The sequence below is a fragment of the Agelaius phoeniceus genome, chromosome 1 (genome assembly GCF_051311805.1).
Source record: "Agelaius phoeniceus isolate bAgePho1 chromosome 1, bAgePho1.hap1, whole genome shotgun sequence".
NCBI classification, from domain to species: Eukaryota; Metazoa; Chordata; class Aves; order Passeriformes; family Icteridae; genus Agelaius; species Agelaius phoeniceus.
The window spans coordinates 61508891-61618321 of NC_135265.1; the positions used below are offsets into that span (position 1 = coordinate 61508891).

The 109431-nt window shown below is 42.0% G+C and overlaps 2 protein-coding genes across 3 annotated transcripts; one reads left to right on the plus strand and one right to left on the minus strand.

Annotated features, from left to right (window-relative positions):
• Window positions 1-201: 201 nt before the first annotated feature.
• Window positions 202-13374, minus strand: MRS2 (magnesium transporter MRS2). Its single transcript, XM_054648821.2, has 12 exons — window positions 13308-13374; window positions 11488-11930; window positions 11203-11276; window positions 9665-9701; window positions 8957-9069; window positions 8368-8541; window positions 7585-7715; window positions 6775-6891; window positions 3962-4114; window positions 2748-2865; window positions 1867-1980; window positions 202-902 (listed from the first exon to the last, which is right to left on the minus strand). Exons 2-12 carry the CDS (start codon window positions 11684-11686, stop codon window positions 792-794), a joined length of 1341 nt encoding a protein of 446 aa, XP_054504796.2. The 5' UTR covers window positions 11687-11930; window positions 13308-13374; the 3' UTR covers window positions 202-791.
• Window positions 13375-18683: 5309 nt separating this feature from the next.
• On the plus strand, window positions 18684-75140 carry DCDC2 (doublecortin domain containing 2). 2 transcript variants are annotated; one of them, XM_077180024.1, is made up of 11 exons: window positions 18684-19256; window positions 23517-23568; window positions 31642-31656; window positions 36178-36254; window positions 36374-36505; window positions 41432-41575; window positions 42365-42419; window positions 43909-44104; window positions 59666-59766; window positions 70881-71219; window positions 72504-75140. In XM_077180024.1, exons 1-11 carry the CDS (start codon window positions 18964-18966, stop codon window positions 72609-72611), a joined length of 1512 nt encoding a protein of 503 aa, XP_077036139.1. In that variant the 5' UTR covers window positions 18684-18963; the 3' UTR covers window positions 72612-75140. The 2 variants fall into 2 exon arrangements, with proteins under 2 accessions (XP_077036139.1, XP_077036145.1); XM_077180030.1 differs by lacking the exon at window positions 31642-31656 and having other exon boundaries at window positions 18686-19256.
• Window positions 75141-109431: the final 34291 nt, after the last annotated feature.

Consider the following 109431-nt stretch of genomic DNA (forward strand, 5'->3'; position numbering starts at 1 on the left):
AACAACCTGTCTGATGATTTTTACCAGAATTTGAATTATGGCAACACAAGGAGGTGTTAAACTGCAGCTGTATCAATGTGTGTTGAAACAGTGTCAGATGGAAAACTCAAGTGGGTATTATCCATAGGCCCACTTGCCCTGTTCCTAGAACTGCTGTTTGGAGCCTAAATTAATTGTTAAGGAATATACAAGATTAGCAGCTACATTTCAAAGCCTTTTATTGCTCCTTTTTTCTCATTGCTTCCAATCTAGAAGTCATGCTTCATGAGAGATGCAGGTATGCTTTTTGCTTTGGAAAACCTGTTCTCTGCAATTAAATAGGGTCTTAAAAATCCACTCAGGAAGTCACTCTTGGCATGGATTTTTCTTTCAAGTCAGATTCCTAAATCTGCAGTTCAGAACCAGAATTACTGATAAATCCTGACTGTTTCCTTCTTAAAGCAAAAAATTCTGTTCTCTGTAATAAAGGCCATTAACCAAAGCAGTATTTGACAGAAACACTACAAAGGAGAATGCCCAAAAAGTAAGTACCTGCATGTAATACAGAAAACTAAAGGCACATACATGGGGTGGAAGTGAAACTACTATAGAAAGCATTTTGCTATTTGCCCTCATGTTTCTCTTCTTATGTGTGTGAGCATTAAAAATTTCATTGTAGGTTTTTGGCACAAAATATATATTAAATTAGCAAGTTTAGAAATTCTTGTAGTTTTCAGTAAGGAAGAACAAATACAAGGAAAGAGTCCAAAGTCCACCCTGTAACAAAGAAAGTCTCTTCATTCCTGCTGTTCCTACTGGTTTGTTAATGTGCTTCTGCTCAGCCCAAATGTTTCTCCTTTAAGACTGGTCTTTATGTCCACTCTTCCAGCTGCTGGTTGGGATTTTTTCAAAGCTGCAGGAACCTAGGCAAGAAACAAAATAGCCTGGTTACATGAGAAGCTGCTCTACATGTGGCAGAAGTAAGGTTCCACAGATGCTTGAACCCTGATTTTGCTCCCCTTATTTTCAGAACAGTGTCTTTGGCTTCTCCCTCCCTAATACCCCCCAATATCTTTCTCCAAGTCAGTCAGTATGTGCTGGACTTAGTTTTGAACTACACTTCAGGATATTCTAGTAAATTGTAGCCATAGCAACAATTCACAACTACTGCCAGCTGATTCTTAGTAGCAAAAGAGGAGAGGGAAGAAGGAATTTATCTGAGCCTCCCTTTGTCACTTGTAGCAACTTAACTTTTGACTTTTGATACATCAGCTATAAATTTTACAGTGCAGAGATGAGGTAGACAACACAGTTCCACAAGTCCTGGAGAGTGCAGTCAATAGGGAAAATGACCCATACATGCTAATCTGAGCATGGTCTCTTTGGAAATCTTCCTACAGCTTGGTACCCTCAATAACAAAGATAACTGGTGCATATGTAAGAAACTATTACAAACTTCAGACTGAGAGTCAGGCATCACAACCACAGCATCATTCTCCAGAGTGATGTTACAGCTAGTGCTCATCCTCATCATCCTTTTAGCTCTACTTAGCCTTTTACAAGTCAGTGACTATGGATCCAGAGTTAGTATGTGGGTAGGAAGATGAGGACTGCTTCTACCATTAGCCTCAGCTCTCCTTGGGCTACTTGGGTGAAAGTAAATACAGCACTTCTCATGGAACAGCCTGCAGCTTCACTTCTGCCCAGTGCTGGGGCTCCCCATCTCCTTCAGTCCAGCTAGGGAGCACCTTCTCTGTCATGGAGCAGACCCTGAGCTGAATTTTGCCATGCTTTGTGGCCTATCCATCGAAGCCATCTTATTTTCTGCCTTAGGAATGGAGTGTACAAGCAGAGTGTGAGGCAGGAGCCCCAGCCAGCCATACGTACGTGAGGAGGTAGCGGAGGATCCAGGTGCCGCCCAAGGAAGGAAAGTAAGCGCCGCCAGATCAGACCACTTCCCAGAAACATAATCCCTGTCACCAACCAAAATATCCTGGGGTCCTACCAACAGAACACTCCCATTAGTCATCCAATTATCTCTCCAGAAAAGGGATTACCCAAAGATAATCTCTCACTCCCCACCAGTGTTTTCTTCCTATATAAGACGAAGCAGTAAACTCTTCACCATCAACAGCCAAATCCTTCCTTGGAAAAGGGCTGTTTCACAGCAAAGTATTTTATTTAGGATCACTGTACTGTATTCTGTTACTGTTCCATGCAGTTTTCCTTCCTTCATTGGGAAGTTTGAAAATTCAATCCTTATATTTAACTGATTTGAAAAGGAAGAAGTCTTTGCTTTGTTTGTGTGTTTTAAAGGCAGTATGTGCAGTTTCAAAGTTGTACCCCCCCAGCTGGTACCCCTTCCTCCCCAGTTTAGGTATAAACAATTACTGACAATAAAGTACTTCCTCTGATGTGCTGGAAATGCCTTGGCTACTTGACAGATACCCTTTTATCTGGAAGACAAAGCTGCTCTTGTCAGAATAGATGATCATTAATGAAACTTTAATACTGCTTTATAATCAACTACTTATACAACCAAAAATTTGTCTTCCCATTTCTTTTCCATAGACATGACACAGAAAAAAGGCTGTAATACAATTACTGTGCAGTTTGCCATGCAGTAATTTGCTTACAAAATAATTGACTGTATGAGCACATGAATCACTGGAGCTTTGTCTGTGGAAAGAATGAAGTTGTACCAAATATAAAATAACCTGTAAGAGCAGGACACACATTTTATGATGAACACAGGACTTGTTCCTTACCTCTTCAAGGGATGACTCCAAGTTCATACCAAATGCAACTCCTATGAGTCCAAAGAGAGAAACAGAGAAAGTCCCCATGGTCAGCTGCAAGTTCAGCCTCATCATCACATTACGGTGGCTAAAGAAGGGAGAAACATCTGTAAGGGGAACCCAAAAATTTATTTGCTGCCTAAATTCTTAAATTCCATATAAAATGCACTAAAAACAAGTAGTGAAAGAGAGGAAATCATGCTGAAATTATATACCTCAGTTGCAAAGATCATGAAATAACAGTTCAAAGAAACTATTCTTTTGACATTGCTACATCTGGACACCTCTAAAGGCAGCAGGTTCTGCTTAGCCATCATCATGCTTTCCAGTATTGCTCACTTCTCAGAGGTGTATATATAGAGTAACAGTAAATTTCTGCTGAAATCTGTAACCTCTCACCACCATCTGGCTGCAATTTCTATGTCTGTATTCACAATGGACAAAAATTTTTTGTTACCTTGCAAATTAATACATTTTACAAAAAATGGAGTTGCTAAATGCTGCAGACTACAAACTTCAGTCCTTTTGGGTGAATTCCATATTCAAGTCTTCCACAAAAAGATTTTTGTGGTTTCCTGATACAGCATCCACAAAGTGATTCTACAGATAACTCCTCAGTGTAGAGGAGAAAGAATATTAAACACTGACCTCAGAGTGGCATGTTCATGCAAATGCAAGCTACAACTCTTTTTCAGTAAGAAACCTGACTAAAAGTGAAAGATGTAGCATACAGAGAGAAAAAGAAACTTGCTCCCAAGCTATTAATTTTTGCATCACTCTACAGAGTAATAATTTAACTTGTACTGGAAACTCGAGTAGCCTAACCAGACTCTGGTTAGTAGTCTTTTCTGAACAGAATTTTAATATGCTTCTCAATTTGCAGATATTTCCTGTATTGGATAGCTCCCCTGAACGGTCTAGGAGAAGCTGGGTTTCGCTACTAGGGAAGATTGCTGCCTAGCTACAGAGTTACATACTAATTACACACACTAATTAGGCTATCTTCTTGCTTTGCTTTACCCAGTTCACAACTAGAAAAGTGCAATACAGCTGCTGTGACTACAAGTCCATTCAACCCTCACTAAGACAGAACTCTCCAACTTTCCTTGTAGTAAAATTTGAGAAAGTCTAGGCCAAGAAAGTCTAAATTCCAGATTTTGGCAATCTAACAGATGGTAGCTAACCTGTCCAGGTTGATAAAGATGATGCTTTCTGAGTCGTCAATCAGTACTCTGAGTTCACGAGCTTCATTTAAAAGATCTTCTGCTTGCCTGTAATAATTCTCCAACAGCAGCTCCATTTCCTCTGCATGGTCAATCCCAGATGTACTCTCCTCACTGTGAGCAACAATTTATATTTTCCTGGTTATATACACATGTATGCATATACATTCATATTGTATAGAAGTGTATTACTAGTGTGTTAAGGAACGTAAGAATTGTGGGGAACAAGAATGCTGTTAGACACTACACCACAAAATCCAACATTTTGATAAGGAACTTCCATCAGTTCCAACAGCATAAAATAAAAATACTTTTCTATTTATCAGCTCCTGAGAAGAGGCAGTCAGTTATTTTAAGTAGTAAAGTTAACCTTTGATGTGCTCAAAGTATGCACACCACCACAAATTCTAATTTTTTTGGATATTAAAAAGTTAAAAAGTTATAAAAATTTTATAGATTATTAAATTATTATAAAATGTTAACTATTTTGACAATTAACTTTTTGGTGCCCTCAAGTGGTGAGAGCTGGTAACAGTGCAGTCAAAAACTCCCAATAATAAAACAACACAAAGTGAATCCACAGTGATCGAGATGGTTTAAGTTATATTAAAACGATTTAGTAATAAAGCATTTGAGCTGTCCACAGCTGCAAAGCATTTTTAAGTCCTGAAGCAGCCAAGGAGTGACTATCTTAATGAAAGATGCTCCTCTCTTAAATGAATTTTGAAAGACTTTCATCTCACTTCAGAACGCTACTGCTGGAGCAGCAGTCTTCCTCTGAAATACAAGTTTCTGGCATTGTGTAGATGAAACTGAGGCATCTGAGGTCCATAAGAGCTTGGAAACTAAGCAGCAAAGCCAGGAAGATTGTTCATATTTTTTTGTTTTGTGGTATGATCTCATTTCTCTAGAGAGACTGAAGTTTTTAATCAATCTCCTCCTGGCATTACTGACTGCTAAAGGAACATCTCTGAAATGTTTTTCCATGAAAATAGGTGGTATGTCTTACAAATCAACTCATGTAAGCTCCCTGAGGACCTTTAACAGAGCACCTAGTTTCTCTCTTTCTGGGGCAGAAACTGGGTTGGCCAACCTGATTTGAAAGCCCTCCATACCTTGAGGTTTTCACTGCATGGAAATGAGAGGAGCTGCAGACTTGAGAGTCTTAGAGCACTATCTGCAGTATTACAGATTCAGCTCAAGGTCATACTTGATGAGTATCTTTACGTTTACATCAGCTTCTCTGGATATACAAAATAAAGACAGACACAAAGACATGAAAATAACTGCTACTGGATGTGCTTTCATTAACATCTGTCTCATGACTCTTCCACATTCTGGCATTCCTTCACACAAAGTTAAGAGGTCTGCCTCATCTCTCTGAGCCAAGTTCACCACTCTGCTGCACAAGAAGATCTCTGATGGCACCTATCTGCCTAACTGGGCTCCTCCACATCCTTTCAAGATGAACTCAAATTTGACTTCACCAAATACCACCTATCAGTTGTATCAATCCTGGATGCAAAAAGAGCTGCTTGCACATGGCCAATATGTCTCCAAATGTGTTGTCATGGCTTGTGTTTCCTGGTGTGCCTTGTGCACAGACTGCCTCATTGCATCCTGCAGCAGAGCTCTTCACACAACCCCCTACTACCTCTCCTACCCTTGTGCACTGGAATCTGAAAGAAGGGATGCCTGTATGTTTCTCTTGACACAAGCATAAGGTGCCATTGGGATCTTTCCTAGATCCCCTACACGCTGTCTACCACAGGGCAACAAAGGCTTTGCCAGCAGACTGTATTAAATGTAAAGGAAGGCTGTGAGCAAAACCGGGAAAAAGACCAACTGCTGACTCAGGAGCAGTTGGAATTTAGAGCTACCTCTGATACTGCTCCAGAAGATCCCTTAGAAATGCAAACCATGTCCCACTTCTGGAACACTGAGTTTCTGCTGCACATTTAGATTAAACTCTGCAGGGCAACACTTCAAACCCACACACCGTGTGAACAGGATTAAAACGTACAGGCAATGCAGTCAGGCAAAAGTATCATTCAGTAACTTCACAAAGTGCCCTGTAAGGTAACTTCTGTTGTCTGCTTATATATTAAACACATCTCTATGCCCGAGATTTAAATACAATTCAGCCGAAAATATACGTGGAAATTGTATACAATATCTTTCCATTTTTTAGTTTTTATTAAAGTGACCAGTGCACTACTGTTGCTGTGTGCTGTCCTTCACCAGAACCCCAGGGTGCAATAGGATTGTTTCTGCACATACATCTCCTGGAATGCTGTCCTTCAGGTGCCCAAGGTTACTCCAAGGCCTCTTTCTTTCAGGTTCTACTGGTGAAAAAAAAGCTAGGAGCAAGGTATTCAGAACATTTCTAGTAAAGGGAGTGTGGAGTCTGACCTATTCAAGACAAGCTTTAAAACCTGCCATATTTTGGTGAAACTGAAGAAAATGCTCCCAGAACGTGTTGATTTATATTGAAAAGTAACATTTGCTTTTTCTGCCATCCTGCTTCTGTCCCATCACATACTAGATGATCCAGCCTGTTATGTCAAGAACTATTTGTAACTGTGTAACAATGCAGTTCCTCAACAAAATGGCAACTACAATGGTTTCTGAAGTAGCAAGCATTAGGGTTAAAAGAAAAATATAAAGACTTTTTCTTTCTGGCTTTTAGCAGTAAACATTCAGTTTAGTGTTCCAGTTTTCCTCAAACAAAATCCACTGTCAAAAAAAAGTATGTGGTTTCAAACTATACATACAACACTTGTTGATCAGTCCATTTAGAGAGACAGAGTTCTTCTATTACTTCTTCTTCATCTAAGATCTCCAGAATCGTTTCTTTGAAAACTTTAACATCTGTTTCCAGTTCTGACAAGCTGAAAGAAGAAAAGGCAAAAGGTCAAATAATACCCAGTGGCACCAGTACCCAAAGGTAATCTCTACATGCGTTTGCCAGCTTGTCCCCTCACCAGATGGAGTGGCCAGGGAAGACTTCCTTGCAGGGTTGTAAGAGCTCCTTCAAAACATGCTCTACAAACCACACACTTAGCTGTGGCAGTGATCTGTCTGGGGACCAGTGAGGTACAGACACACACTAAAAGGCATCCCGATGTGTTTCTGGATGTATTTGTAAGCCAAAAAAACAAGCACTCTTTGAGCACATAGCAAGCACATGTTTGCCCTGTCGTATGAGAGAGGCCAATACATGAAGGTAGCACTGTACAAGTAACCTCAAAGCACAGATGTACACAGATTTACAAAGGTTTAGATTAAAGGGAAGGTTTTTTAAGGTTTACATTTTCACACTGTTTGATTCTCTGAGGTATTATTTTGTTTTGTCAGATGCTATTTAAGAAGCATGACACAATTTCTGACTCTTCAGAATTTCTTTCCCTTTCCACCATATCACAGGTAATTCATATACTGACTTTTACGTTTCCAAGTAAGATGCACAATCCAGCATTACAGTAATCTAGGAAATTAATATCAGATACCATTTTCCTAATACTTTAATGCATGCCATTTTCTATGGTCATCTTCTAGTGTCTTCACAGCTTATTCTTAGTTACCTCTTGCCATTTTGCAGAAGAATGTGTAGTTTACTCCTATCCACAGATAAAAGCTTGGGATCCACTAGGGCTTCCAGTGTCTCAAGGATCTGAGGCTGCAAAGTGTTAAGTCTTCCCTGCAGTTTGCTGATCTAGATAACAACATGATCCTTCATAAGAATTAAAATAATTCATTTAGAATGATTTGGGCAACTGACTCCTGTCTCTCAACACAGAATTCTCAGTTATAGGTATTTAACACAACCTGCTTTCCAGTGCCTGGGAAATATTTCCTATATGGATACCCCATAAACACAAAGCCAGTGCACAATACAGTATTTCATAGAAAGTGAACTGAAACCCAGTGACAACCACACCAATAAGGCTAAAAAAGCTAAAACATTATTGTCTATAAATGTTATATTAGAATTAGCAAGCACAGATTTCTAATAATAGCTAGAAATCTCATCTGATTCCTTCTTAAGAGGCCAAAACCTCAGCACATTTGTGTGATTTTCATTCCAGCTACAACATGTCTCTAGAAGGGAATTCTGACTTGGTGTTTCATTATCCAAATGGTAGTGAAGCCATCATATCCAAATAGCACTTTATTGGAAAGGGAATGAAAACACACATACACACAAAACTCTAAGAACTAACAAATCAAAACAAAAAAGAGAAAGTGAAAATGCAGAATACATTTAAAAATATGTACGTGTAAATATTAACACAAGACTAAAGTCATACTGCCCTTTCTGTGTAGCAAGAACTTCCCAAACATTTTTAAAAAATGAGATAGCTCACCCAGTACTGCAGAATTGCTTCTATGGCTCGGAATTCAAAGGGCAGGGAATATGTGACTAGTTGACCTTCCCCAGCTAGCTGAGATGCTAGTTCATTGAGGAGCCAGTGTTCCAGACTTAAATTACGATAATCTAGTATCAGAAGAAACTCTGGTGTTATGACAGCCTTCAAGAACTGAAAAAGACAGTACATGTAAGGAGTCTGAAAAAAACCTCACTGAAGATTTCTCATAACACTGTAGCACATTTGATGATTTGGGCTTTGATAAAATCAATCTTCAAATGTCATTTCAGGTAGGAAAATAACAAAATCTCATGCTAACTGCAAAGAGGCTCAGACACAGCACTGTGCCAGGGATTGAGAAGAGGCTCTGCACCAGCCTTTACTTCTGTGACAATGTTAGTAATGTTTCTCCAGTGTTCAACAAGGAAAATGGTCACTAATGTACAGTAGATTGCTAGGCAGAGGTCCAAAGAAACATTTACTGCTGGACTGCATGTCACAGAAAGCTGCTGTTTTCTTGTTGTGCAAGAAAATCAAAGTGCAAGGATGAGACAGGGTTTACATTCAGCTATAGGGAAACCATTACCTCCATTCTCATGATGATCCTGTTGTTCCTGGTTGCAATGCTCATCACATGTTGAAATCTTAGATCTCGTGCTTGAAGACCCAACTCCTGGTACAATTCTGTTTTCTTCTTTTCTAACATGAAAATATTTTTAGATGGAGACATTTAGAGGATAAGCACATATGTTCCAAAATTACATCCTAGCGTGTTACCAAGTCCCACAACAAAACAACCCAGCTATTCTTAAAGGTTTTCTTCCTACTGACGTCTCAAGCCAAGTTATCTTCTACAACATTTAAAAGACTGTATTTTGAATGGAAAAATTCTAGATATAAGTGAAAAAGTTGGCCACGACAATTAATTTCACATCAGAAACAAGTGACTCCTTTGAGAAAGCACATGTAATCCTACATGGACAGACAAGGCAGGAAAAGTAGCATGGTGGTCAGAAAAAAAAAAAAGGCAAAGCAAAAATTACCTTCCTGTGAGAGATGGTAATATATTATTTTCAAAATACTACTTAATGTACAAAAACTGTAACAATAGAGATGCTATGAAGGCCCAATGGAAGGCAGCAAAACAGAAGAAATGCTGCAACATCTGAAACATAAACACAGTGAAATATCTAAAACATAATATTTTTAACCAAGTAGATTTCAATTGGGCTTTTCTGCACTGGACAAGGAAAAAGCTCAAACAAACCAAAACAAAATTACAATGAAAACTTACCAAAATAGGTAGTATTTCCCTCTTTGTCAAACTTCATCTGGAGGAATGGAAAAATAAAATATTTTTCACAGAACCATTATAAAATAAGAAATCAATTTCAAAAATTATTTGCACTTCTCTAGAATCCAAATGGAAAACACATTATGAAGAGAAAGCAACTTTTATGGTCTCTATTCACAATTAAGCAAAATAATTGCATGAATTGACCACGTTTCACTGTGTTTGTGACCAGTGTCATCTGCATGACCGTGTTCCTACACAAATCTTGCTAAGGTGATTTACAGAGGATCAGACTTAGAACAGACTATTTCTGTTGGAAGAGACCTACAATGATCAGTGTCCAGCTGCTTGACCAGTTCAGGGCTGACCAGAAGTTAAAGTCTGATATTAAGGATGCTGTCCAAATGCCTCAAATGCTGACAGGCTTGGGATATCGACCACCTCTCCAGGAAGCCTGTTCCAGAGTCTGACCGCCCTCTTGGTAAAGAATTGCTTCCTAATGTTCCGTCTAAACCTCCCCTGGTACAGCTTTGAGCTATTCCCATGCATCCTATCACTGGATCTCACGGAGAGGAGACCAGGAAGGCATCTTACATCTGGGATTGAAAATTCAGCTATTTGCTCTGTAACACTCTGAAAAATTTACAAATAAAACTTAAAAAGTAAAGATTACCACAGACTGTATGGTTAGGCTTTGTGCCCACATCAAGTATTGCAAAGACATACTATTTAGCTTGTAGCCTGCACCTAAATACTTCTTGTCTCAGCATCTGTCATTCATATTATTCACTTAATGCTTGTATTTCCTAGTAAAATTATTTTCTTGGAAAGACTGCTGTTCTGGATTAATAATGAAGTTTATTGTTTTTCCTCATAAACAGTGTAATCCAACATTACTGACTTCTAAACTGACTTTCAGTGAATTAAGCCTACCTAAGCATTCATTCCAGTAGAGCTGCAGTGGAGGTTGCATGGCACCTTACTGAAAAGAGAATGACTGCTTTTCATTATCAACAAGGAGACCACATCTTCCTTCATTGGCACTAATAATGGGATTTTTCACAATATATATTTTAAAAAGAAAACCATAATGTGCAAACCAAGCAGCTTGCAAACAGCCTTCAATTGCCTTTAAAAAGACAGCATAGAGAGAGCTTGTCTTTCACCAAATTCTGTTTGCTTAGAATTGCAGCTATCAAGACACAGGACTAATAAGGTATTAGCAAGCCTTGATAAATTTAAGAAGAAAGTTCTGACTGCAGCACTTCCAGTAGTTGACTTGCTTTCACAATTAGAGCCACAGAACTTCCAGCAGATGCTGGGCCTTACAAAAGCATTTTCATCAATACTATGCACTCCAACTGGTCCTCATATCAGAGTAGCTCAAAGCAACAATTTAGAACTTAGGGATGTTCTCTGAAACACAAATCCACCTGTTTTTATGACGCCTTAGGATTAAAAAACAACCAAACGAGGGAAAAAGCACCATCATCTTGCACCGGCTGCCCTCGCTGGCGGAAATGCCTGCAGGTACTTACCACGGCAAAAACAGGAGACACGCTGGCCAGGGTGGCTTGGGAGCTCTCAGTCGGGGCATGTTGGTAAAATTTACCTGCGGGGAGAGAACACAGCTCTACTTCCAGCACACCGCCCTTGGCACTGAGCTGCGCGGTGCCCCGCTCCCAGGCTCCGGTACACACGTCAGGAAGCGCCGCTCACGACAAGGCCCCGACGAACCCGACCCCGTCCCGATCCGCCCGGCCCGGCCGCCCGCAGCGCAGCTGCCCCCACCCCCGTGTCCCGGGGCCCGACATGGCGCTCACCGGCCCAGCGCAGCCCGCGGGCGCCCTGCGGCACCGCCGCCACGGCCGCGGGCCGGTCCCAGGCGCGGCCCGGCGGCAGCCCCGGGGCGGCCCGCGGCCGGGAGCCGCCGCCCGCCGCGCCCGCCCAGCCGCGGGCCGCGCAGCAGCAGCAGCAGCCGCCGCCCAGGGCGCGGGGGAGCAGCGCGACCCCGCGCAGCATCGACCCCGCTCGGCCCCTCAGCCCGGCACCGCTCCCGGCGCGCAGCCGCGGCGAGGGAGGAGCCCGGGCCGGGACGGGGGAGGAGGAGCCCGGCGGGGTGACGGCAGCCCCGGCGCGGCCTGCGAGCAGCAGAATCGCGCCGGGGCCTCGGCGGCTCTGGAGTGGTGGGTTCTGCCGACCCGCTTCTGTATTTCTGAACGCTCTTGAGATAACCCAGTGGCGCCCTGAAAGTTCGTAGCCATTGCTGTGTATGTGAAAAATGCGTATTTTATGATTGGCTTTTCGCAAATATTAAAATGAATATTATATGTGTTGTGTAGAAAGTAATGCTGTATTAATTTTCTTAAGTAGTGTGGTAAATATAGTTTTAGGTTATAACAAAATGTTAAAATAGAAATTATGCTATGTAAGATATTTTTTTTTAAAAAAGGACTCGGACTGAGATAGCAGTCACAGGACATCTAAATCTTTCAGAGAAAGAGAATTTATTGCTCCATTATCAGGAGAAACGAACTTCTTCCCGCCTTGCTCGGGCAGGACGATGCCGTTAGGATTAAGAGGAAGAAGTTGACAATGACCAGATAGAATCCTGTGTTTGAATGGAATTTATGCATCATGTCTGAGATGCATGAATATGCAACAGGCTATTGTTTTTAAGGGTTAATCCTCTGGGCTTTTCCGGGCTTATGCTGCCCAGAAAAAGGTACTTGGATGTCCGTAACTCTGTTTCTATTGTCTCATATTGTCCTAATTCAAATTGTCTAAATTATTATTACTCTAATTATATTACCATTTTTATAAACACTTTATTACTATTAAACTTTTAAAATTTTAAAAATACATGATTGGCATTTTTCACATGTATATGCCCAGAGACATGATCCTTCTCACCACTTCACCCAGGCTGTATTCAATCCCACTGTACATGAAGATTTGTGAGAATGGGAAAAAAACCCCAAGCACCCCATAAAGCTCACGTGACCTCCTCTAATGAGGTAGGTCCTAATCAAAAATCCAATTAAATGGGTAACTGTTCCCAAAGACATAAGTGTTCTTAAAATCCCAGCTCCGGCAGTGCTTATAACACCTTACTGTGTGAGCACATCTTACTGTGGCTGGGATTTTCCTTGCTGCATTCAGCCACTTCCAGATGATCTTCTAAAATACGGGGTTTTTTCCAAGTGAATTACAGATTTATCCCCAGCAAATGTCTTGGAATTAAATTTCCTTGCCCTACTTCTGTATCTAAGATAGAGACAACCTAGGTGGTTGAAATGTAAAAGTTTCATTAGCAGCATACCAGCTTCCACTGTTGTATACTCATTTGAAACTGCATCTTTCCTGTGCAGAAGTGCAATGCAGGTAGGAGGGGTCCTTTGGGTAGTCCTGCTGAAGTGTGTAAATCAGCCTGGAGACAAAGCCTGCATCCAAACCCCGCAGCAGAACACGTTATCAGAATGTACTTACAGTACTCATTAATCCTCAGCAGGGAAGTAAAAAAAGGAAGTGATTAATTAAATGATCCGTGCAGCATGGCTGCTCCAAGAGGAAGGCACAAATCTAAACACCGATCAGAGTTTTGAAAACAAGGGTGTCACCAAACAGGACAAAAGAAACTTACCCAACACCAATTTGATGTGAATAAGCAGACGCTTCTTTTTTTTTCGTTTTGGCCCTGGGAACACACAGGATTACTCCTCCAAATGTGTTCCACTTAGTAAACAAAATTCATCCATTTTATATACTTTTTTTGCCAAGTCATCATTACATAAGTTGTTTTATGTACTATGCATAATACGTCCGCTCTTAAATTTAATCTTTACAATAATTGGTTTTCTAGTTATATAACTTCATTAATATTCCTACTCTAAGACAATCATTGATCAACCCTACTGAGCGCTACTGAAAGGAATCCTTGACATTCAAATCAAGATGGGAAGGGTATGGGGTTTCCGAGCAGCGTCACTGGTGTGCATGATGGTCTCCATAGCTTCTTGAACAAAACATAAGAAATCCAGTGACTTCTTGGTGAAGTTTCTATGGTCACATATTTTAAACACAGCACTCCTAACATTGCTGTACCTTATACTTTGCTTTTTTCTACTTGCAATCCTAACTAACTCTTTTATATGGTTAAATCAATTATATTATCAGAATATTTATAACAACACTGTATTTATAACAACTTTTCTTTCCTGCAGCAGATGACCTGTGCATCTGTATGTTTGTGTGTACATACATACATTAACATACATAGATGAGCCTTTGTTCCAAAGGGATTGACAGGCATAGAATCTGAAGGATGGTTTTATACACTCCTTGCATAAAGGTGACTGACTTCACAAGGAAGTAATTCAATGAAAAAGTTCTTCAGCAGTTATAGACAGCATGTATATGTAGACTGAAGCCATCAGATATTTTCAGTTAAAGGGTAACCACACCTGTCTGCAAATGTTGTCCCTATTCATACTTGAAAAAGCTGAAATCTCCTCTAAATTGAATATTTCAACTCTAGTGTTGGTTCATCTCAGCAGGTGGCAGTATGTGCAACACTAATTTAATCTCTTGGATGTCAGAGATACTTAATATTTGTAAATAGCAGACAGCACAGAAAATACCTCAGGACGGCAGGAAAACAATGCACACTATTGCTGAAAATTTATGGCAGCTTATGTTGGCTCTGCATGTTGGAATGCAAAAACTGGGGAAGCATCTAAAGGATATCTGCCAGAAATTCACATTTAATGAATGTGCAGTAAGTCTTACACAGCTGACATTTCACACTCTTCAATAAAAAGGGAAAAGCTGCTGGGTTGATCTATTTGTTTTCCTTTGCTCATCTGTTTTTCTGTCTGCTAAGACAACAGAAATGTTGGAAATAAGATGATGTAACTTCTCACTGAATCTGTACCGATACAAACTCTGCTCTGTAAGATCCAACAGGCCAAAGTACTGGAAAGCACTGGCATTGTATCTCATCACAGCTGCATTATCAGCCACCACTGTGACTGTCTGGAAGGGCAGACAATAACCAAGTGTCACCTCTGTCTTCAGAGGTGAAGGCAACACATGGGTTTTCACTGGCAGCCAGGAACAAGTCATAAAGCACACACACTATGTCTGACTTCACAGTGCTTCTGGCAAAAGATAACTGGAGATCTATTTATTGTAGCTCTAAATACCAATGAGCTGCTTGTTGATTCTGCTGTCAGGTATCTGTCCTGCAGTGCCAAACTTCGGGAACTGTTTGCTGAATCTCATCAAAGAAATAGTGGGCCAAGCTCATCTGCTGTTTATTGAAGAGGCTCACTTGTCAGAACCGAATAAATACTTCTGGCTGCCCGGGGGGCTCAGAGACCTTGGCACAGAGCCCAAGACCCCATGCCTTTGATTTAACCTTGGAAAAAACAATTACTAACCTTATATGAAGAATTACAAGCCACAAAAGTTTAAGTAGAATGATAGTGAATTTATTCACAGGCTGAAAAATGGATTTCTTGGGGTTTTTAGAATGGGGGTTCAGGGAGCAAGATGGAGGAATCTGGGTGTGTCCAGCCTTTCTCCTTCTTCTTGGCTTCCATCTTCTGCTGTGATGTTGGCACTTTTAGATTGGTTTAGAGTAGAAGCTCACTGTCTAACATAGGTGATAGGTATTGGAAAGTAATTGTAAACATTGTATACGCAGTTTTTAGTATAAGAAGATAACATTGCCTCTGAGGCGGGCAGAGTGCCTCTGACTGTCTTGCTGAGCAGTCCTCTGCAGGTCAGGAGAAATAATTTTATAGATAAGATACAATAAACAACCTTGCAACCGAGAACTGAAGAGTTCTGACTCCTTCGACCATCGGGCTGGGAAAAGAGACTTGTATGTATCTCGGGGTCACTCTGACCGGCTAGAGATCCCGAGACTCACTGACAAGGACAGGCATGACGGCTGTTCTTCATTCAGCTAAAAAGAAAGGCTAGCTCCAGCACAGGCTTGCTTAGTCATGAAACTGCCATCCAAACCAGAAGCTATTTGTGAGGTTGAATGACACGAGCAACTAGTTGCACTGCCAGCTGAATGTCAGCGCAGACAGGGGACTGCTCTGATTGCAGCCAGGCTTTGTGCAAAGAAACACCAAGGAAACACCAAGGGAAAACACACAGAAAGAGAAGGAAAACATAGGTATCATCAGAAGGGTCCTTATAAATCTCTGCTGAAGAAAAGCTCAGAGAAATTTTGGGTAAAATTATGGTAAAAAGACATCTTGGTCTACAGACGATTCTCAGTGTATAACTTGTCCATTTGATCAATTTTTGTAATATACAAATATGTGCCTGTACCTATGACCTGTTTCTTCTCCTAAAAGAAATGTGCAATTTTATTCACATTAAAAAAAAATAGAAACCAGAACAACAAACAAAAAGCCAGATTAACAAAAAACCCTACAAGTGCTACCAGACAGTACATAAGTGTTTAGTGGATGATGAGTGCTACACAAGAAGAGAGAGATGGAAAAGACCCCATAGAAAAATTGCCAAAAAAACCCACTCATGTTTGCAGTTATTTCTCTCACATGAATGAATCAGGAATACCCAATTGGTAATCTCAGGTCCCTTGACAGCAGCAACACTGAGAAATCTTTGCTTAAGAAGGATGACTTCACTTTCATTACTCTATACCAAGACCACATGGAAGGTACCTTTCAACCGTTTCCTTTCTTAAGGTAACCCCACTGGAATTTGTTTTTCCATGGAGAACCATTTCCTTTTGTGCCTCTAAGGGTTTGCTAAAGCCTTTTCCCTATGTAATCCTTCAGCATCTTGGCTGCCTCAAGAATACTGTTGGACAGGACCTGTTTAGTCAAAAGCTGTGGCTTAAACTAAGATTGTCTAAGGTATTTTTTAAAGCAAAAATACTTGATCATGGTATTCTAAGGAGTTTTCGATCTGGCAATAGAACAAGTAAATATATTTGCTACAACATGGGCTTTAAAATTTACAACTGCATCGGTATTTTACCTCTAGTGAGTGCATATGAGCTGAACTGCTTGGTATTTATGTGCTTTAAACTGCCAGTGCAGACAGTCTGGCTACTCCAGACATACAGCTGGGAATAAAGTAGCTGCTATGGCTTAGTCTGATTTTCTGATAAGCTGCACAGAGTTATTAAGTGTGATTCTCAGCACTGTGTGCAATAGAATAAGCTGAATTTTTTTCTGTGTTTAGAAACTTCATCCTTTTCCATTCTGTCCATTTTGTTGGTCTTTTCTTCAGCACTAGGACATTTCTGTCTTCATGACTTCATGTTTTGCTGTCACTGAGCATAGCTGGCAAGGCCCTGCAACAAGCTGCAAAATCTTTCCTGGTTCTGAAATAGCAGGGGCCTCACAGCATTCTGGTGCAGAAAAAGTGCCCCTGTTTGATGTTACACTGTGCCATGGCTCTGCTCTCATCACATCCCCCAGCATTATGGTACGTTATGCTCCTCATGTGACCTCAGGGGATCCTGACACAGGACCTGACAGACTTCATGTCATGCACAAGCCTCATGTAAGATGAGAGGTCTGATGTTGCTCCATCATAAAGAGATTATGTGTGTCTGCATTTATCTTCATCATGTCAGTGGGTTCAGCAGTTTGACTCCTTGCTGTTGAGAATGTGAGAGGAGATTGTTTACAAGGTGAAACAATAGCAGGAATAAAAGATAAGACCTTGGAAAAGTTAGGAGGAACAAATTATCATGGCTCAAGGCACTGCTGTTTTGGACTGAAGTGTTTAACCTGTTCTTAGCTTTTGGTCAGCAGTTGTACTTTTAAACTTAGGTGAGATGGAAAACAAAGATTTTGTCCACCAATTTTAGGCTGCTTTAAGGCTAGCAGTGCCCTGGTACCATTTAAGGGAAATTTTGTTGCAATCCATAAAGTGATTGCAAGTAATGTGGCCATAGGTAAAGACCAACAGTATTTTGAAGTATCAAAAGTGTCAAAATGGGTGCACCAATAAAGTATTGAGTATCTTATGCCTATGTCAAAGATGTTGTGTGACTACAAATTAGACCTAAGATCACTAAATGTGATAGAATCTGATATAAAATAGCAGATAGTTGACATATCACTACTTGAATGCAGAGCATCATGAGGGTCCTCAACATTTTTGGTTTTTACTCAAAAGCATATCTTTAATAACAAAAATTTCCTTTCAGGTTACAGTAGTTCAGTGTTAAACAGTATTAATTTGAGGACGCTTAATGCTTGGTTCTCCCCGTTATTAGTCAGAAGGAGACCAGCAGCGAGTGGGGAACTTTGGTTGTTAACCAATAACAGTAGCATGTTTGACTGCCCTCACCCTGAAATTGCACTTTTTGTAATGGTTAACTGCTCTATTGTAACTCACAGCAGGGGGGTAATTTTCCCATCAAAGGAGCTAAGATAAAAGGAAAGAAAATTCTTTCCATCCCGAGTGTTAAAAACCCATTTGAAAAGACAATCATTACTGTTCACTACAAAAATTCAGGTAGGAAGGTCTAGTGCATTTTTAGACTTGAGGCTATCGGCGGGAGAAAGAGGTTGTTAAAGAAATTGCATTTGAATTGAAGGCACTTCTGTTTTACTTTCTCTCGGGTTTTACGGCTTCTTGTCCCCAGGGTGTGCCAGAGCGCGGTGTGGGCGCTGCGCCGCCAGGGCAGCTCCGCCGCCGGCCCGGCCCTTGTGGGAACGGGCGGCGGTCGGGCAGGAGGAGGCAGAGCGGGGATTTCCCTGTCTCCTTCGTTCGGATCCCGTTCCCTCTTCCCCCGCGGCCCCCTCTGCCCTCCTCTAGGCATGCCGCCCCTCTCCCTCCTTCCCGCAGTGGCTCCGGGCCGGGCAGGCTCCCGGCAGGCTGCCCGGCGGGGAGGCCGAGCACACGCCGGGTCAAGCTTCCCGAGGAAAGCAGGGCGGCAGGGCTTCCCGTCATGGCAGAGGGAGGAGAGAGCCGGAGGATGAAGGCCCCCGAGGCTGCGGTCCCCGGCAGTCCGTGTCCCGGCTGTGCCGGCCCGAGTGTTCCGCCTGGGTTGGCGTTTACCACACCCCGCTCCCGCGGCGCCCGGAGCACCGCGCTGGTTGCCGGGGAGGAGCCGCTGTGTACAGGCTGCGCAGAGCCGTGCCAGGCCCCGGCGGGCCGCGATCGCTCCCGGGAGGTGTGCCCGTGTGCCCGGCGTGGGCGGCGTCAGGGCCAGAGGGGTTCCCCGGCAGCAGCTCTCCCGAGCAGACAGGTGCGGGCGGCTGGGGCGGCGCAGGACGCACGGAGCCAGCAGCATGGCCAGCCCTGGCACCAAGGCGTCGTGGCTCTCGCAGCCGAGCGTGAAGAGCGTGCTGGTGTATCGCAACGGGGACCCTTTCTTCCCGGGGCGCCGCATTGTCATCCACGAGAAGAAAGTGTCCAACTTTGATGTGTTCCTGAAAGAGGTGACGGGCGGGGTGCAGGCGCCCTTTGGAGCGGTGCGAAACATCTATACCCCCCGGGGTGGGCATCGTGTCCGGCAGCTGGACGAGCTCCAGAGCGGGGAGCAGTACGTGGCTGGTGGCAGGGAGGCCTTCAAGAAGCTCAAGTGAGTGGCTGAATGTAAGATTTATAGAGAAATGAATATCAGCATTTGGGGTTTGGCACGGTGGCAGTGCTTCAGACGACCCCTCACCCTGTCCCTTTTATTTATTAGTCATTGCTTAGAAGCTGTGACCCAGGGCAAAAGGAAAAAATCTTTAGAGGTGAGCTCCAGAAAGGGTATTCGTACCATGAGTCACACAGTGACAACTCCTTGACATGACGGTAGAAAAGGAGAAACAGCTCCTTAACCCGAAGGACATGCGGGAATGACATGTTGTTGTGATATCTGTGCTTAGCTGAAGGGCCAGTATCAGTATTTGTGCTCAGGGGTAACGTGGTGAAAGCAGTAAAAAGTGGAGTGTTGACATTCCTGCCACGAAGTTGATGAGCTTGGGAATTCAATACCCAATACTTCCTTTCTTGTTTATTTTTTAAAATTCTAAGGTATTCTACCCACTTATCTGTGTCTCCATCACTTCTGTTCATTTTGGATACATATATAGCCTTTTAATGCTTCTCCTGTTATTTAAAATACGAGCGTTTACATTCTTTTTCCTGTCTGGACCCCAAGAATTAAGCTGCCAGTTTGTCTGTTTTCTAGTGAGTCACTGGGGGAATAATGTGAAGGAGGTCTGGGCTTTTAGGTGTGTTTCCAGAGTGGCTCTGCATGCGATCAGTAACTGTTGTTAATTCTGTCAGTGAATGTCATGGTCTCAATTGACCATGCTATCATTTGCTTTGTCTTTGTGGGCATTTTTCCTACAGATGAATTTATGGAAATGAATCTCAAAATTAACATCCCCTTTCCAGAGATGTTTGAGAATTCATATCATCAACTACCACCTTTACAGTGTCTTCCTCATCTTGGCTCTGTAGAGTTGAGGACATTATATTTTTCAGAAGAGCTCATTAGTGGCTCATTATGTTTCAGGACAAAACTCTTTGTGCAATGAACAGGATCTCTATCATCATCCTTACCATTTCTGTCACTAGCTGCTTCTAAAGATTTATTAAAGCTTCTTGCACTTCAGTAGAAAAGCCAGAGAGAAAGATGTATGACAGGCTAAATATAAGCCCTTTTCCAATAGTACTTACTCTTTTCTGTGTCAAATGCAGTGCTCAACTCTAAGAGAGGTCTACCATTACTTTTTCATATTAAATCCTGTGATTCTGTGGATGGCTTAAAATTGTTAAGTTATCAGCACATCATGAAACACTTCCCTAAATGTGTTTTGTGTTGATAGGCTACAAATAAGTAAGTGTTTGGCATTAGCATGCACTGTTTAGAGAATTGAGCACTCTGGATTTATGTGGGGAAAAGTATTTCTTTTGGTCAGGCCACACTATATGGGTCAGAGTTTTATGGTGAGACTTTTTCAGACTTTTATGGTTGCAACATGCAACAAGGTATCTAGTTATTTAAGGCCAATAAAGATAATACCTTAAAAATAACCTAAGGGACTGGGTAAAAACAGGCTGTTTGATATATCCCTTGATATTATGTCCTAGTCCTGTGCTGTAGAGAGGATAAATGGGATGGCTTGAGATCCCTTCCATTTCTGTATTCAGAATTGGAGTTGTTCTCTTATTAGTATTTGCTTACATAGTGCTGGAAATGTTGGCAGTGCTTTTCTGAGCATTGAAAAGAAACTGAAGGGCTTAATGTTGAAGTTGTTCTTAATTGGGTTGTAGACAGAATGGTAATTAGGGAGACATCTTAGACAGAAAAGTCAGAGGAGAGGAAGGGTTAATTGGAAGGAACAGTTTTCTGGAAGGAAGTGAGAAAATTAAAGAAAAATGTGTATGTTTGTGTAATGTGTCACAGGTAAATAGTTACAGTGTGACAGACCAAAGCATCTGCCTCAAGGGATCTGAATCTGATCTGATGGCAGCAAGAAGTTTGATTAAAAAAAAAAAAGAATCTATTTCTTTTTATTTTCCCCCAGTGATTCTTATTGGCTGTATTAATTGCTATTACAGACTATGCAGGGCTGAACTTTGAAATGGAGGCTTGTGGCACTGATGTGTAGGAGCTGTGGTAGTGTAATGGAGAAAGTATCCAAGGAGTAGCAGAAGTTGAAAGTATCATTGTTCAGCTTCAAGCAGTGCATTTGTTTCTTCTCAGGTGCCTTACACTGAGAAGTGAATTTCTTTCTTTCCTGTTCACAGTAAATTCAAGAATAAACTGCGCTCACCTTTAACACATGAGCAAAACCGTAACTCTTAACATTTTGAGGTTGATAGTTCTGAGGGCATATATTCTAGATAAACTGCTGAATATTTTTTCAAATTAAAAAAAAAATTCAGTATTTAGAAATTCTGATTTTAGAAAAAAAATGTAGGAGTTTTCTTCAATGGAGGAATTTTTAGTCAATATTGGCAATTTTTGTAACATATAGCAAGTTTTCCAGCTTGTTTTGTCATTTAATGGTGTCCTAAGTTAACACACTCATTTTTGTTGTATATGTGGTAAGGTGTGTTGTTGGTATATTGGAGTTGTTGCAGTGGTGAGTGAGAATGCACATATAGGCTGCACCCCTGTGGAGTTCTTCCCCAGCTCTCAGCTCTCTGAAAGAAGAATGTCTATGCTGAGCTGGTTTCGATTTTTAGCTTTTTTTCAGCATGCTACTCCTCCATTCTCCTCCCTTTGCCCATTGTATCTGTGCTCATTCATCAATGGTAGATTGTCCTCTTTCCAGCTGTGTCTTTCTAAATAATGCTGTAGTTTCAGTGCTGGCTTGGCTAGCCATGGGTTGGAAGCATTTCTGCTTTCTTAGTAAGTGGGAATAAATTTGTAAAATGTTTGATTTGAGGTTTTATTTGAGTGTCATTATCCAAAAAAAAAAAAAAAAAAAAAAGCCTTTGCTCTTATTTAGAACTTTGCAGATTTTCAGGCCCTTGAAATTTGATGAATGAATGTCCAGACTTCTGCACAGTGAATTTAAGCCTTTGACTATGTATTTGCTTTGCTTTGTCACTTAGTTTTTGGTGAAGTAATTCACAGGTGCTTTGAAAACAAGAATCACAGTCAGCAGATATTGGAACCATTTTGCCTGAGGCACTTATTTCTTTTCAGTCTTGCAGGCTGTAATATTTCTTGGTTTTGGTCTAAAGAGAACTTGTTCCTTTTTGTACCGAGAGCTGGGATCAGTTGTTATTATTATTTGTTTCTCAACATGAGGCTTGTAAAAATGTTATCCTATGTTGCTACACTTACCTTTTTCAAAGCATTGGCATGCACTTTCAAGCACGGTGTGGCAGCTTTGCTGTGTCTTACTGTCCCCTCTCAAGGAAGCCTTGAAATCCCTGTGACCATTCTGTGTACCCTGATAAATGATTGCTATTCCTTCAAAGAAAGGATGATGGGTTTTTTTCCTTTTTTTTTTCCTTTTTTCTGCTTTTGCACCTTCATTCAATTCCCATGAATTCTTAACTTTGGCCAAGTACGAAAGTTTCTTCTGGCAAATTAATCTAACCCCAGTCATTAACTACAGAGAATGATATAACTGAAGGACTGCAGATGTTGTGAGATCTGAGGCGTTATGGTGAGCTTGCACTGGTGCTTGGCTTTAGGTGTACCTGACTTCTCAAATAAGGTCTTCTAGTCTGAAACTCCTGGTAAAGCACCTTCCCACTGGAAGTGAGATCAGGGAACATCACAAGAAGAACATAATATTGTCCAGATAGATGTATATTTTTTTGCTTGTCCAGTTGAGGCATGTATTTTACCCATAAAACTATTATGAAGCTATTATTTGTTCATCTAGCCACGAGAAATGAGTGTTCAGATGTGTCCACATTCTATTGAAACCCAAATGATATAGATCCTTTTAAACTTTAGCTGATGCCCTGAGTTAAACTTGGGTGTGCAGGCAAGCCTTCAATCTATCAGAGACTTATTGTGAGAGACTAAGAGGCACGATGATGACTTTGAAAACTCTGGTAAGGTGATACTGTGCTGAGAATTATTGATCCACCTGACAGCTGTATATGAGCTTCTTTCTGACAAGGGGGTTATTGATGGTCTGTTCTAATCACTAGAGACTTGAAGGTAGGTGGTTGGTTCTCCCCTGTCTTTTATATTAGCCCAGAGGGCTAGCCTGAAGATTTAATATTAAGTATTAGTTAATAATTACTTACTTTTTCTGTTATTTTGAAGCATAACAAGTTTTAAAACCTTCATGTGTGGAAAAAAAGTGTGGGATATTGGTATTATGTAAGTTAGATGATCTTGTAAGTAATCAAACCCGTTTTCTTTCCACAGCTATTTGGACATTGGAGAAACAAAGAAAAAACCTGCTGAAGTCAATAATGAGGTAGGATTGCTGAAATATTGAAGAAATAAACCTGCAGTATATGTTAGTGACATGCCTGCATTTAAGCCGGATTTTTTAATATATATTTATTTTATTTAATTTTATAATAATACAGTTATTATACTAATATTATGGTTATTATTACTAATATTAATTATATAGTTATTACTAATAATAACTTTATTATATATGCAGTACCATTCTGCACATATTTCTTCAGTGATTATTATTCTGGTTACTCTGATCAAGTGTCCTAGGTTGATAAGGAAGTGAGTTTTTTGATATATTTTTGATGATATATTGACTGTCTTTTGCTCAGCTTTCTAAATTGCCTCATCCAGTTAAAAACTCAGTAAGAAAAAAGATCTCCCATTGTCTTCCTTGAATCTGGTCATAAACCTAAGGGAGATTTGTACTTGCAGAAAAAAATGGTAAGAATGAAAATTTTGGGAGTTTTGGACCAGCAAATTTTCTTCAAAACTTGGTATTTCCTCTGAAGAAGAGACATTTTTGTTTGAAAAATGCCAGTGTAAACTTTTAACTAGTTCTAGTCCATAATTTGCCAAGCTCGGTTGTTTCTCTTCATCAGTGCTTATGCTGTAGTTGGAGGAGATAACTGCAAGCTTCAAAAAGCATCATGAGGATTTGTGTGAGATGTGTGGCTCTGCATTATTTTTACTGTTTTATTGTGTATAGGAGGTAGCAGTGACTCCCAACAAACATTTGCCTCACAAGAATCATCAGCTCACTTGTTTGTCAATTTTTTTTGCCTTGTGTTCTTGGGCCACATTTTCAACAATTCAGTGGTTTGTATAGCAGGTATCTTCAGACAATAGGACACTAGAAGATCCTCAAAATTGCCCTAATGACCTTTAGTGTGATACTCAGATACTTCTCATTCAGAAGCTATGTAATACAACAATTTTTTAATTTAGCATAACTTGTCACCTGTATTTTTTTTGAATGGGCTTACTGAACAGGAAGATCAAATTCAAGTTGAAGATTTGATATGCTGCTGCTACAGCTACCCTGTAAATTTATTCTTAGTTGGATACTTACCAGTACAACTACAGCCTTGCTTTTTAAAGGCTGTTTTAAGGCTGATTATTTTGCTGCAAATCCGTAGAAGATTTTTGATATAACAGAAAGTCCGTGCAGTTGTAGAAGTAGTTGTAGAAGTTGTGAGTTTTTTTACTTACAGTTGCATGTTTGATAAAAGAGGCTTTTATTATTTTGTCTGGAATCGGTACTCATTGTATATTATCTCAACACTTTCAGCCATGTCTTGGGGCTTTGAAGTAATCCAGTATAAAACCCTCCATTATCTCAGCTTTCTTCTTCATATTTGACTTATGTTTGCAATCTCCACTGTCTCCCTGTGGAGAACTTAAATCCCTGTGCTGAATTTAACTTAAACATGATTGATTTATTTGGGGAGAGGAGTCATAAAAATGAGATGAAATATATTGGTAGTCTACAGATTTTTATCTGGGCTTATGAATAACACAGTTGTCTTTATGTCCTAATAATTTAATCTTGGGAGTGAACTTTCAGGGGGCTAGTAACAGAAGTTTAAATGCCTAAATTAGTTTTTAAAATGATATGAGGCATTAAGTCCCAAGTTACTTTTTTTTTTCAGATGTTCACTTAGAAATCAAAACCCTAGATTTGTTGTAGGACCAAGAGAGGCAGAATTATTCCTATCATGCTTAAGTATAAGGGTATAAAATCTGATTCCTTCAAGCACATGTAATTTGGCATTTTGTCCATTAAAACAACTGCAAATATCTGATTCTGGTTAGTGTTCAGGGAGTCAAAATGAAGAAAACTTTATGCAGCAGCTGTACACTGTGTATTTGTATGCAGCTGTGTGTTTTCTTTTGTGTTAGTTAAACTGCCAAATTCTTGACATCTGCTTTTGGGAGCACTTTAGTGTTGTTCTTGCAAGGCAACATCTCCATTACTTTAAATTTGCAAACTAGAAAATGTGTGTCAAACTAGAATTAAGCAAGAAAAAATTTATGTTCAAGATATGGTGTAAATCCTCTGGCAGTGCCATCATGCTGTAATACAGCATCTCAAAATTTTAATGATTGTATTACTGGTAGGCAAAATAGTAAAAATATTTCATCCTGACCCAAGCTAAAGCTTTGTTGCAAACTCTTTCTCAGGTGTGTTTCCATCCATTACTTCTTTGGGCAGCTGAGCTTCTTGTTTTTCAAGAGAGATCCCTTTTGTACCAAAGCTGATGTGCAAGTCCAAATGCACGTTAAATGATGTGCTTGAGGAATCTAACAATTGATCTCTTGAGAAAATACAGACCAACAGAGTTACCAGTTGTTTATTATAAGCTTAATTGTTTTTAAAAGGTACCGAATGTTATTTTCCAATTATATGGGGAAAGTCTGAACATTTGTAATTCTCTAGGCACTCTTTGTTCTAAATGGTCTCTCCCTCTGCACTCAAAAAGATGAATTTTACTTGCCATTGGTGCTGAAGAAGAATCAACTGAGCTTTCATATTTGCAAATCCTGTAGGCAGCTATTTATCTCTTTGCTTCACAAAAATATGTTCAGCTGGAGCCTCCTTTCTTCTTAGACTTCTTAGGATCAACTACTCTTTGAACACACTGCAGTAGATGAACTTTGCCCCGTAGTACTGTAACAGCAAAGAATTACAGGTACCCAAGAAAAGCAGAAGTATTTTGATATTGAAGAACCAGTCTCTCGCAGCTGAGAGAAAAAAGGAAGGTTATACTGTCTGTATGAAGCAGCATCTGTTATCAGAAGGCCATAGAAGGCCTGCAGTAAGCTACTCTACTGTTGATACACTCGCCCTTGGTTGATCTTAGGTAGTAAGAACATTGCATTTTTTTGTCTGCACTTCACTTTTTCTCCTGGACTTCTAGGACAAGGTCACAACTTGTCACATTTTCAACTGACACAACTATGTCACATTTTCCCAGTTTTCCAAATTACTTTTTCACTGTTTTACCTTATTTTATTGTTTTGTAACTCCTTTTTGATTGCACTTGTTTTATAATTTGGTTTAGGTGTGGTCACATTTATAGGAGTACTTGTTGAATGGAATAATCAATGTTTTTATGAATGATTCTTCAGATTAGTAAAGATTCCTCAAAGCTATCCTACATGTATGACCTGCATATTTGTATCTGTATACACCTCCAGAACATCTCTCCCAGTGAAAACACTTATTAATCACAAGGATTTGAGTGAATGTCTAAACATTTTTATAATTTTAAATTTCTTCTTCTGATCCAGTGCCTACCAGTTCTCACATTGGTAACATTCTGGAAGACACAGACATGGGCTAGGACATGGAGTAGAGTTCTTTTGCTTTCTAGGGAGCTTCACAGAACAGGTTTGTGCCTGTAATGAAGTGTGACTGCAGAGTGAAAATGTGACTGGCAGAATGTCTTCTACCAGTGGTCTCCAGGTACAGCCCATCACTCAGCAGCTGCTGGGGGGTCTTGTGGACCAGGCATAGCTGATTGGCAAATCTCAGTGTAGGCCAGTTGGCCACTGTGTTCTTGGTGAGGTCCTGGGACAGGTCCTGGTCCCTGTTGTCCAATGCTGACAGAAGAGGCAAGCACCATGACAGGGGAGCGTGAGGTAGAAAATACAATGGTTGAGACTTGGTAGGTATGAACTTAGCACTAAAATTTTACCCTAAAGCATTTAAGATGATGGTATAAAATTATTTTGAAGACTTGCAAATCCTGTGTTTCTCTCTGTTCCTCCATATTTCAAAATTAAATTATTCTAGTATCATTTATGGCAATCATTTTTCCTTATCCTTTTTCACTTGACAAAGTCACCACTCGTCTCTCAGCAGTAGTATGATTGCACTTATCTGTAAAAATTACATTTTGGAAGTCTATGTTGTCTTGGTTTCACAAATTATTTTGATATATTCATGCTGGATATATCTTGTATCTAACTTGATGTGAGTCATTTATTTTCAAGTACCTTCTCATGAAAAATCACAGTAGTTATAATTATTTTTTATTCCAAAACTACTGTTTATCATGTTTGACAACATACATGTTTAATCATAAGGAAAATCTTGTCATTTTTCAATTATTGGGCTCTTGATTCACTTTAACATCTAACTGTCAGCTAGAAATGGCTCATGGATATTTTCTCTGTACAAAAGATAGTTTTGTAAAAGGGACTAAATCGATACTAGAAATTATCCCAGGCTGTGCAAATTACAGCTTTTTGATGTCAAAACAATGTAACTACATAAGATATTCTTTCCTAAGGATTAAGAAAACTCAAACATTTGTGCTACCCAAAATTGCTAAACACAAAATACTGTTTGGCTGGTAACAAGTCGTGTATAAAGGTCCACTTCATATTCCTTTGCCCGAATGCAAAACTATAGGTTATGGGTTGGATATTAGGCAAAAGATTTTTATGGAAAGAGTGATTAAGTTCTGCAATGGTCTGCCCAGGCAAATGGTGGAGTCACCATCCCTGGATGTGTTTATAAAAAGACTGGATGTGGCATTTGGTGCCATGGATTAGTTGAGGTGTTGGGGCATGGGTTGGACTTGATGATCTTGAAGGTCTCTTCCAACCTAGTGATTCTGTGAATTCTGTAAACCCTCTTGCTACTCCATATTTGACCCATTTGATTTCTTCTACTGCTGGTATCACAGACTGGGCAAGAATTTTTTTATTTTCTCATGCTAAATTAATTAGTAATTCTGCTGTAAGCATATTTTAAAGAATAAGACTATTAAAATGTGAGGTTTAAAAAAATGTGATATATATCTTTAATTTCCTGGGCAACATCTTTAATAGTTAAATATGATATGCCATTGTTTGGTATTTAGTATCCTGGTAACATAATTAGCACAACAAGACATACAAAACAAATACCCTTCCTGAGTGTTCACAGCCTAATACCAGGAGGAATTATTAGAAGAAGATATCCAGTTAGAAGATGTGCCTTTTTTTTCCTTATTTGAACTATGGATGTATAAAACTTCTCTGTATATACTTCTGTATTACCTGAACTGTGCAGTTTCAAGTATTTTGACTAGCAGCTTGCTTACAAATGGATTTATTGAATTTTTGAGTAGCAGAAAGACTTTGGTTCATGCTACTGGAGAATTCCATGGTCTGTATTGAGTTTGATCTGAAACTTGAGAGTTATTCTCTTCCTTGATTAGAACCTGCCTTGTTCAGTAGAGTAGCCAGTCTTCCTGGCCTGTAAGGAGGCCAGGAGCAAGTGAAGAGGTGGCAATACTGAAGCTTTTAATGAGGCATGTGTTAGTCTCATTAATAATTTGTTGCTGTATATTAAATTGACTTACTTGAAACATTAATAGCTTTCACCTTTGATTAAAAATGGTGAAGAAAAAACAAAGATTTCTGCAGCGGGGGGGGTTTGTTCTGTTCTTCAGCTGTTTGACTGTTCCTAGCTTCAGGTCCTTCTGATGAGCCATAAAGGCCAGAGACTTCCTTTTGATTTAATTAGTGTAAGGAATTTGGGGAAAAGACACAAAATGTGAGAGGCCAGACTAGCCAGAATCATCACTATCATGTCAGTGTCACAAATTAATATCAGGATCTATTTTGCTTGAATAAACTCTGTTATTGATGCCATCATTGTGTGTGTTGTAAGCAGTGTGAGTACAGCATCATGCAACTCAGAGAAGAAATGGGAGCTATTCTTGGGATTCAGAGGGACCACAGATGTGATCTATTTTGGAGCATTGCACAGGCTGTGTTCTGGGCAGATAAGGCCATGCTATTGTTTGACTTATCCCCGCTGAATATTTGGCTGCTGGTCCAATGTCCCAAAGTCATGGCAGATCCAGACTGAATTTTTTTTTTCCCCCAGGGCTTAAATAGCTGAGGTGAGATGTACAGAGAATATAAACTCCATTTCATTTACTGTGCCTGAAAAGGAGGGCAGTTTTCCTCAGAGGTGAATGGGTTGGCTTTAAACACTCTGGGAATTTTGTAGGAGCTTTGCAGTCTAGAAGGCTCCCTTAGTCACTACACAACTGTCTGCTGTGGAATAGTTCATTTCCAGCTCATCCATGTTTTATGTGTGCCGAGAAGTTTGTGTGCAGCTGTGGTCTTGTGGCCTATTGCTCAATTAATAGCAGTTTGAGCGTTGCTTTATATCCACACCAGTAGAAAGGTTTGTAGTTTCTGGCTCAAGGCTGGTTTGTACTATCCAGAGCACCATATAGCAGTGCCAGGGAAGTGTGGATTATCCAGGTTAGCTACTGCATAGGATGACTGAAATGGTTTTGTACTAGCCAAACTCCTCAGTGAGTTTGACTCCGAAACTTGAGTCAATGTGTAAAAAATGTCCATTAAAAAAAGTCATGTTTCTATGAAAAGATAACATGTTTCCTGTGTTGTAATAGCTTTAGAAAACTTATTGTTCTAGCTTGGTTTTGATCACTGAACCTTGAACATTCCTTTCTTTTACATCACAGGGTGGTGATGGTGTGTATCCGTGGGGTTTTGGTTCTTTTGACCCCAGTTCTACCTCAGGGAGATGTAAATATTTGTTCTCAATTTTCCTGGTCACATTGATTAACAAACAGGCCATTGTAACAAACTGGCAAGGCCATGGCTCATTGCATGAGCTGATAAATTTGGAATGTGACACTGTTTTGAAATATTTAAGCTTTGAAAGGTTAGTTATAAAGTGACGTGAGTAATGACTGAGATGTTCATAGCACCCAGGACTACATTGGTAGCAATAAGAAAGGCCAGCTTTTAAGCCTGCACAAATCAAAGGAGCACAGAGCATCTGGTTTAGACACATTACATTTTTTGACTCTTGCTTTGTTGCTGTCCAGTGTGGCTTTGTAAATACATGTTATCCTGCAAATCATGCAGCTGTTTAATTGCCCCCTTTGATGGGGGGACATTTCTGGTAAGGAAAGGAAATAAATCAGTTAGTGGTACCATTTCTTAGCTATGAGTAACTGGTGTATGTATTCATGGCAGCACTGTGAAAGTGCTGCCAGATGCCTGTATTTAGCATATATCTAATTAATTACCACTGAAAGGAAAAGTAAAGATAAGAACAGCACATTTCTATTTCTATGAACCTATCCTCAAGTGCATAAAAATCACCTTTTTAGAAACTGAGTATGTAGACTGATGTGTTCAGAGGCCAGTTAAAATACTAATTCATTAACTGCATGCTTTTCTTATATACAAGGGTTGACTCTGTGAAGTGTCATGTGCCTCTTGCAAGTCCCAAGTAGCCAAGAGGAGATTGGGTAGTTTTCAGAGTTTTCAGAGTCTGTCTCACTTTCCAGTCTACATTTTTATAATAAAGTGTTGAGAGGTATAGTGCAGCATTCATAGAAGCAAAAACTCTACGCATGGGGATCAGCAAATAGGTTCACACCAACCAAAACAAATAAACTTAATTTTGATACATCTTCATATTAGAGATTATTGTTTATTATCTTTTACTGGTTAGCATGTGTCTGAAGAAAGAAGTGAAAACCATTAATTTTTATCTATATACTTCAAACCAATATGTGCCAATATGCTCAGAGTCCTTACATGAATAGCCATTCTCAATGATGATTTCCATTTAATGCCATATGTGTGACATTCTTTCCCAATGTCACACTTCTTGGAGCTAGAAAGATAGCATAAGCAAACCTATTCATAGTGTTCTAAAAAGGAGTGACATAGTTTTAGTTATTTAATGAGTTTGACTCTGCATCTTTTGTCATTGTGTATAAAAACGCCTGTAAAAAAAATGTAATGTTATCTATGAAACAGATCTTTCCTGTGCTGTAATGGCTTTAGAAAACTTACTGTTGTAATTTGTTTTCATGTAGTGAGCTGAACATAAACATAAAAGAATTTTTAAAATGAAAATTGTATTAAAGTGTGTATATATATTTATGCATACACACATATTATATTCAAATGTACTTGTGGATATGCACAGGCTAATTCAAAATGGTTTTCCTATAAAAATATGACAGTATGCCTGAGGTAATGGTTTGGCTGCTGATCATTTAGCTTTGTTTTTTGTTTTTTTTTCCAACAGTCAGCACTGGAAGATGTAAGTACCAAAAGTAGATTGAGCAATGTGTTGTATGTGTTTCTTAAGTATTGTGTTTGTATTTGTTAAATTTTGTAAATATTTAGAAAATAGCTATGTTTAGCATATAAGTGAAAAATATATAGGATGTTGTTTAAAACAAACAGCTGTGAGGGCATGGATTTTATTATCTTGCTTCAGTTGGATGCTGATGTGCTGTGTGTTTGTATTTACAAAAGGCTGTTAGGAGACACTCAGAGCTAATCACAAGTTCAACCCCAGGGTGTTATGACCAAAGAGGAAAGCTGAACTCCCAAGAGACTTTGTAAAAAGTGTTCTGAGATTCAAGTGTTTACAGAGTTCTCAAACTCTGCACAGTGATTCCCATTACCAGAGCCTAACCTGTGCTGAGTTTAGCTGTTTTGTTTTTCCCAGACTTTGCAAGGTGCTTTGCAAAGTCATTTTACAGATGGTAACTCCCCTCTTAAGTAAGGAAAATCCATTCTGCTGTAAGAGGCTCTGTGTGAAATACCTTCTGTTTAAAGAAGAGAAAAATAAAAATTATAGTGGTTTTCAGTGTCTGTGATCCTATGGTGTATTTCCAACTGTGTAACTCTTGTTGCCTTGCAAATTGTCATTGGATTGATTGCTTCCAGCTTACATAGACTTTTCTCTGAGTTCCTCCTTCCTCCCCTGGACACTTTGTGCTGCTGTGTTTTGTCATGTCATACCTCAGATAAGTATCTCATCACAAATTATGAATTGTTGGCAATGTTTGTGAGTAGGAAATGGAAGCTGCCCTTAAATGAGTCTTTTCAAACAAACTGAAAATGTACAAAATTTAAAGATAAAATCATAATGGGGTCAGACCACTGATTAATGCAAATCTGCTTGCAGTTGCTGACGTAAATAGGAAAATGCTGATGTACATAATCAGAGAATGTGGCTGTTGAAATGAAAAGAAAATAAAGGGGTTAGGGGGCTAGTGATGCTGGTCTCTTAATGTAAGCACAAACTTTCACCCAGGACCACTTTGTTGTTAATATGTAACACTGCAGTGCCAGAGGGGTCAGGATATTCCAGACACTGCAACAATGTGGTGCCTCCTACAAACATAATAGGAGCAGAACTATGTATTCTTTAATTAACCCCTGGACCCAGGTCTTCCACTGGCATGGTTTCCTGGAACTCCATATACCTCAAAGGAAATAAATTGATTTACTGTGGCTGAGCACTTGGTCTTTTATTAATGTATACTTCTGTGTTTTGAAGTTGGGTGCTGTGCTTTTCATGACCATAAATAGTTTAACATTGATCAGACAGAAGTTATCCTAAACTCTACAAACAGAACAGTAAGATTAATGAAAAGAAACGTGTATAGTATAGGAACTAGTGGGTTTTTTCTTACCTTTTTTTTTCCTTTCTTAATCACAGTGCAGTGTGATCTTTATAAAATATGACTTCAGAGCATACTTCCTTGCACTGATTTTTGTAGTTTCACTTTATCACATGTATTATTGCACTTAAATATTATCTTCATTTTTTTTTAATACAGAAAAACATGTGAGAGGCAAGACCAGCCTGATTTTAACAGGCTTAGGTAAACAATGCAAGTTTATATATTGTTCCAGTTTAGGCCATGCTTAGGTAGAGCAGTCTTGGCCCAAGCTGGTCCCATGTTATAATCCCCCGCAGTTTGTTTGTTTAATAACAAGCCTAAACTTGTAAGGGGCAGAAGGCTGCCAGAAATACTAATGATCTTCAGAGAGCAACATAAAAGACAAACTTCCAAGTTGATGCTTCAGTATCTCCTAGGGGCAGAAATACAATCCTTCAAACAATAAATGGGCTCGAAACATCTGTCAGATTATTGTTTTCTCCAGGGTCTGGTGAGTGGGCTCTGTGCAATCACATGATGGCCTTCTGAGTAGCCTACACCAAAATTAATGGTTTCATCAGCCTGCAGGAGCAACCAAGTGGTAGGACACACCTAGGGCTATCCTAAAGGGCTTCTTTATGCTTAGTGAATGCTTTCTAACTATTCCAGTGAAGTGTGGAGCATTGGAACCTGAGTGTTGCAGACTGCATCAGAGAACTTAATTTGATGGGCTGTTTGGAAAGACTGTGGGAGAGCTTGAGCAGCATAAGTGAGCATCAGGAATGGATATGGAATCAACTTTTAGAAAAAGTGATTATAATTTTACTGTTTATGTATTGGATATTTTATAGGGGATTATCCTGGCAACCTACCAGCTACAAAGAAAGGTGTAAGGGCATCCAAGTTTCAGTGTTTGGAGTCTAAACATTAGGACCTGACAATATGGAACTAAATCAGTATTGTCTTAGCCTCCAGTAGCATAACCTTTAGAAAGTTACTTTTTTCCCTGTGTATTCTGAAGCTCTTTATTAGATTGCTTACACTGAGAAAATAACCCTTTAATGGCTGACAGCAACAACAGAAATGTTTTCAGATGTTGCAGTTTATTTTCGTTTTTTTCCAATAAATATTCATTTCAAATTTTGGTGACATAAATGACCAGTTATGCTCTGAAGAATATGCTTCTAATGTTTCTGCAAGAATGGCTGAGCTCCTAAGTTACTTTGCAGTTCTCAAGAAATGTCTTTGCCTCCCCTAATGAGGTATATGATAGCAACCTCTTACTCTCTTTCCAAGCCTGTAGTAGTAGGTGTGAATCTTTCACCTGATACAGATCATACTGGAATTGACAGCAAGACTGTGAACTGCAATTACCTTAGGCATTAGTGTATGTATGTCTAGTACAAAATTTCTCTTTGTATGAGGCCAAAACAAACATGCATCTACAAAATAGGTCTGAGTAAACGCAAATGGCTTGTGAATTGCTTGCTTAAAGGGAAGGTCCCCAGCCATGCCAGAAGTCTGCTTATCTTCCTTGCTGTGTCTTCTCTTGTAGATGTTTCTGGCCAAAATATCTCTTTGCACTGACCTTCAAATCACCATGCCCTTCTAGGGCTGATTGCTCCTGTTTAGTCTTTTTAGTCTATGGAGCTGTGCAAAGGTTGATTCAGCCTTTCTCCATCCATAACCACTATGGGCTTTTATGTCCTCTGAGTCTCTCAAAACACAAATGTTTGACAGGGCTACACAGCTCACAAGGGCCTTTGAAAAACACAACAAGTTGAAGTGAGTTGAATTCAGAATAAATATGCTTCTTTTTCAGCTGACATTGAAGACAGATTTTGTTCAACAGATTTACCTGTTGCTGTATTTTACTTGAAATGATTGTACACTAAGGAGTGCCATTATTGCTTTTGTTTTGTTGGTTCTCTTTCTCCTAAGTTTGCTATCTCACCTCCAGAATTTATTGTGCTTGGTGCAGAATTTGCTGTGTGACATTCTTTGACCCATATGGGAAATCAGATTTCATTATTTTAATAATAATTTTTAGCCCATTGGGAATATCTACTAGGTTGAGCAACTTTCTTTTCAGTGTATGCCCAAGAAAGAACTGGAAAGCATTCTAGTCATTACTAAATGAGTTTGTGTGAAAATCCAAGCAAACACTAAAAGCCCTGGAGTTCAGACCATTTCTCACAAATTAAATGAGAAACACTAGTTAAGTTAGCACAGAGTGTGATAAAACTGCAACATACTTGTCATTAGACTGCTTTTCACGGTGACTGGAAAATTGCCAGTTTAAATAAACTTTTTACATCTATTTGAAAGCATGTCTCTCTGCACACCAGCTATTTAATCCTTTAAGCTTCTATGGTATTTTTTTTTAGAAATGTAGTGAACTTGTAAATGCATGTACTATAACTTTTGAATGTTTGTTTGGATTTAACACCTTATTTTGATTTGCTAATGATGAAGAATTAAAAAGAAATCTTCCTAATGATTTTGGAGTTTGGCTTTATCCTTTTCCTTTTTTTAACTTTCTGTTCAGAATAACAACATTAATGCTGATCTCAATGCAGTGTCCCTTCAAAAGAGTATAAGGCATAATTCTGGGAATTAAGTAGCCTATGTATTATTCTGAAGGCTAAAACCTGCAGTTCACCTCACTTTTGAGTCATTGCTCTAAAATGAGCAAAGTATTCAGGAATCTTTATAAATTACTGATGGATTTGTATTAAAGGCCTGTACAAGACCAAAAGTAGTTATTATAATAGCAGAGGGACCTAGCAATGTCATTTATTGTTAAAAAGAGGAGATAGTTAAATTGCCTGCACCATGGTTATGATCAATAAAGACTAAGACAGCAAGAATAGCATTTGGGAGTATTTCTTTGGATCTGTAGAAAACCAGAGATGTCCATACAATTCTGTCTCCTCAGTGCAAACCATGTGTTATGCCATGGTGCACTGTGGTGTGCTGTGGCTGTTACTCGCACACCCATAAACCTGCAGCAGTAATTATGTGTGCTATGTACAAGGTGAAGCTGGAATGGAATAAAATGCATTCTTTAAAGACATGCTGTCCCACTTGCTGATGGTGGTCAGGGTAAACTTTTTCTGACTATAAAGACTGTGTAACTTCTAATTCTTCTTTTATTCCTGCAGGTCAAGCCAGTTACTCACAGTAGGATCACTGTGTCAGCACGGTTTCGAAAGCCTCTCCAGGAGCCCTACACTATTTTGTAAGTAGAATTTTCACTTAGTGGGTTGCCATTTCAGGGGTGGTGGTGGTACTATGTTCACTTCAGGTGAGCTTTGTTTAAAATGCTCCTCCAAGTTATTTTACTTTGCTTTATTTCAGCCTGATTGCTAATGGAGACCTTATTAGCCCTGCAGTGCGCCTCCTCATTCCCAGGAAAACACTGAATCACTGGGACCATATTCTTGAAATGGTGACAGGAAAAGTTACCCTCAGAAGTGGAGCTGTTCACAGGTATAAGGAAGCCAAATATTTGCAAGATACATTTTATATTCCTAGATATGTTTCTAAAACTCCATAGGTAGATATAATGGGTCATTCCTATTTTATGGGAAGTTTCACTGTAAGAAAATTAAAATACATCAGAAGGCCACAAGGTGGAAATACGTTGAATCTAAGAAACCTTCACATTTCATTTCTACTGCTATTAAAAAAAAGAATAACTGCAATGTGCTTGAACTGTTATTTTAAAATTAATATTTATTAATTTATTTAATTAGCAGGCCTGTAATAATACAATAATAATGCAACACGTTTAGTACTAATAAATAAGTTATGTGTCATAATGAAATAAATGAGCATGGTAAAGTTGGTGAAGATGTTTGGAATGTGAGGTCCGTGATGTGTGTTACTTTTTAATTTTGATAGTTCTTTAAATTCATTGGGGCAAACAATTTCAAGGAGAATATTATAGATTCTCCGGGGTTTGCATACCTGGGGCAAGACTAGGGTGTGCTTCATATTCAGCCCTCAGCCTCTTAATAAAAGCCACAGCCAAAGTTGTTGTTGGGGTTTGCCAGTTCCAATATCTCAGCTGGTCTGAGTTGTTGAGGTATCCGAGGAATAGAAGGTCACCTCTTGGATAGTTAGGTTTCAGTCCCTTAAGGCTTTTACAATGTAAAATAAGTTACCTAAAATGGCATTTGGTAGTTTTTATAAGTTTTGGAGCAAAATGATAGATGTGATGTCCGTGAGAAACATTGCAGTTTAAGTGGGCTCTCAAGGTGTGCAAGCAAATTACGGACATTCCAGTGTGGCCCCATGCAGAGCACATTACAGAAATCTCTTCATCAGGTGGGAAAGGACCTTTTGTGGAAAATCATTCTTCACAGCCTATGCAATGTCTGATGCTAAGCTTGCAAAATCTTTCTCAAAACAGTGCAGATGAGGTAGTCTTTTAGTTCTGCTTGCTTTCCCGTTTGATAAGGGTGAGAGAAGATTAAGGTAATGCTATTGAATATTATTAGCTCTCATCAAGTTTTTTCTCTCAGCCCTGAACTTCTTTGCTCCTATTAGCTGGCCGCTTAGGATTTTCACTCGCAGTAAAGTAAACCTGCATGTGTTGAAGCTTTCTGGGTCTCCTCTAGTGTAATTGAGAAGTGAACAAAGCGAGAAAAGACATTTACAACATACCAATTCTTTCTGCTCTCACGTTGTTTAGCCATTTAAAAATCTTTCACATTTTAGTCTCATTACTTGGTGTCATTCTGGTGAAACTAAATGTTGTACATGAAAGCATTCAATATATAACTAAGATTCCTTTCGAGATGTTCCCTTCAGTGCTCATCTTTAATCCTTCAAAAATAAGATAATGTACATGACATTTTAAATTATTTAATTTTTTCCTCTTGCTGGTTTTCTATTAACTCAGTTTTCATTTTCTTTTCTTTAAAATATTAGAAATACATATTAAATCCATTAGTAAAGTGATCATAGTTCTCTAGTAAGTTACACATTACTTGCTGGGGTTTACTGAACCTATGTTAGCATTAGGGGAGATCTGGTAAGACCACTGATGCTGGGAAGATGTAATTTCTCATTAAAGAAGCATAAGTGGACTTACAAGAACCTGTATTATGTACAGGGCAGCTTTTGTCTTTTCCATGTCCTATTAAAGGACTTAAAAAGCAGCCAAGTCTCACCCTGATCAGACTAGAAATGCAAGCATGAAATATGAGAGGGGAGATGATGGGAAAGCAGCTTTTCTGCTTTCCAGCTTGTTGATGGGGATGGGGTGCAGCAACCTGATGTGCATCAGCAGCTGGGAATTTGGGGATATTGTCCCAGAAATTGTGTCTTTGCTATCTCCCTTTCTCAGCTGGTATGCTTGCTTTCTTTTGGCTGCCACTTTTTAGCTTGGATTCAGGAGGGAAAGTGGAAGTCCACTGACATGTCACAAGGCAAACTTAGGTCATCCTCAGAAGTGACCACAAGGACATTTTTGTTACATAATACAAGCCAGAGAGACCCCAGCTGGTCTGTGAATGGTTATGGCAAAGTGGGTGGGTGAAAATTGTGGCTTAAAAATTCCAAAATTGTAAAAAAGTAGCTTCAGAAATCTGTGTCACAAAACTTGTTTGTACTTGTTAAGTCCATTTAGTTAGTTATTTGTTTGAAGATCCATTTTTAAAAAATACATTTTTGATTTCACTTTCATCTTTAGAGACTGATTATATTTGATTTTGCTATTGTGATTATAATTTTCAGGATGAGAAATGCAATTAAAGATTGCTAGTAATCTGTAACATTTTTTTGAGTTATACTAAACAAACAACTTGTGCACTTTAAATATAACATTAAAGCACAAGCAAAATGAAAGATCAGGTGTGACAGTGTTCATGGGGGTTCTTGGATGAGGGAAGAGACAAGAATGTTGACTCCATGTTTCAGAAGGCTTAATTTATTATTTTATTATATATATATTACATTATAACTATACTAAAAAGAATAGAAGGAAGGGTTTCATCTCAGAAGGCTAGCTAAGCTAAGAATAGAATGGAATGAATAACAAAGGTCTGCATCTCAGACAGAGAGTCCAAGCTAACTGGGCTGTGGTTGGCCATTAATTGTAAACATTCAAGATGGGCCAATCAGAGACACATCTGATGCATTCCACAGCAGCAGATAACCATTGTTTACATTTTGTTGCTGAAACCTCTCAGCTTCTCAGCAGGAAAAAATCCTAAGAAAAGGATTTTCATAAAAAGATGTCTGCAACAATCAGGAACAAAAAAACCCCAATTATTTTGTATGTACCCCTCTATATCTGCAGCCCCATACAAATATATAAACAATTCTTAAGCTGTGGTACACTGATTTGCTGGTTTTTCCCCTGTGAAAAAGTTCCCAAAGTGAAGTGCAATCTAGCAGAACACAGCGAGATTAATTCAGAAAAAGGCTTCCTGCTGATTTTCTGATAGCTTGTTTTATTTTCATTGTTTGTGTGTAACTGATGTTGACTCTGTGGTAGTGAAACATAAATTGCTCTTTGAATTGCTGGCATGCCTGTAAAATGTTTGTGCTCTGAAATAAATATAAGTAATAAGAACGAGGTGCTCCAGAGTTAGCATACCTCTTCTCAAGGAAGCAGCATTGTGATCCAGATTTAAAACATCTGTAATTCCACCTTTCAAAATTTTCAGTCTTTGCACTTAGAAACGTATTCCCATGTGGCAGGAGACACACAAAAAATTAGGGTACTTTTATGAGTGTAATATAAAACAGACATGGACATGCAGGAACAAGTGCAACAAAGGGCCACAGAGAGGAAGGGCTTGAAGATAGCTGTAGTGTGAGGAGAGATGGGAGTCTGCAGCCTGAGGAAGAGAAGGCTCAGGGGGATCTTTTAAATGTGTGTATATACCTGGTGGGAATGAGTGAAGAAGACAGAGCCAGGCTCTTCTCACTGGTGCGCAGTGATAGGACAAGAGGCAATGGGCACAAACTGAGAGAAGGAAATTTCACTTGAACAGAAGAAAAAAAACTTACAGTAATGGTCATCATATATTGGAACATGTTTTCTAGAGAGGCATTGGAGTTTCCATCCTTGCATGTGTTCAAAACATACCTAGAGACAGTCCTGAACAACCTACTCTTGTTGCTCTTGCTCTGCAAGGCATGATTGGACTAGGTGGTCCCCAGATATCTTGTTCAACCTCAGATATTCTGTGATCCCTGGTTCAGTAAAGTACATTAGTTTCTTCTGTGTTTATTCAAGGTTATGCCACCACATGTATGATTTTTAAAAGCTCTTTCTCTATTAAACTGAAAATTTTTGCACATTATAAGTCAAGGGTGTATTCAAGGTAGCCTCCTGATATTCTTCCCCAAATGTTCATAGTATCGTTGTGTGTATTTTTTACATCTCCTTGCATTGTGTTGAAATTTATGTCTATAAATTTGTACATAGTATAGCTCTAGTATAGCTAGAAGGCTTCTAGAAAGGCAGTTAAGATAGCCATTCCACATTCCTGCAGTTAAGACTTTAATGAAAGTTGTTATTGCTGACTTTTAAATTAAATATAAATATTGTTGAGTTTTGAGCCATGCTTTGTAGGAAAGAGCTAATTTATTATTGAATGTTCCTCCTTACTCACTGTTTTGACTGTGCTAAAATAAAATCACAAACTTGACAAGGAAATAAATTCCCCCCAGCAGTCCCTGATGCATTTCTTTCTTCTCAAAAAGAAGTAATGGTGAAAATCCACCTGGTGTAATAGACACAGTCATTATTGGTATGTGCCCAAGATGCATGGCTTCTTGTTTTAATGTAGTACTGTATTTCCTGTTGTTCCCATCAGGTTCCAATCTTCTGATCTACACAATGTAACAATATAAATGAAATGTTATTGGCATAGTCTGTGTTAGGTGGACAGGGCTTTCAGTCATGAATGCCCTGTTCTTCCCATGTTACTGCATAGTTTCCTGAGCACAGATAGAAATCTGTAGTGGAACTTGGTGGGAGAGGGGGTCAGGAGCTCTTGAAATAGATGCCTTCCAAAGTAACAGGAAAAAGATATTGAAGATCTTAGAAATAAAAAGAAATTTATTTCTTTCCAGAAATTATGTATTTCATCTATTATAGCACTTCATACTTTGTTAGTTTTATATAAGCTGTGATTTAGAAGCTACTTTGCTGTTTTCCTTGGTGGTTTGTTTGTTCTGAGTTTTTTTTTTTGGGTTTTGTTTTTTTTGCTTGGTTGGGTTTTTTAAAAAATTTAGTTGCTCATCATTGTATGGTGTGTGCTGTAATTTATTGGGTTTCATATCTGGAAATGCAACATATATTTAGCGAGTTTAGATTAACATAGCTTCCAGTGCTCTTAACGCACCTAACTGATTGTTAAGGTTTATTATAATAAGCATTTTTATATTTTTCAGACTCTACACTGTAGATGGAAAACTTGTTCAGAATGGGTCAGACTTGGAGAATGGGCAAATTTATGTTGCAGTGGGTAGAGAAAAGTTTAAGAAATTGCCATATGGTGATCTGCTGTCCAAAGCTACAATGAGAAGGCCACAGGGGTAAGTTCTAAAGGTGTGTGATGCACTCCTGTGTGTTTGTGTGTGTCAATAGTAAAGTACAAAATTATTATTCCAAGAATGATGCATGAGTTAGTATGGATGCAAAACTTCATTGTCAGCTTCTGAGAAAGCTGAGATAAAAATAACAAAAGCAGAAATGGAAATTCAGGAGACCATCTCATAAGCATTCCCTTGATCATGTATCAAAAATTAGCATCTGAGAAAAATTAATCTAAGCCAAAGTAATCCTAATTTTTTTTCCTTGGGATACAAATGTGTACAGCTGAATCAGCAGTTTAGGTCTACTCTTGGTTAGTAATGTTTTATGAAAGATATACTCCCTTAAGATTGTTTTATGTTTGGGTCTATTTTTTGTAGGCTAGAACAATCACATAATAGAGTCCTAAACTGGGTGTCCGTAAGGAGAAACTTGTGCTTTTTCTACCTTTGGAAAACATGAGAATTTAGAACCATTTCATTGAAATAAGAGGAAAGAAATGGAAATTGTAAGGAGAATTCACATAGTAATTCACTGGATACTGCTCTGCAAGGTTTTGGTATATTAAAGTATGCATTGTGGGGTAATGCACTTGTTGAATAAGTTAATTATTATGCATTTAAACATAGTCTAGTAAACAGAACAAGTGATGCTTAGTGAAAACACATAGTGAAAAAATCAATTATCTCTGTTGCCATAGTCATCTTGGTGTTATCTGCCTTGATTATAGATACATAGTGTCTGTGCCAGTGACAGGGTGCACAATTCTAATATATGGCTTATTCCTGCAGTTCCAAAACCTCTGTACTACCTCCAAGTGTGGGATCTCGAAAGTCTAAAGGCAGTGTAAGTATCAAATTTCTAATTCAGCTAAAATCTGGCAGATAGAAAACCCCTGTCCTTTGGGTTTTAATTAAATCTGAAGAGAAAAAATTCACAGCCACATGGTGGCATGCTTATAAAAGCCTGATGAATCTGTAGCTATTTGCAGTGTCAATTGGAAGAAATCTGAGAAAATATTGTTGTGCTAAGGGCTGCTTTGTTTTTGATAAAAGCTTCCATAGCAAAGACCAGCTGCTGGGTTGAGGTCTTTCCTATAAACCTGATCATTTGTGTATTTATTTATTTATTCATTCAAATTATATACCTTAAGGAAAAACACAGAACCTTTCACAAAACATTTTGCAGAAAACTGTGTTTCTGAACTCTGAGTCTGGAAAAGGTCCTAAACCAGTTTGCAATTTGATGTTTTATTCTAGGTAACCACTACATAGAGAGCTTGATCCTTCACTGCTTTGTATCCTGTTAAACTATTTATATGTGTACAAAATGAGTCAGGGAACCATTAAGGCTGGAAAAGACCCCCCAAGGTCATCGAGTTCAATCTCTGACCTATCACCACTGTGTCAAGTAAACCATACCACCAAGTGCCATGTCTAGTTGTTTCCTAAACCCTTTCAGGAATGGTGACTCCACTGTTTCTCTGGGCAGCTGTTCCAATGCTTAATCACTGATTCAGTGAAGGAATTCTTCCTTATGTCCAACCTGAACCACCCTGGCATATCTTGAGGCCCTTTCTTCTTGTCCTGTTTCTTGTTGACTGGGAGAAGAGCCTAACCCCACATTGCTACAAGAAGAGTCCTCTGTGAATTTAATTTTAGTTCCAAAACAGAATATAAGTATCTGTTTTCACCAGTTCTTCACAAGTGCAGTTTGCTGTACAAGTACAAGACACAGGGAATCAGACTCACAGTCTGTCATTATAATTGTGGTAGTTGATCATGTCCATTCACTCTTTACAAAACAAAAAAAACCAAGTCTCTGGAGCCACTAAAAAGAAGTAAGCAATAAAACAAAGAAGTTTGTGTTCACATTCCACTGAATGTGTTACTGCCCTGTGAAGGCTGTCATTCTCCTCCAGCTTCTCTTGACACGGAATAATGCCCAGGTCTCTTTTACACAGACAGTGATTTATTAACCAGTCATATTAATGTGTTTTATCTTGTGGCTGTCCACACATATAGGTGAGAGATAGCTGCATATAATATGCATGCATGCATAGATTCATCTAGCCATTCTTTTCATTAAATGAAACATTATTTCCTTATAATAAATATGTGATTTTTCTCCTGGAAGCTGTTGAAAATTTAATTGGTCAAATCATACAGTAAGTTCATAAGATAGTTATACTTCTCTGGATAATTTAAGGTATCACTTAAATTTACTAATTGTAAATTACTATAGCTCTTTAACACCTGATACCAGTCCTTAATGAAATCTAAGAAAATAAGCTTTTTAATTTGCACCACTGATAATTATGTCCTCTTTTTTTTAGGGAAATGATAGGCAGTCTAAGTCTACAATTGGATCTGTTGACCAGGGAGAACACAGTTCCTCGCCTCAGCTTCCCAAAAGAAAAGACAAAAAAAGCCAGAATCCAGAGAGTTCTGTGTCCAGACGACACTTTTCTAACCACTCTACAAAAGTAAAACAGACAGTAAAAGCTTCCCCAGGAATCCTTCAGGATAATGGTCAGTACTAAGATAAACACTGTTGTAGCAAAGTGGCTTTTGGTCTTCAGTTAAACCAGTGAAATAGTAGAATAACATGTTTGAATAGTTAGTGAATTGTCCATTTACTCTGTGAAACTGGAATTGCCAAAGTTCTTTCTGCTTAGGAAATGCACCTGTGCATCGCCACTACATTCCTGGCTTCATTTACAGAGCACAAGAGGCATTGTGTGATTTTTATTATACCTTGGAAGTTAAGCTCATATGGTTCTATCATTATGCTTTTGGTAAAGGTAAATAAATATGTTTTCACCATTTTCCCACTTTTCTGCCCTGCAATAAGGTGAAGAAAAGGAGCTAGTGTTCTGCAATGATGTGAAGGACCCCTCACTGTCCCTGCAAATCCCTGATTACCTGCCTGGTTCTGTGTAAAAAAACAACTAGAGCCTCGGGGAGGAACACAGACAGAAGCTCCAGTTAGCTGGTAGCTAACTAATCCTGCAGCAGAGCTGCTGGGGGCCCTTTCAGAATTTGCCCTTCTCTGTGCTGTAACAGCAGGGGCAGCAGTTTGCAAATTTAGGCAAAAACATCCTCTTTGAAAAACTGTTATCTTATAGTGTGATATTCCCTTTCGCCCCATTTCTTTAAAGAGCTAAAATATATATAAAAATTATATATGTATGTATGTATGTGCAGCCATATTTCATAGATAGAACATATATAGGGAAATATTTATGTCTCTGTGTAATGCTGTTGCTACTCCACCTGCTGACAGAATTGGTTGGAAAGCCTCTAAGTTTATTGAAGGACTGTTTGCTTCTCTCTTCAGCTTTTCTATGCTTTGTGGGTCTTGTGTAACTAGGAGAAGCTGTTCAAGGCAGTGGATTGTGTGGTATGAGCTCAACTGTACTTTTGGAGAAGCTCTGTGATCCTCTATTTTACCTCCATATATAAAGACCTGTTAGTAAAAGTGGGAATGGACAGTTGTAGCCAGGTGTGGTTCAATCTCTTCTCTGAGGTAAGAAGTAACAGGACAAAAGGAAATGGCCTCAAGTTGCACCAGGGGAGGCATAGATTGGCTATTAGGAAAAATTTCATCACAGAAAGGATTGTAAAACATTGAACCTGCTGTCCAGGGAAGTAGTGGAGTCACTATCCCTGGAAATATTCAAAAATGTAAGGATATCATACTAGAGAACAAGGTTTAACGGTGAACATGGTGGTGGTACTGGGTTGACAGTTAGACTTGATGTTCTTAAAGGTCTTTTCCAACCTTAATTATCCTATGATTCTAACTCTTGAGAAATTAAAGACTTTTCACTCACCTCTGACTCAGTCACTCAGTGCAGTGTGGGAGCTCCACTGTAGTCAGAACTTTGGTAGCTTGTAGGGAAGTGGTTAAAAGAAAAGGTCCTACTATGACTCCGAATGGTCACCTCCTGCAAAGCTGTTGTCTTTTGTGCATTCTGTTCTGGTCACACCTCAAGATAGAGTGACCTGAAGCTCAGGCCAGGCAGGCTGTAGGAGCTGTGAGCCATGCTGCTGTGGGAGTATCCCTTGCCTGGCCAACCCTCATTGTCAAAGACTGCCCTTGACAGAAAGCCAGCATTGCAGAAGTCCTCATTATACCATGGTCCTTGTCATTTATCTATCTCATATAATACAGAGGGAAGCCTTTTATCCCATCCAGATGCATGAAGTGTATAGTAGCTTATCAACAAATCATCAGCATGCTCCACCATCTTGGTTGCTTGGGTATAATAAGATTGATAATTTCATAATAATATGAAAAATTCCTTTGATACCCTGCTTTCTGTCCCAGTGCTATACCATCATGCTAGTCAGGAGTAATCCATCATCAATTTGTGTGTAATCTGGAACAGGAAGACTGGAAAAGCAGTTACAGGGCCCTGAAATAATAGCTTTGGCATTAGTATACCTGTTTTTAGTGACAGCTAACAGTCCAGTAACCAATTTCATTCCTGTCAGTACATGCTTAAAACGATTTGATGTTGAATAAATTTTCTCATTCTTTTCAGGCCACTTTTTGTGGGCCTGAATGATCAAATATTCCCATCAGGCAGTTGCCAAATGTCTCCTTTAAAGATATTGTATCCTAAAGTATTTTCTCCCTATTCTGTGATTGCAAGAGTGTGTGGGGTCCATTGTCTCTCCCCAGGTAAACATAAACAGACTTTGGCAGTACAACAGAAATTACTTTGTTCAATAAAGTCTGGTGCATGGGCCCTATTTCTTTTAAAACTTATGTCTAATTTCTCAGCATCCATTGGGGTGTTTAGTGAAATTTGAGGTCCTCTATCAATCACATATTTCAAAGGATGTTTTCTAGGCCTACTGGTAAGTAAATTGATAGGCTATAATGCACCAGGTGATAAAGCCTAAAGTTCTTCCAGCACTTAGTGAGCTTTTTATTTTTCTTTTCCTCTCCTCAAATGGTTGCAGGTATGTTTTTTTCTGTGAAAGCTTTTGTTTTTTTCACGCGTCCCCCTTGCACTCTTTTCACTAAGTGTTCTCTGGTTGTTGCCTGAGAGCTGCATGGGGAGTACCTAAAGCTATCGCTGTCCTCCACAGCGCATTTTGCTTCAGGGGTGTTTTGATCCTTCTTCTGTCTCAGGCAAGGTATGTTTAAAAGTCCTCACCTGGCACTCAGGAAGTCTTTGCACTTGAGTTTTTGGGCCCCTCTGAAAGGCCCAAGTTTGTTCTCCAGGATGGAGTTTCCCAGCCCATTTCCCTAGCATGGTTTACTGTGTCATGAAAGAGTCTTGCCCAAGAGGAAAAGTCATCTTGGGGATCTTGTAACACTTCACTATGCATTACATCTCCTCTTTGTCTTGTCTTTGTCTTCTCTATTTGGTCTTGTCACCCTACTGAAAACATTTTTAAAGTTATAGGGGCTTCTTTCAATAGAGGTCTTAACATACTAGGATTGACTTCTGCTGAGATTGGGATGTATCGTTTAAGTGTCCGTACATTGCCTTGTAATAGTGGTAAATATTTCATGAGATGACCATGTGAGTATAGAAGCTGGTCCTGCTCTTTCCATAACCTCTGTTCCTCCTGCCCAATATGCAACCCTGAGGATTATTGAATGGGGTTGATTGATAGGCTCAGTCCTAGGTTTAGTAAGACTCCTGGCTCCCAGTATCTAGCCTTATAGAATGATTTTATCTAGCATTCAAAGACTACTGAACTCTAGGTGGACATATTTTAACAGATTGTTCCTTATGATACAGTGAATAGTGGTCTAAATTAAGGGGATGGCGTGTGCAAATTTCAGCATATGGAAGAAGTAAATTACATGTTTTGGTCCTTTTCTCATGTAGAAATTTAGGTTGTAGTAGAGAAAGGAGAGAGGTTGAAAGAAGATTTTATTAAGGCTCTGGGAGACCAAGAACGCCTTTTAATGGAAATAAAATTAAAAATATGCCAACCTTGCAATATTCAGGAAAATTTAATAAAATCAATGAAATACTTATATTTCTGCCTTTCCCTACTTGAATGTTTATGCCTCTGTATGTAATATCTGTTTTATCAAGTTGAATTATATCAGTGGCAGTATCGATGAAAATAATGTCATGGAGTCAATATTTTACCATATGACCTCCTTTCTTTGCAGAATTTCTTAGTATTCTATCTTCTCCTACTCCTTCTCATCTTCAGCCCTGAATTATCTGGCAAAGTGATTTTCATCAGGAAAGGACAGCCCATGAAAATTGAGAATTTTTGCAGTAAAATATCTCTTATGATTAATTTTTTCCCCAGGAGGATTTTCCTAGATCCCCCAGTAACATCACAGGGAAAAGGAGTCTCCCTCTTCTCTTCTAGTTGGCAAAAATGGACAGACAGTGCATTTTTCATTGATCCATACCTTCACTTCCATCCAGCAATATTCTACTTGCTCCTGAGAGACTTACTCTCAACAAATCCTGTCTCCAACTCCCCTGGTTTTCATCCATATTTTTCCTGTATGTTTGCCACTTGCAAGGCATCCCAGGGAGTAGTTCTGACCATGTTTTTTTTTTTTTTCTGACCTCCTTGAGGTCCTTTGAACACTTCAGTCTTAATTATGGGTATCATTTTTAATTCTAGAACTGCTTCCTTTTTAGATGAGGACCTAGAGGTTCAGTCATTTCATCAGAGACTTATTCTCCCTCATCAGCATTTTCATCAGGGTTTTCCTAAATACCACCACTTCAATCCTCAGGTGATACTATTAATTTTTGGATTTTTCTAACAGCTGGGGGATTGGTGAGTTTTAATATCAGCACTGATTTTTTCCCCCAAGGTTTTTTGCTTTCCTTTGGATTCTTTTAACTGTTGTTTTACCTTGTCATTTTGATACCATAAAGACAATTTTTCTTTCCTTTATTTACTATCTCAGATGCTTAGTTTGTTTCATAATTTGTTCTCTTTATTGCCATGCAGCCTTTAAGCATAGCCTGCACAACTGTAGTGTGCTTAGTATTAAAATTATGGAAGTGTGACAGTGTTCACAGGGGTTCTTGGATGAGGCAAGAGACGAGAATGTTGACTCCATGTTTAGAAGGCTTGATTTATTATTTTATGATATATATATATATTACATTATAACTATACTAAAAAGAAATAGAAGAAAAGGTTTCCTTAGAAGCTAGCTAAGAATAGAATAGAATAGAAAAGAATGATAACAAAAGGCAGCTCTCTCGGACTCTGTCTGAGATAGCTCTGTCTTGATTGGTCATTAATTATAAACATTCAAGATGGCCCAATCAAAAATCCCTTTGTTGCATTCCACAGCAGCAGATAACCATTGTTTACACTTTGTTTCTGAGGCCTTAGCTTCTCAGAAGGGAAAATCCTAAAGAAAGGATTTTTAGTGAAAAAGATGTCTGTGACATGGAAGTGTGTTGAGAACTCAACAAAGCAAAGAATATTGGTTTGGGTTTGTTTTTTTTTTTCATTTTAATCATTCATTACAAGTTAATGTGAATGCTGTGCTACAGCTGTGGAACAAGAATTTTTAATTTAGTTAAAAGGAAAGAACGCTAACAGGAAAGAAAGCTAACAGGCAAACTGGACAAATCTTGTTAAAAAACAAAGAGCTGTTTCATTTTTAACAAAACAAAAACGTCCACTGAAGTTAATGTTTAAAGATACTGGGCCTCTGGGTTTCAGAATACAAATAAGTGGGCACGGCTTCCTCTGGCAGTGAGACATGCTGTGTGCATACTTGTACTTACTCTGTATGCTTTGTTTTCACGTTTGCTCAGGACCTGTCATACTTCCCTTCGGGTTTGGAAGGACTTATGCTGCTGGGACATTATGCTGGGATTCAAAGGACAGGCAAAGGGTACATTCCCTTTTCTGGGGGCACTGCTTCACCTGTTGTTTTCAGTACCTCTTCAAACACTGGAGAGCTGCGTTAACATCCAGTGCAGCTTGAAAGGGCAGAATACAGGCTGTTCAAGCTTCTCCTCATGTGTGTGCTTTTAGTGCTCTGAAAGTCTCCCTGTCAGCAGAGAATCTCCCTTACTCTGTCCTGGTTTGTCACCTTGTCTCAGGGTGAGACTGACCCCCACAGTGGCTGTGTGACTAGTGGGGCTGCTGATGAAAATACCTTACAAGCTGGTATTCAGATTGGTTTGTTCTCTACACTGACAGTGAAATTAGAAATCTAGTTTAGACCAGATGCTGAAGTACTGGATATATGAAGTAGGTGTGTAATTGCTACCTTGCTGCCTTGAATGATGACATTTTCAGGTTCATTTTAGAGTGAGGAGTCTTATTCTGAAATGGAGATTTACTCTTCATGGAGAACCAGAAGTCAGCTCTAGGAACACAGTGATAATGGTGACTCCCAAGTGCTGTTTTGATCAGTACAGCTCCACTGTCTATTCTGAAGGCTCATTGCAGTTCCTAAATCGGCTTTGCAGTTTTATTCCAAAACAGTCCTTCAAACTCAAAGGCTTTGGATTGAGTAAGGGAAGCATTTGTCACTATCTTGGGAAATTTATTTAATTTTTATTATAATTTTATTTTTTCCTGATGGACAGTGAAAAAGACTTTTGGCATTTTAGCTGGCTGCATTTGGCTATCACTGATAAGTGATTAATTAATTTTAATCTGAAACCAATAAACTGCACAGTGAGTTTACACATGCATTTTTGGGGTGTATGGAAATAGATTAGAAGAAAATGTTCATAGTAGCAAATGTATCCTGTATTCTTTGCTGTCCTTTCCCCTGCCAATTTAGCATTGCATGGATTCTTCTTTTGAGTGCTAGACTGTTTGAAAGTGATTGCTTCCTGGGTCTTAATTCTTCTTCTGAAGAATTATGCACACAGTGTTAAGTCTTAACCTAATCTTCCAACTGAGTTTAGTTGGGCTAGCTGTATATTTACTTTGAATTTTTTTTTTATACACTGAGAATTTCACCAGCATGCAATTTATATTACAACTGATCCATGTCATAATCCTCTTAAATCAAGATGATTTCTTAGAGTTGAAAGCTCTTCGTGCAAGACTTACATTCACCCCTTCTCAGGGCAAATTGAGTAGATTATGAGCTGATGCTTTGGTGTTTGTAACCTGTAAAGCACACTATTAATGTTATGATCAGGCTTCCACTGCACTCATAGAAGCCTTAATAACATTGAATATATGGTATGCAACAGTAATTGCAATTAGAAATGTGAGGTTTAGAGCTTAGACTAGTGCATCTGGTTCAGCAGAATTTGGGTTTATGAAAGTGACACCAAAGGTATATTTAATTATCAGCAGCTTGTTTTGAGGTTTAAAAAAGAATAAAAAAAGATGGCAAACCACCAAACCCCCCCTGAACCTATTAATTTATTGGTCTGTGCCACATTGTGTAAAGAATATGTGTAGGAAGTTGATCAGGAAAGAAGCAAATTCAGAAGTGTAGCAGAAAATTCTTGGAGGGGAGAGCCCTCATTTAAAGCCTATTCCATTCAAATGCAGTAGTTTAATTGTGGTCACATGGCTTGTGAAGTAACTCCCTACATAAACTATAAAAGAAGTTCTAGAGTTAATAGACTGTGGAGTTTGAGCTTTTTCTGTGATTTGGAGAAGTCATAGAGTGGACATGGGCTGACCCATTCCACAGTTTTTCAGATCTATTTTTGAGTATTATGAGGTCTTAGGAGTTAGCTGTCATCTCAGTTTCCTGGGTTTGTTAATGGCTAAAAAAAAGGAAGAAAAAGGCCAACCCTTGTAAATAAGGAAAGCTGCACAGAACCCCAGGTATTGCTGTCCTGCTCTGAATTGGTTTCAGTAAAATGATGAACTTGCCAAAGAGTACAAACCTGGGCTGCTGAATATCCACTCTGCATTGTGAGCTGAAACTGTTGTCTGTGTTTTCCTGCTGACAATTTTTAAGATTAAAAACCTATCTGCCATTAAAACACAGACCATATCATTCTGGTATTGTCAAAGCAGATGAAAAGACTGCTGAAGAAAGAGAGAGCTTCTCATTTGCAGAGATTTTACAAGACCTGCTGGCTTATTCCTTGCATAGTAGGAGACAAATCTGTATGAAGAAATGAGAACCCTTTTTTGCTGTAGCTGTGTATTGTTACAGTGCTGGATCATGGTAGCCAGAGCATTCTAATGCCAGTGTGGAACTAAGATTATGATAAATCTTGCAGCCACTTTATTAAAACACACGAGTTTCTTTGAGTTTGCTTTTAGGGAAGTGAATACTTCACAAAATGTTAAATAGGAAAATACATACTTATCAGCAGGAAAGCATGCTGCTTAATTCCTAGCAGGAGGGTGTAAAAGTTTGGAATGATGGGACCAGGACAGACATTTCAGGGCTTTTGTGTCCGGTCGGCTCTGCCCAGACACGTGTAGGATGGTTCTGGGGCCGCCCGCACTTCAAAGGGCGAGTCTGGACTCTTCAGTTTTTTGGTCTTCAGATTGTTTATTGTTTCTTATCTACAGAATTTTCTTTCTGTCCAACAGAGGTCTGACCTGCAAGGCAGCCAAGGGCACTCTGACCACCCATGGGGCAGTCGTGTCTTTTTATACTAAAAACTACGTACATCATATTTACCTTTATTTCCCAATACCTTTCACCCATATTAGCAAGTGCACCTTCACCATGGACCAATCCCCAAGTGCCAACATCACCACAGAAAATGGATGACAAGAAGAAGAAAGAAGAAGGACAAGACACGCCCTGATCCCTCCATTTTGTCTCCATAACCCCCCTGAACCAAAACCCTAAAATCTATATTTCACCCTGTAAATACATCATTCCTGCACCATTCATTCCCAAGTGACTCTCATGTCCTCAAACAGGTGGCACATCCCTAGAGGGATCAAAGTCAAGCCACCAGACGCTCCTGGCAACATTCCAGGATTTCTGAGCCCCCCAAGGGTTCTCTTGGCAACTCTGGACATCCGGAGTGATGTGCTGAGTTCCCACACTTTTGCATTTTTTTAGTGACAGTTTAGCCCCTAGCACACAACTGTACTCAAGAGAAGGCTGAGTTATGTAACAGGCACGGAATTTAAAAAAATGTGGCTGAATGAGAACTGCTTTCTTAATTTAAAAGTGCAAATGGGCTTCCTTCATGATCTATAATTTAAATCAATTAATAAATTGGATGCTTAGAAACATGGAGAGTAAGTGGGATGAAGGGCCAAAACATGGAGAGGGAAGAAAAAACCCTTGTATTATGACAGTCAGTCCTTTATTTTTGTCGCTGTTGATGTATAATGATGACTGAGCTATGGCAGCTTTTCCTTTGCTCCAGCATTACCATATTTCCTATCAGTAAGGGAGAGTGCTGCATACAAGGGCAACCTCTAGAAGCACCTTTTGCAGTTTCTGTTGAGGTAAACAGATGTCAGCATTCTCTAATAGCATCAAATTATATTATAGATTTAAAATTTTCAAAAGAGAGGAAACAATTGCTTAAAAACTTGAGGCTGCAATAGTATCAAGGGAAGAAAAATATGTACTTTTTAATATTCTCAACAGTTTCATATGTATATTGCTAGCAGGTTCTTTTCAATTCCATTGCATTTTGATGACAGGAGTCACAGGCATGAAGACACATGCAGAACTATCATGAAGGCAGTGGCTCCTTGTTGGAAATGGGTCTTGTTCAACAGACATGCTTTTAAATTAAATAAACCCCAAAACAAACACAAAACAAGAATATAAAATTATGTTGTATGCAGGCATAAACAGATGTCCTCCTTTTTCCTCACAGCAAACTATTCAATTTTATGAGCCACTTTTTAAATTTTTTACATTTTGTTTTTAATTTTACTTACTGCTTTTATGATGCAGCCTCTGTTGTAAGTCACATTAAGTTTTTTTATAGTCATATTAACTTCCTTCCTTACCTATAGGGTTTGCACATAGTAAATGCCTCAGATTTCCACAAAATATTCAGGGCAGAGTATTATTACAATTACTTTTAAAATTTCTACTACTAAATTTCAATCAGTTTAAAATTTGAAATGCATTAATATCTCTATAATTTTTTAATTTTTGCTGCAATAAATGTTTCATAGTTAAGGATGTTTACAAAAGGAGCTTAAATAAAAGCTATTTATTCCTGTGCTTAATTTTTTTAAAAGTACAGATTTCTTATCAGCTAGTTTAATATATAATTTTTATTGGTATTTAATAAAGTCATATAACCTTGTTTATTAAAGTGTAGAAAAAGAATTACAGCTGAAATACTGAATGGCATCAAACAGAAAATGATCTTTCCATTTTAGCCAGGACTTGCTTGCTTATACATGCACCAATTTGTGGTTTCTTTCTCTACATACTGAACTGAATGCACAATACACTGAACACTTCTGTGTTGAGACAACTACTAAAATGTGACCAGTGAAATGTTGCTAGTCGAAATCTTTTGGGGCATTTATAAATTTGCTCTTGCTGGTAACTTACCTGTTCTGTACCTATCAGGAGATTAGGAAGTAAAAAAGATCTAGAAAATAGCTGGAAAATTCTCCTGAATGGGCAGCAGAATCTCTTTCACACAAATGAATTCTCCAGGGCTGCAAAGCCAGCAAGAACTGGCATGGGTAAGGGCCAGGACAGAGTAGGTAACTCTCAAAATGAAGATCTTTGACTTTTAAGAGTCATTGTGCAAGTCATTAGGAAGTCTTAAAATTGTCTTAAATTGACTCTTAAATTGAATGAATTGTTTTTATTAGTTCATTTGCAACAAAGAGCTGAAAAGCTTTGCAGGAATACAGTAGCACCTTCTATCTTTGATGAAAGCAGCTGAGTACTGAGCTGCTTACTTTGAGATAGACCTTGGCCAAGTACAAACTCAGAAACCTCACTCCCTGTTTACCAGTCATTATCCTTTCCAAGGTTCTCATCCAAACCTGACCACAGTGCCTTTCTCTCACCTGTAGCCTCTGGACCTGATTACCAAAGACTAAGTGTAGTGGTAACATCCTGCTCCTGTAATTTCACTGCCTTTTTCAGCTGGAAATTTCTCTTGTTCTTACTATTTGTGTGGCTTCCTTGCTCCTAGCTGTAGAGGTTGGCCATAAAGTAGGTGCCAGTGTTTCAACACCTGTATCATTTCAATTTACTTGGGGGAGGTTGAGTTGGTCCACGACTTTTTTGAGGAAGTAGTTACCTTTCCTTGGCAAGGCTGTTACCAGGCGACAAATGTTCCCTTTTCTGGTAACCCTGACAAGACTTCAAGGAATTCAGAGCTTTAAGCCATCTGGATCCTCCTGAGATTTCATCACTCTTTCTCTCTGTGGGATGGAGCTGGAAAAGAGGCAGGAGAGAGCAGAACTCTTGAAGATACTCCATAGGAAAGCACTTAGGGCTGCAGTTTTTGTTCATCTCTTCAGCGTGAAACCAAAAAATCCTGTAAGAGCTCTTACCACTCTCCGGAGTCTTAATAAGTATTGCTTGTTAAAGAAATAAATATGAACAAAAAATCAGTAAAAATATCTGCCTGAAAACAAGGAGCATTTTTTCATTGCTGGTTTTTTTTGCTGCACTTCTGTGTGTGTGGTAACATCGGAATACAGACATTCAATACCAGGTAGTAGTCCAACAGCATTCTTCTTTGCAGGCTTTCCTGAAGGAAGATTCTTTTAGGAAGCTTAAATTGGCTTGGATACCTGCTGACTTGGTTTATTCCCCCCCTCTCATTCTTTCAAGCTTCTACTCTTCGACTCCCTAAAAGCCATTTTTCTGCCTTCCAGTCAGTGCACTGGACCCTGTTGCTTCCCTTTTTCTCACCAGTATTTCCTCATCTTTTGATTTTCTCTTATAGAGTTCCTCATTCCACATATTTTTTCTAACATCACTGTGCCTTCATCATCTCCATCAGTGTCTCTATCCTCCAGCCTCTGCATATTCTCTCTCCACCTGGATGCTCCTTTTGAATGATCTGTTCTTTGCCCTTCTGCAGGTCCTTCTTCCCCCTTTTTACCTAAATTGCTGAATATGACCCTGCTTTAAGATAATCAGAAATAACAGGAGATGTTTTGGTTACCTAGCTCTCTCTGTTTAGGGTATAAAAAATAGTGGTGATTTTTGGCTCAAGGTAGTCTATTGTCACTCAGTGACTGGCAAAACTTGAAAAACTCCAGTATCTTCTTTTTGTCTGGACACCATGGAAAAATATCCCCACAAAAGATCACGAAACTTTCAGTAATATTTTGCTTGGCCTCTTGACAGAAGCTGCACGTGCTGTGGCATGGAGAACCGAGAACCTAACTGAAATAAATCCTGTGTTTGTGCTTACCAGCAATCCTGTGGGGAGACACACCTTCCTTTCTTACCCCCTTTCTGAGCTCTTCTGCCCCAGTGTTGCCATGGCCCTGTCTGTGGTCAGTTCTCAGGTAGTTTGAGTCACAAGAAAATGAGAGCTGACTCATAAAAGAGGAGCATGTTTAATCCACAATTTTGTATGAACTGTTTGGAGTAGTCATAAATGTCCCATTTAATGGAAGTGCTGGAATTTTTCTTTTTGGCAGGGTACACCACATATTTCTGCCTCAACAGAGATTGCAATAGAAGCCCACAACAATACAGGATGGAGACTTGCAAAAATGGTTCTTCATGTAATTTATGGCATTTTCTAGAATGCTTTTCTGTTTTTTCTCCCTTAGAGACATGTGAAGAAACTGACTAATGATTCAGACACAGAGATGTGAAATATTGCATCAATAAGATTTTTTCATACTTTTTTTTCCTAAACCAAAAAGCATTATCTATAAAATATGAGGCAAAGTTACCCAACTGAAAACATTTCCTTGGAAGTAACTCAGAGCACCGATAATTGTGATTAATGTGATCTGCAAACTCCGGTTGACAAGATCTTGACACAGAATCAAACAAACAAGAAATGTGTTGGCCTTTCACTAAGCTTCCATCCTCCAGATATTTGTAACTTCACATGCAGAAAGTGTAAATACTTCTGGCTGTAGAGTAGCAATGCTAATAATGTTAACATTTTAAGCTATTTTCATAATGCTCCATTTATTCAAATTAATTTTATGTAAATTATTTTGCAATTTTTGTATTTCTTTTCACTTTTTGTAACAAAAGACAACAGTGTGTGTCCTAATGTAAGACTAATTGCATTCCTTGCCATTTCCTTTGGAATTTTTTGTGCAAGTATTACAACTTCCCCATTTTTCAGGTAGTGTCATTTTTTTCTTCATCTGTTTTGGCACATTTCAGACCTAAGTGTTTTAATTCCGTCCCTGACTGTACATGTATTTTGGACATCTGTCTTCCATTCTCTTATGTTTGTGCAGAGGTAAATAATTAATTTCCCTTTTGTTGTAAATGTTCTATTTTCCTTAAATAATATTTTCAGTCTGTGGAAGAACAGGAGTGCTGTTTCTCTTGAGAATACTTTCTGTGCAATGAACAGTGGTATCCCTGAGAGATGCTGTGCAGAGTTCTTTTCAACTAATATCTTTTCATTTATGACCAGCTTTCTGAGCAAACACCTGCTAGAAAGTGCTTGGAGGAAATTCCATGGAGATTTTGGATTTTGCTTATTGAAATCCTGCTGTTACTACCTTTTTGGGCACTCTCTTTTAAATGAGAAATATGATTCCTTACTGAAACTTACAGTCTTCTTTCCTCTCTCCTGCTCCCTTCTGGTTACATGAGTAAGTGTTTTTCAAAATACTGTAAGTCTGTCTCCTTGGGTTGTTCAGCACAACTCTGAGCCTGATCTGCTCTTCTAAGAAGAGGTGCTTTAAAATTGAGAATCCTCAGCTCTTGAGTGGATTTGGCCTCCAGGGCTAACACATGTTCATCTCCCTTGTACTCCTCCTTTTGCCCTGGAGTAAAAACCTGATGAACACTGCCTTTGCACCCAAATCCTTTTTACCTCTAGAGGCCAGACAGTCCCCATTTTGGTTGAAAGACTTGGGAACCTTGAAGGCAAAGGTGTTATTACAGAGCCTAAATGGAAGGATGGTGATATTAAATACAGTTCTTTCAGACACTGAGTTGACCTTCTGTAGTTCAGTGAGCCAAGGAATCTAGGGCAAGGTTATTTTCTTACATACTTAAGGAAAAGCCTTGAAATAGGAGAGTCTTCATTTGGCTTTTAGGGAACACATCACGTTTTCCTCTCAGAATATGGTGGAAATCTATAACTCAAGTGCCTGTGATGAGAGGCAGCAATGATAATACCAGGTAAGAGAAACAGAACATTCTGTCTCTTAGAGAACTCAGAAAAATGGGAAATGTGAAGTGCATTGATTCTTTGAAAAAGTACAAGTAGCATCTGTTCAGATGCATTTTTTTGTTATTCTCAGCCACTCCATGTTTTTATTGCTGATTTTGTCAAAAAACCCAAACAAGTCTTGGGTCAAAGGGGATTTGTAATGAGATATATACAGATAGATTGTCCAAGATTTATCATACTGCTATCAAGTATTGAATGTCCTTTGTTGGTTTCAATGGAACATCCATGCATATGCATCGTTTTAGTAAATCCCAAGAAAAAGGAAACTAAAAAATAAAATTATTATTTTAATATGAAGTAAAAAATGAGGTCTTGAAAAATATGTTTGAGTTATTTAGGATAGGAGTCCAAGCAATGATGCTAAGACCCCTCTGTTATTTCCAACAGGGTTACTTTCAGAGGACGTAGTAGTATGGACCTTTTGATAGGGTGGGGGCATTCCAGCAGGACTGATGCCTGGGTATTCTAGGTGCTCTGTCCATCAGGAAATCTTTCTCCTAAGATGCACCCAGCAGTTCCACTTTGGAATTTCATTGTGATGTACCATAGAAACCCCCATTTCTGCCTCTTCATTTCTGGGAGAATGGCCTTCACTTCTGGTCCTCTGGGCAGTGGCTGTCAGGCCACTGTCCAAGGCCATCTGGCACCTCCCCTCCAGTCAGCCATTTGCAGCAGTATGGTGCCTCAGAACATGTTCCCAGGGCAAACTTTTCCCTTGGCTCTCATAGTGATGAAAAAGTAACTGGAAAACTACTGGAGTAGTCAGTGCTGACTTTTTACATGGATGGACTCTGGATTTCTCTAGGTCTTGGGATTTTATTAATTTCCCCCAAAGTGGCTCTGTGCTACACTAAAGCTGTTCATTTAACAGCATGCAGCAATGTAGATCAATTTGCATGGTCAGTTGACATTAGCAAGGAAGAACTAGGAGGCAGTCAGAAACAGTGGAAATACTTTTTTGTCTTTCTTACTGTAGTTACATATTATGTTGGATATGGACACATCTTTCTAGATCAATGGAGAGAGATGATTTTGAGTAACTTGTGCCTTTAGTTTCTGGGCTGTTTTCAGTTCAGGGGAAAATACAGAGGATTGTGCATCACTTGGAAGTTGTTTTCTGTATGTACCTATATTCACTTTCCTAATTAGCTGATACCATAAGACTTGTGCTGGAAACTTCAAAGACCCCGAGTTACTTCTTATACTCAGGGAAAAGAAATTACTTAAACTAATGGTGTAAAATCTCTGCAAAATGTAACAGTTAATCCTTGTATTCCAGGAGTACATGCCTTTTAATGTGGATGCAGACTTTCAGCCATAGCTCTACATGCATGTGCCCAGAGTTGAGGAGTAGAGCTAATCCAACTGTTTCTCTTAATCTTTTAACCCTAACCTGATTCAGCATGTTTGTTATTGATTCAGAGACTGAAATTTTTGATAGATGTATATTGTAATGCTTATTATTAAAGGATACTATAATTGACTGTAGAAACAGAAGTGTTATGTTGTTGTTGTTGTAATGCATCTAGTTCGGATTCACTCTGGACCTTTGCCCAGAGTGAAGGAACTTCAGATCCAGGATTTTGTTCAGTTCCCTTTCCCTTTGCCTTTTTTCCCCCCTTCCCCAAGTGGTGTAGTATGTAAGTATTTGTTGTTAAAAGGAAAGAAAAACCAATTGACAGCAATGGGAGGCTGAAGACTTGAAAGAACTGTATGGGGAATGATGGGTCAGCTCAGAAAGCTGTTCTCAGGAACAAAATTAAATGTGCAGTTCAGTAGTTGAGCCACACTGTGTCACCATTGGACTTCACTTCCTTCCACTGTATCTTTCCCATTATAGGTGAAGATATTTACAAAGCCAGAGAAGAGGGGTCTGAAATGTGGGGGGCAGTTGAAGTGCAAGAAGATGAAGATACTCTTGTGGAAGTTCCACTGGACCAGGTAGTGATCAAGCTTTAAATAAGTGGTTTTACCTTTTTTTTTTTTTTTTTCCCCAGGATTACAGATTGTGTGTTGTTTCTCTTCCCTCAATTTCTTTCAAGTGTACAACATAATTCTGTGGGGATGACTGTAAGCTCAACAATACTGCTTCTTTTATGGCAGCTTTAGCAAATCCCCCTTTCTGTCTTAATATGTCAAATGTTAGTTACCTTTTCATCAGCTTCAGAACTGCTCTGAGAGCTCTTTACAGAGCCTTAGAGGATCAAGACTCCCTACTGTTACATCCTCCCAAATAAGTTCACCTGAATTGCAGTCTCTTTATACTGGTAGAGCAGTATTCCTGCAGTCCTGGACCAGAACAGGTGCAGATTTGTCTGATTTTTTAAAGCTGACAGCACTTTGTTGGAGCAACATGGTTCTTCGTTGGCCAATTTTTTAATCCTAAGATTTATGTGCAATAAATAGGTCTTGATAACTAAATATAAGATTATATCTCCCTTTTTGTACTTTGATTTGCACTCCTGTGGACTGATATAATACAAGGAGTAGGTAAATTGAACCTAACAGTAACAGCAGTTACTGTCCTTTATCTTGCTTTCAGTGTAGACTTCTCTATTTGTAGGAGGAATTGGAAGAAGTGTGGTAAGTATGGGGAGGAAAATATCCTTAATGAGGGCGGAGACTGGATTTGTGGGCTAAAAGGTAGGTGAAAAACCAGTTGGCTAATTTGGTGAGATTTAAAAGGTCAGCTGGTTGGGATTTAACTGGCACCTATTTACAGATTGTGGTCCTCATGGTTTGATACTGGATCTGAGACATTATAATATGTTCATGGGTCACACAGATGATGGCATGGGACACAGCCATATTCAGGCCCAGCTGTCATTATCAGGTGAATGCAGGGCTGTCTTTCAGAGCAATCTCAACAGCTTGAGGGAATAGAATGACTTGAGCCTCATGAAGTTCCACAAGAAAGAGAGGTACAAAGTTGGACACCTGTAGTGCAGTTAACTCTCAGTGCAGTCTGGAGACAGGTGGGTTAGAAAGGAGCTGCAGAAAGGCCGTGCAGCTCCTGTGGTTGGCAAGTTGAGTTGGTGGTGCTCCCTGTGCGGATGAGGTGGACTGTGCAGGCTGGATAATCAGTGACCTTGATGAAAGATAATCATCAAGGTCACTGATTATCTTTCTTGACTTGGCAACCTCAGAGATGCCAAGTCAAGAAAGATAATCAGTGACCTTGATGTGCACAGCCAGCACATCAAAATCACTGATTATCTTTCTTGACTCGCCATCTCTGAAGTTGCATCTCAACTATTTGTCCAGCTTTGAGTCTTTCTCACCAGAAGAGAGATATTTAGAAGATATTTTGAAGAGATATTTAGGAGAAAGTTCAGCACAGTGACAAACAAAAAAGTTATGGGCTAGAACTTATAACAGTATTTAATTGCTTACTAAACAGTGCTTACTATTTAGTTGGCTGATTTTTTTTCAGTTTATTTGTATTATGTAAAAATACTAGACATGTATACCTGTAGCTTGTGTTCTGCTTTTTAACACAATACCTGAAGGGAAATAGATGTTTTGTGTTCTGCTTTTTAACACAATACCTGATGGGAAATATGACCTTATTCGCCACTTTGAAGACTGACACCTTACCATCTAAAAAAAATACAGATTTTATCTTAGGCTCCTGTTGCTAAGAAGGATCATTCTCATTATTTATTCACTTAAATGGGAAGGAATGTTACTCAGCTATTTTATAGGCATTGTTCTTGAAAACCCACGAATCAGGTGATAGAGGCAACAAGAACAAGACTGTCTTGGTCCCTGATAGAAGGAATGCTACAGCTGTGTCTTCTCACAGCACATACCTGCCCCAGCCTCAGAGTCTTATACAATGAACACCATAGGGCTCATCAGCCCTGTTAATTGTGGTTGTCCTGGTGAGGTGTAGTGATAATTAGGATGTGTTGTGTTATATTGATAGCAGTGACATTGGGGAAGAACATGCCAGCTGTTGTCTTAATCTTTGTTTCTTATGACATCCTGAAGCACATCCTACTCTGGTCTTGACAGTGTAATAATCAAATTCAGAAATTATTAGCCTGTTTATTGGCCTCTGGAGGTGTGTAAAGAATTCCTCTGGGTAGTGTAGAACATTTGGCTGTGTAAATTGGGTTGTCAGGCCTTAGTTTTTAGGCTGTCTTCATATGAAATCCAACCCTGGAACCAGCTGCCCTCCTTCTCCACAGAGATCCTACAGCACAGGCAGTAGCTCTGTGTGTCTCCCCAGTTTTCCTCTGCCTGCGGATGGTGACCACCCCTAGGGAGGGGGAAAACGCTCTACTACTCTGGCAGTGGAACTGTTCACATAGCTGCCAGTGAGCATCAGATATGCTGGCAAGCTTGCAATGCTAGGAACTTGCTAAATACCTCTAAGCTCATGTATCAAGGTCCATTCATCATGTTCAGATGGAAATATTTTTCTACCAACAGATTTTGCTATCTGGACAAGGAACTGCAAGCAGTTGTATTTGATGGGGAAAAATATTAAAAAATCAGGCATGCACACTACGAATAATCTGATTTTCATGTTTCCATAAAAGCCAAGCAAAGCACCAAAATTTATTGCAAAACAAGCCATGGTTTATATATAATGTTAAAACTTGATGTATAGTTTCCTTGGTAATCTCACAAGAAGCCATGTCCTTCTGAGTATCATGGAGTACTTTTTATTCCCAGATAACTAAGGTCACTCTAACCTTAGAAGCATTTAGCATTTTGCATGTTCAGGTTCATATTAATGACCATTTAAAATTGTTTTAAATTCTGTCATGTAAAGCTTTTTAGCTTTTTCTTATCTGCACTGCAGTGTCTGTTATTGCTATAAATATGGGAAAGGACAGCCAGCCAGGGCTTGACTATCTTGCATAATGCATAAATATTTACATGCCAGCTTTCACTAGAATGCTGACACTTCTGATAGGCTATCATTTCCATCAGCCACATAAATGAGGTGGTGAAGACAGAGCTTAATTTTTTTTTCTTTTTATGCACCTTCTCTGTCTTGCTGTTTGAAATACACAGTTGAACAAATGCCAGATTAGCCATTAACTAAACCTAGTGTTATACTGGCTAGACTCTCACTTATGTCCTGTTCAGTAAAATGCTGTCTGCCAGCTGAAAACACATTAAAAGAACAGGGTTTGCTTTACTCCAGACTAGCTGACAGTTGTAATTGAACATCAAGGAAGAAAAAATGAATATTTTGCCTCAAACCAAACCAGATTTTTCTGTTCTATATTCTTTACCAAGACTTCAGCTCCCAAATACAAAATGATTAGTTTCTTCTTTTGACATGCAGGCTTACTCCAAGTTGGTTGTTTGCATCACTGTGTCAACATTCATGGGGACTGATGACAGACTATGAAATCAGTTGTGCAAATAGCAAGGGAACAAGGTGGTTCTTGACAGGGAGGCAGCAAAACAATAGTAGTTTCTTATTGGAGATAGTAATTAAGTGTGTTACTTTGAATTTGCTGGTAATAATGCAAATATATTCAAAGTATTGAATTCAGAGAAAAATTTCTAACTTTTAAAGCTTTCAGAAAAACCTACTCTTTTTCTTTCATTCTCTATAAGTTCTAAAATACAAAAGCAGCAGTTTCTAGTGATAATACTGAAATAACACTGCAAGTTTGCACTTGCAGTGCAAAACAGCTTATCCATTTCCATAAGCATGGTTGTTCTCCCATGCTGAGCCCTTGGGGGTTGGAGTAAGCAGGAGAGTTATGAGACCTGAAGTTATCCAGTGCACGACCCCATGAGGAATGCAGGCAAGTTGTTGTGCCAGCCTGCTTTGCTGTGGGGCATATGATACTGGCTATTAAGATGAGATGTAGAAAGAAACTCCATTTGGGGTTTGGTTTGTTCTTTGGGTTATTTTCCCCCTCCAGATTCTTCATCCCCATCTGCTTATCTCCTTCTGTGTTTATTTGTAAAAATTTTTTGGTGATAAATTTATCTAACAGGCAATGGTTTGGAGTTTTTCTGTAGATGTTCACATTCTTGGTCCTTTCATTTTCCATTTGCTTTCCAATTTTACAAACATGTCCACTGATTAATACAGTGCTCCACTCATTATTTCCCATTTCCTGGGCTTTGATGTGATGTGAGATTGTGTATCTCTCCTAGGTGAGCTGAAGCTGGAGTATATCATCAGTAGCAGAAAATTTTCATCTTTCACTTGCAGTTTTCATTATGGAGTACACATTTTGCTTTAGAGACCCAAGATTCACCTCAGTGAGCAGAATAAAATGTTTATCTTCCCCGTGGCCGAAGGCAAAATGTTAAAGTTTATGTTGATTCAACATTACAACAGGCTGACTGCTTGAAGAGACATTCTTTGATTAAAAAGGCTACAACTTTTCACGAGGAAACATTTTGCACTACATCAGTAAGGATTTCAAAATGGCATTTGGAAAGAACGCATGCAGAACTTCTTATGGTCAAATTTCACTACAAATGATGCAGCTGTAATTTAAGCCTTATGAATTTTGAGTGCTGACAAGCCAGCAGATAATATTTTCTGCTGCATGTTCTTCTTTCAGCTCCACTGATTTACACTTAATGTTGTTATTGTTTGTCTGTGTGAGATAGGGAAACTTACTCTGATTGGTTCCTTGCAGTTCAGAATGAGAAGGGAGATCTTTCCTCGGTTTCTGTGGTGCCTTGAGAAGGCTGACCTAGAATAGAGGCTAAACAGAGTTAAAGAATAAAGTAGGAATTTATTAAAAGGCCTTGATGGATACACCTTGGGCAGTACAAGAGCACCTTCTCAAGGCATCATCTGCATTGGGTAACTGTGACTAATGAAGTTGTAATAGCAATGCCTGACCTTGTCCTTAGAGGCCTGTGTGGCCAACATTTGAAGGGCTTTCACTTCTTCTGAGTGAAGCCTGGGAGTGTAAATCTCTTGTAAAACTAGTTCTGATACCACTTTGAAAAAAGTTTCCTCTGTGTAACCCTGTTTTCAAAAATTTCAGCAATCCTACAGCAGGCAGTTTCTCAAATTGCATAACTTACTTGCTTTAACTTCTATTTTTGCAGTCTCAGTAGGACTTTTTTAAAAATGCTTAACAATTTTATCATTATCTACAGGTATGCTCAGCAGATCATACTATATTACAGGAAGTGAAGTTTAGACAAATTTTATTGAAAAATTTGCATGCAAAATATTGTGGGAAAAATAAACTTAAGTGTCACTGAAGTAGATGGAAAGAAGTATTTTTGACTTAGTAACATATTAGAAAATATTTTTCTAATTTTATTATAAGATTGTAAAATCTTTGAATAGTTTGGGTTTAAAAGGATCTTTAAAATCATCTCATTTCAACCCCTCTACTACAGGCAGGGACACCTTTCACTAGACCAGGTTGCTCAGGGCCTCATTATCCTGGTCTGGAACACTTCCAAGGATGGGACATCCACAGCTTCTCTGGGCAACCTGTTCAAGTTTGTCACCACCCTCACAGTAAAGAACTTCTTCCTAATAGCCAAAACAGCCCTGGCCTCTGTCAGTTTGAAGTCATTCCCCTTGGTCCTGTCACTACATGCCCTGCTAAAAAGATCCTCTCCAGATTTCACAAAGACCCCCTTCAGGCCCTGGGAGGTGCTGTGAGGTGTCTCTGCAGCCTTCTCTTCTCCAGACTGAACCTCCCCAACCCTCTGAGCCTGTCTTCATAGGAGAGGTCTATGTCCCTCTTATGCTGGGGGCCCCAGAGGGCAATGCTCAAAGATACTGGCTTCTCTATTGTGGCTGCATTATGATTAAGGAATGAAGTATGCTTTCACTTAGTAGACAATGAAACCAATGAAGGGAGTTTGAAAAGCTGTCTTTTTTCTACACCTCAAGTTCTTTAGTTTCCATTCATTCTAGTTGGACTTCTGGGTGCTGTGACGTTATGAAAAATTAGACACTGTGGATTCAGGTGCTGTATGTATTGTAAAAAAAAAAAAAGTAATGGCACCCATCTCATGAAAAAGTTGGAGTTTAAATGTTGTAGGGATAAATACTTTTTGCTTTCAGGAACAGTGCGTTTTGTGCAAATGTAGGAACTATGTGGGAAGTGTAAGACAGTTGAACCTTAACTATTCATTTGCTTGTTTTCAAGAGCCTGGGTTTTGTAAATGATGTGGAAGAGAAGAGGGCTGCTGTCACTTAGCAACACTTTCTGGTTCAGGAACAAAATGTTTCGCTGTTGGAATCTACAATCTGCAGTGCTGCTACAAAACATTCCTGAGTAGGAGCAGGGGAGCTCTGTTCTGGAGAGCTTTGGTGCAATTGAAGTCAAGTGTTCCTGCTGCTGCATTTGTGAGATGTATTAATGCTGCTCTTCATGACCATTAAGATTTTTGTTGTCTACCTCATTGTTTGTCTGCTGTGACCATTAGCCAAGTTTCCAAACATTTCCAAACAACTTCAATAATGCAAAATTATGTTTTATATTAATGGTACAAAATAATTTTTGTCTTAAATTATTTTTTCATACTGCACTTTTCAGTATCAGTCATGTACAAACCTTCTGAGAGGTTTGCATTAGCATCCCTAGAGGAAAAGAAGCCAAATGCTTCAATGTCTGAAGATTTCCTGACTTACTGCTTTTGAGTGATGATGGCATTTGGTAATGTAGCTCTTAATGAATAATAGCATGATGAGTGTAATTAGAATACGTCTTTCTTTTTTAAACACTCTGTTTTTGCTGAGATTAAAAATACTGTCAAGCAATTCTTGAATGCAAAACAAAATTGGCTCTGTTTCTCATCAACCAGTTAGTTAAGTCAGGAGGTTTCCAGAAGGTGAGCTGGGTCTGTATTTCCAGCAAGAAGCTGAGAACTGCTTCAGTTTTTCTGCATGCCTTTGGTTGAATATGCTTTTCAATGTACATATATAAGTCTTTTGTCAGTGACTCTTTTTATTGCTAGACCATGACAAGCAAAGAACTCTTCTCACATTCACACAGGTATGGTTTCAAAACTAGTTATTTTAAGTAATGTGCTTTCAATTATGAAACTGCAAAAGCATCACCTTTGCTTAGAAGATGAATCCAGCAATGCAAAAAGGAAGGTTGATTCCTATTTTCTTTGAACCATTCAAAAGGCAAAATTACAAACCTTATTATGGTTAGTTCTGGCTATAGGAGGAATGGGGATAATCTAGCACAGTGGCTGGAAAAGCTCCCTGATCTAGAATTCACTTGACTGTGAAAATTACCTTAAGGAATAGGAATACTTCTCCAGTCCAAGTTCAAGTTTTGCTGTTGTTTTTTGAGGTGTAGATGGGACTAAACTAATGCAGGAACATTTATTCTGTAGTTCATTATAGTATCCATGTTCAGTTACACTGGGCTACAACTGGCTGGCTGCTTCCAACATGAATTTTTGATGTGCTTTTTATTCTCTGTTACAATCCTTGATATCCTTATGATAACTGTGTTACATAGAGGTGATAGAGGCCCTCAGACCTGGAGATATATCCAGAGCTGTTTCTCTGGATTTGAGATGCCCTGAGCTTTTATAGGAACCACAGATGTGAGGGACAACTTCCTGTGAGCCAAGACAATGGCTGAAGGCTGAACTCTTGACCTCTGAGCAACAAGAGGAGCAGTCCCACATTTGTCTGGGGTATTCATCCAATTCATTCCATATAGGAAGTTCTGACTGAGAATATTTTGATTATTTAAAAGATGACTGATGAAAAGCTAAAAACTAAGATGGGAAATGTCGCTGCTTCCTTATCAGTATACAAGGAAGTTGCTGACTTGAGTCTGATAATTTCTGCAAGGATAGGTAGGTCGCATTCAGCATACCTGTTTTGCTTTCAGTGTGCCCATCCTGGTTTATTCTGACTGAGGGAGCACAGTTTGTGGTAATTTTGATGCATATATAATAGGCAGTTTGTGCAGTCGTAGGTGGAGGTATGTCTGGACTGCATCAAATTCAATGAAAAGGTTCCCAATGACACCAGGGGACTTTAAATTACACCCTGACCCACCAAGTACTTTAATGTAGGCTTTAGTTCAGAATTTCAGGATCACTGCTATCACTGAAACTGTTCAAGAAGGTGAAGTTAAGCATGTACAGCATTTACAGGCTTTGCACTATTAAGACCTCTGGTTTTCTCCCTTTTCCTGTTTTCTCCCCTGCATGTATATATGCAGATAAACATTCTCTTTCCCTAAATATGAAAAATCCAAAATTTTCTTAGTATACCTCTTTCTCAGTGAAGAAAGTGTACTTAAAATAGAAAATGCTAATTTATGCATAGTGAGTAGGTCAATAAGATCTCAGTAGAAAGTATCACTCTTTTTTAATGTAAAGAGCAATGTACTATTTGGTGGGTGATTTTGGCCTTCAGTTTCCTCCCTATAGTCCTGTCTGCTGTGCAGTCTGAAATGCACAGTCAGTGGTCATATCCACATTTGAAAGGCTACCTTTGACTCTGCATGCAGAGGGAACTGTACCACATTTCAGATTACCTTGTGAAAAATAATGAATACTCTTGTATAACTACACAATTACCTTGTGAAAAGTAATGAATCAATGTTGATTTTTAACTTGTTTGAAATGTCCATTCTTATGTAGTGTAGCTTGAAAAGAGATTAAATTAAGAATGTCTTTTGCTTTCCAATTAGCTGAAAACATGGCTTTTTATTTTTGTCTGTAATAATAATGACATTGTAGTAATATGCTCAGCTATCTTGAAATATTCAGTTACTATAAAAACATTATACTTGCACTGATGGGAGTTGTTCTACTCATCTTGTTTTCTACTATTATTTTTCCTATAATTTAGTTTGATTGATCAAGTTAAATTAGTTGGAATTGGAATGTTATTTCATGCCTGTACTATTCTCTGTGAGCTTTCAGTGAGTTTCTGGGCACAGTTCAATAATGCTGTGTTTATATTCTATGTTGCTCAGATTTAACTCTTCAAAAATTTGCATCCACATCTATTTTAGACAGATAAGGTCAAATGAATCTAGCTAGCATAGCACTTTAGGAAATCACTGTACCTCATATGTCCATTGTGCTTCCATGCCAAAGATTGCTTCCACAGAGTGAAACCAGTCAAAGCATTGGGATGCATATGTTTACACCATGGCATAAAGCTTACACACTTCTTCTGCAGTCCAGAACGAGCCACCATCCTAAAGCCACGCAGGCAAGAGCATATATTCACTTCTGCTTGTACCCACTACCAAAAAGCTGGAATTGTAATGTCTTGGATGACTACAACAGTTAACTGAGAAAGAATGTGTTGACTTTTCTTATCCTCTCTTCATTTAGTGTGTGTAATGTAATGGCAAGCAGATGTCATTAAGTAAAACCAAACACATTTTTAGTTAGTGGTGTCTGGTGCATGTAATTTGTCCCACCCTCCCCTGTTTCTGCTCAGAATTCAGAGCTGCTAATTTCCTTAGCAGAATGAAAGAAAATTAGTAGATAACACATCTAAGAGTAGCAGGTAACTTCTGAGAATTTATGGATCTACAGATTCTTTGCTATTTTTATGTGCTGCAAGTTATGAAGGTTGGATCAAGTTTGCTTTGGATGGTGCCTTCTTTGAAGGTTTCTGTAAAGACTTGGCTTGGTAAAGTTTCATTTTAGTGGTAATAAGGCCAGTTTGATGTTACTAGATGAAAGTGAGTCAGAAAGGCTTGAATAAAAAACACATAGAAATGACTGTACTTCAAAAATCACGTACGGAGACAGTATTTACCTGTTTGTGTACCCACATACTATTCCTGGTAATTCCATATTCTGTGAATTATTGCAACACAATAACTCGTTCATTTTGCAGCTGTGCCAATATGGCATTGTGCACTGGCATAATAAAGTTGTCTGATGTTGCTACTCAGATATCAAAGGAAGATCAAGATGTTTCATCAAGAGGCATCAATAAATTCTTGATCTTACTGAACTGGCTCTTATTAATACGTTGTAGGTGATGAGAGAATTCTTTTGAAATGTTATGATTAGTGAGAAAAAGAAATTTTTAGAAGACAACTTCTCTGTTGCAGATAGGTGCTTGCATAAAGGAGCTACTGAGGAGAGCAAAATTCCAAATAGTTTTGATTAGGAGATATAATCTATTGCTTGTATGCTTTTGATTTAGAGTCTGATGAGGCTGGGTGGGAGGCAGACACCTTGTCACTCCTGTGGGATTTTTTCACTTTATTTTCATTCATACCTCAGCTCAAGTATGTAAGTAATCTTGGCAGGTAGGAGCATTGGTGGACTGAATAGTCAGGTGACTCTTCAAAGCTGAAACTGGAAGGCAAATGACAAAGACCAGACAATTTGTGCATCCATCTCCCAGGCTGTCATGAGATGATGCTGCCAGCAGCTTTATCCGTAGTGAGTTTCTGATAACTCTTCTACAAGGTGAGGCAAGATCTTGTTTCTTCTGGCTGCTGGTCCAATTCTGTGTAGGAAAAAATTGCTGCCAATTGTCCAGCAAAACCTAACACTGTACACAGGGATCTTTGGGAAGGGAATAATGTCTTGGAAGTGACCAGTGGTAGCTCTACCTCATCTCTCTAACCACTTTTCTGTGTATTCAAAGAAGACAAGACTGATGGTCATGGCATTTTCCCACAGGTAAAATGCTTCTGGGGGAACAGTTTGGAAGCTAGTAATACATGATATTTTCTTGTGACAGGACTTTATAAACAAGTATGTACTAAATGCGAGAAAGTTAGAGAACCTGGAATAGATGGAACAGAGTAAGCTGTTGCTGTGTCAATTAAATTCAGTTCATTCCAGTTGTTTTGAGTGTGATCAAATGGATTAAACTCCATGTAATAAATATCATGGAGTTTAATCCATGAAAATAAATCTCACCAACACATTTTGGAAATGAAGAATAAAATGGCATTATGGGGTGTAAGTACAGGAGCATAATTTTCTGTCCATGTAGACAAACCTCAAATTAGCATACTTACTCCTCAGTAATGATGTAATTGTGAATTTGATGTCTGTCATGTATCAGAATTGCACGGAGCATTCTGGTTTAAAATGCCTCATAATGCTGCTGCTTTTCCTTTCACCAGAGACCAGCAGAAACTGTAGATGAAGAAGAAAATGTAGAAGAGGAAGATGACAGGGGAGAGGAGGCATATAAAGGAGAATATCCAGAAGTGAATGGAGAGGAAAGTGGGGAAACTGTTAAAGAAAGAATTGAAGTGGAAAAAAATGAAAAGAAATTAAATGAAAATTATGAAGATGAAGCAGGAGAAACAGAGAATGTTGACCAAGCAGAGGAAAAGGAACTTATCCATTTAAATGGCAAAAACAATGAAGGAAATGGTGAGGGAATGGAGCATTTGAACTACCAAGGTGATCTTCAGCCTGAAGAAGAAATAAAAGAGGATTCTGGCAGTCAGAACCAGGTGAATGTTTATTCTTTCAAATTTTCTTATGTCATTCAATTTTCTTTGTCATTCATCTCAACCTTATGGTTCTCATCTGCTCTCTAAGTAGTGAATTTCTGATAAAGTCCTGAGACCATTTATGAGAATTTTGGTTTGTGGAAAAGTTGTTTTTCATCTGTACAGATCAGTTACATCAGTAATTACATTATATGCCCTCTGACTGAGAGAGCAGATGTTTCTCACTATTTGATGAATCTGCATCTTCTACTTTTCTTAGTATGCTGAATTTTGAAAAAAAAAAAAAAAAGTAATGAAAAAAAATTCTTGCAGTTTCCAGAAAAGCAGAATCATTATATATTTCTACACTACTTTGTCTTCTAGGACAGAGCAGATGGGTGTGTTCATGACACCAGTGCCTCATTATTTTGGTGAATTGACTTTCACAAAAGTTGCATTTCATAAAGAGCTTTTGCCATTGCTTTGTGGAAGTTTCATCTCTTTTTCTTAGAAATTGAAAAATACAGTGGATATGAACAAGATTCTTCAAAGCAAGGGGCTTTAGTCAGTTTAAAAGCAAATATTCTGTTAATTTAGGATACATGGTAATATGCTGTTGGCTTAGATGGAGGGATGCAATCCACATAAATAAGGAGAAATCCCCTGACTGTCCAATGAACTGACCAGCTCACAGAGTGTGGGAAACAAAGTGTTTTGTTTGATGGGGAGAATCCAGGTCTGGGAAGAGTGGGATTCATGAGTGTCAGAAGCAGAGCAAATTGCTGCACATTCCCTGCCTACAGGCTGCTGAAAAAGAGCTTCTTCCTCTGCATCCTGTGACACTGGGAGTGGTTTCTTGAACTTTGCAACTGGGCTTTCTTCTGTTCCTCTATGACACACAAGAATATTTTTCAGTTGAGAGAATTGAGTAACATGACATTTACTTGGGCTCTGAATTTATTCTATGCTTCATATATTCAAAACTTTTTTTTGTTTTAGATAAGCTAAAGTTATTTATGGAAATGGAGAAAGTGAGTGAGTGTTCACTTTAAATGCATATGTGGGTAACTGGATGCTTGATGAAAAACCTGTAGGGGGGAACCTCTAATGTGAGTGCTTTCTCCTTTGGAAGATATATAAGTATAAAATAAATGAAAATTTTAACATGATCACCCTTGGAAAACATGTTTTTCACATTAAGAATACCTTGTGGAAATTTTAATATGAGGTGCTTAATTCTGTATTGAAATGAAGTGAAATCTTTGGTACCTGATGATCTTAACAGTGCCTGTCCTTTTTCCTGAGGTTGGTCCTGGTCTTGAAAAAGCATCCACAAGTCCAAGGGTGACAATCACCAGCCCACAAGAAAGTGAAAAGAACGACCAGAGCAATGACTATGCCGCAGTTGCATAAAGAAGAAAAACGTCATGAGCAGAAAATGAAAAAGGAAAACACTTTAAATATAAAGCATGTAATATTTTGTGATTGCTAAGGAAGGAGGGTTGAGTAATGAATGGAGAGATGATGATGCTCTATGGACTGATGAAAAACAAGCATTTATATCTACTAGAAGAACATAGAATTATTTTTACAGGGTGAGATTTTCTGATAGGATTAAAGTGGGGGGGAAATACAAGAGAACTTTATAGTAGTATTAGAAATAAATGAACTATTCTGTGGTATCAGATAGTTAGCAGCAATAGAACAACCACAAAAATTACACTCTTCCAGGGAAAGGAAAAGAGACACACCCAGATTCAATGTCAAAACTTCTTTGTCAATTTGTTCATGAAAAGAAACTATTTTTCACCTTTTAACTAGGACATGTGTAGTTTTTCCTCTAAAATTCCACATGATAGGTATAATTTCCAGGTATAACATTAGGACATAACTAGAATATGTTCCTCACCTAATGGATTTATGCTCACAGAAAATGGTTTACTATAATGAGGGACCAGTTCAATGTTAGTAAATAGTCTATTTTCAGTGCATTAAATAGAATTATTAGGTTTTGCATGCATAAACAGCACTTATTTAGCACTATGAATACATGTGGACAGCTTGCAATACTGCAGCTTGTTTCCATTTAGAAGAGAAAATTTTGTTGATTGTCCTGCACTGATTCACTAATAGTGAATTATTGTCATCATGAACAAAAAAGCAAAGGAAGAGTACATAGTATATTAGTTTAAAATTTTGAATTTGGATGGATTTGTAATTCAGTGAAAGGGAAGCTTACTTTATTAATGAGATAAAAAAAAAAAAAACCACACATGCCTGGATTCGGACTGAAATTTCCATGAAACCATTGCTGTTGTTGGAGCCATTTTAATATGTGAGACATCAGGATGAACCCACCCAGCTTTCTGTAAAAGTCAGGAACAATTATTGCATTTATGAAGCCTTTGCATAGCCTTAATGGTTGGAAGTGTGTCATCATCCTTTTGAGCAAGCTGTCTCCTGATATGCTGTGGCTTAATATGCTTTAGTAAATAAGGCATTGATCCACAGTATTAATTCTCTTAATGACGCTGATTCCATTGCTCTTATCATTTCTCTGTTAGTAATGGGAATAATTTGTAGTTCGTAGAAATACAGTCCTGAGCATAATTTTATTAATTATACAAAAGAAATAGTGGGTTTCCTTATCATTAATGCTAGTAAATTATTACTATAAGAAACTCAATGTCATTTTTGTTGATTTCATGCCATTAAGACAAGAATTACATTTATGAACAAATTGAAGTTGAAGCACTGTTTAAGGAATGTGAAGAACAATTTGTCATAACTGACACTCGAACAAACATCTTCCCTTCTTCTACTAGTTATTAAGTATATTTTTCCAATGTGATAGAAATTTGTGGAGATCCTTCAGCATATTTCTGTGCTTTGGCAATGTAGGTATAAAAGACATGTTAAAAAATGTATGAACAGGGTTAGAACAGTTTGTCCTGTCACATCTCTGAATTGTCTGTGAAACCTGTAGCTTATGTTGAGCTGTCTGACAAAGATCGAAGGGAACATTGCATTTGTGATCAGTTCAAAATAAGCTCCTCATTTAGCCAAGCTCTTAAGCAAAGTATGCCTGCTTCTCTCTTTTTTTTTTTTTTGTGATCGTAATTAAGCCTATGCTCGAATATATTTGATTTCTCTAGGATTTAAAAATACATTTATAGTTAAGTAGATGTAAAAACCAACCAAGTCTTCCCCCCAGCCCCCCCCCCCCCCCCCCCCCCATGACCACCAAAAGCCTGAAACAGAATGGATAAAATAACTATGGGTGATAGTGAGGTAAAATGACACAGGCACAGGTGCCTTTATTGTTGGTTTCTATTTATAGCTTCTGAGTGCCAGTAGTTTCTGTCATTTCTTTCCTTTCCCCAAAAGTTTGGTATTTTCCACGCTTAAAAGACTAACACATATCAATAAGAATAATTTAAAGGATTAAACTAAATTCTAGGGAAATGTAATGTTATCATTTTTCTTCATAGGAACATGAAATTCCTGTGAGTGTTACTCAGCTTTGAAAATGTTTTCCCCTCTGTTCTATTGTAAGAAAGACAGGATATATTTCTTCAAAAAAGCAAATCAGACTGTTTGGAAATAGAGATATGACCATTTTATCATTCACCTTGCAACACTGACAACATGAATTTTGTATCAGGTTCTTTTATTTAGGGAAACTAGTTTATTCCTAACAAAAAATTCTAGTAGAAATTTAACTAGAAAGATACAGGTGGTCTTGCTAATAGTTTCTCTGTCATGATCTGCTGCGTGTCATGGCTTACCTCAGTTTCACCTGAGAAATACATTATTTTGTAAAGTTTATGTAATGTTATTTTATTAAGCTTATGTACAACAATTCTGAGAGTTTTTTAAAGAACTGTTTTCTTGTTTTGCTTTTATTTTTAAAAATAATTTGCTATTAAAGAGAACTAGTACCGATATTCCTATGTTTTCTGTCATATTTGTTTGATATTAAATCTGTTTGATGTTAAATCTGTCTTTGGGTTACTGACTTTATAAATTTGGTGATTTTGCACCTGATAGGATTCTCCCATAACTAAAACTTACTTTAAAAAACCTCCCAAAAACAAAAACAACCGATTTGGTAGTTTTCCTATTGCAACTGTGAAAGAAAATACGTAGACAATGTAGCTGATACATAGTTATAAATGTAAGACTATTGGTGCAGCTACACTTGCTCAGGGAGTTTTTCAATGTCACAGTTCAGGTTAGGCCTGGGTTATTGGGATGTGTGCACTGTTCAGGCAATACTCAGCAAATGACAAGAGTTTATCTGTTCACTGGCAGCTCCTGGCAAGATTACCAAATTTCTATGTGTCTCCCTGCAGAGATTCCTAATTTCAGCAAAGCAATAAAGCATAGGCTTAAATCCTATAGGGCTGCAGTTTTCATTGAATTTTAACTAATGCTCTGCTGCCTTGACATGTCAGAGCCAAAATAAAGTTAGTTTGTGGAAAACAATGAGTGAAAATAAGGAAAATATAATCCCTGCTCAGTTTCATCTAAAGTACAGTGAAACAAACCTGTGTGCAGAAGAATAAAAGAGTGAGTGTTCTGATCACTTGAAAATACAGGGAAAGGATTGTTGCTGGGCTATTTTAATTGATTACCCCAAATGTACATTAAAACAACAGTTAGATAATAAATGTAAATACCGAATGAAGTATCTCCACGAAAGGTGTGTTTACTAAGTAGTTGCAATCAAAATGATTGAATGGGATACACTCAAGGATGTTTTGTTCTGGATGGCTGACAGCCTTCAATCCAAGTTTTGATTAAAAGAAGTGCTGTGAACATGGCAAGAGACAGTGGAGCCACCTGCTCTCTGTAGATTATTCTGTGTGTGCACCTTTGTATCCATCAATTTACAGATGTGTGTGAGTGCTGAAACTGCAGGCATTTGCTGCGTGCTCACACACACTGCACACATAACTCATGTGCATATATAATAATTTAATCTTCTTATAACATTAGTGATGGGAAATTATTATTGGTTGTAGCTGAAATTTGCTAAAATTACACAAGATTATATAATCTTATATATATCAAAACCTAGCAGTAACTTCATAAAAAGGGTGATGTATTTTCTTATGTTGTGTGTACACTTCAGTGCTTTGCTCAACCAAGCTCAGAAGTCTTGAAACACTGAAGTAAAAAGGAAATATTGGCCTCAGAGCTACTGGAAGCTATGGGGGCCATAAAGAAGTGGACAGGATTTGGAAAATTCAGGAAAGAAAGTGCAGATCTAGAGTGTAACATGTGACACCAAAACATTGAAAGGTCTTTAGTATTAACCTCGTGAGTGGAAAAGTCCCCCAGCACTGTCAGATGGGGCTGTCAGAGGACATTGCTTGGGACTGTCCTGCAAGAACCAGGCTGTACTTAGAAAGCCACAGGTGAGTCTCCATCTGGAATCTACAGCCTGACTGTGGTGGAGCTGGGACCCTCTGCCTTCCTGAGCTCTCTGCCCTGCAATGTGGAGACCCTGGGGGGACATTCCCTGGTCTAGAGAGACACAAGAAGCTTGCCTCAAAAAGCTCTGTTAGACCCCATTGGCTCCTTTCCCTGTTCCTATGTCTGTTGCTATGTTCCTGAGCTACACCTTCCCTATTCCCTGACTTGCCCTCACCTTTGTACTGCCCCGAGACCAGGGTCAGCCTGCAGGCCCCTGCAGAGAGCAAGCCAGATCCTCTGTGTGGGGGTGCTGGGACCTGAACATCTCACCACATGGCTGAATTAAACATCTGAGGATATTATGCAAAGGTCCTTTTTGCTTCTTTGCCCTGGACCATGCTAGCAGCTATTCAGACTGCTACACTGCAAGGCAGGTTTCTCCCCCCAGCGCTGCCAGCATGGTGGTGTTCCTGGTGGCTGCCCACCCACTCCACATCTTTAGAGACACTGCAGAACCTTTCCTCCCTCCCTCACCCCACTGGCTGCACATTCTGGGGGCACAGCCCGAGGAGGGTGAAAGGCAGCCCTTTGCATCTCTGCCAGGTGCTCCACCAGCCTAGACAAAGGATCTAGGACATGGAGGTGCCCCCACCCCTCCCTGCTGGCAGGCTGCCCGCTCCCTGGCCAGGCTCTGTGTATGGAAATCACGGAGTGCAGGCCTCCTGCCAGCACTGCTCCGTGCCTCCTGCTCTGTCTGGTGGCTCTTGGCTCCCACTGACCCACCTTCCAATGGGCACTGGCATGGAGCTGAGGAAGGAACTGGCACAGGACTTCTCTCCAGTATGGCCAGTGTCTGTCTTGCACAGGAAGCCCAGAGTTGGACACAGGTGAGGGGAAAGGTCACCTCCCTCCACCTGCTGCCAGAGCTTTGCCTACTGCAGCCCAGGGTTGCGTCACCACCTCTGCCCCAAGGGTGCTTTGACACCTTTGAATTGGGGCTCATCCTGGGGTCCTCCATGACCTAGCTGTTTGCACAGCTGCTTCAGAGCTGGCTGTACCCCAGCATCTATTGCTGCAAGGGTTTGTCCCTCCCTGGTGCTAGAGACTAAAATGGTTTTATTTATGGCTTAAACATCTTCATGGAGCACTTCTGCCTATTGTAGCAAAATTGTATAAAAGCAGCAGAGAAGACCTCCATACCCTGACTAAGGCCCAGCACTGCTCATTGATTGAGATAAAGTGACTCGGGCCTGGGCTGGGGGAAGAAGAATACATTTACAGAGGGATCAAGCTTGGCACCCTCAAGGTGGAGAACACAGTCCCAGGGCTATCAGCTGCCAGACTCTAAAGGAGGGGGCAAGGAGAGGTTTTGGGTGGCACAAAAGCCTCTGGCCAGAGGCAGTGAGCACCCATCCTCTGCTGTGCAGAGGAGCTCAGCTCTGGGGCCCCTTCACCCCAGGAAAAGCCACATTCACATGAAGGACAGCAGAGGGGGTGTCGTGGCCTGTCAAAGGACCCCCCACAAAGGAGTCCCCAAACCCTGCACCGAGGCACTGAAACATGATGCTACAGATCCACAGTGCTGCAAGGAACAGTGCCAAACTGGCTCCCTGCAAGGTAGGTACATGGGTGTCGCAGACATCTTTTGTGAAAATCCTTTTCTTTAGGATTTTTCCCTTCTTAGAAGCTGAGGCCTCAGAAACAAAATGTAAACAATGGTTATCTGCTGCTGTGGAATGCATCAGATGTGTCTTTGATTGGCCCATCTTGAATGTTTACAATTAATGGCCAGCCACAGACCAGATAGCTTGGACTCTCTGTCCAAGCCAGCTGCCTTTGTTATCATTCTTTTCTTTCCTATTCTATTCTTAGCTAGCCTTCTGAAGAAACCTCTTCTTCTATTTCTTTTTAGTATACTTATAATGTAATATATATATCATAAAATAATAAATCAAGCCTTCTGAACATGGAGTCAACATTCTCGTCTCTTGCCTCATCCAAGAACCCCTGTGAACACTGTCACACGTGGGCATTCCCACCTGGCCCAAATGTATATGAATCCTATGAATTCTGTACTTTTCAGCAGCAGGAGGTGGGGAACCCTCACCACACAAAAAGGCCAGATGGAGGGGAGCAACAAGATGTCATTGGGACCCTCAGGAGGATGATATGTTTCTACCTAATCCAAGTCAGTCTCTCCCTGCATCATCCCCACCCTCCCCCTTTTTATCTTCCTTTCTTTTTCTTTTTCTTTGCCTTTTTTACTATTAAATAAAATATATCTACTTTGTTGGCACAACATCTAACTTCATTTGGTTTTAATCAAGTTTTGGGGTATATTTTGAACCTTTCTGGGTTCAATCAATTTTATTCACAGAGACATTTTTTTCTTGGCTCTTCTGTGTTTGAACCAGTTTGAACACCTGGGTGCAGTACTTGGCTCTTGCCCTGGCTGAGCTGCAGGCAGTTCCAGCCCCTTTCTCCAGGCCATCAAGGCCCCTTGGGAGGCTTTGGCAGAAAATAGCAGTTTGTACTCACCATTCAGAGTAACATGACTTCTTCCACGTAGTGGAATACTAGGTTGAGACACTAAAACAAAAGGTTTTATAAGGATCTAAGGGAAAGTACATTTCTTAGAACTTACTGCACTGCTTTCAATTCTTAGTTTAGGGCTCTTCTTGTTTTCTTCTTTCTCATCTAGCTCTATCAGAAACTAAAAATATCCTGTTCAGATTTTAAGGTTTTAAATATTAAACCATTTCTGTTTCCTTCTTCAAGGCTGTTCAATACAGTAGAATGAAAAAGCATTTCTAGAAATGCATATTCCAATTTAAATGTTACACCTGGTAAAACAATTTCTGTCAAATGCTAAAACCACCCCCCTCCTCCCAAATATGACACTATTTATTTTTAAGCAAATTATTTTTTTAATGCGATTATTCTTATAGATATTTGTCATTAAGAAATTAACTCCCAGTTCCCCCTTCCTCTCTAGTGAGCAGGACTTTCCCACACTGTGAGTATCCCAGTGGCTGGAAACTATGTCTGCTTGGGAACAGGTAAAGTGGTATGAGTCTCTGGGGACTCCTGCTTGAGAAGATGGGAACAGCCAACCCCAGGGGGAAAAAAGAAGCAGTCCAGCCTTCAGCTGAAGTAGTTTTGTGGATGAACCACTTCAATGTTGTAGAACCAAGAAGCTCAACAAAATCAATACTTGAGATATGAGGAAATCCTTATTTTATTACCAAATACTTAGAGGGTGGGTGGTACTTCAGGTTTGTGTACACATAGGTGAGTGAATTCTCCCACTCTTGAGAGAAGAAAACGTGTTCAGACTTCAGTAATACATAGACTTTTCTCCTTGTATTAGTTGGGATTTCACTAGATTAACTCTGATTTAACTAGAGATTTGAGTGATTTAAACTCCCCTGTCACTGTCATATTTTCTGAAAAATCCCTTCGCCAGGATTTCTTCTCCTGGAAAGCTGAGAAGTCTCAGAGAGAAATGAAAACAATAATTATCTGATTGCTTCTCCTGTGTTTGCTGCTTTAGAATGTGGTCTGGAGATTGTTTATCAACTGATCATTGTTTGATTGGTTTTATGTGAATTGTTTTAACTTAATGACCAATCATGTCCAGCTGTGTTGAGGCTCTGGTGAGTCATGAGTGTTTCATTATCATTCTTGTTAAGCCTTCTGTCTGTATCCTTTCTCTATTCTTGAGTATAGTTTTAGTATAGCATTCTTAATAATCATTTAAGTACATAAAATAATAAATTAGCCTTCTAAGAATATGGAGTCAGATTTCATCAATTCCTCCTTTGTCCTGAGTACCCAGAAAATACCACACTCCCCGTCTCAGTGATGAAGTGGTGGTGTCAGAGATAACAAGTCACACTGCCACTGCACTTTAGGTACTCAGCTTGGTATCTGTTGTATTGCACTAACTGGGTGTTGAAAAAAATGTTATTGGGTCACGTGGATGGTATATTCCCTCTCCCATGGTTTCTCCCTCACATAACCCCCTGGTTTCTGTATGCCCTGGTGGTCTGTCCCACGGGTGGTCCCTCCCCATGCCCCTCCCCAATGTTATCCCATTGGCCGTGGTGCTCTTTCCCTGCCCCCATCACCTGGGGCATAAAACCCTATGGCAGGTGTGGTTCGGTCTCTTTGCTACCTGGGTGGTTGCTGCTACCAGAAGTGTTCTGTCTCGAGCTAATAAACTGGATACTCGTCTCCACGTGGCAAAGAGCGCTTCTCGTCTCTTATCTTCAGTCTATGCAATTCCGTGTGGGCTTTAGTCCTGAGCAAGCTGGATCTGAATTTATATTAGCCCAGAGAACCACGGATTTATTACAGGTGGCACCCAAAGTGTTCGTCTCCCACGACGGCCACGAAGTAGCTGGTAATTCCACGCGTGGATTACGTTAGCTTTTTGGACTTCCACCTTCCTCTGACTTCGTCGTGTTTTTGTCGGCAAGCAGGCTGGAGGGTGGGGTCAGCACCCCGCCGGCGCCCGGCGAACCGATTCCCAGACGAGGACTTTACAGTTGTTCCAGCCAGCCACAGTCCCCAGAGGGGGGTGAGTATTCCCTGCGCGTCTTTAGGGGACCCCGGGGGGGCCCTCAGAGGGTGGGGGTGAGCTCCCGGTGCAGGAAGCAATCTGGTCCTGATGGTTTGTGTCTGCCACGCGGCAGCGCGGGCGGGGTGGCTCCGGCGGTCCCTGGGCGCTGTTTCGCAGCTTGCGTGGTTCCAGCAGCACGTTGCCGCAGCTCGCGGGGAAGGGCGGCGCCGTTGCAGGCGGCGGGTTTTGGGGCGCAGGTGGTTTTCGTGGTAACCCCGGGGCTGCATGCGGGCTCCGGCGCTGCGGCAGCGCGGGCAGTGCCAGAGCGTCTGCGGCTCGCGTTTTTGCCGGGAGCACACGTGCCTGGGCAGCGGCAGCACCCAGCAAGCGGCACGGGCGGCCACGTGGCGGCCACGTGGCGGCCACGTGGTGCGGGGGGCCGCCAGCAGCTGCTGTTCGCCTTTTTTAAAAGCCGCGCGGTCTCTTACGCAAACAACTTTGTCTTCCCCAGAGAGGAAGGGGGAGGGAAGCTGCCCGGTTTTTATTTTCCAGATTGGCTGTGGACTCAGTGCTTTTTAGTTTTGTTTGTGCTCATTGTAAAGAAGGTAGATTTACGTGTTACAGAAAGCAGATATGGGTGCTAAGTTTTCTGTGGCACAGAGAAGCATTTATACCCTAATTTTAGAAACCCTAAGTAGTGGAAACGTTACAGTCTCCAAAGCAGTTTTGAAACGGTTTGTGCGCTGGATATCATTTCATTTCCCTCAGTTTACCCAGCAAAATGTTAATGCTGTCTCTGCCTGGGATAATAATTGGAGCCTTGTTAACAGCAAAATCAGAACAGGGAGATGGAACAGTATGTCAATTTTTCCCTGTCTTCCTCGTAATTGGGAAAGAAGTCCTGAAGAGGGATTTGAAAGGACGCCAGAGCAAATCTCCCCTCCTGCGGCTTCCCCTACCCCTCTCCCCAAAACTTCTGCCCCTGAACTGAGAGAGGGGAGCGAGGCACCCTGGCAATTTCAGGGTACCTGGCACTGCTACTGCTTCCCTGGCCTCCCACCTCTCTCTCAGTACCCTGGCCCTGGCAGTTGTGCGCAGGCTGACAGAGCACCTTGCCTGCACTCCTCTAACCTAGTTCCTGTTACCCGATTTCCTGTTCTGACCCCCCCATTCCCAAAATGGCTGTGACAACATGGTTGGCATTCAGGATACTGCTGACCACATCGCCGGAGCCCAAAATGGCGACACCTACGTGTTTCAGCCCTCCTCCTATCCTTCTTCTCCCCACAATCCTTTTTGCCCACCTGTACCGTCCCACAACCCCTTCCTTCCCTTGGACGCTCCTCCCCCTCCCTTTGTGTCCCCGCCCCCTGTTACATCATCATTCAACCCCGCCCCTGGTTACCACAGTTGCCCCGCCCCCCTGCCTGTTCCTCACGAACCTTTGCCTGTGTCCCAAGAGGGTGGGGCCGAGGGCTGGGCCCCTACCTGGTTCCCATGGGGGTGGGGCAGGGGGAGGGGATGTTCCCCCTCCCAGTTACCAAGGCACTGGGGTGGGGGGGGGGGCAGAGGCAGGGGGTGTATCCCCTCCCTCTTTCCATGGGGTTGGGGTGAAGGGTGTTTCCCTGCCTGGTTCCCAAGGCAGTGGGGCTGGGGGAGGGGGTGGTCCCCCCGCCGGGTCCCACGGGGGTGGGGCTGAAGGGAGAAATCCTAGCGTTCAAAACAGGGAAGAAGAAATCATCCCCTTGGTAGCCCCTGTTTAATACATGGGTGGTAGGACCAGTCCTAGAACTTACCAGCCCTTCTCATATCACTCAAAGCGTGAGTTATGTAAAAGTCAATAAGAATTTGGGAGAAATAGTGAAATTTTTAGAAGCATGATGAGAGCTACATTAACATCCCTTGAATTTGTTCCTGCTGATATCATAGATATTTTCTGGTGCCTGCTAACCCAGTCAGAGTTTGATCTATGGGAGAGCTCCTGGAAGAGATCTCTCAGAGATCTCATAAAAGAACTTAAGCAAACCCCTCAGGGTGCCAAAGATTTAGAGAATAATAACATTACTTATGAACATCTGTGCAGCAAGGTGGAGTGGGCTAAGCCTGAGGACCAAGCTTGGGTGTTGTCAAAATTCATTCTAGATAAGATTTCAAAGGCTGCAGATAAGGCTTTTAACCAGCTACCAACTGTTGAAGCTAGTGGTAGTTTCCTTGACATTAAACAGTTTCCTTCAGAAAGTTTCTTGCAGTTTGTCGACCGGCTCCGTGCACAGGTTGAGAGACAAGTACGGGACCCCAAGACACAAATGGAGATAGTGAAAGAGATGGCACAGAGCAATGCCAATGAAGTCTGCAGCAGGGTGCTCCTGGGACTGCCTCTCAACCCCCCACCTACACTGGCAGAGATGATCGAAGCTTGTGCTAGGAAGGTGGAACTGTTTGCTGCACAGGAGGCGTGGTCAAGGCCAACAAACCCAGAGACAGTGGCAGCTGTATCTCCGGGAGTCAGGAGGCAACAGATGTCACCAGAACAACTTCAACATGTCATTCGCTTCATGCAAAAAACCAGGACTGCCCCCACGGCCAGCAACAAAAGACACCCTTCACACCAAAAAACGCCGATGCCAATGCGCACCCGCCCCGCGCCATGACATAAATGCAGCGGGCTTCTCTAACGGGAAAACCTCCCTCAAAACAGAACAGGGGAGGAAGGGAAGCGGGGTGTGGGAAAACAAAATAACCATTTACAGGATAAAATCTGGTGGTCTCACAAGCGTTTCAAGCTTGTGACCACCAAAGCTTTTGCTTTCAGGTCTACCCAGTGGATGGTCATTGGAGTGGACCTGCCAGAGGACTTGCAGAGCTTGACAAAAGATCGCACAAGATTGGACAGTGAGTACTTTGTTATTGGGGACACTGCACACACACCCATGGAGATTGAGGTGGCTCCTATGACCATCAAAGGGGACATACCTAACCTCATTCTCCGGGCACCCTGTCCACAGCCACCCTTCTATTTGGCCAAGGGGCAAATCATCACCCAGGCCATTCCTGTTCCAGCAGAAATTTCAGTAGATGACAAGGCACCAGGTGTATACTGGGCAGAAGTGGTTGACGAGGACAAGCCCATTATGGGATGCAACCTAATGCGTGGAACAGAACATCTCCACGTGGAAGGGTTGCTTGACACAGGGGCAGATGTGACAATTATACCTGAAAGGTTGTGGCCATCACTTTGGGATTTGCAGCCTGTGGCTGGTCAAATCCAAGGTGTAGGAGGATTCACACTGGCAAAGATATCAAAAAGCATTGTGCAAATTGAGGGACCAGACGGAAAATTGGCCAGTGTCTGTCCATTTGTTACTAATTACAAAGCTCCCTTGTGGTGTAGAGACACCATGTCCCAGTGGGGAGTCAAATTGGTCATCCCTGAGACACCCCAGGTTTTTTAGAAGTGGCCACTGTGGAGCACCTCACCCACAAGTTAACATGGCTGAAAAATGATCCAGTCTGGGTAAAACAGTGGCCACTCAGTAATGAAAAGATAGATGTGCTCGAGGAGATAGTGGAAGAACAATTGGCTAAAAGACACATTGAAGAGACATCTAGCTGCTGGAATTCCCCGGTCTTTGTAATGAAAAAGCCAGGGAAGGATAAGTGGCGATCCTCCATGATTTAAGAGAAATAAGCAAGAGAATTGTGGACATCGGGTCTCCAACCAGGGATGCCCTCCCCAACGATGCTCCCCCAAAATTGGCAATTGGCTGTCCTGGACATCAAGGACTGTTTCTTCTGTATTCCCCTACACCCCGAAGAACCACGGTTTGCCTTCTCGGTTCCCACCACCAATCAAAAAGCCCAATGAAGCGCTATCACTGGAAAGTATTGCCTCAGGGGATGAAATGCAGTCTATCCATCTGCCAGTGGTATGTGGCTTCATTGCTGTCCCCAGTGCATGCCCAGAAAAAAGAGGCAATCATCCTACACTACATGGATGATGTGCTTGTGTGTGCCCTCGATGACATAATACTCCAAGACACACTTGACCTAGTGGTTAAAGTTTTAACCTCTGCTGGATTCCAACTGCAGGAAAACAAGGTTCAGGGGATGCTACCTTGGAATTACCTCGGCTTGCAAATGCAAATCACTGCGCGGACTATTGTTCCGCAGAAATTGGAAATTAAGAGTGATCCCGAAACCCTAGCAGATCTCCATTTCTTGTGTGGGTCTTTGAACTGGGTCAGGCCTTGCCTGGGCCTCACCAACAGGGACCTAGCTCCCCTTCTCAATTTCCTGAAGGGAGAGAGAGAACTAGCCTTTCCCAGGGAACTGACCCCAGAGGCAAAAACCGCCCTCCAAAAAGTGCAGAAGGCTTTGGCCGAGAGGAAGGCTCATTGTTATAAGCCCAAGCTGCCTTTTAAATTCATTGTTTTGGGAAAGTTACCACACGTACATGGGTTGATATTCCAGTGGTTTGAAGTACAAAAGGATCCACTTCTAATCATAGAGTGGGTTTTCCTCTCCCATCAGCGATCCAAAACCATCACACAGCCACAGGAGCTAATAGCTCAGCTAATCTGGAAGGCCAGGTTAAGATTGCGTGAGCTGGCCGGTTGTGACTTTCAGTGTATTTACCTTCCAGTCCACCTTGCTAAGGAGGGAAAGACCTCTCCCAAGAGGTTGACCAAAAAGAGGTTCAACGACCTGCTTCAGAGCAATGCCAGTCTCCAGCTATCCCTGGAGAGCTACAGTGGACAGGTATCAGTCCAGGGCCTGTCATACAAGCTGTTCAATGAGGAATTCCACCTCATTGCTCCTGAGAAAAGGAGTCAAAGGCCACTCAAGGCGCTTACAGTGTTCACTGATGCATCCGGAGCATCCCACAAGTCAGTGATGACTTGGAGAAATCACCAGACCCAGCATTGGGAAGCTGATGTTGAGTTTGTGGAGGGGTCACCCGAGACTGCTGAACTGGCCACAGTTGTGAGAGCCTTTGAGAAGTTTTCGGAGCCAATTAATTTGGTTACTGCTTCAGCCTATGTGGCGGGAGTAGTGTCCAGGGCAGAGCAGGAAGTTCTCAAAGACATCGAAGATGGGCATCTCCACAGGTTACTTTCAAAACTAATTCATTTGGTTTCACAGTGGGAGCACCCTTTCTATGTGATGCACGTGAGGTCTCACACCGATTTGCCAGGCGAGATCGCAGAAGGTAATCGCTAAGCAGATTCCCTTGCCGCCCCAGCAGAAATGGCACACCTTCCAGACATCTTTCAACAGGCAAAGCTAAGTCACCAACAAGACCATCAAATTGTTCCAGGTCTAATCTGTCAGTTCCAGCTAACACGCAGTCAGGCTCAAGCCATTGTGGCCACCTGTCCCAATTGCCAGCTTCAGGCAGTGCCATCCCTGGGTGTTGGGGTTAACCCCCAAGGCCTTGGGAGCTGCGAAGTGTGGCAGACAGACATCACACACATTCCCAGTTTCAGTCACATGAAATATGTACACGTCAGCATAGATACATACTCAGGTGCGGTTTATGCCTCTGCCCATGCAGGGGAAAGGGCTGCGCATGCTAAACAACACTTGCTGCAAGCCTTTTCAGTATTGGGGGTCCCTAGGGAGATTAGGACCGACAATGGCCCAGCATATGCCTCCAAGGAGTTCCTAGAGTTTGTGCAGCAGTGGGGAGTGGAGCATAGAACAGTCATTCCCCACTCCCCCACAGGTCAAGCTGTGATTGAACATGCCCATCATACACTCAAAGAAGTCCTGGCTAGGCAGGGCAATTCTGCAGTGTGGATGACTGTTGTTCTTCTATTATTTCTAGAGTCCCATATTGTTGTTATTAGATTTCCAAAGTCCATACCTCTCTGATGTATTCTCATGGCTGCAGATCTTCACAGCATGGACTCCTTCTTCTGCATGCTGTTCTCTCTCAGGTCAGGGCTCCTCCAAGGCTCTCCCTGACTGGCTATCCCGCCCCCTTTTATCCCGGTCATCTTCATTGGTTACAGCTGCAGCCCAATTAAGGACATCACAGCTGCAGCCCATCAAGGGCAACCGGGACCTCTGGGGCAAAGCCTCTATACACATATTCAAAAACATTTCCTATACTATAGATGACTCCACAACAAAAGCTCTGTGAAGCCTTGTTTACCATCAATTTTCTGAATTGTTCATTTGAAAACATGAATCCTCCAGTATTACGTCATTTCAATAATAACAATCAGTTTAAATTGTCACAGCATCCACCAGTTCTCATTAAGGACCCGGAAACCTGGGAGACCAAGGGTCCTTATGAGCTTGTCACCTGGGGGTATGGTTACATGTGCATATCCACCCCCTCAGGCCCTCGATTGATACCCCAAAAGGGGGTAAAACCTTTCATCCCCAAAAATCCAGCTCCAGCAGACAGGGATAAGAAGCAAGCAGCTGTCGCTTCCAAGAGAAGACGCCGCTGGAAAAATGTCCTAGGGTGATGTTATGATGCTTGTATCCCCATTCATGTGTTCTGTTAATGTTGGATATTATGTTCTGTACCTTTAAGACTGGCTCTGAAGAAAGAAAGTTTTGTTTTGGTTTTCTTATCAGCCTGGCGGTGGAGCGGTGGTCAGTGGAAAGTAAAACGCCCAGGCTAGATAAGTGTCAAGCCAACCTCCAGCCAGTAAGGCACTTCCCCAACACGAAGTCAAGGCCCGGTGCCTAGCGATGATAGGCTCACGGACGTGTGGCCGCAGTAGAGAGCTCCGAAGTCGCGGGATGAAATGAAGAGGCGACTCTCAGTTTCTTCAGGGAGGGTGGTTTTATTGGTAGGAAAATGTGGAGGGTCAGGTAGAAGGAGCTGAGAGCCCTGAGGCAGAGAAAGCCTCGGGTTTTAAAGAGGGTGGGAGGGGTTGGAGCAGTGGCCAGTGGAAAGTAAAACGCCCAGGCTAGATAAGTGTCAAGCCAACCTCCAGCCAGTAAGGCACTTCCCCAACACGAAGTCAAGGCCCGGTGCCTAGCGATGATAGGCTCACGGACGTGTGGCCGCAGTAGAGAGCTCCGAAGTCGCAGGATGAAATGAAGAGGCGACTCTCAGTTTCTTCAGGGAGGGTGGTTTTATTGGTAGGGAAACGTGGAGTTTTTCGGTGGAAGAAACTGAGAGCCCTGAGGCAGGGAAAGCCTCGGTTTTACAGAGGGTGGGAGAGGTGAAAGATAGCAAATCAGAGAGGGATACAGTAAGGATTGGCATAATTGGAGAACCCATCAAACACAGTTGTGGGAGGGACCCTGGCCCCTAACCCAATTACTCGACACCCTGGCCCGAACTCTCTAGAAAAAGAGGCAGGGGTGTCGAGTGACAGGCAGGCCGCCAGGGGTGGGGGAAAGATACATTTGGTAACCAAGACAACTGGGGAGGGGTTTGGGGATTGACATAAACTGGTAACAGGGCAGGACCTTCTGAGAGAACAATGGGGGGAAAACTGAACAAGCATAAAACACACCACAACAAGGGGTGAAAGACAGCAAATCAGAGAAGGATACATTAAGGATTGGCATGATCGGAGAACCCATCAAACACAGTTGTGGGAGGGACCCTGGCCCCTAACCCAATCACCCGACACCCTGGCCCGAACTTTCTAGAAAAAGAGGCAGGGGTGTCAAGTGACAGGCAGGCCGCCAGGGGTGGGGAACAAGAAAGATACATTTGGTAACCAAGACAACTGGGGAGGGGTTTGGGGATTGACACAAACTGGTAACAGGGCAGGACCTTCTGAGAGAACAATGGGGGGAAAACTGAACAAACATAAAACACACCACAACATCTCCCCCTTTTTCGTTTAAAAACAAAAGAACTGTAAGGGCAAACACCGTTCAAAATGAAGTTTCAGCCTGCTCCGCGTCGCTAGAAACCGAGCTGGAGTCTTCAGGATCGGAGTTCTCCGACGAAGCGGTGTCAACTCTTTCTCCTTCTTCTTCTGAGACTTCCACTCGGCTGACGTCTGGGACATTGATGGTCCTGGATATAAGTCTCTTTACGAGTCCCCAGACTACAGAGCAGGCGATCAAAACAATAAGTAAAACTAAAAGGGTGGAAAGTATACACGTTCCATCGGGGGAAAACTAAAAACAAACAAGAGACAGACATAAGGAATGACTCTGGATCAGGTCCTGCCCGGGGCAGGGAGAGGGTTAAACTAGGAGTGGCTCCATCCCTGGGAGCTTCCGCCGCCGCTGCCAACATGCCTCCGTGACTTGTTCTACGTTTTCTGCTCTCAGAGTCTTCCCAGGGCGGAAGGGCCTGACCCACTTAGCGGGGATCCATCTCGGACCTGAGGGGGTGGACACGCAAGCGTATCCCCTTCCCCAGGTCACGAGATCGAAAGGCCCTTCCGTTTTCCAGGGCTCTGGATCCTTAATCAGGACAGGAGGCCTGGCCCTGGCCTGCAGCTGCTCATGTCTCCTGAAATGTCGCACGATAGGCGGATTGAGATTTTCGAACGAACAGTTTAGGAAATTAATGGTAAAAAGCACCTTTGCGAGACGGATATGGGGGGACTCCACCTTCACGGCCACTCGTTGTTGTTCCAGAACTCTTTTTAGGCTCTGGTGAGTCCTTTCTACCATGGCTTGGCCTGTCGGGGAATAGGGAATGCCGGTCTTATGCTCTATTCCCCATTGTTGCAGGAAGCTTCGCAGCTCCCTGGATTTATATGCCAGGCCATTGTCTGTTTTCAGGACCTTGGGGATGCCCAGGACAGCGAACACTTGAACTAGATGTTTTTCACAATCTGCTGCCTTTTCCCCTGTGTGGGCAGAGGCATAGACTGCGCCGGAGAAGGTATCCACTGAGACATGTACGAATTGCAGACAGCCAAAGGAAGGAATGTGGGTAACATCCATCTGCCACACCTCGCAACTAGATAGACCTCTGGGGTTAGCTCCCAAGGGTATTGTTGGGAGCTGGTGGGACTGGCATTGAGGACATGTAGCCACGATCGCCTTGGCCTGTTCGTGTGTAAGATGGAATTGTCGAACAAGGCCAGGGGCATTCTGATGGAATCGCTGGTGGCTGATCTTGGCCTGACTGAACAGATCAGGGAGTGGGGCAGCTTGAACAGGAGCGGCAAGGGCATCAGCACGCCTATTGCCTTCCGCAATAAACCCAGGCAAATCGGTATGTGACCTGACATGCATCACATAAAAGGGTTGCTCTCGGTGGGAGACTAAGTTCACAAGCTTAGAGAGCAAGTTAAACAAAGGGACGTTTGATACCTCCTGTAAAATTGCATTTTCGGCTCTGGAAACTACACCCGTGACATAGGCTGAATCAGTGACTAAATTGAATGGTTCAGAGAACCTCTCAAAGGCTCTGACGACTGCGTCCAACTCAGCAACTTGAGGCGAGCCTTCCATCTCAGTGACATCTGCCTCCCACCGCTGAGTCTGAGGATCCTTCCAAGTCATCACTGACTTGTGGGATGCTCCAGACGCGTCTGTAAAGACTGTCAAAGCCTTCAGAGGGGTTCTACTCTGAACTGATTTTATAGACAATGTGAATTCCTGATTGAATAATTTGTGGGCCGGCCGATCTACTGCAATTTGGACGGTGTAGCTGTCCAAAGCCAGTTGAAGCGTCTCATTTGTTTCCAGAATGTTATCAATCATCTTTCTTTTTAGATGGCCCGAATCAAATTTTAAAGGAATGTGGATGCAGTCAAAGTCACAACCTGCCAACTCTCTGATCCGTGATCTAGCCTTTCTGATCAATTCTGCCACCAGCTCGGCTGGCTGCGTCATCCTTTTGGACCTGTGATGGCTGAGGAACACCCACTCTATGATTAAGAGGGGATCCCCCGAGCCCCGGTCCTTGCCCTTGATGGAATCGTCCCACTGGAAAATCACCCCATGGAGGTGTGGCAGCTTACCTAGAACAATGAATTTAAATGGCAGGCCCGGGTGATATCTGTGGGCCTGACTGGCCGAGATGGAGTTTTGGATCTTCTCCAGCGCTGTCTGGGCCTCTGGGGTAAGGGACCTTGGAGAACTAAGCTCTTCTCCCCCTTTCAATAAATTGAAAAGGGGGGCTAGGTCTTCTGTTGGAATGCCTAGCCAAGGCCTTACCCAATTCAAGGACCCACACAGCTGGTGGACATCTGCCAGGTTTTTGATGTTAGTTTTAATAGCTAATTTTTGCGGAACAATGGTCCGCTTCGTTATTTCCAGGCCCAGGTACTTCCAGGGTGGCATCTGTTGAATCTTGCTGGAGCTCGAACCCTGCAACAACCAATGCATCGATTGTCAGGTCAAGCGTGTGGGTAAGTAGGTCGTTGGTCGGAGCGCACACTAGGATGTCATCCATATAGTGGTAAATAATGGTGTCTTTGGTGGCTGCACGTACTGGGGACAGCAAGGAAGCGACGTACCATTGGCAGATCACTGGGCTGTTCTTCATGCCTTGTGGAAGGACCCGCCAATGATAGCGCTTGCTTGGGGCTTCACGGTTGATGGCAGGAACTGTGAAGGCGAAACGCGGAGCATCGTCCGGGTGTAAGGGAATTTTGAAAAAGCGATCTTTTATGTCAATAACGACCAAATTCCAATTTTGGGGGAGCATCATTGGGGACGGCATCCCTGGTTGGAGAGGCCCCATATCTTCAATGATGTTGTTAATTTGGCGGAGGTCGTGAAGGAGCTGCCACTTATCTTTGTTGGGCTTTTTGATAACGAACACTGGGGAGTTCCATTCGGACATGGTCTCCACCAGGTTGCCTTTAAGTAGCTGCTCCTTAACGAGCTCATTGAGCACCGCTAATTTTTGCTTGTTGAGCGGCCACTGCACTACCTGTACCCGCCCTATTTTTATCTGATTTCCAATTCAGTTTCCAGGTAGGGCGCTCATCAGTGACCGCTGCCCGAAAAACCTGGGGAGCTACTGGGAGGTCAATTCGGGCTCCCCACTGGGCCAAGAGGTCTCTCCCCCACAGGGGTTCCGTGTAATCTAATATGAATGGGCGCACTGAAGCTAATTGCCCATCCGGCCCCGTAATTTGTACGACGCTCTTCGATTGGCGTGCCAATTGTAAACCCCCGACACCTCGGACGTGGCCAGGCGCGTTTTGCAATTCCCAATGTGACGGCCATTCCCGGGAAGGAATGATCGTCACATCTGCTCCAGTGTCCAACAAGCCTTTAAGAGGCTTGCCCTCTCCCCCTTTCGAGATATGACAGGTGATATGAGGCCTTTCCCGCCCCAGGACCTGGGCCCAAGCTACTGTTGGATTTTGGAGTTCAGCTGGAGGAAGCCCCAGGGCCCAAGTCATTTCGGGAACAGGGATCGCTTGCGCAATCACCTGTCCCTTGGGCAGGAAAGTGGGGGGTTGGACACAGTGCAGCCCCACGGCGAACAGTCCCGGGTCAGATGGCAGAAGACCCGGGATTATGTTCACCTCTAAAGGTGTGTGCTTAGTGTCTCCAACAACGACGTACTTACACCTTATCCGCCCCCAGTTTCCTGGGCATTCCGGGCTGACTGACACGAGTTGAAAATCAGAGTTCTTAAGATGTAGCGGCTCCGTCAGCTGCAGCTGGAAGGGTCTGAAAGCAGAAAAGGTAGTTAGCATGGGTCTAGGTTGGAGACATGCAACATATGACAAGTCTGGTGAGAATATGTCTTGTTTGGCAGGCGGCGGCCCCTGAGATCTCCCCTCCCTGCGTGGTGTTGGTTGTCCCGCCCTATTTTTATCATGGCACAGGGGGAAACTGCGCTCAGATGTTAGTTTTTTGTCTGGGTCTTCCCCAGGAGTCCCTGCCCCTTTTTGAATTCAGCGGGCAGTCGGGCATCCAATGCTCAAGCCTTCCGCACAGATGGCAGGGTGATTTGGCGGCGGAAGGACCGGGAGCAGGCGAGCGGCAGGTGGCTTCAGAGAAGGTGTCTTCAGGCGCTTCTTCTGCGGCACTGACTCGGGGCAGCAGCTGTTTTTTCTTCTCTCCCTCCCTAGATGGCATGATTAGGACCTTCCGGGTGCAGACCTCGAGCATATCGTGCAGCGAGGGGGGCGGGTGCACCGGGAGGCTGAGGATGGCGTCTCTACACGCAGAGTTTGCATTCGTGGACGCCACTTCCTTCAGGATATGTTCCCGGGCAACCTCGTCCGCCACTTGCTGCTCGACAGCTTTTTGAAGACGCTCGACAAAATCGAGGAAAGATTCCTCGGCGCCCTGAAAGATCCTGGAAAAAGAAAGGAGAGCAGCCGCCCCCGGCAGCGCCAGGAACGCCTTCTCAGCCGCCCGCGCTGACTCCCGGAGTGCCTCCTGGGGGATGGCACTTGCCTGTGAGTGCCCATCTGCCCAGTTCCCGGTCCCAAGGAGTTGATCGACGGCCAGGACATTGCCCGTTAGGTCCAGCCCCGTGTGGGGCTGTTCCCACAGGCTCAGGAGGGCCTCCGTCACTCCCCTCTTCCAGGCTGCCTCTCACATAGCCTGCTCTGTAGGATTGAGCAGGCACGTGAAGAGGCGCCGGATGTCATAGGGGGTGACATCGGCTTCGGTAAGTGTTGCCTGCAACACTCCCCGAAAGTATTCGCTATCCCGGCCGTAATCCTTCTGTGCCTTGCACAGCTCCTTGATCTGCGAATGGTGTAGCGGGACCCATTGGCGACGCACCCCACCATCTCCCTCTGGATGGTAAACAACCGGGGCTGCGGATGGTATCGCAGCAGACCCCGGTTCCCAACTCCCCCCCCCCGGAACCCAAAGCGCGGGAGCCAGAAGGGAGAGCGTGGGAACCGGGAGAGGAGGAGGTAGGGGCGTGGCTGGGAACTTGGGCAGGGCGGTCTGATGTCGAGGGACCCTCCCAGGAGGCGGAGACAAGGGGTGGAACTTTTTGACTGGCAGGGGGTGGAGAGATGGGAGGTGGTATGGGAGGGACCGAGGGAGGAGCCATGGGCGGGGACATGGGAAGAGAAAGGGGAGGGAACCTGGGAGGAAAAATGGGAGGGACTACTGAAGGGGAGGTTTTGGGAAAGGAGGAGGGACCAGGAGGGGGGAAGGATGAGGGGGTAGAACATTGGGAGTGGCCGAATGGCAGGAAGGGGTTGGAGCTTGGGAAGAAGGAATTCTGGGGAGAAGAAGAGGGCTTTCCCACCATTTCGGCCATGTGGCCGCCTCCATCTTGGGCTCCATAGGAGCCATTTTGGGGAATTGGAGGCGACTGGGAGCAAACTGGGGACTTAGAAATTAGGGTTTTGGATCTTGGGGTTTTAGAAACTGAGGACCTGGGGATGGGAACAGGGGAGGTAGGGGAAGACGAGGAGCCCCTAAGAGTCTGGCCAGGACTCTTAGGGCGGGGGGGCCGAGGATTCTGAAGGGGGTCAGGGGATGAATGGTCACCCTGCGCGGGGCTGGAGCGAGCCGCACCCTTCAGAATCCCGGTTTTACGTTTATGGGGACGGGAAGGAGGGTTAGGGGTAGAGGGAGAGGCGGAAGAACTGGGGCGCGAACTAAAACTGACCGAAAGTTTTTCTGAGTTTTCTCCTGCTTTCAAGATAGATCGAATTTGTGAAATCCAAAAGGCTAACGGAGAAAGCGAGGTGTCCCCTGATCTAATCAAGTTTGATAACTTGGCATTTGCCCTCTGCCAAAAGGCAGGATCCTTGATTAGATCGGGGGAGACTTCGGGAAACTCGGAAAAAAGCCATCGGATTAATTTTTTAACTTCCTTTTTATCAACGGAACAACCCCCCCCAACTAGGATACCCACAACTTGGTAAAACAGCCCCTTCTGAGCTGCCGAAAGTGAAAGCTTCGCACCCATCGCTTGATGTTCGGTGGCAGCCGCGGTAAAGCCCCCCTGTTCCAGTAAACTCGAAAGAAAGAAAGAAATAAGGGTGCCCACCCCCAGCCCCTGTCTAGAGAAAAAGAAGAGTGGTGATGAAACACCAATAGAGGGGAAGGCGACGGGGAGAGTAGCAGAATACTCACAAAGTCCGGAGGCGACAAACGAAAAGCTGGAACCAGGAGTTTCCTGCGACAAGGACGACTCCCGGGTGCAAGGAGCTGCCGTCCAGGGTCCCCGGGGAGCGCCACCTCGCGAACAAGGTCTGCTCGACCACAGGGTAGTTCCGTGACCGCTGGGATTCTCGAAATCCCGTCCGTGGGGTCCACGAGTCGGCGTCCAGGCTCTACTGACGTTGTCCGGTCAGGAGCAAATCCAAAAGGGGGGGCCCCACGCTGGGCGCCAGAACTGGAGCTGTGGTCAGTGGAAAGTAAAACGCCCAGGCTAGATAAGTGTCCAGCCAACCTCCAGCCAGTAAGGCACTTCCCCAAAACGAAGTCAAGGCCCGGTGCCTAGCAATGACAGGCTCACGGACGTGTGGCCGCAGTAGAGAGCTCCGAAGTCGCGGGATGAAATGAAGAGGCGACTCTCAGTTTCTTCAGGGAGGGTGGTTTTATTGGTAGGGAAACGTGGAGGGTCAGGTAGAAGGAGCTGAGAGCCCTGAGGCAGAGAAAGCCTCGGGTTTTAAAGAGGGTGGGAGGGGTGAAAGATAGCAAATCAGAGAAGGATACATTAAGGATTGGCATGATCGGAGAACCCATCAAACACAGTTGTGGGAGGGACCCTGGCCCCTAACCCAATCACCCGACACCCTGGCCCAAACTTTCTAGAAAAAGAGGCAGGGGTGTCGAGTGACAGGCAGGCTGCCAGGGGTGGGGAACAAGAAAGATACATTTGGTAACCAAGACAACTGGGGAGGGGTTTGGGGATTGACACAAACTGGTAACAGGGCAGGACCTTCTGAGAGAACAATGGGGGGAAAACTGAACAAACATAAAACACACCACAACATGGCGGGACACAGAGACTGCAGCTTTTGCTTTTTCTGCTTTTGCTTTTTGCTTTGCTCTCTCTCGCTCTTGCTTGCTTTGCTTCTGCTTGCTTTTGCTCATTAGCTAGTTTAGCTAAACTGTCCAATTTCTTCCTGGACTGTTTCTCCTTTCCTTTTTCTGACCATTTCAAACCTGCTCTGGACTGGGACCTGGGAAACACCAAGATTCTGCACCTTGTGGCCTGCAGCAGCTGCCCCAGCGCCGGAGGGACTGAGAACAGAGTGACCAACCCCCAAGAGAGACTTTCTGAATTTGTCATCTTTTTTCAGAGCGGTGTCATCTGGTATTGTTCATTTTGTGTGCTTGGGGGTGCTGTGCTTGTTAAATAAACAGGTTCTTTCCACTTCTCTCCGAAGAATCCTTCCGGAACTGGTTGGGGGGAGGGGCTGTGTGGGTTTGCTTACTGGAGGGGCTCTAATTTAGAAATTCTCCTCCAAATTTGCCCTAAACCACGACAAAATCTTGGTGCCCAATGTGGGGCTCGAGAGAGTGGAAAAACCCTGTTTTGAGTGTATTTTGGTTGCCATTACTCTCTGTTTGTTTGAAGCAGTTAATAGTAATGCTTTTTGAATTCATGATGAGTGTTGGGATGAAGGCTTGCATGTTCTTCTGGTCCCTAGGGTTTTTCAAGATTTTAATACCTCTGTGGTCCCTAGGTTTATTTTCCTATCCTGAAATAGTTCTAGTATTGTCCCTCATACGTAGTTTTTACAGTAGAGGGGCAGTGACCAGAATAGCTATCCTGCTGGACTTGATGGCAGTGATTTGCAAGAAGTTTATAAACATGTTGGGGTCTGCTCCATGTATGAATGGTTCTTGGCTATGGTTATTCGTCCAGTTTGTTAGAAGAGGAGCAGCAGGGAATGAGGCTTTTCAGCCTTTGCTTTCCTTCTTCTCCTATGAATCGGTTGCATCAGTAGTGAAGGATGTTCAGTTTCCCTTGAATGTTAAAGAAACCATCTTTCTGGTATTCAATCTGGTAACCTTCTTCTATACAGTCTGCTGCTTCTCCAGAGTGAAGGCTGAGATTTCTAGACAGGCTGATGAGACCCCTGACTCAGGAGTAGACCCAGGCGTGGAACATCCTGAGTAGTGTGGGAAATGGGAGGATATGGGCCAAATCCTGAAGGAATTGTCTGACCCTATAGTCTGAGATTTTCCCCACAAACAAATTCAGAACCCAGCTGAGGTAGAGAAATATTTGAAAGAGAAATACCAGGATGAGCCTAAAGAGAGAAAGGTCATTGCAGTGAGCTGGGCCCTGGCATATGCTTATCGCACTCTGTTGGAGACTGTAGGACAGCAGACAGAGGCAGGGGGGCAGGGAGATAAATCAGCAGCTATCCCAGTCACTCCAGCTGCAGCCAACACCACAGGCTTGAAGCCAGCAGCCAAACCCAGATAGTGAGCCTAAGCCAGCAGCTAAACCAATGGCTGTTGCTACCAGTACTAGAAGTGGGAAATGCACGGACAAGACCAATCGACCAGTGGATGATGATGATGATGATGCAGCAGATGCCTCCTGACATAAAATCAGGAGTTTAAGCAGCAGGTGCAAGACCAGATGCAAATATTGAGTCCTTTTCCCTGAAAGACCTTTGTGGCTTACGGAAGGATTACACCCGACGACCTGATGAATCTATAATTAGTTGGTTAGTCCGTCTCTGGGATGCTGCAGGCAAGGCTACAATTCTGGATGGCACGGAAGCGAGGCATTTGGGATCCCTATCACGTGATCTTGTCATCGACCAAAGAATGATGAGGGGGGCAAACCCTCAGAGCCTCTGGGCACGGGTCTTGGAAAGTGTTGCACAAAGATACCTGTGTGCAGATGATCTTTATATGCAACAGACACAGTGGAAGACCATAGAGCAAGGGATCCAACGCCTGAGAGAGATGGCAGTGGCAGAGATTATCTTCTCAGATGATGTAACAACTAGGAACCCAGACTTGGTGCCATGCACGTCTGTGATGTGGTGAAAACTTGTGTGACTCGGGCCACATGAATATGCTTCTGCCTTAGCCATAATGAAGTGGGATGAGACGGATGAGACTGTGCTGGATATGGCAAGGAAGCTCTGAGCATATGCAGATGCTGTGCATGGCCCAACACACGCCAGAATTGCAGCGGTAGAAACACGTCTGCAGAACTTATAGGATAAGGAGAATCATAAGAAGCTCAGAGAGGAGATAAAAGAAGACCTTCTCCAAATCTCGGTAGTACAGATCAGAGGTTCTAGTATCCAAGGCAGACGTTTCCCAGATGGCGAGAGAAGGTACACCCCACGAACAGAGCTGTAGTTCTACCTGCGTGACTGTGGAGAAAACATGAGGAGGTGGGATGGAAAACCTACTGCTGTTCTGGCACGACGGGCGTGTGAATTGAAGGAAGCCACCAGAAAGAAAGCAGCTCCAGTTGCCCGTAGCCGAACCACCAGGTATGATGCTGATGATGCCATGTCTGATCCCCTTGAAAGAACATCCAAGACCTATGCCCAGGGAAAGAAGGATAACCAGGCTTAGAGGGGCCCTGCCTCTAGCCAGGTAGAGGCTAGGGAAAATGGTGTTTTCTGGTCTGTGTGGATTCGTTGGCCTGGCACATCGGAACCACAAGAGTATAAAGCTTTGGTTGATACTGGTGCTCAACATACATTAATTCCATTGAGACATGTGGGGACAGAGTCTGTTTCTATTGCTGGTGTGACAGGGGGATCCCAGGATTTCACTTTGGTGGAAGCTGATGTGAGCCTCACTGGGAATGAGTAGAAGAAACATGCTATTGTGACTGGCCCAGAGGCCCCATGTATTTTGGGCATAGACTACCTTCGAAGTGGGTATTTCAAAGACCCAAAAAGACTCAAGTGGGCATTTGAGATAGCTGCTGTAGAGACAGAGGGCGTCCAGCGATTGAACACCTTGCCTGGGCTGTCTGAGAATCCATCTGCAGTAGGATGTCTGATGGGAGAAGAGCAACGAGTGCCAATTGCCACTTCCATAGTGCATTGACAACAGTATAGAACCACTCGAGATGCTGTGATCCCCATCCATAAGATGATCCGAGAGCTGGAGAGCCAAGGGGTGGTCAGCAAGACCCACTCACCCTTCAACAGCCCCATTTGGCCTGTGTGAAAATCTGAAGGAGAATAGAGATTGACTGTAGACTACCGTGCATTGAATGAGGTGACTCCACCACTGAGTGCTGCTGTGCCAGACATATTAGAGCTCCAGTACGAGCTTGAGTCCAAGGCAGCGAGGTGGTACGCCACTATAGACATTGCCAATGCATATGCATTTTTCTCCATTCCTCTGGCAGCAGAATGCAGGCCTCAGTTTGCTTTCACGTGGAGGGGAGTGCAGTATACCTGGAACCGACTGCCCCAGGGATGGAAGCACAGTCCCAGCATCTGCCATAGACTGATCCAGACTGCACTAGAAAGGGGTGAAGCTCCAGAACATCTGCAATATGTTGATGACATCATTGTGTGGGAGAACACAGCTAGCTGCGGAAGTGTTTGAGAAAGGAAAAGAAATCATCCAAATCCTCCTGGGAGCTGGTTTCGCCATTAAAAAGAGCAAAGTAAAAGGACCAGCTTGTGAGATTCAGTTCCTGGGAGTGAAGTGGCAAGATGGACGGCGTTAGATTCCTACAGACGTCATCAACAAGATCACAGCAATGTCTCCACCCACCAATAAGAAAGAGACACAAGGTTTCCTAGGTGCCATAGGCTTTTAGAGGATGCACATTCCTGAGTATAGTCAGATTGTGAGCCCTCTTTACCTGGTCACCTGCAAGAAGAACACTTTCCACTGGGGCCCGGAGCAGCAACAGGCCTTTGTCCAGATCAAGCAGGAGATCGCTCATGCAGTAGCTCTTGGCCCAGTTAGGACGGGACCAGATGTGAAGAACATGCTCTATTCTGCAGCCAGGAACTATGGCTTGTCCTGGAGCCTTTGGCAGAAGGTGCCTGGGGAGACTCAGGGTCGACCACTGGGATTTTGGAGTCGAAGCTACAGAGGCTCTGAAGCCAACTACACTCCCACAGAGAAGGAAATCTTGGCTGCCTATGAAGGAGTCCAAGCCGTCTCAGAAGTGATTGGTACAGAAGCACAACTCCTCCTGGCACCCCGACTGCCGGTGCTGAGGTAGATGTTCAAAGGCAAGGTTCCTTCCACTCACTATGCCACCAGTGCCACATGGAGCAAGTAGATTGCTCTTATCACTCAACGCGCCCATATAGGTAAACTGAATTGCCCTGAGATTTTGGAAGTAATTACAAATTGGCCCGAAGGTGAGAATTTTGGTGTCACAGATGAAGAACAAGAACCAGTGACACGGGCTGAAGAAGCTCCTCCATATAACCAATTGCCCCCAGAAGAAACACGCTATGCTCTTTTCACTGACGGTTCCTGTCGCATCTTAAAGATGAACCAGAAGTGGAAGGCAGCTGTATAGAGCCCCACATGACAGGTTGCACAAGCTACTGAAGGAGAAGGTGGATCAAGTCAACTTGCAGAACTCAAAGCCGTTCAACTGGCCCTGGACATTGCAGAAAGAGGGAAATGGCCAAAGCTCTACCTCTACACTGATTCATGGATGGTAGCCAAGGCTCTGTGGAGATGGCTGGAGAGGTGGAAAAAGGCTAACTGGCAGCATAGAGGAAAACCAATTTAGGCTGCTGATGAGTGGAAAGATATTGCTACCAGGGTAGGGAGGCTACCTGTGAAAGTCTGCCATGTAGATGCCCATGTCCCTAAGAGTAGAGCCAATGAAGAGCACCAAAACAATAAGCAAGTAGACCAGGCAGCAAAGATAGGGGTGTCAAAGATAGACCTAGATTAGGAACACAAAGGAGAGTTATTCCTAGCTCGATGGGCCCATGATGCCTCAGGCCATCAGGGCAGAGATGCCACCTATAAGTGGGCAAGAGACCGAGGAGTAGATTTAACCATGGACAGTATTTCACAGGTTATCCATGACTGTGAGACGTGTGCTGCCATCAAGCAGGCCAAGCGAGTGAAGCCCCTATGGTACGGTGGGCGATGGTCCAAGTACAAGTATGGGGAGGCCTGGCAGATAGACTACATCACACTGCCCCAGACACGCCAGGGTAAGCGCTACGTGCTGACCATGGTGGAAGCCACCACTGGATGGTTGGAAACCTACCCTGTGTCTCATGCTACTGCCCGGAACACCATCCTGAGCCTTGAAAAGCAAGTCCTTTGGAGACATGGTACCCCTGAGAAGATTGAGTCAGACAATGAGACTCATATCAAGAACAGCCTTATCAACACCTGGGCTAGCGAACATGGCATTGAGTAGGTGTACCATATCCCCTACCATGCACCAGCTGCAGGCAAAGTGGAGAAGTACAATGGACTACTAAAAACCCAGCTAAAAGCTTTGGGTGGGGGATCTTTCAAAAATTGGGAGCAGCATTTAGCAAAGGCCACCTGATTAGTTAACACCCGAGGTTCCACCAACCAAGCAAGTCCTGCCCAGTCTGAGTCCCTGAATGTAATAGATGGAGATAAAGTCCCAGTAGTACGTGTCAGAAGTTTATTAGGGAAGACTGTGTAAGTCAATTCTGCCTCAAGTACAGACAAACCCATTCGTAGAGTTGTCTTTGCTCAGGGACCAGGTTGCACATGGTGAATAATGCAAAGAGATGGAACAACACGATGTGTACCTCAGGGAGACCTGATTGTGGGGTGAGAATGATATGCAATATCACTGTTTGTTGGATGTTACTGCCATTGTCTGTACATTAAACCATACAGACATGAGATAGAAAGAAATATGTAAGTGTTGAAATTCTGGGCAAGTGGAAGATAGAGAAAGAGATGTGGAAGTGTCGAAGGTCTGAGCAAGTGATAGATGGAGCTTTGAGTGAGTAAGGTGAAAGGGGTGAAATCCTGCAGCTCTGTAGTATAAGGCATGGATTCAGTAGTCCAGTGTGGAGATGTGATGAGAGCATGATGGGTATTGCTTGTAAATTTTGGGGGAGCAGATGGAAATTTTGTGTGAATAAATGCATGATGTGTGGTAGTATGTTGATGATATGGGGATAAGGGGTGGAATGTCCTAGGGTGACGTTATGATGCTTGTATCCCCATTCATGTGTTCTGTTAATGTTGGATATTATGTTCTGTACCTTTAAGACCGGCTCTGAAGAAAGAAAGTTTTGTTTTGGTTTTCTTATCAGCCTGGCGGGACACAGAGACTGCAGCTTTTGCTTTTGCTGCTTTTGCTTTTTGCTTTGCTCTCTCTCGCTCTTGCTTGCTTTGCTTCTGCTTGCTTTTGCTCATTAGCTAGTTTAGCTAAACTGTCCAATTTCTTCCTGGACTGTTTCTCCTTTCCTTTTTCTGACCATTTCAAACCTGCTCTGGACTGGGACCTGGGAAACACCAAGATTCTGCACCTTGTGGCCTGCAGCAGCTGCCCCAGCGCCGGAGGGACTGAGAACAGAGTGACCACCCCCCAAGAGAGACTTTCTGAATTTGTCATCTTTTTTCAGAGTGGTGTCATCCGGTATTGTTCATTTTGTGTGCTGGGGGGTGCTGTGCTTGTTAAATAAACAGGTTCTTTCCACTTCTCTCCGAAGAATCCTTCCGGAACTGGTTGGGGGGAGGGGCTGTGTGGGTTTGCTTACTGGAGGGGCTCTAATTTAAAAATTCTCCTCCAAATTTGCCCTAAACCACGACAAAAAAGAAGGAAGAATCTTCCTAAAAGAGTTAGCTGCATTCTGGCAGGCCCATAAACTTGTATGTGTTTTTTACAAAAATGTTTGTTTTCTTTGTAGAACAGAAAATCTACCTCCCACCTAACCTCACGATGGGCCCTGTCCAAGTTGTCATCCTGTTTGCGCTGAGCAGTCTGATAGCTGCGTGGATCGTTCCTCAGCCATGCCAAAACATCTGGGTGACCCTGGCACAGACGGTCCAACAGGAAAATATATGCCTGTCCACTGCAGCAGCAAAAGACCCAATGTCCACCTGCCTGGTAGGGATTCCATTGCAAGCTGGAGAGTTCACAGACAAATTAGATATGCGTATACCTCACCCAAGTCCCAAATCAAATCACACACAACCACACAATATCCGTCACCAGCGAGCTGTAATGATTAAAACCCCCATAAAGGAGTGGCTGCCAAAGTTACCCAGAGCTGCTCAGGAGCCTCAAGAGTTAGAGCTGTTGGGCTCCTCCCCTGCACCATACTGCATACACTTCTTCTTTATCCCATGTTCCAAGACCAAACCTTTTAACAACATTAAACAGTATCAAGAGGAATTCAGCCAAAAGGTCGTGTAAGGTTTTAAGCCATGTTGCAGCAGACAATCCATACCATTCACATCCCAAAAGCCTCCCCAAAGGCTTGTTTTTAATTTGTGGGGATCGGGCGTGGGCAGGAATCCCTTCTCGGCTTTTAGGAGGGCCATGTACCATAGGGCAGTTGTCCCTGTTGACACCCAACCAAACTATGATTGGCGAATGGACTCAAAAGAACAATTCGGTCAGCAAAATTCATAAGAGAAGTGTAGACAATTGGACCCAAATTGTGATGCAGACATCTTCCATTGGGCTAAGTCAAAAAGAGTTTCTGTATCCCTGTTCCTTCCATAGGTTGCAGCAGCCAAAGCTCTAGGTGAATTGGGCCACCTAGAGTGCTGGGTAGTCAAACAGGCAAACTTGACATCCACGGCCATCAGCTCCCTCCTAGAGGACGAGGAGATTACCAGGCAGGCCACACTCCAAAATCATGCGGCCATAGATTTCCTCCTGCTGCTGCATGGACATGAGTGCCAGGAATTTGAAGGACTGTGCTGCATGAACCTAGCATCAAAAGCACCCAATGACCACACGGCTCTCTGAGAAGTGAAAAGCCTGATCGGATGAGTCAAGCAGGAATCCGAGGACTGGTTCAGCGGACTGTTCAAGGACTGGGGATTCTCGGGGTGCTGGACCTCTATAATTAGGACAATTTTGTTGGTTTTTGTTGTTCTTTTCCTAGTCGTGTTAGCATTTGGGATTCTAGGTCTCATACTTTTAAAGGCTATCAATGGTTTGGTCTCCAGTACCGCAGAAGTCAACTGCTCAGAGTTAGTGGAACTAAAGCAAATTGACAGGCCCGCAAACCATGAATGGTGGACAAATTCATAATCAGCAGCAGAAATAGTCTGACACATTTCCTTTTAATTTTAGTTAACAGAAAAGGTGGAGGTGTTGTATTGCACTAAACAGTTAGTTGTTTGCACTGCGTGTTGAAAAAAATGTTATTGGGTCACGTGGATGGTATATTCCCTCTCCCATGGTTTCTCCCTCACATAACCTCCTGGTTTCTGTATGCCCTGGTGGTCTGTCCCACGGGTGGTCCCTCCCCTTGCCCCTCCCCAATGTTATCCCATTGGTCACGGTCCTTTTTCCCCACCCCCCATCACCTGGGGCACAAAACCCTATGGCAGGTGTGGTTCGGTCTCTTTGCTACCTGGGTGGTTGCTGCTACCAGAAGTGTTCTGTCTCGAGCTAATAAACTGGATACTCGTCTCCACATGGCAAAGAGCGCTTCTCGTCTTTTATCTTCAGTCTGTGCAATTCCGTGTGGGCTTTAGTCCTGAGCAAGCTGGATCTGGATTTATATTAGCCCAGAGAACCACAGATTTATTGCAGGTATCCTCAATTTTAAAAGTTTAATAGTAATAAAGTGTTTATAGAAATGGTAATATAATTAGAGTGATTGGACAATTTGGATTACGACAATATGAGACAACAGAAAGAAAGAGTTACAGACATCCAGGTATCTTTTTCTGGGCAGCATAAGCTCGAAAAAGGACACCCATTAACAGAGGATTAACCCTTAAAACAATAGCCTGTTGCATATTCATACATCTCATACATGATGCATCATTTCCATTCAAACAAAGGATTCTGTCTGGTCAGCGTCAGCTTCTTCCTCTTAATCCTGACGGCATCTTTAGGGCTGAGTGAGGCGGGAAGAAGTTTGTTTCTCCTGATAATGGAGCAATAAATTCTCTTTCTCTGAAAGATTTAGGTGTCCTGTGGCTGCTATCTCACTGTGAGTCCTTTCTTTAAAAAAAAATCTTACATAGCATAGTTTCTATTTTAACATTATGTTATAACCTAAAACTATATTTAACACAGTACTTAAGAAAATTAATACAGTGTAACTTTCTAACATAACACGTATAATATTCATTTTAATATTTGCAAAAAGCCAATCATAAAATACACATTTTTCACACCTTGGTGAGACAAGGGCTAGGATTTGCATCCACTATTTAAAAGTAGTCTCCTTCTGCAGTGAAAAAGGCATGGGTAAAGACTATTTCTCCTTTTCATGCAGCACAAGGCCTAGTTCAAGATGAGCAAAGAGTTCATAGTTCAAAGCAGCCTGACCCTGTGACTGTAGGTGGCTTATCCCAGGACAAGGAAGGTAAGGTAGCTGGGCCTCTTGGGCACCTCTGGCTGGGGTCCTCATCCTCAGGCACATCTGATGCTTGCAGATGGTCCTGAGTGTGTGCAAAGGGAGGTAGACATCTCTTGTAATAGCATCGTGCTTGCTCATGGGGATTAAAGCCTTTCCCTGGAAGAACCTTCCCAAGTATGATTTTCTGTGGGGAAACTGGAGCAGAAGTTTTTTTTGCATAAAAACAAATAAACTGTTGTTTAGTTTTGGTGGGGGAGTGGGTAGTTAATCTCAAAGACCTTAATATTGGTGTTAAGACTTTTTTCACTCACTTGCACCTCTCCACACTTGGATGTTCTGCTGCTGTCCCACAGCAGAGAGAGCCCTGGTGGTGCCCAGGGCCCCTGAGCATGGCCGCTGGGGCCGGGCAGGTGCCAGCAGTGGCCTGGCCGGTGTGTGTGGGAAGCAGATCATGGTTTGCTGACTGACCTGGTGGTGTTTGCCACTGCTCTCAGACAAATGCCTACTCCTCTGGAAGCTTCCAGCAGGTGAAAAAACTACACCCAACACTGCCTTATGAATGCTCCTGTACCAAAAGAAGTTGAGGTCACGTGTCAGTAGTGTATGTCTGTGGTGTTGGGCTCATGTGGTGCTCCTAGCAGCTTTGCTTTTTTAACTGCTCAGCCCTGCATACAAGCAGGGGGCCAATGAGCCAGGGCTGGATTAGTTCCCTTACACATGGGATGCAGGCTGCAGTCCTTGACACCTCTGTTCTCTGCACTTTGCTGTGAGTGTGTGTAGCCATGATATTTTCTGAAAAATCCTTTCCTTAGGACTTTTCCTCCTGAGAAGCTGAGGGGCCTCAGGAACAAAATGTAAACAATGGTTATCTGCTGCTGTGGAATGCAACAGGTGGATCTGTGATTGGTCTCATGTGGTTGTTTCTAATTAATGGCCAATTACAGTCAGCTGGCTCGGACTCTCTGTCCGAGCCACACGCCTTCGTTATCATTCCTTCTTTTTCTATTCTTAGCTAGCCTTCTGATGAAAATCCTTTCTTCTATTCTTTTAGTAAAGTTTTAATATAATATATATCATAAAAAAATAAATCAAGCCTTCTGAAACATAGAGTCAATCCTCATCTCTTCCCTCATCCTCAGACCCCTGTGAGCACGGTCACAAGTGTGCCTCGGTACAGGCCTGTTGTCCACAGGAAACATGGCCAGCAGCCTCCTTACAGGGCAGATCTGGAGATACTTTGGTGTCCACTTTGAGTTTCTTCTACACCTGTCCCAATTCCTTTGGAGGGATCCCTGGGGAGTCCCCCTAAGCCCTATGCTCCCTGGTAGCAGCAGGCAGGCAAGGAAACTCCACACAGCTTCTGAGGGTGCTAATTAGATGAGGGTGCTAATTACTGGGGGTCCCACCCCCGGGAGCAGCATGGTGTGTGAGGGAGAAGGGGGGAAGAGGGAAGGAGGGGGGACAGAGGAAGAGCCTAGGGAGAGAAGGGCCAAGAGAAAAGCTTCTGTTTTCCCTAGCACAGATTAACAGGGAGATTCAAAGTGGGCACAGAATAAGACTTGGGCCAATGGGATTACAGATCCATGATACTGCAGGGGAGGATCACAGGCCTGGAATAAACTGTACATTTTTGAGGGGTGAGACAGAGCGTACCATTTAACTAAATGTAACACCACATACACCAACACCTGTGTGATCCACAGCTGGGTGTTTTAAAGATAAGGACTTGATGGGCTGGTCTGCACTACTCCTGGAGAGAGGTTTGGGACCTGCCCTGTGTATGCCTGCTTGCTGGCTTGCTCGCACACAGCCTGTGTGAGGAGAGTTGGCAACACACCAGACAACTAAAGACCAGAGGCTCCTCAACGCGGATGCCATGAATGCATCTGCAGAGACAAAACAATCAGGCTATCAGGTCTGGAGTTGCTTTTGAGCTGGGGCCTTCAAGGTTTAAGGCAGTGGTTCAGGCAGGTGAACTTCTGCGTGAGCTAGAGAATGTTTTCTTGTCATACTTTTGGCTAAATACCTGTGGTGCCTGAAGAGCAAGGAGTTTAGTTCCGAGAGCCTTGCTGAGGCACTCCTCAGAGGGCAGCCACTGCTGCTGGAGGGCCAGGGGAAGGGCAGAGGATTCAGACAGTGCTCCATGTCAGGGCAAAGATCTGTCTACATCTCATGTAAGACCTATGGTCAAACACAAGACACATTTAAACCAACCAACTCAGTTTATCACTTTCCAGTAACATGATCACCTGGAGGTCAGAGCAAACTCTTTGCCACCCATTCTGTTGTGATTTTAAGCTAAAGATGAGCTGGCTGCATGTGCTGCAATCATCTCTTTAACTGGTGCTCACTGCAAGGGACCAAGCTCTTACTGCTCCTCCCCTGGCATAAGATGGTGATGTCTCCTGTGGAATCCTCTGACTTCTTCCCCTCAGGGAAATCCCCAGGGCCCAGCCTTGGAAGACTATCATAGAGTTTTCCCCACCTAAGCTGACAGGGAGGACTTACCCCATGATGCTCTGCAGCACTACTGCCAATCTACATTAGATTGCCTCCCCCACTGGCCAGCTGACATTGCTGTGAGAAATAACTACTGACTTTGAAAATTTGAAAGGTTTAATAAACCTTGACAAAAATACAACAAAAGGACTACATAAGGAAAAATTTGCAGCACTGGGAACTACCCTCATGGATACTACCTCACCAGTTCCTCTTCAAGATGGATGCACAGTCTTTTATACCCCTGGGCGGTGCATCAGCCAGCCCTGGCCCCTCCCAAAGTCTGTCAGTCAGCTTTTCTTTGCCATTTAACCATGGAGACTGCTTTCTTGTAACTTGATTGGAGATCAGGTGTTGCCATACCACACCCCCTAAGCACCAAGCTTTTCCATTCCCAACTGCCCCAGGTAAGGGGCACATGTGCAGCCTTCTTTGTACTTGTCCTAGGCAACCCAGGCTGTCTGATGGCAACAATACAGAGTGGGGGGAAAAGGGAACTATAGGGAGAACAGAGGAATCTAAACTACAATAACATAACTATTCATCACTAAAGCTTTTCTTAATATTTACACAATAGTCTCCCTTAATTGTGAGAGCCAATCATCTCATTATCTACCTATAATATTGCCCACCCCAACTGTTCATCCCTCATCCCCATACAGGTTGCTGCCCTGTGCCCGCCCCTGTGCCCCCAGGTCATTGCTCACTGATCCCACACTTAGGTCGTGCAGAGTATATGGTCTGGTCTTTTGTCTCTGGTCCCTTTGGTGTGGTGGATGCAGTAAAACCCTCACTGGAATATATCATGCAAAGACCCTTCCTGTCTTTCCTCTGCTGAGATATTTGTGGTGTGTGTATAGACTTGAAATGGCTGTTCCCGTGGCCTTTCTCTGAGCAGCTTCTGGAGGAGATGCCTCAAAGAAGGCTGCAGCATTTCTACCACCCTGCCATGCTGCAGCAGTCTCCCTCTGGTGAAATCTTAGACCTTGGCTCTCAGGGCACAAGGGAGTTCACATGGCTGCTATGGTGATTTATGGAAGAGAGCCGGAGCTGCCTCTGCCCTAAAAGCTCAGCTACAGGTCAGAGTTAAAAGCTGTCACTGGCTTCTGTGGCTATCCTGGGTCTCAGTGAATGCTTCTGCTCTGATTTGCACTGATGTGTGCCTTACTCAGGGCTTTCTCAGTCACTTCTGATATGCAAGGGGAGGTGCAGATGAACCCACTCATTTGTGACCTTACAAAGCAGGGAGCCAGAAACCCAGTCAGCCTGTACATGAGGGATACTGGGGCACCCTCTGATCTGTGCTCCTTAGAGATGGTGGCTCTGTTCAGCAGGCTTTGAAGTGAGGATTTTTTGGCTGGGCACAAACTTGCTCCAGTTGCAGAAGAAATGCCTTTGCAAGGGGTCTTAAAAATGTTCCTGAGGTGTCCTCATCTTT

Coding starts and splice junctions, on each gene's coding strand:
- DCDC2 (XM_077180024.1), top strand. CDS start 18,964: ATGGCCAGCCCTGGCACCAAGGCGTCGTGGCTCTCGCAGCCGAGCGTG. Junction 19,257..23,516: donor GAGGCCTTCAAGAAGCTCAA/GTGAGTGGCTGA, acceptor TTCTTTCCACAG/CTATTTGGACATTGGAGAAA. Junction 59,767..70,880: donor TGGAAGTTCCACTGGACCAG/GTAGTGATCAAG, acceptor TCCTTTCACCAG/AGACCAGCAGAAACTGTAGA.
- MRS2 (XM_054648821.2), bottom strand. CDS start 11,686: ATGCTGCGCGGGGTCGCGCTGCTCCCCCGCGCCCTGGGCGGCGGCTGC. Junction 8,542..8,956: donor GGATCATCATGAGAATGGAG/GTAATGGTTTCC, acceptor TGTCTTTTTCAG/TTCTTGAAGGCTGTCATAAC. Junction 4,115..6,774: donor TGGACTGATCAACAAGTGTT/GTATGTATAGTT, acceptor TGTTGCTCACAG/TGAGGAGAGTACATCTGGGA.